At 33.7% G+C, this 133807-nt stretch overlaps 2 protein-coding genes and 2 long non-coding RNA genes across 10 annotated transcripts; 1 reads left to right on the top strand and 3 right to left on the bottom strand.

Moving 5' to 3' along the window:
* Positions 1–29912: 29912 nt before the first annotated feature.
* Positions 29913–41140, bottom strand: cN-IIIB (cytosolic 5'-nucleotidase IIIB). 2 transcript variants are annotated; one of them, XM_085958836.1, is made up of 6 exons: positions 40920–41140; positions 40048–40238; positions 37791–37950; positions 35825–35887; positions 33505–33634; positions 29913–31919 (listed from the first exon to the last, which is right to left on the bottom strand). In XM_085958836.1, the coding sequence occupies exons 2-6, from the start codon at positions 40235–40237 to the stop codon at positions 31575–31577; spliced, it is 888 nt and encodes a 295-aa protein (XP_085814962.1). In that variant the 5' UTR covers position 40238; positions 40920–41140; the 3' UTR covers positions 29913–31574. The 2 variants fall into 2 exon arrangements, with proteins under 2 accessions (XP_085814962.1, XP_085814961.1); XM_085958835.1 differs by lacking the exon at positions 40920–41140 and adding an exon at positions 40354–40547.
* Positions 41141–66091: 24951 nt separating this feature from the next.
* Positions 66092–104159, top strand: LOC147064163 (anoctamin-1-like). Of its 6 annotated transcripts, none has more exons than XM_085958635.1 (16): positions 66092–66137; positions 66526–66695; positions 76251–76487; positions 77387–77544; positions 81036–81204; positions 82098–82330; positions 89393–89553; positions 90371–90603; positions 91178–91546; positions 93209–93337; positions 95336–95456; positions 96799–97004; positions 99509–99679; positions 100146–100268; positions 101242–101377; positions 103501–104159. In XM_085958635.1, the coding sequence occupies exons 2-16, from the start codon at positions 66636–66638 to the stop codon at positions 103593–103595; spliced, it is 2601 nt and encodes an 866-aa protein (XP_085814761.1). In that variant the 5' UTR covers positions 66092–66137; positions 66526–66635; the 3' UTR covers positions 103596–104159. The 6 variants fall into 6 exon arrangements, with proteins under 6 accessions (XP_085814761.1, XP_085814760.1, XP_085814763.1 ...); XM_085958634.1 differs by having other exon boundaries at positions 66526–66755; XM_085958637.1 differs by lacking the exon at positions 66526–66695.
* LOC147064165 (uncharacterized) lies at positions 67352–72426 on the bottom strand. The gene is made up of 3 exons (XR_015071978.1): positions 71323–72426; positions 70007–70831; positions 67352–68876 (listed from the first exon to the last, which is right to left on the bottom strand). It is a non-coding gene; the product is annotated as an uncharacterized LOC147064165 (long non-coding RNA).
* LOC147064164 (uncharacterized) lies at positions 86305–87378 on the bottom strand. The gene is made up of 3 exons (XR_015071977.1): positions 87208–87378; positions 86745–86970; positions 86305–86441 (listed from the first exon to the last, which is right to left on the bottom strand). It is a non-coding gene; the product is annotated as an uncharacterized LOC147064164 (long non-coding RNA).
* Positions 104160–133807: the final 29648 nt, after the last annotated feature.

Genomic DNA, 133807 nt, shown 5'->3' with positions numbered 1-133807 from the left:
ATTTATTAATGTGTATTATTTCAGCATAAGAAACATGATATTAAAATATATTTAGTGGAAACTATACGATCAATCGGAGTATTTTTCTTGATTAATTGTTCTTATGTAAGTATATTATTTTAATGTGTTTTAAAATACGATTTTTAAAAATACTTAATAACATGATACAATAAGATCACAGTGTTTTAAAATTATATAGGGAATCGATATTGCAAAATTATAACTATTATTTTATGTGGTGAACGTGATAACGCAAGTCCACACAGATGTTATCCTACCTAATAACATCCCTCGTTCGCTTCGGATGAATTAGCCACCCCCACTCTCCGTGAAATGGCAGCGTATGTTGGTTGTTCCATTTAAAACAGACCGAGACACGCCGTGGCTTAGATATGACGTACTTTTATCGATGTCCGATATTATACACGATTATAAGATAATTGCATGTAATATACACAGAATAAAATGTTAAACGATGACTAAACAGTATTTAAAAACATACTTTACCTTTTGAAGCAATCAATTAGCTTTTAAAATGCCTTAAAATGCCAAATTTCTATCGGGACACTGAGTGGACGGCATGGGAACGGGCGTAATTTTTTTATCATGGTAAGGGAAAGGTTAAAATCTCGATTTCGCCAAAATGGTTGATTCGCCCTTTTTACAAAACAACGATGATATGTTTGGTACCTACCTACCAGTGACGTGCGGTCCATATATGCTATAGATGTAGTGTAGAGCATCCTCAGCAATTATCGATAATGTACTACATTATAATAGTATGCATTTATTGTGGAATTTTATGGTAAATAATTTATTTATATAATAAATAAATAAATATAATTATTATTTTGCCTCCCTATACCTACCGCTTCTAAAGCTTCTTTCTATATTACTTATTAGTATTATTATCTCCTATGACCTATATATTATTATCCTAAGAGATTTTGGAAAATTCACTAACAGCTCATTTAAGCGACATTTTATTGTTATTTTTACATCTTCACTTCAAAATGTGCGCTACCGATTCATCTACCGTTTGAATTGACCACATTTCACAAATTTTCAATGATTTTACAGGTACTTGACGTTTATATCCGATATTTTCTTACACACCGTATACGATCGCCATATTTACCGTCCACGCCTGTCAGAATGACGTCTTCGTCGCTTAAGACCTTCTAATCCTTTATTTGACAAACGAATTCGATTATTTTTATTCAAATATCGTAATGTAGGCATTGGCGCACTTTTTTCCGGTGAAAAAACCATAATTTTGGTACAATTTACTACGTATAATATCTTTTGACAGCGGGGTACGCCACTGACGGCCATTTCATAGATAACGTGATATTCCAAATTTGATTTTTTTTTAAATACTTTGTGGCTGTTCACCCACTATTTTTGTTATTGAATAATTACCTAGGCTACTAATTTCCATACTAAAAAAGTTGCCATTGCAAACAATGAAAGAAATTAATACGAATTGTTATAGTTATCAAAATGTGTGATATTGTATAATATCTACCTATTTTTTTCGTCCCTATCATCATCAATCTTGACCTATACACTGCTGGATGAAGGCCTCCTCAGCCTTATTCTACTCCTTACTTACACATGAATTGTTATATTTATCAAAATCAGTGATATAATATTATTATCTACCTATCTATATATAATGCCATTATTATCACGAGCCTCAATAAATCCACTGCTGGATGAAGGCCTCTCTACGTTGATTGTATTCTTGACAGTATTGAATTTCTAATGTTATTTATCTACATATTCATATCGTCATCATAATCATCATCATCATCATCAACTAGGATCAATCCACTACTGGATGAAGGGTTCCGCAACCTGATTCTACTACTATCGGTTTAACGAATTTGTGATAGTATACCTATTTCTATCATTCTTATATCATCGACCTGAACCAATCCACTGCTGGATAATGGCCTCCCTAGCCCGGTTCTACTCCTTTCTGTCATATGAATTGCTGTATTTATCAAAATCGGTGATATTATATTTATTTACATATTCATATCGTCATCATCATCATCATCGACCTAAACCAATCCACTACTTAAAGACCTCCTTAGCCTGATTCTACTCCTTTCTGTGATATGAATTTCTGTATTTATCAAAATCGGTGAAATTACATTTATCTACATATTCATATCGTCATCATCATCAACCAGGATCAATTCACTGCTTAATAAAGACCTCCCTAGCTTGATTCTACTCCTTTTGTCATATGAATGTATGTATTTATCAAAATCTGTGATATTATATGTATCTACACATTCATATCGTCATCATCATCATCATCATTATCATATACCTGAACCAATCCACTGCTTAATAAAGACCTCCCTAGCCAGATTCTACTCCTTTCTGTCATATGAATTTCTGTATTTATCAAAATCGGTGATATTATATTTATTTACATATTCATATCGTCATCATCATCATCATCGACCTAAACCAATCCACTACTTAAAGACCTCCTTAGCCTGATTCTACTCCTTTCTGTGATATGAATTTCTGTATTTATCAAAATCGGTGAAATTACATTTATCTACATATTCATATCGTCATCATCATCAACCAGGATCAATTCACTGCTTAATAAAGACCTCCCTAGCTTGATTCTACTCCTTTTGTCATATGAATGTATGTATTTATCAAAATCTGTGATATTATATGTATCTACACATTCATATCGTCATCATCATCATCATCATTATCATATACCTGAACCAATCCACTGCTTAATAAAGACCCCCTTAGCCCAATTCTCCTCCTTTCTGTCATATGAATTTCTGTATTTATCAAAATCGGTGATATTATATTTATCTACATATTCATATCGTCATCATCATCATCATCATCGACCTGAACCAATCCACTGCTTAATAAAGACCTCCCTAGCCAGATTCTACTCCTTTCTGTCATATGAATTTCTGTATTTATCAAAATCGGTGATATTATATTTATTTACATATTCATATCGTCATCATCATCATCATTGACCTGAACCAATCCACTACTTAAAGACCTCCTTAGCCTGATTCTACTCCTTTCTGTCATATGCATTGCTGTATTTATCAAAATCGGTGATATTATATTTATCTACATATTCATATGGTCATTATCATTATCATCATCATTGACCTGAACCAATCCACTGCTTAATAAAGACCTCCCTAGCCAGATTCTACTCCTTTCTGTCATATGAATTGCTGTATTTATCAAAATCGGTGATATTATATTTATCTACATATTCATATCGTCATTATCATCATCATCGACCTAAACCAATCCACTGCTTAATAAAGACCTCCCTAGCTTGATTCTACTCCTTTCCGTCATATGAATTGCTGTATTTATCAAAATCGGTGATATTATATTTATTTACATATTCATATCGTCATTATCATCATTATCATCATCATCATCATCGACCTGAAACAATCCACTGCTTAATAAAGACCTCGCTAGCCTGATTCTACTCTTTTCTGTCATATGAATTTCTGTATTTATCAAAATCGGTGATATTATATTTATTTACATATTCATATCGTCATCATCATCATCATCGACCTAAACCAATCCACTACTTAAAGACCTCCTTAGCCTGATTCTACTCCTTTCTGTGATATGAATTTCTGTATTTATCAAAATCGGTGATATTACATTTATCTACATATTCATATCGTCATCATCATCAACCAGGATCAATTCACTGCTGGATGAAGAGTTCCGCAACCTGATTCTACTACTATATTATACCTATTTCTATCGTCCTTATCATCATTGACCTGAACCCATCTATTGCTGGATAAAGGCCTCCCATGCCTGATTCTACTCCTTTCTGTCATTTGAATTGCTGTATTTATCAAAATCGGTGATAATATATTATATCTATTTATATTTCCATTATCATTATGAGCCTGAATCAATCCACCGGTGGATGAAGGCCTCTCTAAGTTGTTTGAATTTCTGTCGGTCATATGAATTGCTAGTTTTGTGATTTTATTTACCTACCCATTTATATTGTCATTATCGTCATCAACCTGTATCAATCCACTGCTGGATGAAGGCCTCTTTAAGCTGATTCCACATCTTTAGGTCTTATAAATTCCTATTCTTATCAGATATAATATGTATTGCTTCATTATTAATCAACATTTGTCTCGATATGAATATCCCGCACCGGGAAACTATATTGTTAAAGGTTAATTTTTAAATCAAAATATGATTTTTTAAATATTATTCTATGGCTCCAAGCATTTATTTTTTATAGACAATGAAACAAAATAATGTTTAAATTTATTTTTATGCTGCTAACTTTTTTCCATTATGTAAATGGGACCCGAAAGAGATTAATATTCGCGTTATATTGGATCGCTATTAATGATAATCACGATTGAGATGTATAATTATTTATCATATTTAAATGCACATACCTACATATATATTGTAGTAAAATTAAAATGACAGTGGTATCAATCAGCGATTGCCAGCTGTTCTGCTAGGTTTAGCAGTCTGAAATGGTGTCAGATGATATTGAGAAGGCCAGACTCCAGAATAGACTACGCACATGACTCCAAATTTGTATTTTCAGTGACGACATGCAGATCGTAAAACTGACAAATCAGATAAATTTTCAGTTGTCTGACGTGAATGAAAATCTATCCCGAAGGGAAAACTATGGCGCCGTCTATACACACTTTACAATTATTATATCAAAATCCAACACCAAGTCACTATGACGAAAAGCTGTCTGCATATATCACAGCTACTGTTCTGCCATATCACATATCATATTACTTTATCGGCTGACTATTAATATTAAATTAGTCATATAGACATATTTGATAATATGTTGCAAATATTAAGTGTATTTGTTGTTTTCAACAGTTACCGCACGCCACTGCTACCTGCATAATATGATATTGAAACCAGTTAATTCCAGTGCTAAGAAATCTACGCAAAAGAAAAATAAAGATGAGTAAAGATATAAAAATGTGTAAAGAAGAATAAGTACGAGTTGAATCAAAGCTGCTGTATTGGTGAAATCACAGAAACATAGAAATTCACATATAAAGTTGTCCGAAACTTGAAATAATGAAATGATTACATATTATGACGTTTTAGATGCAAGAACCATTCATACACAGGTAGCTATTCGATGATACCAAAATATTCAATGAAAATCTTATTTTTGGAACATACCTATACCCCGTTTACACGTGCATGGATTTACTGTTGACAATAAGTATTATCGCGGCCATAAGAAGAAAATGTATGGGTAAACATATTGTATTATCCTGCAGTTGCAAGCTTGCATGCATGACTCATAAAAGTTTGGAAGCTTCTGAATTTTCATTCGATAGTAAGATTTTTCGATCTGCGCCTGCGCAGTAGAACAATACCTAGTGGCGAACCTGCCGGCTAAAAAACGAACTACGAACGAATTTTCAGGTTAACCAATTTTCACTACCTGTCAAATAGTACCATAAGATGACAACATCGTGTCTCGCTCACTCTTCAAGAATGATATTGGAGAGACAGTCAGCACTTTTATGTGTAAACAGTAAGTTATTGTCACGATAGTTTAAAATACTCACTATTGCTATCAGCAATCCATGCACGTCTACAGGCGCTATTACTGAAATGGGGGACAAGTTTTACCAATACCAATTATTATTAGCAATGGTAGGTAGTGGTTTTACGTAATATATGACAGATTATCATAGAAAAATTATTATCAGTTGTGTATATAGGTACCTACATGGCCAAAAAAACAATAACGGCCTTTATACGCACATTCTTCACCGCATGGTCAGGAGCGTACGCGCCAGAACCCGGTACATAGCAGTGTTGCCATCTTTTTCTATGCTGATTATAGTACAAAAGCATAAAAATTATAGTATTTCTGAAAAATATATAGTACAGGAACATTTTTCGTCTTGAATCCTTTAAAATTATAGTATTTTGGTATATTTGGCGTAAAACTATAGTACCTATTTAAAAAAATTTGCGGCATCACTGGTACATAGCTAATATACTTTTATAGATCAGCCACTCAGCTATACCAAGTGGTTCAAAGTAGTCTATGGTTCAAAGTAATACTTCGTCTCTCTCTAACTTGGTGTAGCTCGCGGGCTTTTTTTAAAATAATCTAGTGTATTTATTATGATAATAAAAATCAAAAAATTAATATAATTATTATTTTTATCGCAAAAATATAAATGTACAACGAAAAATAATATTACATATCATGATAAATGAATAATATTCCAGACATGGTATATATAATTATTTTACAGAATACAGAAAATGAATTATTAAGAATTTATAAACAAAACCATTAAAAATATAAATTTTAACAAATACAGTGAAATTGTAAATTACATTAGGATTTGAAATATTTCAATTAATTCAAAAAACTGATAACTGTTCTCTGATCAAGAGCATTTAAAGATCATAATTCAATTAGGATTTAGCAGTCAGAATCCCAATTTCAACAGTTGAATAATGATTATACAGACAAAATTATACAGCTGGTTGGAAATTATACAATTAATTTGGTATGTACTTAAGTATTATTAATTGCATGTTATCGTCATGAAAAGATTATATTTCAAAGACTAAGAATTAATGATTTTGTAATAGCAAAGGGATAAATTACTATTTTTTGAATTTGACTTTGAAGTCCTTGAGATAGGGTTTGCTCTTCCTTCTTCGCGTGGTGTGTTATTCTACTAATTTAATTTCCTTTTTCTTGTCGTTGGTCATTCCTCCCTTTTTATTTACTGGTCATACCCGTGCGTCCGTTTTTTATGTAGGGAGTTTGGGACTCCTTTGTCTTCATTATGGATTTGACTTTCTTATTGTTTAGATGTAGCGTTTGACATTTCATTTCTAACTATCAAATAAAAATATCTTGGACGAACGTTGTGATAGTCAAGTGATCAGTGATTATGGCGCAACATCTGAATGACCGTGAGGACGATATTCTAAAAGCAATGGACACCAGACGGCGAAGCAGAACTGCTACAGGAGGAAAAGTTCAACGTACGAACGACGATTAAGATGCTGATGTTTGAGGTATCCTCGTTACGTACCTTATTTCAGCAGAGGGACCAGCAAGGAGTGGCACAACGCCCAACAACAATTCTTGGCGCCCCCTACGGTCGTAGAGTTAGGTCTAAATGACGAGTTGCGTTGGTACGACCACTCGTCATCAGCTAACCATCTGACGGAGAGGACCATCGCGGCCCTCCAGAATGCGATGTTTTCCCAACAGGACAGCTTCCGGAAGGGTATGCAACGGTTAGTGGATTGGGCAACCAATCCTCAAAACATCATAACAGCGATGGACCTGTACCTAAAAATCGAAGAGGGTTTTGGGGACAACGCACAATAAAATTTGCAAGGACATGACTCAGATCCTTAGCGGGAAGCGTGCCGAGATTATACAAGCTCGGCGCCAGGTGATTTCGTCTTCAGTGAAGGATACCTTCACTCGGGAGGTAATATCAAGGATTTCTCCGAACTCAGAGTCCCGGAAGGGCCTCGAACTTATATTATGGCTGAGGTACTCCCAAGGGGCGACGTCCTGTGGGAAGGGAGTTCCTCATCGGAGGTACGGGCTCCACCAGGGATCCGTATTCTAAGCGGAGGTGACCGCATCTGGACGACCAACAACATTGGGGGCCGCCTAAGAGACTTTCGGGGAGTCTGGATGGCGTAGTGTACCTCCCCCCCCAACATTGGTAAAAATAATAGCCGTAGCCCGCATACCTTTTGTGCGGACACCACCATTGGTAAGTCTTTCTTTACTTTTACGGAAAGAATTTCAAACTCAACAATCAGCAGAGGTCACTCCCGAGATCGAGGACTTAAAGGACTCAGGGGTTCTAGAAGAAGCGGGCCCAGCCCCCAGTTTTCTCTCAACCCTGTTTCTGATCAAGAAACAAGACGGGACCCTATGCCCTGTTTTCAACCGAAAGCGTTTGAATGCGTTCCTACAGCCAAAGCCATTCAAACTAATTCACCATTACGAGGTTCCAGCCTTCTTACAAAAAGAAGACTGGCTAGTAATAATAGATTTAAGCCAGGCGTACCTCCAGGTACCCATGGCTTCCACAACATCATCGATTCCTTCGACTAGCCTACTGAGGGAGCTCCTACAATTCACGTGTCTACGTTCGTACTGTCAGGCGCTATGATTATGTTTGCATCCCTGACCAATTGGGTCGCCGAACGCCTACGAATGAATGGCTGAGAATATTCACTTACCTAGACGACTTCTTAGTAGCCAACCAATCCGAGAAACAGTCTCGGTTCAGGTAGAATATAGGATAACCTTTCTACAGTTTTTAGGGTGGTTAATAAATATAAAAAGATCCTGTCTGATCCCAAGCCAACAATGAGGGTTCCTGGACATCACGTGGAACACACACAACAAGCGGAGGTTTCTGTCGCCGGAGAAGTGTGTAGCACTCCGTTACCATCTGCTAACGCAGGTACAAAAAGGCAGTTGGTCCCTCAGACAGGCACATATCCAATCCCTTCTGGGGCGACTCAACTTCACATCCTACCTCCACGAGGAAGGTTATATTGCCGATGGCTACAACGCTCCAGTCATCAATATGGCCGAAGTCCCATCCTTGCCAATTGATGACAATCCCACCACAGGTTCAACAGGACATCATGTGGTGGCTCTATGCGATAGGATCCTCAGAGTTGACACAACGCAGGTACAAAAAGGCAGTTGGTCCCTCAGACAGGCACATATCCAATCCCTTCTGGGGCGACTCAACTTCACATCCTACCTCCACGAGGAAGGTTATATTGCCGATGGCTACAACGCTCCAGTCATCAATATGGCCGAAGTCCCATCCTTGCCAATTGATGACAATCCCACCACAGGTTCAACAGGACATCATGTGGTGGCTCTATGCGATAGGATCCTCAGAGTTGACACAACGCAGGTACAAAAAGGCAGTTGGTCCCTCAGACAGGCACATGTTCAATCCCTTCTGGGGCGACTTAACTTCGCATCCTACCTCGACGAGGAAGATTGCATAGCCGACGGCTACAAAGCTCCAGTCATCAATATTGTCGAGGTTTCATTCTCGCCAATAGGCGACAATCCCACCACAGGCCTAACAGGACATCATGTGGTGGCTCCAAGTGGTAGGATCCTCAGAGTTGACACAAAGAACGACATTCAATCACTTCCTGACGACAGACGCAGCCGACACAGGCTGAGGAGCCCAACTGAATGAACACCACCTATCAGGTACGTGGAAACAAGACCGGTTAGCACGGCATGGCATTCCAACAGGAAGGAAATGTTTGCAATTCAATCTCGGGTACAAGCAATCATAGGATCAGATCTGCTTCTGCAGACAGACGGCAGATCAACAACGAGGGCGTCACAAAATCTGTCACCCCCCTAAACCTATGCCGACAGATACTAGTATTTACCAGCCGAGCCAACATCACGTTTACTGCACAATACCTCCGTAGAAATTACAACTGCGTGGCAGATCATCTCTCCCGCAAACAACTCATTCCCGAATGGCACCTCATCAACACCGCAACCATCCCCCTGTTTCAAAGATGGGAAATTCCTGAGGTGGATATTTTATTCGTAAGCAAAACAGCACATGTCGTTGCAATGTACGTCTCACGAGACGTTACAGACAGTGGCGCGCTGTTTCACGACGCCTTCAGCAGAGTACCTACCTCCGTATACAATACCTCTCCTACATACGACACTAGTAGGTACGGAGACCAACCGTCCACCTCCAAAGACCCAGGACCTGTACCTTTAACTACGGATAATTTCTGGTGGGGTGAAATAACATCAAATTGAATGGTGGAAGACAGGGCACTCCTTACTTCCAGATGGCGGCCTTCGACTCTAAAAACTTACAAACCAGCTTGGAACAAATGGAAGACAATCACATGGTGTACCACGAACCTAATGGATCATAATAGCCCTCAACCAATGGAATTGGCTAGATACCTAGGCTTCTTGCACAACATGGAGGGTTTGTCGTACAACACCATCCTGGTGCATAAGTCAGCCATAGCCACATTTTGCAAACCGATGATCATTGGAGATATCACCATCAACGTGGTAGTACAACACAATATGTTAAAGGCAATTTGGGTACATAAAACCAAACACGTCAAACCACAGGTTTAGGATCCAGGACGAGTGGTACCTAGATCATCTTAGAAAAACAACACCGGTGTAGTACAACCTATACGAAACGTCTCGTAGGACAGCTACTCGGCTGCTTCTCGCATCGGGACGAAAGGTTCATGACCTCACACTACTCAGTAATAGTATACAATGGATTAGTGGATAAAGGTGACCACATAATTGTATGTTTGGCGCAAAGACAGATACCGCCAAGCATCGTCAATCGGAATGAAAGCTAAGCGCGTCCACGTGTCAGAACATCGACCCAGTATTCTGGTTACGGAAACGGTCTGTATGTCAAACCCAAGGAGAGAGGAAGATGGGAATATTTCGGAATTATTTATATCTTCAAGAGAACCACCAAAACCAGCCACCAGGACAGTTATAGGGAATTGGATAAGGTCAGTACTGTTGGAAGCAGGAGTACAAGAACCACCAGGCAGTGTCCGCTCAGTGGTGGCTTCCTTAAACTGTAAATATACCCAATAGATGGTATCTTAAAGAGAGGTAACTGGCGTAGTGAGTCGACATTTCGTCGCTGTAGGATTGGTTTCTCGAATAGACCAAATGTTCAGGAGACGAAAAACAAATTTCATAATCCTATATTTAAATACATGGAGATATTTAAATTGTTATTTTTACAGCATATGAATGATGTATGCATTACCATTACAAAGTAATTTAAAGAAAGGGATGGTTCTAGTCCAATTAGATACAAAAAAACGCATCAAGAGGTCGACTTCGACAAAAACGGATATTTGGGAAACCAATCCTATAGCGACGATTTCACGACAACTACCAGAGAACGATGGACACACCACCATCACAAGGGGAAAAGAACCAATTAACTTCTCTATTCAACCCTATACATTGAACGTCACGATGGTCTATACCTCGTCAATGAATCATTGTCACATACAGGAATTTGGCATACCCAACACCAGGTGATAACAAACAGATATCTCAAGGACTTCAAAGTCAAATTCGAATAATGAAAAGAGTTTTACCCACCATTAAAACTCTTATTATTCATGTTGACTTTGAAGTCCAGGTAACTTATACCTGGTTCCTTGAGCCATATCATAATGCAGACAAACTAAAGGAGTCCCAAACTCTCTACATGAAAAAATGGACGGGCGGGTATGACCAGTAAATAAAAAGGGAGGAATGACCAACAACAAGAAAAAGGAAATTAAATTATTAGAATAACACCCCACGCGAAGAAGGAAGAGCAAACCCTATCTCAAGGACTTACAAGTCAACATGAATAATAAGAGTTTTATTGGTAGGTAAAACTCTTTTCATTTTTCATTAGTTTGTTTGCTTAAAACCTCAATAACCAAAAAAACCGATTATTTAAAATGCCAATGTATAATTTATATTGCATTTAATGCCGGCGCTCTATTGGCACGCAAGTCAGACGATTTACAGTCTTCGGACTTTTTTTTTGCGTGGAGCACTCCAGGTCTGCGGATTTTATAATCCGCAGACCAGGCTCGTTGGATTTCAAACATGTTTGATATTTTACTCTCCGAGTTGCCAGACTTCGTCCGTCGATCACTATGGAAATTCGATTTCACATTAATACGCGATCATTCGGCCCGGAAAAAATTATAATTGTTTTAAACATTTTTATTGATTAATTTGTTAATTTACACATTAGAAAATGAGAGTTTTATCAATTATTTTTTGATTTGAATTTACGGAATTCATAAAATAAAACGTAAAACTTGTGTTGTTTTCACTGCTATATTATTTTATACAAGTCCACATATAAATAACACAAAATTATAGGATTATCGGAAGACATTACGATAATCGCAACTTTTGACTTTTGACAGCTCGACTTTTTTATTCGTTCGTTGATCAGTAGCAAAGCATATACAAATCGGAAGAAAGAAAGAAAGAAACTGAAAAAATGGGACTGATACGCGCATGCAAAGCCAATAGGTACGCTTCGATGAACTGTCAAAATGTGGATCTCGTAACGGTTCGGTGTATGCGTGCGCTCCATACGACCGCGTAACTTGTGCATGCTTTTGTGAGTGCACTCTCGGCCGGCTATAACGTGTCATGCGCGGGCTCTCATTTAAAAGCATTGCCAATGGGGCCCCGGCCGCTTCGAATCGGTGTAAAATTTTGTGTCTGAACACAGATTTTCAACTCGGCCGTTCGCTCGATCGTCCATGCGCGGGGTTGCATTGCAATACGATGGTTACAACTCCTCGATTGTTGACCGTACGATAGTAAATCGTTCATGCGCGGTAGGCCTTAGGCACTCGTGACAACGCGTACTTTATTTTTTCCCTAAATACTATAATTTTGGAGGCTCTGTACTATTCCATTTTGAAAAGATGACAGCACTGGGCAACAGTGGCAACCATAGACTAATAGTGACAACCATGTGGCAACAAATCAAAACAAAACGTCAAAGTTTGTTATTAGTCGTTATTTTTTTTACATTTACAATAATATAATATTGCGCACAACAAAAATAAACAGATTTAATAATGAGTGATACCGCTTCGATAATCTGCCTGGATGATACAAGTGAAGACGAATTAAATGACGTGATTTCCAGTGACCAAAATCTTTCATTAGGTTGTCCAATAGACGAAGAACTTTGCGTGGTTGTAAAATATGTACAATTCGACAAAAATAAAAGTAAACGGCAATCTCCACCAAAAAATCCACCAGACGCATTACCAAGAAGCGAACCTGAGTCTTGCAAAGAGTCAGAAATAATTAATATAGAGATATACGATTCAGATAAATCTGACGAGTCGACGGTTGACGATAGTAGTTTAGCTTATAGCCTCTTGGAGCCTTTGTATGAGATTGATCATTCGAACATCCCGTACGAATCTAACACACAGTCGTCACTTAAATACCAATGTCAGATGTGTTTTAAATATTTCTACAGCAAAGCAAGTTTGCTAAAACACTATAAGTTGCACAACGCAGAAAGGCGTGAAGCGCAAAAAAAGAATATGGTGAAGTGTAACCGCTGCCTAAAAATGTTCAAAAGCAAAAAAGATGTTGAGTGGCACGAGCCGGAATGCTTTGGCCGATTCTACGCTCGCGACACTAGAAAATTGAAATGCAGGATGACTAGGTCAAGATCGAAGACTTTCCAGAGCTAACGAGCTATTTTTTACAAAAGTTCAATTGCATTAGTGTTCTCTACTTTTAGCCCTCGGCATGCTCATGCACTATGCACACTCACCAATGGCCTGTATAATTGACGTAGAATATTACTTTGCATGTTATTGATTTATTAATTACTTGATACCGGGCATCAGCTTTCGGATGATATGGGTGTACATAATAATACCATAATATCATTTAATTTGTAAATACATACCTCAAATATACAGGTAGGTATTAGAAAAAATCTTTGAAAAAAAAATATTGCATTGGGCGGGTAACGAATCCAATGGATGTGGGTTCTTAGGTTCATCTCAGTAAATTTTGTATGTTCTTTAAAGAATGTTCGGTACAAGTCGGTTTACAGAAATCCAGGCGAGAACTGCGCTAATTGTCATAGCCGATTTTGACAAAATTCATGAATTTAAGAATGAAAATCTAACCTAACCTATTCTAACAAATAGTCCAGTATATCGGCTATTTTCAAAATTTGTTTGCCGCTGGCTTCCTGTAAACCGACACGAACTGAATGTCCATTCTCAAATCTTATAAATTATTCACTAAATAAATATATCGCATGTCTCATTACCATCGGTGAGTGTGCGCCTTAGGATGCCAAGGGGTGAATATTAAATAACATGCTTGATTATTTCAGATATTTTTATATCAACAAATTTTCTATTCCAAATAACAAAAACGCATCTACTTTGATTATCCTTTTTATTATAATTCATGGGTAGTTAAGGCTATTAGTTTCAAAGTCCGTAACCTCCATTTTTACTTTTTTTGAAATTTTTTTTGATTCTGATTCTGTAAGTATTTTTCCATCATATGTAAATACATAAAATGTCAAATCCAGCTCAGTTTGTTAGTTAAATAGAATTGGAATCAGCTGCAATTTTTTAAATTTTCATTTATAACTTTAGACATGATTTATTTTATGACATTAAGGATATTATATTTCGCTACCTAATCGTATTTTCTAATTGTTGATTTGTTTGCAAATTATAAAGAAAATATTCTATTTGTAAACAGTCAGCCAGTCCTAAATGTGCTTTACGGTTTATTGCGATTATCTCAAAATAGCAGAATATGACGGTTAATGACTCTAAATCTAACAGCCTCAATAATTGTTAATTTAATTATTTCAAGTGTATGATTTTTCCTCATTCTATTAATTTAGTTTTATACCTATAAATATTTGTGTCATCTCAGTAACAATTACTCCATGATTTATTGAATGTACCTATGTTGATGTAAAAATATATACAGCCTGTTCACGCCTTTAATAATTTTTGTTTGTATGTTAGTGACTGGATGTTTTGAAAGAAAAAATGCAGATGTATTTTATTTATTTATTAAACATTCGTCAATTATAAGACATCATAATACATGGTTTTACGGCTTACGCAATAATAATAATACTGGGTAATAAATCAAAATATGCCACTACAATGTATATACAGTCGAACTTGGTTATTACGACCATGGAAATAGTGAGATCTCAGATGTAATGAGGAAACATTCGTTGACATATTAGTTTATGATTTTCTCCATACATTTATTCACTTTTACAACAAGCTACTTCTCGGGTATACCGAGCAAAACTGTTAATATGTCGATTGTTTAAAAACAACATTTTCGACCCTAAGCAATAAAATCCAACCGGGCAGTTAACTAGACTGATTCCGCCGGGATCGGATTACGTTTATGACACTAGTTAAGTGTCTAAGTATGTACCTGATTGGTGTTTTCGCCGACAGCATTGAAAAAGTATCCACGCATATGGTTGAAATTGTATGTAAAAAATCCAAGCTTTGTGAAGTCAGTAGGTACCTACCAGCGCCGGCGACTCAGTACTTCATTACAATAAACAACTTCTTTTGTAGTGTATGAATGCCATGCTTGTTTCGGGGATTTTTACGGTATTTTTCAGATTTTTTATGTTCTATGCTTAAATAAAATGTGGTTCGAAAAATGTTATATAAAGATATAACGAGTAATGCTTATAACAAATTCAGTCAGTCCCATCTTCCTCGTAATAACTAAGTTCGACTGTATATGTAAAAAAGTTTAGCTTTAACAAAAATCAAATTAACATATTTATTATAGTATAAAACAAGTAAAAAGAGTATTTAGTACACAAAAAGAAACTTATTTATGATTAAACATGTTTGTATTAAAAACTCTGCCCAAATTTGGTAAAAATTATTAGAAAATTAAAGTAACGAAAAAGTAATCACTAGTCAAACTCTCTACGCTTGATAATTCAGACTCTTCATTACTTTCGGACCAACCCACTGATGAAGTATGAGTGGAGTGAATGTAATGCCGGGTCCATACTGGCAACATGTCGCGCGACAACCTCGTTAAATTTTACGATAAGTATGATAATTATTGTAAAATTTAACGAGGTTGTTGCGCGACTTGTTGCCAGTGTGAACCCGGCATTATATTAATCCGTATACACAATTGGCCTACCTTCACCACGATATTTAGTAATATTTTGTAAAAATGTAATTCTTTTGAAAACAGTGTCACTCTTTTCAATTAATATTTTTTTATTATCTTGTATTTTTATCCATTTAAAGCCCAATCCCTTGATTAAACGCCACAATGTAGTCCTTCCGCCGTTAAATTTGATATCAGACTAACTTTTGGAGTAATTTTGATAATGTAGGTAATTCTTTATTTAAAATATGAATGAATGCATCATCTTATTACTGTTCTGTCTAGGTCATCAGTAGTTGTTTTTTTAATGCACTTCCATTTCTTTTTCGGAGAAGAAAAGGAAGACCAGCATTCGGGTAGAGATGTTTTTTTCTCCCTAATTACATTTTTAATTGTCTGCACAGGTAATCCAATTGCTTGTGCAGCTTGTTCCATTAGACGTTTTACAGAACTATTTATTACTTTTATACTGTTCCTACAAATAGTTGTACACATTAGCAATAATTTCCTTGAACTGACGATGATGGGGTATTCCACGACGTAGTCTATTTCGTGACATCCTTAACCATAATGCTTTTAGGTAGATTTAATAATTATTATTAATAAAAAGTCAACAAAAGAAAACAGCAAAAAATACACAAAAGTTTCGGAACAACTATACATATAGTGTGCAAACCACATCGACGTGGCGTTTGTTAAGTGTGTGTGTACCATTCAGCCAATCATCGTGCGTAATTCCGTACTAACCAAACAAAGAGTGTATGTATTACTGATTTCACCAACACCCTAAACCTAAGGTTATTAAAGAATAAAACAGGCTGTACTTTCAATTAACACATTATAATTACTTATCTGATAAAGTTATTTTTTGTTTTACTAAAACATGAAATGCCAATTTTAAGGTAACTTTCACAGCAAGCTGACGATCAGCATTGCCATCTTAGGATTATGATACATGGTACTGACATTGTCTATCCGTTAATGATTTATATGTATAGACGTTTATATTAATTTTGATGAAACTTGGCAATTAGCCAAATTACTTGCAATATCTGGCATATTTATGTCAATGACAGTTGGTAACACTACTAACGATGATATGCTCTGCTTAAAGATGTAAATAGTTATTTATTTTTTTCCACTAGACACTGAAGAGTTTTCCTAAACAATAAAATCTTTTTTGCTCTCCTTAAGATTATTTTGAAATACGTCATGGTTTTTATATTGATTCATTGATCTGAGCTTGTATTGCCTGATATACATTACATGACTGAATGGACGGTATTCTTAATAACCCATTACATCAATCCTGGTACTGGTTGCTAAGTCAGTTAAAAATGTTATTCCAGTACTTACTTACTTCAAATATAATATTGGTTATTTTGTGATTAATTACCATCTCCTTTGTATGTAAATGTTAAACTTATAAATTCTAATTACCTTATAAAAGATTTACGACATATTGGATACCTACTCCAATATCAATATTGGTTGATGGTTCTTACGAACATTACAACTAACTCACGATTTTCATATAATTTTAATAGTGAAAAGACTTACATCTAATAGTTATGATTTATAAACATATAGTCAAGAATATCCTTTTAATATAAAAAAACAAAAAATTTTTACATAAGTAACTGATTTTGTAATAACTACAATTGTTATCCATTGTTAAGGTCCCGTAAATAATAACTAAAATTTCTTTAACCTCAAGTATTATTGTGTTACCATGTATGATATTATTATATCGTAGTGAATTACTGAGCTTAAAAAGTGGTGGTGAACCTATGGCACTCGTGTAACGTTTGGTATGTGAAACAATTCTGTTCAAAGAATCATATAAAACGTCAAACACTGGCACACACGTCAGATTTTTTTGGCAAAAATAGTTGAGTTTGATCTAGGATGCTTTTTTCATTTAGTCAAAAATGTGAGCCGGAAGAGCCAAAAAAGTGCCATCGACTCCTTAATGGACTTTATTAATTTCTGGATATAAAGTTTTTGATTGGAAATTTAAATTGTTAAAAATGTTCGGTTGAAAGAGCTAAAAAAAAGCTTTGACTTCAATTCTGAATGGAATTTGTTAAATTTTTGAGGCAAACTTTTTTGGTGTGCCAACCATTATTGTAAATATATTTTTTAGTTTTTTGGTACATTCGCATTAAAAGGTTCGCCACTACTGAGATATACTATAACTGGCAGGAACGGGTTAAACCAGTCAGTGTCCCTACTCCTAGCACCAATTGGGGCCCCTCATAGATTGATATTTATTTATATCTTAATTTCAAATAAGTAGGTAGGTACCTAAAAATTATATGAAGTCTCATTTCATAATTACTATTTTTTTTAAATGTAAATCATCATAGCCTAAATCAACTCACTGCTGAATGAAGGCCTCCTCAAGCTAATCTCACTCCTCTCGGTCCTGTATGTTGCATTACCACGTAATTCCGCATAACTTCCAACGGCGTCTGCCTTGTGGACGGTTTCTATCTTTTGTATCCCTCTGGATGACCAGATTTGTATCTTCTTTGGGCTATGTCCATATAGTATTATAAATGTTTTGTAATATTTAAAAAATGAACAGAATTGATAAATTCTATTCTCTAATTCGACATCTGTATATCAATTAAAATTCTGTGTTATTTAGGAATGTCTGATGACAAGAAAGCTTTACTCATGATACATTGAATCATGAAACCTATGAGGATTATTTAAAAAAAAAAAATTGAGAAGTATTTATGCAACAAATACTTTCCTGCATATTTTTTTAATTTGAATTTTTTGGCCCCTTGTCAGTGTGAGGCCCTACATCATATTTTTTATATTCTCCTGTTGCAACATTTCTCCCATTGTCGGATTATAAAAATGGCACATAGATGACGTGCCAATGAACAGTTTTCGAAAACTTTGGTCAAACAAGAGGTAAAACAAAGGACCTTCATGAACATAATATATACATATATATACAGGGCTTTTTTTTGAAAAATAAAGGTGCCGGAACGCACTTATTGCCAAACTTAACTACTAAAGAAAATTATGTTCAAATATCATTTAAAGTATCTTTTTCTATGCCACGAAGCGCACGAAATATTAAACAAACAAAAAATAATACAAATAAACAACTAAAGTTGTAAAAAATTAAATTGTAAAACATCATATATTTGAATAAAAGTATATTGTTATTTCCATGGCCCCCACATCCTGAAACGGTTCTCCAGTCCAGGATCTTTGGCGGGTCTCCTACCTATCATTAACGTTAAAGGCAGTGTGACGCTATATAGTAGCAAAATTCAAAATTCAAATGATGTTCGAGGTAAAATTAAGGGTATTCAGTGTATTAACAATCACTAACCAAAAAATGCAATTACGCAACCACATATTTTAAAATATTAATACGCCTGAAGGAAATTAGCGCCGCAGGCGATTTTTTTGCTATTAGAGCAAATTTGTGAGGTGCGTTTATCTCACTTATCTAGTCGATCCCCCAGGCTAGAGCCCTGTCAGCCCCTTTGTGGTGGCAATGGTGATTTCCAAAGTTCAGTCCAATTCTCGTCTGGCAAATTATCTCGATTCTTTTTATTAGTGTTAGAGTCTATGGCCGAATGTCTTCCACTGAGTAACCACCGATCAACGTATTTTGATAGGATCAAAAAGTATCAAAGGTGGTCCGACGAGTTTGATGAACAAAAGTACCGAAACTGTTTTGGTCTTCAACGAAGCTCTTAATGGGGTATTAATTAGATTCATTTGTGAAGATTCGTGTTCACATTCACTTGAAGAAATGGTAATAGAATTCAATGCATTTATCAAACGAGATAGTTATTCAGGATATGTTTTTTCATATGAGATGATTCAGCAAAATTAACTTTAATTAAATTAATGTTCTATGTAAGCGCGAACATTGTTTCGTCTAATTACTTTTGAAACATTAAAAATACTGTGAAAAAAGGTGCCGGAACGCCGTTCCACCGCGTTACATTACAAAAAAGCCCTGTATATATATATATACAATTTATGACTGTATAATTCGTCACATATGATTAGGTATGTGTTGTAAAACCCTCAGTGAAAAGTAATCAGTACGTAGTTTTAATCTGGCCCTGATTAAAACATTGACCAGTAATTTCTTATAAATATTATATTGCCATTTGAGATGTATTTTATTAATTTTCATAATCCTATCAAATATTTTATAAATAAAAGTAATTTTCTCATTTCTTTCTTAAAATTTTAAAGCATGAATTATAATATGCGATTCTTAGTTTATAATTGAGTAAGTTAAAATTAAAATGGCTACACCCCATTACCACACATTGAGATATGCGGATAAAAATAATTATAAGATACTTTATTCATTGTTTGAATTAAATATAACGATGTTATTCAACGTAATTTTAACATTACAATGAGTGGCTGCTGTGCATTTAAAAATGGAGAGTGGCCATTTTGCTTTTAACCATTCAATATTTTGGTTTCTGGTTGAGAATCAAAGACTGTTAATTTGATAGATCTGATCTAGATTTAACTAATTGTAAATTTACGTATATTTGACTGTTAATTTAATGGATCTGATCTGATATATGATTTAACCGGATGCAGTCATGAATATGCTCTGTATTGAAGAGAAGATTGTAATAATTTGTTATGTTTATTAATTTTTAAATATTAATGTTTCCATTGATTCTTATATTCTGTATCTTGATATGGTGAAATCTTGGTAATTAAAACAGAAATAAACGATTTTTAATTAGGTACAAGCTTATTTTTATCTTATGAGCATACTTCAGTGAAACGGCAAATAATTTTCAACTATAGGTGTGACGAAATTTCGAACTCGCTCCCAATCGGAGAGCGAAAGTCGAGCTGTGAACACGTCAATTTGTTTTGTGATGGCGTCGGGGTAATTAATTCTTAAGGGGGGACATGCTCGTCGAAGGTCAAAATTGAGTTTTTATTGTATTTTCAAACCATGATCCTGGACACTCCTTAAACGTTGTAGATAATCTATTTATATAATTTTGAAGCCTTATTATCCTTTATAGTTATTTTAAACATTTGATGACTGCATGAAGTATTTTTGTTACATAAAATAGTATTCTTTTAAACCTCTCGCTCTAATGTTTTAGAATATAGTCATATTTCGGTACAAAACTGTGCAGTGGTGTTAAGATTTTTTACATTTATTAATTTTTAAACGCATTTATAAAACCATTAGTATAATTTATTACGAGATAATTTTTGTAAAATATTCACGATAAAAAATTATTTTGATAATCTCTGTGATCCCAAATTTGACAAGAATTAGGCATTTTATTATTCAAAAAATCGGCAAGATTAACACATTTGAAGATGATTCTAAAGATATTTACTATAAGCTATGTCTTTGACCATTCAAGTGTGATAAAAATCTTATGAATAATGATTGCTTTATAAGAATTATTGACCTAAGAATAAGGTAGTGTTTTTTTGAAATACGCCATTTCTTTTGTCATTCCCTAGTGGTTAAGCTACAACATACGGCCGTAGCCATAAAATGACAAACTATAATTAAAGTAAGGAGTAAAATTATGTTAACGCGCGTGTTTGAACATGTACCCAACCGATTTTTTTTTTATTTTTTTTTAAACGGTACATGTTCAAACACGCGCGTCAATATAGTTTTACTCCCTACTTCAATTATAGTTTGTCAATTTATGGCTACGGCCGTATGTTGTAGCTTAACCACTAGGGAATGACAAAAGAAATGGCGTATTTCAAAAAGACACTACCTTATTCTTAGGTCAATAATTATTATAAAGCAATCATTATTCATAAGATGTTTATCACACTTGAATGGTCAAAGACATAGCTTATAATAAATATCTTTAGAATCATCTTGAAATGTGTTAATCTTGCCGATTTTTTGAATAATAAAATGCCTAATTCTTGTCAAATTTGGGATCACAGAGATTATCAATATAATTTTTTATCGTGAATATTTTACAAAAATTATCTCGTAATAAATTATGCTAATGGTTTTATAAATGCGTTTAAAAATTAATAAATGTAAAAAATCTTAACACCACTGCACAGTTATGTACCGAAATATGACTATATTCTAAAACATTAGAGCGAGAGGTTTAAAAGAATACTATTTTATGTAACAAAAATACTTCATGCAGTCATCAAATGTTTAAAATAACTATAAAGGATAATAAGGCTTCAAAATTATATAAATGGATCATCTACAACGTTTAAGGAGTGTCCAGGATCATGGTTTGAATATACAATAAAAACTCAATTTTGACCTTCGACGAGCATGTCCCCCCTTAAATCGTGTAAATATGACTAAAAAACGTTACACATTTACTTGAAAAAGAAAACATGTTATTATTATTACTAACAGAACAATAAACGTAACATTAAATGGACGCATGTTGAATTTTTATGACAAATTATGTTTTATTCTGCACGCATCGTTTGCACAATCTTCGCGTCGCGTGGTCACGATCGTTTTAGACCGTGCTCCAGCTGAAGTATAGCCTTAAGGTAGGTATGCTACTTTTGTCTTTTTTATGTTTAAAATGTTTTTTTTATTTCTATTTTGATTTTTGGCTGAATCTGGCCTAATATTGACTATATTATTGAATTTTTCAATTGTGATTTCAAATGTGACAATTGGAAGGAAATGATCTTATAGATTGTATTTTAGCTCAGCGTTGTGAATACCAGATTTGACTTTACTTGTTTTTTTTGATTAATAACAATATTTAGAGAAGATTTAACTGTTCTTTTATGTAATAATAGTTTTTAAACCACAAATTGAAGCATGTCGAATACTGGTTCTGATATACGTAGTGTGTTAGTAAGTTAGTTTCATAAGTGAAATTATTTTTAAATGGGTCATTGTTAAATAGCTAAAAAAATACGCCAACCACTCAGCAAATTATTTAACTTGTTGACCGCGGAGAATTTAACTACTACTTAATTACCACATTTCAATAACGTGCTAATTATATCGAATGGCCAATTAATGAGGGCACAACAGGTGTGCCGTTCGCGTTGTAAGGATTAAAATACTATTTTGCCCAGTGTTCAACACACTGCCATTACCTGGGATTAAAATGATATATAAATATAAACATTTGAACTGTGATAATACAGCGTGTTTCTTGTCACCTGGAAAAAAATCTTTTTTCATATTCATTTTCTTGTAAAAAATGGCTTAATAGATTTTTTTTGAATTCTTAGTTTTTTCAATGTCAAATTTGTTATATACTCACAAATTCTACCAGTTTTTTTTTAAATTAATATCTATCCCTGTAGATTACTGACCCTCAAGTATGGCGATAAATAGGACATAATTATGATGTCGATCACTGGTACATTGCCACTTTTCTCTCTATATACCTATATATATATAAATAAATAAAATAAAATCGGTGATGTTAAACATCTATATACTATCGGATATAGTCAAATGTATGTGTATGTTTAGTGTAGTAAAATGATGTTGCTTTAAATTTACTATCTTTTAATAAATAAAGCAACACCAAAATATGTCATGCCAAATTTTTAATTGAAAATATTGTTTTTCCTTCTTTTTATTGTTTTTAATAAAATTTATATACTTTTCTTTGTAATATGGTTTTATTATTATTGTGTTTTTTTTATAATATAATTTTTGATCGAAATGATTGGTAAATTTTCAGTGTTTGTTATAAATAAAAATAATACTGTTTCAACTCACAAGATTTCAATGAAATTATAATTTAGTGGAAAACATTTTTAAATGAAACCAAAATACACATTATAATGAAAAATAAAATTTATTTAAGTACTAAAACAAACTTTCACAAAAAAATAGGAACTTCTGTACCTAATAATGGTTACATTAAAATTAAAATAAAACACTGACACTAAAGGTAATAAATATAATATATGATATTATCATAGGTTACTGCTAAAAGCTGATAAGTCTCGAAATCATGTTATGGAGTAATTATTGCAATTTGAAGTTTGACATGTCTTCTAAAATCAGAATTTCTTTGTGCTTTATGTGCATGTTCTATAGTATATCTGATAACATTGATTTTTTTTCTAGCATACAGACACATAGCATAGACACATAATCAGTTAACTCTAAATACCTAAATTATCGACTTACAAATTTTTGGCAGCAACACCACGATATGTTCTTTTGTAAAGAGACACCATTGCCATGTCAATAAAAAAGTGTACATAAATGACACTGGGTATACTTCTCACCATCTGTATACTTACAATTCAAACAATGCTAAAGTAACCATTGGATTATTTAAAGTAACTATCAATTTATATTATGCTGTATACTTTTACAACGTTTACGCATACTTTAAGTGGCGGCTCGTGGATAAGATATTTGGAGGTGTTGCGGTTGATTAAAAATAAAAATAAATGTTTATTCGGATTATATTTTACTATTGACATCAAAATTAAATATAAATAATTAAAATAAAGAACTTTGCATAAATTGCTTGCAAAAATAAATTTTAACAATGTTAATAAATCATTATAGCTATATTTGCGTCGCGCATAAGCACGCGACGCAGAAACAGAGAAATAATACTGAAATCGAACTGTCTGATCCGCAGTACCGATTAGGCTTCCATTTGCGAGCAACGCTGCCCGCGCCTATTGTCTATTGAAATCGGTACTGTGCAAAATCAAGTACCTATGGCGGTGTATGCTAATATTATTGGACATTGGGTGTATCGATGCGCGGGCGAGCTGATTACACGCTTAATAATGTTGATATTTTCATATAATATTACATTTGTCTCAATTTGCTTGGGGGTGCTGCAGTACCGCAGTGCATATGGACGAGCCGCCACTGCATACTTTTACCGTAGTTCAACAATTAAAAAATATTCATAATCAGGAAATTGAAATTAAAAAACGGCGAGAATTCTGACTTCAGATGCGACCATAGCCTCAATATATTGTGACATTAGTAGCAGTCATTATATTTTGATCTATGCATGCTATTTTACTGTTATTTCTATTTAACGTATTTCAACATTCTATGCATCTCAGGCTATGTCAATAAAATCACCTATAATTTGGTGGTTCAAAATTTAATTTAATCATTTATTTAGTAAAGACACATTTACTAAATATACTTTTTTTAATCAGTGGCGAACCTAATGCACATGTGTCATACCCACGGAAATTCTACTGGGACACAAAAGAATTATTGTAGAACTTTAACGTGGACAACGCAATACGTTTAAAGGGCACTAACTATATAAGCAGCATCTGGGAAAAGTACTTAATCAACTCGAATTCTGGATGCAACCTTATTTTCAATGAAGAACCTGAAGAAAAAACTAAACAAGGTTTTCACTTGTAGATAAAAATGTTCTAGGGGGGGGTTAAAAGAATGAAAAGGTACGCCACCCCTGGTCTAGTTGGTAGTGTTGTGCTCTACATATTGTGGATGTTAATAAAATAAGACATACTTGGATTTAAAAAAAATTCAACATGTTGATGGGTTATAACATTAATGACAAAATGTAAATGACTTATGTAGGTAGACTCAGTGCATATTTATAAGAAGGTTTGGAGCAGAACGGCTCAAAAATAATAGTTTATACTAAAAGATTAAATAGGTACAATAAAATTTAATTAAAAAAATATATTTTTTTGGTTCAAATGTAAATCTTAGTGAAATAAAATCATAAAACATAAAGCTTTACCATAAACCTTAGAGCTGAAAGTCTGGAAGTCACAAATTCAATATTTTGCAGGAGCGCTTTAACCAAAACAATCAGTCAAATGTCTCTACAAATGAATCTTTTCAGATATCCTCAATTATTTTGCTAAATTTGTGAATTGTAAAGGCTATTCGAGGTTAGACTTTTTTTAATTAATTCATAATTGGGAAATTATTGGACTTCAGCACTATCTGCTCTAAAGTGTCTATTATATAATGTCTATACTATGGACTTGGGATTTTAAATATGTAATAAAACATATAAGATAATATCATTTAAAATTATATTTTCTTAATAGTAATAATTACAGGTGTATTTTAAGCCATTAAGTACACACGATGCAAACATAAAAATAATGATAAAAAATAACAACAAACTTATAACGTATACGTAATATTGTATAAATTTTATGAATTTTGACTGTATGAGGCTGTTAAAATCCAACATAAATAGTGCACACTAAAATTTGCCAGTCATAAGTATTTGTTTTCATTGAATACAATAGGCAGATAGTGATGTAAGTTTTTAAAAAAAATAGTTAAATCCTGCGTAAACCAAGCCAAATAATGTTTGATTATGGTTTATTTTTTAAACCTTAAACACACTAAAACACTCGATGAAACAAGTGATGGCCAAAAACACAGTACAAGTGTGACTTCAGTGTTGCTGATCTACTTTCGCTTTTGTGTGAAAATTATTTAAAAAATCTATTGCATTATGTAATAATAATTTCCTTACTCAGTTGATTCAAAGAAATACTACGTCCAATTTTTGATAACATCGTAGAAATATACGGATAAAGATATTGCTGGTAATAATAAAAATTAACGTAGGTAGTTGAAAATTAAACAAGAAAATGTCCGAATAAAGTGTCTATTCAAGTGCTTTGTTTTGGACCACGTTGTTATATTAATAACAATTTTGAATTCAGCCAATGAGGGAGCTAGACTGCACATATACATACCAAGCAAATTCTATCGGATAACAAATATTATGTTGGTGTTAGTGACCGTCTTAAGTATTAAATTTACGTCTACCTATGTAAATGATGATAAATATAATTTAGAACCTGTAGACTAGCCTATGTAATATAATACATTGACAATGATAAGTGGCAGTGGCGAAGGGTGACTTTTTGAAAGAGGTGGGCTGTGGGAGTAACCATGCTTGTCAGATATATTTGCGGGAAATAAGAAGATAACTCAATATTACTACTGATGAATAGGTACGCTAAAATGAATAAATTTCAAAAGCTTAATTGGTTTGTTATAATTAGTTTATAAAAATAAGCAATTAGTTTGAATTACTTATGTATTTTCCTAAACATTTATAAACGTAACATACGCTCAAAATATATTACCTATCAAATATGAAAATATCCATTGTTCTATATATATTATGTTCCATAACTATTTATAATTTAACCCGTAAAACTAGACATTTTAAAATACTTGTATATTTAAAACACAGACTTAGGTAGGTTCAATATCAGATATCTAAATTGTCTAATGAGTGAACTAATAAAAAAAATTAAATCACGAGATAAATTATTTTATATTTTTATTTTTAAATTATTATATATTTATATGATTGAATCCCATAGAAATTATTTTTTAAATCATCTTATTAATTATTTTGAATTAATGTGCTCTCGCGACGTAAGCGCTAACGAAACAGCTTGTACATTTGTATGCGGGACGCCAGACATTTTGAAATAATGAGAAAAAAACTTCATATTGAAAAACCCGTCAATTCACGCGAAAATAATCCTATACAATATGTGAAGCGAAACGCGGTGTCTTGTATTTTTTTAAACTTTCGAGAGATGCCATAGATGGTGCTTATTGAAATATGGGAAATGATCGTAAAATTATGACAATTATACGACAGATATCTTTGGGCATATTGAATATATTATTATTTGTGATTATATAAATACGTCAACATGAAAATAAAAATTATTTTTCTTAAGGTAGGCTTTAAATAATCGCCTAGTATGGAGTCTTCGCCACTGATAAGTGGTATCATGTTAAATTTATTTGTGAAACCTTTGCACCTAAAGACCAATATGCTAGAAACACATTACCATCACATCATGGGAGCTCATGTGGTTTTACTGTAGTAAAATATTAAAATTACATAAAAATACGGTGTACTTGTGTGATTTTTTTTAAATAACTCCTTAATTTACCCACTATTATTATTTCCTCTTTTTTTTCTTTAAATATTAAATAACAGAAATTATTTCACAAAACTAAAATAAAATAAATAATGTATTACATAACTATGTAATGAACTTAACAAGGGATTTTTTCATCGTCTTTATTCGATCGAATGATTATATTTACTTCTTTGCTTTACGCTTAGACTTCTTTACCGCAGGTCCTGACCTTGAAGTGTCCAGTCCACTCTTTCCTCCTTTTTTACCTTCTTATTTACACCTCTCTTTGCCTGCATGATATTTTTCACCATCTTTTCCATCACCTGATTTTCCACGGCTTTGGCTTCTGACGGAGCCTCATTCGGCCTATTTTCCTGATTCTTCAGATCGAATATTTCCTTTATATAATATTAATACTCTATAATGTTTTCATTTTACTAAAAAATGAGGTAAGTCAGTACCTACTTATAAATTGATCATCTTTTCACAAATAATTAATTTATATCAGTCCATTTATGATTGTATATTACGCAGGCTAATCTACAGGACGTTACAAATTATATTTACATACCTACATACAGCATTTACATTTTGCTTAGTTTAATAATTGTATACAATCTACTATGTATATCATTGACGTTATTAAATCCTCTCAAAAATCACAAATCCAATGTTAAACATTTTTTTAAATCTGAATCAACTTGTAACCAGCAGTTGTGTGAAATGTTTACAATCAATCCCAGTGAGGTGTTTCCATATAGTCCGAATATGGTACTGTATGTTTGCAGGCTTTATTAAAAATACAAAACTCATTCAGGTATACATAATATTATATTATATTACATTAATAATATAATATGAAAAATAACAACACACATTTGCTAATTATTTATAAAAGCTGGAACTCAAAGACAATTAAATTAAAATAGCAGGTTACATATTTACATAATTTAACATAGGTAACACTGATAGAACGTTATAGCATAATATGAAAAATAACAACTGTACACTTGACATAGGTAACTTTCATTGATTGATAGAAATGATTTTTACAAACAATTTGGATTAAAACTAGAGGCAGTTTTATGAACTTTTTGAATTACAGCATAGCGAATCCTCAATATTTTCAGTTTGGTTGAATTGCATTGAAAATTTATGGCTATACATTTTTGTTTAGAGCCACCGTCTTTTGCCTATTCTGATTTTACTGTACTTAAGACATATGTATACGATTTTTAGGATGGTTCATCTAAATATTTTATTAATTATTCACAAATTCAAACTTCCTTTAATAATTCATTGAATAATAGATTTAAATAATCTAAAATAATTGAAATGATTGCAGGATAACCACGCAAAGTTTGCTACAAATGAATCTACAATGATAAATGGCTCAAATTATTCTTAGTAACCAAAGAATCTTGGCTCTAGATAGAATGTGTCTTATGCACATTCCGTATCAGGAATTTTGGAGGCTGTTCGATTTTAAAATCTAATTATTGTATGTGGGGTTTTATTGGTAACAAGTCCATTATTTTCTTCAATGGCAGACCCCGAAAAACAAAATGGTAACTCGCGTTTACATGGTTAGAAGTCTGTTGCTTTGTTTATATTTTTCGGTGTTTTATGTACATGATTATTCATCATAAATATAATTATTGATGATATTGGTTTTAGCTGCCTAAAATTTAAGAGAAAGTATCTTTTCACAAGGTGTTTTATGCTTGATTTAGGTATTTTTTTACTTGGATTTCATACATTTAGGCTTCATCTCTATAAAGGTTTTTTTTAACATCTTTGTTAGTAACACTTTTTTCAGCTTCACTTTCACATTTTTAAGTTCCATCTATATACACAGTTAAGGTTTTCTTCAATGTCTTTACGTAATTCCAATCAACTTTTGCATAAGAAATTCAAATACTTCATTTTTTTTTACTATAAATGAAAAATAATACACCGTTAACTGAGTAAACCCGTACTATAAATTACATTAAAACTTTTTAAGAGATTCATCGTTTACTTGTTAATAATTGATGATAATTTATAAAATGAGATGAAGATCGTGAATCGTGAGTGAAACAAGTGCTGTAAATGAATTGATAGTATGTACATATTAAATTAGTGTAATATAGTTAAAACAAGCTAAGTCCTTTTTGTAAAATTAATATCCTCATTATTATTAACACATAAAATATAATATGTCCTTTGTTACAATACATACTTGAGATTTTTTCTTTGTTTAATAAAATAGCAAGCAATCAAAAAATACCATGAAAATGTAGAAAAATATTAAATCTGAAATTTATATAAATTGTTTTAACGAATACCTACCGATATTCTATATGAAATACCAGTACAGTAAGCCCTCAACTTACGTGACTAATTCGTTCATGCAATTTAAAAAAAAAATTAGTGTTGGTTTCAAAGGATAGGTGAAAATAAAATGGACCTACATACATACATTTTAAAAACATTATTGATTGATGAAGTGGTTTGATTTTGCAACCCCAGCAGCATTTCCACCAAGTAGCCTATCTTTAGACACCTGGCATAAATTTTTCTAGTTGGGATATATATGACCGACTGGCATTTTTTTCCAATAAGCTCAGTTTCATCCACATTTAAAATTTATTGTGGGAAGTAATACTCATTTTTTTATGATTTCTGCTAGACTATTGATAAAATTCGCAGCCTCACCTGTTACTTTGATGTTGTGTAGTTTAATACGGCCTTTAAATTTTTGAAAGCATCCGTGATTTGGAGTGAATGTATGAGTATCAACACTGTCATCATTTTCAAAACGACTTAAGGCTTTCTTCTGTATGAGTATAAGGCTTATTGATGTTGCTGCATATCTTCCATCCATATAACCAATAATTTTTCCATTTCTTCTATTAATATTCCTCTTTTTCTTGGTAATTATCGTAGATTGCATTACTACTAATTTTTTTACATGAACCATAATATTGTATGTAAACGCAAACGCAGAGAAACAAATTGCAGCAAAAAAAAACATATTTTTAAAAATCGAATAAGTCGAGGACTTTCTGTATTGATCTTTTCATTCGGTATTGTAGTCCCTAGTTGTGAAACCTCGACTCAAGAATGCTCAAGAAATTGTCAGTAGGCTAGTCTGCCTAAAAAAAATTGATTTTTCGGTTTAAAAAAAGCCCGAGTTTTGATTTCGAGTGAAATTGGTTAAATTTCCCAGTAATTTTTTTTAAGAGTTAAAAAAAATTTGGCCGTAAGATCTAATAAATAAAATAATCAGCAAAAGAAGTAATTTCGTAATGATAACAATTTCTCGAGAAATCACAAGCTCTAATAATAATGAATTACAATTCGTCATTAATTTTCTACAAACACGTATCTCAAAAAAACTCAGCTTTTCAGGAGAGGCAAATAACAACTTTATTCTCTCAGTTTTTTATTCAGAAATAAATTTTCTTATATGAAAATATCCATTTAGTATAGTTACACATACTTTCATGAAAAAAATGTTATGTTTCTTCAATCTATCGCAGTACACTTTCGTCATTGCCTAAATCTATTTTGTTATAAAGTATGTTTTGAGATACGTGTTAGTGGTATATATGTGCGTATTCAAATTCTAAATTCATTACATCAAACAACTCAAAACGGTAAAAAATTGAGATACATGTTTGTAGAAAATGAACGACGAATTAATGACATATGTAGAAGTGAGATTCTCAAGGTGGCATACATAATCTTGGCATATTTGGTTGCCTTACTCTAATAATATATATTATATTTCGAGATCTTCTACACAAATCTTTAAGTACCTACCGAATTGAACTATTTCTAATATATGTAATGCTCTTCATACATTTTTTATAATCAAATCGATAATGGCATTAGGTATGGACACCGTTTGGTCATCTATTAGAACTATATCAAAATGCTCCATATATTTCTCCAAGAACTCCTCGGGATGCACGTACAGGAATCCAATTTTGATGACCGATTCAATATTTTCCATCCCGTCGGCCATTCTAGCATCGCCGATTGAATCCCCCAATATAATCACATTTGTCCTATATTTCACCATGTCGTAATAGACTGTGTTTTTTATAGCTGTCTCATTCTTATTGAAGATGTGTATAATTTCGCCTTTCATTCCGTCAATGATTCCGCTATCGTCAATCTTCAAAAAGTTTGAAATAACCTGTAACAAATATCATTGTTTAAACATCAAATCAGTATACATACATACAGTAAATTTTAAAAATCGGTAATTCCCTTGAAAAATATAAAATCAGTGTTTCACGGTAGTCTGTTTATATAACACTGATAACGGTAAACGGGATGAAAAGTACTATAAACTCAATAAGATTGGCAAGGAGCAGTAAATAGCCAGTGAAGTAGGCGAAATCCCACCCTGGCATCTAGCACTGAGAAATAAAGAATAAGAATAGTAAATAAAAGTCTTTCAAGTACAAAACCAAAACAAATAATTCATAATTACATAACATTGATAAGCCAACTGAGATTCTAGTGTAAATATATCCGTGTTTGGCATGAATATGTTGATAAGCCTAAAAACATGAATTCTCAAGGCAGCTATTTGCATCCTTGGCTTTCTGTGGTATATCAGATTGTGTGTATATTTTTGGATATTTTTAAAAACTAGGATTTAAGAACATTCCTGATTTAGACCTACCACAGACAGCCAAACCTACAAATAGCTGCCTTGAAAATTGATGTTTTTAGACTTATCAACATATTCACGCCAAACAAGGATACATTTATATAAAAGAAATCAATTTTATTTGTTTATGTTATGGTAATAAAATATGCTTTATGATATATGGTCAATACGGCATACAATATGGGCATACAGTAGAGCTGTTAATCAATACCAATACTTTTCATCAACCCAGTAAGATACTTCTGTATGTGAGAGATAAACTGCATTACTCCAAATTTTGTAAAAATGAGTTGGTACTATGTTGAAATAAATTTGTTTGTCTGTCATAATAGTAATTAATCTTTAATAACAAAGAAAAACTTTAAAAATACATTTTAGGCATAAAAAAACTAAAGAACACAAAGCAAAGCATACTCAATAGATGAAAACAATGTAGATACCTTAAAACTTATCACTAGAAAATACCAGATGCAACTGAATTGAATTTGTAAAATTTTCAAAAGTTTGTCACTGCCAGCATTCACAAGAGATATCCTTCAGAGCCAGCCAAAAAATGAACAAAAACTCCATAAAATTATATATTATGCCACAAATGTATAACAAATATTTTAGCGTACCTAAGTAGTCAATTTTAGTTTGTGATTTACAATATCATTTACAGTTTTAGTATAAATTTTAACTTAGTGAATAGATATTTTCATTCTAAAAAAATATTTTTTTACTTGTACTTACTTATTGAGGGGACAGTTTCTGTAATTTTACACGCGGGTGACTGAGACTCCTGGGGATTGTTTTTGATATATAATATTATGTATAAATATTTCAAGAAGCAGTACTAAACAGATATAATTAGGTATATCTGTAAATGGTTTGGAATCATTATTTTTCTCAACAGAATGCAGCGCCATTGGGGATTGCTCACACCGCACACTTTGATTACCACTCTTCTGCAGTATCATGTTGGAAACTCCCTTAATGGTCTTCAAAAATCTGTTCCATTGTACAAGATTTCATCAAATGGGTCTCACGAAATGATATCAATAAATTAACATTACATAAGTTAGTAATAGATTAAAATAATGAGATTAAGGATTAATTTTACCACTACATTAGGAGTAAGGACATCTGCAGTCTTCAAAACTGACATCACAGCGTCTCCAAGACCGGCCGAAAAAACTAAGACAGGAACATCCCCTTCTTTTAAATTAGAAAACATATCGTCAACACCATCTCTGAAAAAAAAAAAAAATTATATTCAGTGATTTAAACATATTATCTACTATCGACCAAGAACTTCTTGTCCACGTGTGAAAACTGTGAACTAACAATCCCCTCCAGTGCAGCTAAGCACACTTCCGTTTTCAAATGAGGAACGCCCCTAAATTTATCATTTCAATTTACGTTTCCGTGGTGTACGGATTTGTCAATTTAGGTAATTTGAAGCTTTTTATGATAAAAATATGTCTAAAACGGTCAGGAGTGATATTAGAATTATCGGTACTGTTCGGTTATGAGGAATACAGCGGAAAACACATTTTGAAAATACCCGATATACTGGATTATTTGTTAGGTTAACCTAACCCAACCTAACCTAAACTAACCCAAACTAACAAATAATCCAGTATATCGGGTATTTTCAAAATGTGTTTTCCGCTGTATTCCTCATAACCGAACAGTACTGAATTATCATTAGTAAACTTTTGGCTTATTGCGAAAAAGAAAAGTAGTAGCATCTAAAAGGAGAGCCAATACAACATTATTTAAACACGCCTCTAGCACGCGTTACTGCCATGACAAATACGTCACTAGAAGTCTTCTACATGCGATTACAGCGACTTCCTGTTATCGCCAATTTCTTGTTGTCGGACAATACATATTATTACCTTCACAGTCCAGTGTATAAGGTACTGGCCTTTCATTTGGGGGCTCCGAATTCGATTCCAGTGAGGTCACAATATATTAATGTGATTTTCTCAACGCCTGGGTGTTTGTGAATGTTTCACTTCTATTACTAATTATATACAATACTGTCATTGGGCCTCATGGCATGTTGCAGAGTTAAAAAGAAAATATATATATATTATATTCGATAGGGTTATTTTTCATGATTCGGGTTTGTCGATATATTTATGAACATTATGCTTCTTTTAATATTTCATTCATTCTGTGTAATTTTAAATATTGTTTTTATTAATAAATTGTAAACTGTATTATGTCAAGACTCGCACCGTGAGTGTAAAACCAAGGCATCTGCATATTTTTCAATTTCGAAATTTAATGCAAAACAACTGCAAAAGTCGTGAACTTGATAATGCAAAAGTGAAGTAACTGAAAGAATATGCAATATAATGTAGATATAAACCAAATAATATGGTTTTTTTAGAAACTCTATTTCTCCTAATAAAACGAAAGACTTCAAACCCTAATATATCCAAAATATGTCTTTTGCAGATGCCTTGGTTTTACACTCATGGTGCGAAGTGTCCATTTTCTAACTATTGATAAGTCCACAATTCAACATTTGTGGTAAACAATGCGTTTGTATGTCAATAGATGGTTGCAACGTTAGTCTCTTTTTCTAATTGTATTGTATCAAATTAGAACAATTTACCTATTTTTCTCTTAATTGCAAAATACGCAAAATAAAATTGGACTATATCTGTCATTTTTTTCAGTTTCTGTTACTCATTAAACTTATAAACATTTTTATAATTATACTTTTGAGAAGTTTTTGGAAATCATAGATCATTAGGTACATATTGTGTAAAATTAAGCATAGTACATGTAAATATTTTTGGATAGTTTTTGGTGATATGTGAACTCCAGGAGTTTTGAAAATAGACCTCTCATATGTGTGCTGTGCAATGACATTATTAATGGACAACGCACTCAGTACAGTAGCTAGCAAGTAAATTCGCGCATAGCATAGGTAGACGTCACGCAATTTACATTATGCGATATCACGCATCGGGAATTTATAGCAATATCACCGTTATTGTAATGGCGTTAGAACAGTGTTTCTAGTGTCAATGTTCATTTGGGCGAACCAAGCCATTCGGCAGACCGACAAAAAGCATCGGGAATTTATAGCAATATCACCTTTATTGTAAACGGCGTTAGAACAGGTTATGCCATTCGGCAGACCCGACAAAAAAGTGACTGTCATTTTTTTCCAGATGCTTCATCCATATTAATGTCATTGGTGCTGTGCGTACGGTGAAGCTGGATTATTATCCGGCTTATATTTTCTTTAGATAAATATAAAACTTCTATTAATACAATAGAATACAATATAATACAATAGACAGTTATCCGGACCTTAATTATTCCGATTTCTGTTTGATCATTATTTCATAAGAATAGATAAGATAGGCCTGAGTATTAGAAAATTTCATCATAGCAAATAAAGAAACACGACTAACCGAAGATTATCCGCCACCATCTTAGAAACGATTTTTAATTCTTCCTCTGGAAACGGAAATCCCCTAAAATCAAACAAAAATAAATTTTAAAATACATACTAGGAAATAAGGGAGAACCAAATGGGACTCACATCGATCACTATAAGCTGCCTGTGATTCAAGCAAATTAATTGAACATTTACGCTATCAGAGGTGATTCAAATTTCGCCAAAAAAAAGTAACGAGCTTTGTGATTAAGTTATGACGTATTTTCAAAATCATCGCATCTGATTCAGACTTTCTTGGATAAACACATCACTTCTCTGATTCATCAGGCTCCGTACTCTCCTGATATGGGTTCTTTGTAGTTTTTAGTTGGTGTCCAATCTGGAAATTCCACTGAAAGAAACCTGGTTTCAGTCAAAAGAAGACATTATGCATGGGTTACACGACAATTCGGTTGTACTTTATTCCCAAAGAGGTGTTCTAGAAATGCTTCCAACCAGCGACGGCTGGTCTAACATCATGCAAGTGCACCGCACTGCTTGCATTGCTATGAAACATCGTTCAACATCGTAAATCATATTTTTTCTTCATAGGTTTTTAATATTATCGCTCACTTATTGTAATGCAAACCATAAACCGATGTGCCCACATTCCCAATCGGCAATAATACAGGCACTATGCACCGTGTACGTCATCCTCGCTGAAATCGTTTGCGCCCCGGCAATATATTTTGTTTATTTAAAATGAACCCAAAGCTTAGTATTAACTAAAGCCATTATAAAACAACTTAAACCGTGCTAATCATTTACGCCATGCGTAAGTTCCAGAATATCGTGCGCCGACCGGGTGAAATGACATCATATTGTTCTGAGTAGAGAGCAGTTACAGATTTGAATTATGGTTTGTTATTATAGACGCCGCGACTTCACGCTCAAATTATGTTTAGTATCATATTTAGCAATCTCTTATGTAAAATGCCTGTTAAACTAAATACAATAGAATTCATTATGTTCTAAATTTAAAAAGGGTAAGAAATATAATAGAATGTCGGTAAGATATTTTGATTTATGTGTACTGCAAATTAAATCAATGAAGATAAAAATAATTTTGGTACCTACCGCATTTCTGGAAAATTAATATTTCATTATCCTGTGTGTTGACTAAATGGGAAATGATGTCGGTTATTTATAATAGGTATAGAAAATTATTAATTCATGAATTCTAGTGATAAGCTAATAAATTTTAATACTATTTCACAAAGTGCAGTTTCATAATAATCATTATTCGTACAGTGTACAAATTGCTAAAGATAATGTACTTATATAGGAATAAGATGGCTTACGTCGAAAGTAAGAGGTATTCATCTACTATAAGAGATGCAATCGTTTCTTAAAACAAATCCAATAAAGATTTAAGTAACTCGCAACATGTTTTATTAAAAATATAAAATATACAGGTAATTTCCCAAATGTCAATAACGTTTTGTCAAATCAAAAATAACGCCGAATTGATTTCATTTTTCAATAAGGTAGGTTTCCAGCGCACCCTCAAAAATTACAATCCAAAAAATCACCGGCCGCCACTGCTTCCAACACCGGCAGCACTGCTGGGTGGCAATGAAGTGAATGTAATTCCAAGAAGACCGTTTTGAAGGGGATGCAGACATCCACATGAGTAATTGTATTTTTCCCCACTAAATGTCAGTCAGATACTTGAACAGACATGGTATTTTCAGTATTAAACAGAATCTACCATGAGTAAACTTTAGTTTTAATTTATTTTATATTATGCATGCAATAATAATTACATAAATTTATTCATTTCATTACTTTTCCATTAATGTTTCAAAATACATACAAAGATTAGCACTGTTTGTTTATCTTGTTATAAAAATGATTACTTTACAATCAATTTTGATTTGTTTACAATCAACAAAGATAAACATGTTTTGTATTACAGTACAAATATTTTACAAACAAACCTCATTATCTCATTTCCTTTCGAGTACCATTCTGCCATTTTTTCTGTTTTATACTCTATGGAGAGAACTGGACTATTCTCAATTGGTTTATAAATGTCAGACAATCTCCGATCCTCCGACTTGAATGAAGATGGCACCGACGGGCACTCATTAAACATTCCTTAAATAAATAGCATTTCATATACATCAATAATTGCACACAAATACTTTACAAATTGGGTTTCTCTGATTGCTTGCCTTAATCAAGTGATTTAATTCAGTTCAAATCGATGAGTCAAGTGAGATAAACACATATATTATGGACTTTCTCCGATAGTAAAAAAATCCTTGTATCCCTATTAGTCCTTAATTTTTAGCTGCCTCGTATTTTCAAATGCGACAAAATGAACATAGAAACATATAAGAAAGATTTTACAATATAATAAATGTCTTGTCAGATATAATTTATAGAATTTCCTACACAGAGGCCTAAAATTTCCCGGAATAAAAATTATGGTAAATAGTTCACATTTTCTGTATTTTTTCAACATAAAAGATTAACTAGATAAAAAAATGGTTAACTATTTGACACACAATAATGAAAAATTTTAAAATACATAGTGCCTATCAAATCACCAAATGAAAGGTGACTTTGCTTTGCTTAGCTTTGTAATTAATCAAGGTAATTAAAGATACAGAGGAACCTCGATTATTTGGACTAATTGGGATGAAGGTAAGTAGATTAAATAACGATAAATCAAGATAATCGAAAAAATTATTAAACATCTATTTTACAACCAGAATAAGCCTTTTTTAATAACAAAATTCACTTTTCAGTAATTATATAGGTAAGTACTTTAAATAGTACCATTACTTATCTTTCATACTAAACTGATAATCAGAAATCCAGGTAATCGAGGTCTGGATAGCCAAGGTTCTACTGTACCAACAACAAGTATAAGTGACTTTGGTGTTAACCAAATTTTAATATTGATTTTATTATTCTAGAAAGGCACTAAAATTCTTCTGTATATTTCAAAGACGCTGAAAAAGGGACCTCTAGTCCACTGATTAAGTTAGCTCTACAAATGACTTTGCATTGCAAAGAACTCTACACTACTGCTTTGACATTTATTTGTCAATTTGCAAGGCGTATAAAAAGACAATCCATCACAAAGAGTAGATAAGTAGTCAATTTTTTTTGTTTTTTAAACCATGTCCGATCCTAATAGGATTATATGGGCCTCCACAGAGTAGAGGTTTTGTGTTAATAGGTTTTTTTGTTTTTTTTTTATGAGAAATGGATGTCAGCCACTTGCTCAACCTATTAGGTCCATACCCTGACTCACACACAAATTGAAAAACAATATGTGTACTTGCCAGACCCAGGATTCGAACCTGGGACCCACGGCGTGATAGTCCAATGCTTAAGCCGCATGGCCACCGTGGGTGTCAAGCCGCCAATAATACTACAAATACCTCAGCATTATTATTTAGTTGAAAAATCTTGTGAAAATTTTGTAAAACCATTTATAACTGCACTTAAGTCACGATGAACATAAAAAATGGCAGCCATTTCGCGTGAGTAAGAAAATCGGAATGGCAACTGAGCAATGTTAATATTTGTCGAGTTCAACAAATGAACCATACGTTGGCTAAATAATTTCAAATAATATAACAGAAATAATGTATAAATAGACCAACTTCTTTGCTATATTCAGTATTGACAAAATAATATTTTTTCCGACCATGTCCAATCCTAATAAGATCATATGGGCCTCCACAGTTTATATAAACAGATTTTTCGTTTTTTACGAGAAATGGATGTCAGCCACTTGCTCAACCTATTAGGTCTATACTCTGACCACACACAAATTGAAAAACAATATGTGTATTTGCCAAACAAAATTTGATCCACGATATTATAAGCCGACACTTAGCCGATTGGCCATCGTATATATATATATATGTACATAATATATTAAGTACCAACTTAATTATAGGTGGCATCTGGTGTTGGCCAAATTTTAATATAGACATTCTCGTATTTTGTATACCTGTTCAGTATTGAATAAAAAAATTTATACACAGGTACTTTTCATGATTCTTACTGATGACTAGCACGAATTCAATTTGTACAAAACACTGTTATAATACCGATAATAGTAAATCAATAATTTTATTTTACCAAATAATTTAACACAATAATATGTACCAACTTACTTAATTTATAACCACAAAAATTATACTTAGTTAATAAATTTCAATATGTACTTACCGAAGCTGCTGAGTAGTTTACCACTGGATATCTTTTGCTTCGTGAGGGTGCAGTCAAAATCAGTGACAACCTGTAGCTTACTTCTCCCGTCGTTAATGATTTTATTAATCTTATCTTCGAGTCCTGAAGGATCTTTAATTTTTACGTGCTCTCCTCCTAACTCTTTTATGTCAGTAAGTTTTAAGGCCATTCTGAAAAATATTTTTTTGAAAGACCAAAATACACTTTTCGGTTTCGAAATGATCGTAGTAGAGTAAAACGGCACGAAGGTAAAACAAAAAACAATATTTAAAGCGCCAATCTTACTTTGAGACTCGATAGTAATTTAAAAAAAATAGCGTTACGAAACATGCGGCTTCAGAATATGGTAGTTATTCAAATGAATGTTTTATTAAGAAACAATTCAGATACATTATAGATATTAGGCAGTCTACTAGCAATGATTCATTATTATCTATGAATGATTCCGCCTTGACTCGACAGTTTGAAGTTTCCGAAAATGACAGTTGCCAATATCCATAGACAAGTTTGTTTTCATTTTATTTATTGCCATTTTAAAATAATTATAAAAATTTATTTTTTGTGTTTATGCAAGCGCCAGCCGACTAGCGTTCCATTCCAAAATCCGGGACAATAAATCGTCCGATTTTTCTATACTCTTGACCGACGGATGATCAACGAACGAATAAACAAGTCGAGCTGTCATAAAATGCGAAAGATAAACATATTGTAATGGTAATATCCGTGACACGCAGGAGAAGTGGTATATGCAAAGAGATTGGACTCCTTCCATCTCTTTGTATACAATATTATAAGTATCTGTGTTATAAGAATTATTGAAATTTAAAAGTGCAAAATTATAAAACGTATACCTATTTTACATCATTTCGCACTATCTTTGCTTTGCGACGATAAGTGCTCGGACGTGGTGGTTTGGCGGGCGAGGGGCGGCGGCGGTGCGGGCAACTCAAACGTATGAACACGTCTCGAGATGTCCGTAGACAATGCGCGGGGACGGGTGTTCGCGCGTGTTGTGGTGGCGCGTGTAGCTTGGCGCAGACAAGATCGCACATGCGGCGGGCTCTTCCCATACAGCAGCGGGTGTCTCAAGCCATCATGAGTTTACCGCGCGCGTCAGGTGCATTTGTGGTATTATCTTCCCAAAGCATAGATAGTGCTCAGTGATGTAAAATAGGTATATACGTTTTATAATTTTGCATTTTTTACTACTTATATAAATAATATGTAAAAATAATATGTTTAAATTTCAATCATTCTTAACACACATATAATATTGTATACTTATCTTACTTATACTTATTGTTTTTTATATTTTTTTCTATAATTATTCAATATTCTTTCTCATTTACTTATCTCTTTATCTAATTTCTCTGTATTTTATGTTCTTCTTGCTTTATATATTGTTAGGCTTATATATATATATATATATATATTATATTATAATTATATACCTATATAATATATTATAATTTATATGGAAACTTTGCTGGTTGCAATATCTTTTTTCTAGTCTATTTTATACATATTTGTAATCTATGTAAATGTTTGTTTTCCTTAATAAAAAAAATAAACATAATAAAAATAAAATATATTGAGTAGGTACGTCATTTCCATCCTAGATCCGGGGTGCAAAGTTATGAAGCGTATATTCTACACCTACATTCACACTATATGAACCGAAAAGTCATTTTTAAACCTAGTTTCCTTATATATTATCCAATATATAATCAAATTATATTATCGACCAAGGGTACTTAATGGAATTTAAATTAATAAATATAAATTTACCAAATAAACAGGAATTAACTGTATTATATGACAGTATGTATTCACCATTGGTGGTGTTTGAAGATACCGAAAGGCGATACTCGGATTGCAAAAAATGATTGAAAAAGAATACGTTAAAGTGCCCACCACCACCCGTCATATATGCACAACCGTGGATATGCACGGCCGCTTTCTATGACGCTTTAAACGTGTCTGAAAGAAGTGATTTTAAGTACTCATTCCGTCCCGAGACGGAGCCGCACGGGACTGATGCTGCAACCATGCACCGTAGTGCTTAAAGAAGAAAGTTAAGAAAGAAAATGTTTGTTTTTGGACTGGCTCTGCTGTCCGCTGACGTTAAGCGCTTTGTGTACCCGCATACTGAGTGTCACGAATTGAAATGAATGAGTCTACAGAAGAGTCGGGACTATCCCGCTCCCAATACGACGCTGCAAATTTCTCAAATGCCGCAAAGTTGGTTCTCGGTTGCTACCAGATCTCCATGACCAATTGGGCCCGTGTGAGGACGGACCCTGGCAAACAGCTCCGCTCGTTCGAATTCCATAAGCGGGCAATCCCAGAGGATGTGTTCAACATGTGGTCATGCCCGCAGGTACAACCCGACCCATCTACTATCAAGCCAAACTCGTGGAGTCTGGCGGCGAAGTTGCCATGGCCGGTGAGGAACTGGCTAATCCAGTGCGAAGGTTGGAGTCTTCTAGTTTGATGCCTGCAGAATACGTCTGGAAAAAAACGGTAAGTGTGCCGCCCCTTGGGAGAGGCGGTCCACCTCGCCTGCCATGCCGTCGCTATAGGATTTGTTTCCCGAATATCCATTTTTGTCGAAATCGACATTTTAATGCAGTTCAATTTCTTTTATCGAACTCTACCGAAATCATTTATAAAAACAATATATTTTTATCTAGGAACAGAGATATTTTTTAAAAAAAACCCGAATACGCCATGTTAAGTTACAATTATTCCGTGGTGTCCTCCCGAATGTCCAACTATTCGTACCTGAATATCCAAGTTAATTTCGGTCGAAATATATCTCTGGCTGAGTGTTTATTTCCCGAATATGACTTTAGCCAATCAAACTGCGCTCACGCCGTGCATCTCGCTCCCACATTCACGCTGTCTAGCTCTAAAACAATCACGCCCACTTTCAAATTTTTCGGCCGTCTGGAGACTTCTTTCAAATTTCGTCTTATTGATATTGTTTTTAACGTTACTATTGTTTTAATAGTGAATTCATCAAATTTGAAGAGATCATTCATAGCTGATACATCACCAGTTCGCCCTGAACTTACAGTAGAGTTATGGAAGTGAGTATTTTAACCTAAATAACTGCATTTTGTTTTGATAAATGACACAAAATCCCAACGGTGATATGAATTCTACAGTGTGACCCGGCAACTACTATGACGTAAAAAATAATTATTATTTCAAATTATTATTAATCAAACATTGTTTGTCTTTATTTTACTTTTAATCTAGGTATTTCTATGAAAATAAAGGCGATGCTATTATTTATTTTTGAATGCGCTGATAGTTAATTTAATTTAATATGTATGTTAGTAACTATTTATTTGGTGGATATTATATACTTAGGATATTGGTAACTACCTAATATTAGCAGCCAATGGTAATTAATTTATACATGCTATTATTTTGTGTTGTTATTCCTTACAATAGTAAATATATAATATTTATTTGGTGGTTTGTAATATGTTTAATTGTCAATTATAGAAATATATAGATATAATAATATACATATATAAGTACCATCATAAAATATTGGAGAAATGACCGTGACGTCGGTTAGTAATTGAAGTAGTAGATACCTTATAATATATTTTCTCAGAAGTGATTTTAAAAAATTATGTAAATATGTTCAATTATTAGAATGGTACATTCTTAAATCTTGTGAATTATTCGTTCAATAAAAACATAGTTAATTACTTAAAAACTATTTTATTACTTAATCCGAAAAAAAAATCGAAAAAGCAATTTCCGCATGTTATTATTACATACGAACTTGGGTAATTACGATCATTAAGTATTTAAATAGTAGAGGTAATTATTAACAATTATCGTGTAAATAAATATAACATTTGAGGCGCATACTTTTTGACCACTCAGTAATCTGTGGGCCGTGCAACAATACGCTACGGTCTTAAATCCCGAACGTCCGTGTTTTGTCCCGAATATCCATTATTCTGAGAGAGCGCTAAAAATTTCCCGAATATCCACAGTGAGCACTTGTAAATAAAACGCATTTTCTGTGCATTTAATGATTTATACCAGTATATTATTCTCGGAATCTACTCTTAGATAATGTTGCAATCATGCAGTATAGAAAGAATGATTGATACGTCTACTGATATTAAAATATACGACAATGAAATTTATTTTTCGTCTCCTGTAAAATTGACATTTGGTCTATTCGGGAAACAAATCCTATAGCGACGATGCCGCAAATGCGGTCTTGTACACAATGTCACTTACAGTCTTCCTGTAAGGAACGTCCTCGGATCTCTGCGGTGGTGTCAGATGGACACCGGCGAGTATTGTGCTGATCCCCCTCAAGAGGAGGGTGATCGATCCTCTGACTTGGACGTGCAGATCGAGGGGTAGCACCCCCGCGAGTATGGCAAGCGCGTCAGTAGAAGTTGTGCGGTAGGCTTTGGTAAGCGAGATCAGCGCAAGTCGCTGCCCGCTTAGTAGTGCGCGTCTCACGAGAGTTAAGGAGTTTACTCGGGAATGCCAAATGCTGGAGGTGTAACCGGCAATTCCCATGAAAATTGCGCCGTATGCAACCTTAAGGGCTCTAGGCTTTAGTCCCCAATTGCTGCCCGCCATTCGGGCCATTCTCTGATAGGCCGAATTGGCCTTAGAGACGGCCGTCTTGTCGTGGTGAACGAAAGCTAAAGTCCCTCCACCAAACCCGCCCCGTACCACCCTCGGTCTTAAATTGGTGAACGAAAGACAGCTTGTCATCAAGAATTACTCCCAGATACGTAACCCTTTCGGAGAAACGCACTGAGGTCTGGCCAAAACGAACCGTGGGCGGCCGTCGAGTTATGTTGACCCGAGAACTACCCCTGATCAAATATTTGCTCATGTTACTCTTATTCGAAAAATTTGTCTGGTTGTTCCCGCAGTTTCTTGTATAAGTTATAAAATTCGTATATTAAAGTGCTTTCCATATTGATTTCATTGTCCCCATATTTTGCTGCAAAGTTTTGCCATTTCAAATAGGAGTTTTCCAGCAAAAACTTTTCTGTGTTTATGGTTTCCTATCCCTGATTTGACGCTGAACACGACCGGACGCGCGCGGCCTACTACGAACACTCTACCCGTGCCCGTCCCCGCGCCTATTCCGCGTCGTACACGCCCCACGACTACGGCCAAGCGCTAATACCACAAATGCACCTGACGCGCGCGGTAAGCTCATGATGGTTTGAGACACCCGCTGCTCGCTCGTTTCCCGCATTGGCGCCCATCCATTCAGTGCGGACATCTCTATGCGCGCAGTATGGGAAGAGCCCGCCGCATGTACGATCTTGTCTACGCCAAGCTACACGTGCCAAAATAACACGCGCGAACACCCGTCCCCGCGCAATGGTCTACGGACATGTCGAGACGTGTTCATACGTTTGAGTTGCCCGCACCACCGCCGCCCCGCGCCCGCCAAACCACCACGTCCGAGCACTTTGGGTATATGTCATCAAACATCCGAAAATGAGTTAAGTACCTTGGTATGCAGATGTCTAAAATTTAGATCATTTTATGCAGAACAATGACAAGTCATGAAAAAAAATTGCTACCAGTTTTCGATTTTATTATGGTTAATGTAAAGAAATATACAGAAAGCTATTAAGAGAACAGTGTTGTGTGACTTAAATGTACCTCTATTCCCAATTCGTTGTAGCGTAGATTAATACTGCAGTGCTGTTTGAATCAGCGACATATAGGTACCCAAATAGCTTGGACAGTGCCTATAGTATAGAGAGAGCATCAAAATGTCAGTCTGATGCACTTTTGTCAAAAAAAACTCTATCACAATGAAATTATGTACACTACCTATTTTCTTTCTGAGTGACGTCAATATTTTTTCCGGTAAAATCATAAGTTATGAGTGATATTTCAACACAGAAAACGTATCATATTAAGCGTGAATTCTACTTTACGTTGATATGTTATTGACGTTTGTAATAGTACGTTATTGCAATGGTTAATATTCAAAAAGGTAAAAATAAAGATGATGGGAATTCATGGTGTTACATGTAGCATGAGTCTATAGAAGGTAGAGAGGGTAAATTGCACTTGTTTATTTCATTTTTTAATAGTTTTATACCTCTACATTAAATTTGTATTAAGTGATATTTTTTCTGACACTTACGGGGGACAAAACAGGAATAGCCATGTGACTTCCGTGTTTTTATATTTTATGTCTCAATAACCAACAGTCAAATCAATTGATCACAAATTTTTGATACCTGCAGCCCTATGTTCTAACTAGTGATATTAAGCCACCCGACGACATGAGGTAATTGTGACGTCAGCCAATACACGCTCAAGGCAAGCCGTCCAACGCACACGGCTCACCATAGATATTATTATACTGAAACTCCTATTTGTGTATGGGGACAATGGATAACGTCACTATTTTAAGGTTCAAATAGACTATATGACGAGCGGGCACATATATGCTAAGAGCGTTTTAGTGTCTATATCAAATCTATGTCATTCCGACATATTATACATACATATTGTATGAGAGCTATGACATCGTATTTAGACTCTGTGACACCCTGTGACACAGGACGCCAATATAAGAAACGGGTTTTTCGACATATATATAACCGATCGTCACAGAGTGTATTTGAAGCATTAGTAGCGTTATTTTCTCGAATGCTATTATCACTCCGGTAGTACGTCACAATGATGTCATAAGATGTCATGTCAACCGGGCGACTACAACTCGCAAGTTCTAACATAAGGCCCCTGGGGCACAGTCACATGGAGTGTAACAGTGTCCACTCAATAATTGAGAGAGAAACAAATAAAACAACGAAGAACGAAACAACAAAGAGGGCGTACTGATACAATACCTACGAGAATGGTGTCAATTTCAAGATCAATGTTATGAATAATTTTCTGATTTATTGAGGGTACCTTTCCAAAGCCGCAAAGTTGATACAGAAGGACAGAAATATTCATGGTTTGAAATAAAATCGTCAGCTGAATGCATAACTATTATAACTCACATTTGAAATAATTTAGAAGGGAGTTCTTTGAAACAACTTACTTAACTTACTAATTACTTGTGTAAATAAATGTACCTATACATCATATTTTAGTAGGACTGTTGATGAAAATAATGATGTATAAATGTGTCTATAAAAGAATTTGGAACGATTTATTTCAAAACAATTAAGAATACGGAAACTGTATTATTCGCTATTGACTCTGAAGTCCCTTGAGATGTTGATCGTATTTTTTGCCTTGTGTTCTTCTGTGCTGGCCCCTTTTTACCCATTTTTCTTCTCGATTATTTATCTCTCTGGTTGCTCATCTTGTTTAGTAGGCTGGCAGGACTGACGCTTCTATTGGTGGCGTCCTTTGTCTCTGCTTATTCATAGTTGATTGTTTTTCCTTTGTTCACAAGCGGAAAAATTTGAGTCTAACGAAAGTACGGTAAACATCGACTCTCCGGTAAGTTTTTTACGGCCGCCCGCAAGTCCCGAAACAGCGGAAAAAGCCAACAGGATTCCGTTGCCTGTATTTAGTGTCGTAGTACAGGAGCCTGCTTTTCCGACGCCAGACAAAGCTCGAGTAGCGGAACTTAGCAGACTCTAACTTTTCGACACAGATAATTGGGCGGGGGTTTGCTATGCTGAAACCCAAAAACAATATTTGGCGGCCCCGTCCTTCGTTGAGTTGGGACTCAACGATGAGTTACGCCCCTACGATCGCCGGCCTCCAAAATGCGATGCTCGCTCAAAAGGAGTGCATTCGGGACGCGTTACAGCGAGTGGTTGACTCTGTCAGCGACCATACCATTGGTGCGGCTCTTTTTGAGACGGTCGTAAAGAAGTTCGGGACCTCGTCAGCACTCAACAAAGTGTCTGAGGACGTCACCCGAATCCTTTGTGGAAAACGGGCAGAGTTGGTTCAGACGAGGCGGCAGAAAATCCCCTCGGTAATAAAAGACACCTTTACGCGAGAGGCTATTAACAAAATCCCACCTAGCACCGAACATATATTCAACAAAGATAAACTGGCGGTTTTCCTAGAAAGAGGTGGGGGTCGCGAGAAGGTCTTCGATCAGACCACCACAGTGGTTGACCAGGGCAGGGAGAGTCAACCTAGCACTTCGTCAGGTGGACACAAGGACACCTTTCGGAGGCAGGAATACACGAGGAGGATATCAGACCAGGTTAGGGGTGGCTTGCCGAGAGGCCCACGCCCATCCAACCGAGTTTTTCCCAGAGATAACTGAGGTGGTGCGAGGGGCACTTACCCTAGACGCAGGTGACCGGGTCTCACTCACCACGTTCACAGGGGGACGCCTCCAGCATTTCCAGGAAATCTGGCAGGCCAAGGGTGCACCACCACCATTATTAAAAATAATAACGGGAACCCGTATTCCGTTTATAAAGAAACCCCCTCTAATAATGCCTTCCGTACAATTCCAGAAGGATTTCCAAACGCGACAATCGCCGGAGATCACTTCACAAATCGCGGAACTGAAGAAATCGGGAGTATTGGAATCGGCAGAGCCATCTCCGAGCTTCCTCTCAGCCCTGTTCATAGTAAGGAAGCAAGACGGCAGTCAACGACCCGTCTTCAACCTAAAACCCCTAAAAGGTTTCCTACAACCAAGGCCGTTCAAACTGTTCCACCATTTCAAGGTCACAACATTCCTGCAAAGGGAATACTGGTTAGTCCGATTCCTTCGGCTAGTTTACCAAGGAGAACTCCTTCAATAATTCACATGCCTGCCGTTCGGACTGTCGGCAGCACCAAGACTGTTAGCCTCATTAACAAACTGGGTGGCCGAACACATCCGGGGAAAAGGTATGAGAATCGTCACTTAGACCAGTGCTCCGCAACCGGTGTGCTGTGAGACGATACTAGGTGTGCCGCAGTACATTGCTTCCGAAAAAAATACAAATAATTTTAAGACAAGGATCTCTACAAATGTACCAAAGGACCTACCAGACCACCATTGAAAACAAATAATTAATTTTGGATCCGTTTCAAAAACATTTAACTTTGCTGCAAAAGAAATTTCATCATTACTTTCATACAATCAATACGACTGCATTCGAAACCCTTTTGCAAATAATGCCGAAAAATCTATAGAAGCGCCTTCCTTATAAATTCGAAAGGAATTGGTTTAATTGAGAAACAACGGGACGCTAAAACTGAACTTCGCCAATGTTCCATTGACTATTTTCAGGATTTCGGTTAATAAAGAATATCCTCGGATTTCCGACAAGGCTATCGCAGTTCCGCTCCCATTTTATACGACATAACTAGGTGAGCAAAGTTTTTCAACTCAAGTTATAATTAAAAATAATAAGCAGTCTTTCTTAAAAAGTCTTGAGCGACGGCTTCGGGTTACTCTTTCAAATATCAAGTCAAAATATATAAAACTTTTATGTTCATTGAAAAAAGCTAAGTTATCACATTAATTAGTTATTGATAATACAAATACATGGCAATCTATACATTAAGTCTTTCGTCGTGTGTTATGTTATTTGTATAATTAATTTTTTATCTAATAAAAAAAACATAAACTAATGTAATTATGGTGCATGGCCTCTACAAGGGGGAGCTGACAGGGCTCTCTGGGAGCCTAGGCTAAGGGAGGCGTGCGTGGCAGGTCAACCAGATAAGTGAGATAAACACAAATTACAATTTTGCTCGAAAAGTAAAAAAGTCGCCTGCGGCGCTATTTTACTACACTGGTGTGAACATGCGATTGTAAGATACAATTTACTATTATGTCAATACTCGACAAATAATAAAATTGTTCTCAACCCGACAGCTAACCATAATTCAAGTGGATCTATTAATAAATACAAAAAATCGCTAAACATACAATCAATACCAATATTTTTCCTCGACACCATTTGAAAAACGCTATTTTAGAGTATCACACTGTCTTTAACCTTGGCGATAGGTAGGGGGCCCGCCAAAGATCCTGGCCTGGGGTCCCTCTTCAGGATGTGGGGTCCATGTTTTGGTGTGTAAATTGTGTTACGTGTGGTGTGCCGTGGAATTCTCGGAAGACCTTTGGTGTGCCGTGGCTGAGAAAATTTTGCGGAGCACTGACTTAGACGACTTTCTGATGGCAAATCAGTCCACAGAAATTCTTCTGTCGCAACTGACATATTATTATGATAGGTTTCATGCAGGCACTAGGCTAGATAATCAACAAGAAAAAATCTTGTCTAATTCCAAGCCAACAGCGGGAGTTCTTAGGTATCACGAGGGATACTCACAACAATCGGAAATATCTATCAACAGAAAAGTGCACATCACTTCGTCACCACCTGCAATTGCAGATCCAAAAAGGCAGTTGGTCGCTCAGGCAGGCTCAACGCCTCCTCGGGCGACTCAACTTTGCAACCTTCGTCACTCCACAGGGGAGGTTGCATTGCCGACGTCTACAACTTACGAGCGCTTAATTATCAAGGAGCCACCCTCACCAAACAACATCGATTTCATCACAAGCTCGATAGGACACCATGTGGTGGATTCAAGCGGTGGGCTCCTCAGGAAAGATTCACAAGGCAACCTACAATCACTTCCTCACCACAGACGCAGCTGATTCAGGCTGGGGAGCGCAGTTTGACGAGTACCACCGATCAGGTACATGGACACAAAGCCAATCCACGTGGCACTCCAACCGAAAAGAGCTGTATGCAGTACTCTCAGCCATACAACTGCGGGAGCAAACGCTCAGGGGATCAGAATTACTCCTACAAACCGACAACAAAACAGTGATGGCCTACATCAACAACGAAGGGGGCACAAAGTCCGCAACCCTACTAAGTCTTTGCCGACAGATTCTGGAAATCGCCAACCAGGCCAGTACCTATATCATTGATGGCACAATACCTTCCAGGCAAATACAACTGCGTGGCAGACCATCTCTCACGCAGCAAAATTATCCCAGAATGGCACCTAGTTATGGCGGCTACAACTCTCCTATTTCAAAGATGGTGACTCCCAGACGTAGACCTGTTCGCGTCCAACACAGCCCATGTTGTCGCAACGTATGTCTTGCGAAATCCGAACGATGCCATTGCGCTGTTCCACGATGCCTTCAGTCGACAGTGGGACTTCAAACTAGCCTGGATATTCCCGCCACCGAATCTAATTCCACAAGTATTGGCACACCTGAACACGGCAAGGGGAAAATATATACAAGTGGCCCCATGGTGGAAAAAGTGTTTTTGGAGCGCACACCTACAGCAGAGATCACTGGAATCCCCCTACCCGATCCCGCACTTAGGGTCATTTCTAGTAGACACGGTGACAAACCATCTACTTCCACAAGTCCGGGAACTATCACTCCAGTTGTGGATAATTTCGGGTGGGCAGAGTTAGTTTCTAGCTGGTTGGTAGAGGACAGATCACTCTCACTTCCGGCTTGCGACCATCCACTTTGAAGACCTATAAACCTGCATGGGACAAATGGAAGACATGGTGCATGGCCAACACGACAAGCTATAATACCTCCGAGCCGATTGAAGTGGCTAGATACCTGGGTTACTTATACAATAAGGAAGGTCTTTCATATAACATTATTCTTGTACATAAGTCAGCCATAGCTACCTTTTGCAAACCTATGATCAGTAAAGACATCAGCAGTAACATAGTAGTGCGTCATATGTTAAAAGCCATATCCACCCGCAAGACTAAACCTACAAAACCACCGATTTGGGATCCAAGAATAATCGTAGACTACCTCAAGAAAACAACAGCACTAGTATACAACCTTTATGAAGTTTCATGCAGAACAGCTATATTATTATTACTCGCATCGGGATGACGGGTTCATGACCTTACCCTACTCAGTGTAGCGGATAATGGCCTAGTCGATAATGGGGACCATATTATAATTTTATTATTCTATGGCCAGTATTTGGTTCCAAGACAGACACATCAAGGCACCGCCAATCTGGATGGAAATTAAACGCTTTCAGTTGCCAAAACATCGATCCAGTATTTTGGCTACGAAAACTTATCCGCGTTTCCAATTAGAGAAGAGAAGAAGGTGGTAATATTCCGGCATTATTTATCTCGTCAAGAGGCCCCCCAAAACCTGCGACTCGAGCAGTCATCGGAAATTGGTTGCAGTCAGTACTCGCTGATGAAGGGGTACAGGAATTACCAGGCAGTACTCGATCTGCAGTCGCCTCCCTAAATTAGTTAGATAATTACCCCATAGCTGATGACATCCTGCAGAAAGGTAATTGGCGCCAGGAAGCTACTTTTAAAACATTTTACCAGCGACCGATCGACACACACAAAATATATTGACCTCTCTGTTCAGCCCGGTACAATGAGCCTAAAAGCAAGGAATATATTATACTTACCTAATTCTCATGTTAGGTTTCATCCATCCTATCTTGCAGGATCTATCTTGCTTTAGCAGGTGATAACAAACAGATATCTCTAGGGATATTAAGATATTGCATTGTTACTTCACGAATAAATCAAAACTTTAATGACACGTACCTAATTATCTTTTTCCATCAAATCCAAATTTATTTATTAAGTCAAAATTACAACAAAATTACAACAAAACACTTTCCCAGAAAGCCTTTCATAGTTATGATCAAGTTGTCTATGGTCCACCAAATCTGCAATAGCTTCGTTCTGTTTTTCTATTGAAAATATTACCATATATAAAAATTCTCTTTTTCATAATTTAGGTAAATTATTTTGTAATTGTTAAACGATGACAAAAATATGAAAAATATACAAAATAAATTCAATAACTATAAAAAAACAATTAATATTTAATTAAAATGATTAAATGTCTCCGCAATTAGTGAATAATATAAGTTATTTTTTGACCCATGTTTTTCCCGATACGGTAACACTTGCCGTTGAAATGTCAGATTTTGTCATTTACAATTATTACAAAATATGCCATGATGTGAATAATTATATAGAGTGATTAAAACTAATATTACCATGTTGGTGTGTAGGTAACTAAGTACTTATATATTTCAACTACCTATCTATTGGTTTAATATTATATAAATATCTAAATCTGAATAAGAAAAGTTAATTCATAATTCATTGACACTGACATTTCAATTCGATAATCGGTTTTACTAAATTAAGACATGTACAGAATCAAGAAAGTAAAGGAAAATATGTCGTATTAAATGTCACGGATATTTAATAGTTGTTCAATACCCATACTGAGATCAATTATTAAATGAATTTGAGTGTATCGGCCGTTTTAAAGACACGTAAATTTATTTTGACAGCAGCTGTCAGTGGTAAATGGTAATACAGAAGGGGGGCAAGGGGGCGAGTTCATAACAAAAGTAGTCTATGGTTAAGGATTCCTTATCTCTATAATCTATAGTTAACAGATGGATTTCGGCTATTTACCAATTTTACTGTAAGTTTGTGGTAAGTACGAATTGAGCATTACGCCCCTACATACCAAATTATGAAAACAACTTGAAGTATTATGTCAGCTAAGTACTCGAATTTCATTCAGGAGAATAGGTATAAATGTCAATTTCTAGACAAATTACTAATAAAAATGCAAAAAATATGCAGATTACATAAACATTATTTTTTTTTATAATATGTATAAAACAAAAATTCCATAAAAAATATAAATATCTGATTTGATATTCAACTTTTAAGTTAAAAATAATTCTCCTGCAAAATAACACTTTTGTGACAATATATACCATTTCTCTTTTTGACCACGGATATTGTCTTCAGATTATTCAGTTTTCAGATGGCAAAACCTGATATGTGCACTTTTGTTAATTGTGCAGGAGAATGTTTTAAATTTAGAAATTGTTTGAATCTTTCTGGTGAATATGTCTTTTGAAAATAATATAATATAACGATGTATTCGAAATGAGTTTTAGATATAGAATAAGTATTTCAAAGTTTTGATTCTTCACGTTTGGTAGAAAAAAAGATTTTCCAGATTTTCCAAGTCATCATGTTTTGCCATCTTATGTTCCAATATGTTGTAATTATATGGTAAGATAAACTAACATGATAAGTGAGGTAATTGGATAATAAAACTTCAAAAAATAGCTTAAAAATATATATGTTTAATGCTTGACGGTAATTAAAAATGTTACATAGGTACATATTGATATAGACATTGGCATCAAATATTTACAGAGGGTTGCAAAAATAGTTCCTAATGAGAATTTTATATTCCATGAAATAATATGAATTCAATATTAGGTATGTTCTTACAGGTAGATATACTATAAAGAAACGATTAAATCATTATACTCGTACCTATATATTTTTTTTTAAATTGTAATCCTTAATATCTTCTACGTCTACATTGCCCTCAAGTTCATTGCTATCAAAGCCATCTAATTTTTAACAACTTCAACTTATTAGCTTTTTTATCATATTTTCGATTAATTTGTGAATTTGTAAGTAGTTTGAAAAAGCAAAAAAAGTATTTTTGGACATTTTTATCACTTCAAACGGCTTCCGATCACTGGCCACTCTCACAAATTGGAATCAATCCCGGAGTACCATATTTTTTAAGTTCTTGTCGTCAACCTTTTTTTTGCTATCTCTATTCTTGAATGGTCATTATCACATTCGAGTCTAGTATGATAGGATAGAAAAAAGTTTTGGTCAATCAGCTTCTTCACCGAGGTATTTTTTATAATGCATAAATAAACATACATGCCACATTAATATTTCTGTTCTGTCCATCTGCAGCATCTGAGTATATGACAACGTGTTTGATTTCGGGTGAAAGATTCATGATTTTCTTAAAAAATACACACGATGGGATGTCGAACCTCTCCACCGGTTGACTCGTGCTATATTATAACCTTCGGAGAATTCTTGAGAAGAACAATCTCTAATAGTTAAATTTTATACAAACAATAATCTTATATAGTACACAATATTTGTGGATAATAGCAGACACAGCGCTCGGAATGGAGCAAAACGCCCCGGAGCGCCGTTCCGGTTCGTGAATTCCTTGACAATTCCGTTCCGTCTCGTGGAATCCTCGAATCTACTGTTCCTTCTCGTGGAATCCTGATAGCGAGATGTCTCGTTAAATTCTCGAGCCTCATCAGAATATTTAATATGGCATTCCGGTTCAGATTGTGTTGAAATTAAGGAATATGAATTGGTATATAAATATATTTAAAAAATATATATATTATTTTATTAAACAATGATTTTACTTATTGACTACCCCTGATTTTTAATAATTCGTACATGTCGATACAAATGGGTGCCACAGTAAGCCAAATTTCTTCTTAGAAATGCATCTAGGTATATTTTTTTCCTAACAATGCATTTCTAGACAACCCATGTCTGATAATAAAAAATACAGTTTTTTTGAAGAAAGCACCCTTACATGACTGCATTGCTTGCGTTTTCTTTAAGACAATATGAGATAATAGTATATTATTCTATTCTTTAGTGCTATTCAACAAGCTTTTTTTGCTTGCAGACAAAATCACAAAATACATCATTTATTTAGGGTAAGTAGATACCTACTACTAATATCGATAATAACGTTAAATTATTACGTACCTTTTTTATTTTCAATTAAAACACATGAACTATCTACATTGGTATTGTGAAAAATAATTCATTTGTTAATTAATGTTTTATGAATAAATAAACTACCTCTGTGTAGGTATCTACCAAGGCTTGGATTTTCGACACTTTGTTATGAACCACAGGGCTTAGCTGACTTGGGTAAGAGTGTAAATTGCGGGTTCCCAAACAGTTATGATTTTGAGTATATTAAATTTGTAATCAATATGGGAGTGGAAGTCACAATATTTTATTGAATGAAACGGGAGAGAAATGAATGGGAGAAACAAAACCATAACTGTCCGATTGACGATTGCGTAAAATATAGGATAAAGGATAGCTAACTTTACATAGGTACTAGGTAGGCTGGACGCATTCATAGTTTTGATAATAATTCATCATAAGACAATCGAGGCCGTTCATTAGTCGACCTGTTGATATTAGATTCTATGCAACTAACGAGGTGTCTTCCCATCGGTATGGAGCGATATACATCCGAGGAGGTTTTATATCGCTATTGTGCAAGTAAATTAAAATGTCAGTGGTCTCTGTACAATTTTTGCGTGTATGGGCATCTTCATCAGGGGCAACGAACAAATTTAAACGTTCATAGTATTACCCATATCATGCTGAGCTAGGTACTCTTATTTTTTATTTCGGTTTTAGTTCGGCAGAAATACTTTGCAGTGAAAAAATACTTGTAGGTAGGTACCTACCTAAACTCTTTACATATCCTTCATGTTATACAGAAAATAGAGCTAATGGAAAAAATATGTTAGTGAGGATATTAAAATAACCATATTAATACGGTCCTTAGAAATAAATCAATATAGGTAGGTACCTACTTAGTTCATATTTTTTGTTTGACAAAACTTCTACGTAGCAAAGCTGTTTACTATTCAATAATAATACAATGAATCCTACCTATTGTGCATTGAAAAAACTATTGTTGGTGAAGATTTATTGCTCTCAAATCCACAGAAATGTTATGTAAGGAAGAGATTATTTTGTCTCAAAAAAAGGTTTTATTAACAGTAACTAATAGCACATGTAATTTTTGATTTGAGGGCTTTGAAAGAATAAATTTTCTTACAAAATATTAGTTTAAACAGCAATCCTCGACTATCAAGAGGTCGTGATTGTTTACATCGTCGTAGTATTTATTTATAAAACCATAATAATTATAAAAAGTACATACCCACCTAAATCAAGTAGGTACTATAATAATTATTGTGTCTTGATTGTGAGTTTTTGTTGGTGTTTTGAATTATTGTTTGTCTTGTGATTGGAGAAACTTGTCGCATACTATGCAAACCACAAACATAGTAGTACTATGATAGTACTAAGGATTTTTGTATAGGTACTTACTGTACAATAATAGCAGAGTAAAAATAACAAAACTGTGTAGGTATTGCCAAGTGGTAACGACGAAATCTTAGAACAATGTATTTTGAGCTGTTTCCCTATAGAAGTTGGGTTTCGAATAGGACCTTACACTCCGTGATTTGGGTAAGTGTCTAAACTCTATCTTATACCTATTAACATAAAAAGCGAATAAATATTATGTATTAGTTATTGATTTCAAAAGTATTTTTTGTTATATGTTCATAGAACAGATTCCTTATTACAGAGGTATTTGAGTCATCATAGGGAGATTTAAAATACTGTAGAAAATTGACGCGGTATTTTGTTTAGGAACATCACTGTGTGACGTGTTTCTTCTCACCCTCATATGCACCCATATATTATATAATACATAACATATAGATTGCATTGAGCAAATAATACATTGCGAAAACTCATGCGATAGATGTTGACGAAATAAAAGAGGTAGCATACATTTAAATAAAATCATAGAGGAATCCAATGGGAATTTACTTACATAATAATTAATAGTTTCAACAACATCAGAAACCTATTAGAATACATTATCCGACATGCCCACATGGTGTAAATATTTTATTATTTTTTTTAATATCTACAAGTCTGAGGTTGTTTAAAATTATGCATATTAATAATGAATGCTACATTCGTAAAACTTGTGTATTCACTAAGTACTTAATTTGATTAAATTTATTTATTATGAACCATGCTCCTGCTTTTTCGTACATGATGGATTTTGATGTGATTAATCAAAATATTTCCAATTTAGGTAGGTGTGCTTTAAATAAAGTAGCATGTAATTTGGTGGGAATGGGACGATTTGGCACCGCGAACTGGCCTCTGGCGATTGGCCTCCGGTTATTGGCCGCCGGTACAATCGGACGCCGACCCAATTGGCCTCCGGGACGATCGGACGCCGGTACAATCGGGCGCCGACCCAATTGGACACTGGCCCAACTGGCCGCCGGGAAATTGGACGCCGCACGGCTGAATTAAATGCGCAAAGGAAAAGACCTACGTAACGACTTGGTAGAGAAAGTAGACACGACACTTTAATATGTTTAGTGGTTGTACCTTATAATTTTTTCGCTTATGATTGATAATAATTATTACTTATGCTTTATGCTGTTTATAAAAAGAGAAGAATTCTTTCCTCGTCAGAACTTGAAGATGTGCATAATTAAGTAAGTAATTTATTGTGTATACCTACCTATTCATATTAAAAAAATATATATATATTAATAATAAATTGGTTAGTGAAAATAATATCTTTCGGCGTTTTCTCGATTCATGTTATTATAATTGAATTTATATTTGTACATTATCCGTAAATATGAAGTTTATGAAATTACAAACAATATATAAGTAGGTAAACTACTTGAAAGGTACCTACATATTACATTATATTATATTATATTATATTATATTATATTATATTATATTATATTATATTATATTATATTATATTATATTATATTATATTATATTATATTATATTATATTATATTATATTATATTATATTATATTATATTATATTATATTATATTATATTATATTATATTATATTATATTATATTATATTATATTATATTATATTATATTATATTATATTATATTATATTATATTATATTATATTATATTATATTATATTATATTATATTATATTATATTATATTATATTATATTATATTATATTATATTATATTATATTATATTATATTATATTATATTATATAATATTATTGTTTGAAATGTGTTGGTCAATCGATCTTTGATAATTAGGTACAATTTATATTAATCAAGGCGTTTATGTAATAAATAAAATAAGTCTATATTAATTAACAAACTATACTGTATTCAGTACCTACATGTATTCTGTACCTACATTATTATATATTATGTTGACAAAACGAATTTGTATGTAGGGCATATTATTATCAATAGACTATCGTTTGAAATAGGTGTTAGGTATCTTCGGCTTAAAATTGCTTATTCCATTTTTATTACTAAACGTAGTTAATAAAAAAACGCGCTAACTCACATTAGATAAATTTCAAGAAAAGTTGACTCAAAAAATTCAGCACGGTGCATAGGTAAATGAATATTTTTCCATAGTGTGGTATATATTTTTACATTATTTAAAAAATAACTGGAGTAAAGTGTACTAGATATTAATTTAAATCGAAATGTTCATATGTTAAAAATTTAACCTTTAATTTAAAATGTGTACACATATTTTTGTTGAAAGATAAATAGTATGGCTAACATTAATACATTATTATGGACGCTAAACCAAGAGATGTCACGGAGACTTGAAGCTTTCAAGATGTGGCTGTATAGATGCATCCTCGAAATTTCTTGAACTGACCGGGTTACAAATCTTGAAATTCTCAATCGAATGGGAAAGGAGCAAGAAGTTCTACGTAGTATTAAAACCAGGAAACTACAAAGTACAGTATTCCCCAACTTATCATTCAAGGAAATATCAATGGTAAGCGTAGCAGAAGACGGCGCTGCATTTCGTGGCTTAAAAACCTCCGTGATTAGTACGAGTGCAGCTCCACTGAACTATTCCAGGTAGCAGACGACAAAGCTAATATTGCCTTGATGGTGTCCGACCTCCGCTAGGGGATGGCGCAATAAGAAGAAGAAGGTAAATATTTATTTCTGAAGAAAATGTCACAAATGGAAAATTCACTGTTGGAATATGAATACGTATAATATAACAAAAACAGTAAAACAAAATAGTAATAAGTAGCAGTGTAAACTTAATAATTATATATCCTCTTTGACAACAGAAGTCAATACCACCACCTGTCACCTGACCAAGGCTGTTTTTCAAGCCAACTCGATTCCGGCATCCTGAAAGGCTACTTAAAACCATCCACACATTATATATATGGTGGATACAGAATGGTGACATGACTTGGGAAGATAATAAGAAAATAAATAATCTAGGAAAAAAATTATATTGACTGGTGAAACATTTCACCAAGCATTGATTTATATTTTATGAGTTGTATTTTTTGTGTAACTACGTCGAAATATAATATAATACCTATTATATTAATCACTAGGAAGCCGATGTTTGTAATAGGAAATTATTTTTAATTTATCTGTGGAAATACCTGGGTACGTGGGAAAGCCCCAGATAAATAAATTTTAGAACCAAACCGGCTTTGAGAACACAATTCATTATTCGTAAAAAATGTACAAGACAACTTCCATCATTCACTATGTGCAGGCATATTATATTATCTCAACTTGTATTATGTACCTATTTTTCTATTATTAAAATTATTTTGTGTCATACGCTTTTCCCTATAGTATGGTTCTGTTGTTAGTAATATTACATAGGACAGATAATATTATTTCTTTGATTCTGCAATAAACCTAAGATGATAACTCTGAGATTTGAACTTTAGTTTTGTTTGATTCATTTGTTATTGAAGATTAATCTTTGTGCTTTATCCCTTTATTATATTAATACTATCGATCGAGGGTACGTATCAAGGAAGTCGTTTTTACGAGTTTAGTTACGCCTAGTTTCGCCTTTCGGTATCTTCAAGCACTATGCGCACTCACCAATGGTAAACACACACTGACAACGAATGCAGTCAATTTTAACTTATATAACAAATTCATACAATAAAGTAGGTAAAAACTTTATCACCTACCTATTAAGTCAATGATCACAATAAAAAATATAACAATAAATAATAATAATAAATTAACAAATAAATTATGAATAGTTGAAGTATTTGAAGTGAAGTGGAAAAAAAGTAGCATGTAAGAATAATATCGAATATTTGTTTCACTAGATTGATATCATTGATATAGGTATCTCATTAGTAACCTCCGTTAAATTCCCAATACGTTGCTATGTTCCCAGAATTGACAATTTTACACCTCTTGAGTGTAGTACCTAAGTATTTTTATTGATTATATTTACTAATGATCTATAATTATGTTAAATCTGTAAGTAGCACATTGGCGCACTATTGAGTTTTAACTAGAAATAAATACACCTTTCCTCACTAATTACTACGAAAATATAATCTAAAACCATGTTACTGCTTTTTTATCTGTCAAACTTATAGACTTATGATTGTCGTTTATTTTCTTTCGCAAAACAAGTTCATTTGACGTGTCAGAATTCAAATTTAGAATTTGCAGAATTAATCGAAAAAATGTGACATTTCTATTAGCACCCATAAATATTCAATATCAATCAAGATGAGTTTTCTATTAATTAATAACAAATTTGATTTTTTTTAAATACTTCTTTGTGCCTGCTTACGCACTATTTTTTATTGAAATATTACCTAGGCTACTAAATTCCATAGATATAGTCATATTAAGTTGCCATTGCAAACAATGAAATAAATTAATACGAATTGTTATAGTTGACAAAATTTGTGATATTGTATAATATCTACCTATTTTTACCATCCTTATTATCATCAATCTGGACCTATCCACTGCTGGATGAAAGCCTCCTCAGCCTTATTCTACTCCTTACTTACACATGACAATCAGTGATATTATACTATCTATATTTATGATGCCATTTTTATCACGAGCCTTAATAAATCCACTGTTGGATGATGGCCTCTCTACGTTGATTGTATTCTTGATAGACTTGAATTTCATCATCATCATCAATCCACTGCTGGACGAAGGGTTCCGCAACGTGATTCTACGACTATCGGTTTAACGAATTTGTGATATTATACCTATTTCCATCATCCTTATCATCATCGACCTGAACCAATCCACTGCTTGATAAAGGCCTCCCTAGCCTGATTCTACTCCTTTATGTCATTTGAATTGCTGTATGTATCAAAATTGGTGATATTATATTATATCTATTTATATTGCCATTAGCATCATGAGCCTGAATCAATCCACTGATGGATGAAGGCCTTTCTAATTTGTTTGTATTCCTGTCGATCATATGAATTGCTGTATTTATCAAAATTGCTGATATTATATTTACCCATTCATAATATCGTCATTATCATCATCAACCAAGATCAATCCACTGCTGGATGAAGGTTATCCCAACCTAATTCTACTCTTCTTAGTCACATAAACTGCCATATTTTTTTTAAATTTGTGATTTTATATACCTACCTTTTTATATCGTCATCAACCTATATCAATCCACTGCTGAATGAAGGCCTCTTTAAGCTGATTCCACATTTTTAGGTTTTATAAATTCCTGTTATTATCAGAATTGGTCTATTCTATTCCTCTCAGATATAATATGTATTGTTTTATTATTTATTAACATTTGTCCACATTTGAATGTCCCGCACCGGGAAACTATATTGGCTAAGGTTAATTTTGAATTCAAAATTTGATTTGTAAATATTATTATATTTTTTACATACATTTATTTTTTATAGACAATGAAACAAAACAATGTTTAAATTTGTTTTTTAAGCTGCTAACCTTTTTCTATTATGTAAATAGGACCCGAAAGAGATTAATATTTGGATATAATGGGTCGCTTTTTATGATAATCACATAATATTGCTGTATATTCGAATGAATGAGATGTATAATTATTTATCATATTTAACTGCACATACCTACACTTATATTGTATTAAAATTAAAATGTCAGTGGTAACAAACGGTGATTGCCAGGTGTTCTGCTAGGCATAGCAGCCTAAGGCGGTGTTAGACGATATTCTGAAGGCCAGACTCCTGAATAGACTACGCATATGAATACAAATTTATATTGGCAGCGACGATTTGCAAATCGTAAAAATGACAAATCAGCGAAATGTCAAACTGTTTGACGTGAATAAAAAACACATCCTGAAGGGAAAACTATGGCGCCATCTATGCATACTTCACAATTATATTAAAATCCAACACCGCCAAGCCGTCTGCAAGACCTAGCGAGACAGACTGGCGACCGCCAGCTGGCTCAGCTTATATGTACGTATTATTATAAAAATATGACCTAGCAAATAGTGAATATTATTAATTACTATAAGGTTACTTTACATATTTATCCATCAACCTACTGAAATATTTACAGCAGACTATTTTCTTAAATATTTAAAGATATTTTTATTAACCCTAAAACACACTTTAAAATGTAGGTATTGTTTTAATTTAAGAAAAGTCTGAAAGAATACTATTTTCATTCAAACTGGCTCAATTTAACTAATAAACTAGAAACAGGCAAAAAATAAAAAAAAACACGACGAAATAAATAACAATAGCTTTAGTGTTTTATGGTTGTATTTTAAATCATATACATTTATAAAAAAATACCATATACGAATACATATATTTTGGTTACTTACTGTTTTTATTTGGTGTTTTTCCTCGCTTTCTGTAAAGTTGAGTTTCGCATAACATATACTTAATTATGCCCTTTATAGGGACACCTACAGATTCATAAATATAAATAAAAATACGTAAATTTAATTGTGCACATCTTTAAAAGATGAGGAAAGAGTTCCGTTATTTTTATAAACATCATATATATATACTATACTTAAATAAAATGACTGAAACTTTTATAAAGTTACAAATTCGCTTTGTCAACATAATATATAATGTACTATGTAGATACCTTTCAAGTAGTTTACCTACTTATATTGTTTGTAATTTCATAATCTTCAAAATACTTATTTACGGGTGATATACACAAATAAAGTTCAATTATAATAACATGAAATCGAGAAAACGCAGAAAGATAATATTTTAACTTACCAATTCATTATTAATATTTGTTGTTTTTAATATGAATAGGTAGGTATACACAATAAATTACTTAATTATGCACATCTTCAAGTTCTGGCGAGAAAAGAATTCTTTTCTATTATAAACAGCATAAATATTAATTATTATCAATCATAATAAAAATATATTAAGCGCAAAATGTATTAGGTACAACCACTAAGTAGATAGAAGCATTTATTAAAGTGTCGTGTCTACTTTCTCTACGAAGTCGTTACGTAGGTCTTTTTCTTTGCGCATTTTATTCAGCGGTGCGGCGTCCAATCTCCCGGCGGCCAGTTGGGCCGGTGTCAAATTGGGCCGGCGGCCGATTGTACCGGCGTCCAATCGTCCCGGAGGACAATTGGGTCGGTGTTCGATTGTACCGGCGGCCAATAACCGGAGGCCAATCGCCGGAGGCCAGTTCGCGGTGTCAAATCGTCCTAGACCCAATTTGGTTTAACCAATGTACTTATCTTCTGTTTGAGACTTTCACGGTTGTTTGTCATCGTAATTGATTTTTGGGTTTTCACCATGTGTAATTAATTCTTCATTCTTTGCTCAACGTTTCGGGCTTGTTGCAGAGGCCATTATCAAGAGATATTATATGATATCGAGGAAAAAAGTACACGTGGTGAAAACCCAAAAATCAATAACGATAAGGTACTATCTTCACTCATGTTTCCATTCACACTTGGTTACATGTTTTTATTCAAACTACTGACGAAACAATGGACAATTGTATTTGTTTGTCCATTATTTCATATATTTCTATGTTTCCTACTTCAATTAGATTCATATACTTACATTTAGGTATACATATTTGTATAATTATTATTATTATTATGAATGATGTATTTTTTAGTAAACGATTTCGTAAACTTATATTATGATATATTTTTTATGTTACAAACAACTGATTCGGGCGAAAGTGATGATTAAAATGTTTTATAAAGTACATTATGTAAAACTAAGATATTTTTTTATATTACAGATATTATATCTAATATTGCACCTTTTTGAAAAATTATTGAGCGTTCCTGTTCGTAAAATTTTCCATTTCGAGCATTGATCAGACATGGTAGAACCTGTTGTAAACAACTACCTATAACTAGTTGGTTTGATCTTTCCTTAGCTGTAGTTATATCTCCTGATTTACTGTTATAACCTTTGTGTGCATCAATGACATGTGCATTGTGTTGTTTGGAGATTTCATTCCTTGCCTCTTTGATAGATATATAACGTTTACATGTAATATTTATTCAACGCCTTATTTATTTAAATAAGGTTTATTTAATTTGTGACCCGTTTGTTAAATAGATCATAATATGCATTTTTCAACTTCATTGTTTTATATTCACCATTACATAATTTCAATATTAAAATGACTTGGTAAGCATATTTAAATAGGAACATCTTTACAGGAGTAATGGCTCTCGTGTTTTGGACGCCTTCTTATAAATGCCTTGATCTGGACTCGTTCATCAACCAATTCGTTTTTTTTGTGGATGTCTTCCTCTTAAATCTTGTCCATGAAAGCCAGCTGGCGATGAATTTGTCAGAATGAATTATTGTTGTAGTATCTGTTAATTCAGCACCACTAACTGATGTTTGAGAATCAGATTCGACGGTTTTTTCTTGACAATTAATTCTTACACCGACTTCCGGATCATTATTTGCATTTGATGGTATATAGATAGAGAGAGGTATTTTTAAAACTACCTAAGTTATCTGTGAGAGTATTCTTCTAGTAGGTTTATTAGGGTTTTCTTTATCCTGCTGGTTCTTCGTTAGTTCTAACCATCTTGTCATCTTAGTCATCTTATAATACCTACCATGATGTTAGCAAACAAAATATCGGATGGTAAAATCATAGTATTGGCAGATATTATGTTTTTTTCATATTATACATTTCACTCAAACCTTGGAAACGAAAGATGGCAAAATGAAATATTTTCCTTTATAAGCTTCTATCAACTTTCGAAAATCAACATTTTGGGGATATAACAAAATGCCAACGTTCATAACTCCAATACTAGTGGGTCTACGATATATTGGGTTTTGCCATCTTATAGATCTCAACGAGAGGAGTCTGAATATAGTGATAACTCAATTTCGTCAAAAAGTTGAGTTATCAGGTTTTGTCACACTGAATTATTCTGATAGTTATTCAGATATTGTAGTTTGTGGTCTTGGAATAATATATTTTTTAGATTGGCAAGTAACCACACCGTATTGCTGTCAGGGTCATAGACAATTTCATGTATTTATGACATTTATGTCAATGTTTATGTATTGGTGAGTATCTAGTAAATAGGGCGCTGTCGCAGATGTGTTGGTTACTTATTATCTGGTATTGTAGTTTTCTATGCCGAATTTGTGTACATAAATTTATCGCAACAGCCAGTCATCCATTTATCAATAAATTAAGCTTAGTTTTAATTACAAATCTTCACTGGAAACTGTAAATGTGATAACAAATTTAAAAATAGGATAAATGAAACCATCTTTGACACGCCCGCTTCAGCGTAACTTCAAAATCGTATCCGGTGCGATGTTTCGATTATTCTATTAGAACATGTAACACATTATTAAGTAGTTGGTCTTAATTAGGTTATGACATAATTTCGCTTTTAATGATTAATTTGGCTTTCGCGATTGTAAATAACATTCGTCCAGACAAGTTTAAAAATACAAGTTTAAAATTGAAATGAGTGATGATGACGACGATTATTTCTCAGACGCTAAGTCATTCGGCTCTGCCAGTACACTGACGTCTGTGAGAAACAAGACGAGATTCTTGAGCCTGTCCCACTTTACCATCTACCACTCTGCCGAGGGTCTTCCGGAGATGGAGAACCCCGAGGCGCAAGACTCGGCCCTCATCAGATCCGGAGACAAACCTGACAAGGTCTCCGATCAGCTTATTAAGACAAAGACTGTCACTCTTTATTCCGAGTGGAAGAATCGGGTAACAATGATTTAATCCCGTCTAGTTAAGACATTGGTGGATGTGATACTCCTTCTATTTAAAAGTTCCCTCTGATTCTTTCACCTCTACAGCTTTCGCAATGTATCAGGTCTAATTCTTCCAGTCTGAATAAAATAAAGCTGTGTTCGATGTGAAGCGACGTACCGGAGGAAAACATTTTACGGCCCACTCTTCGAACCTGCAAAAGAAATTGTCACACAGTCAAAAGATGCACGACAACAATGTTACACTGTAACATTTATTTTAGATTTAAGCCGCGTTGACACGGTCCAAGTACGATCCAAGTAGACTTGGATAGGAATAATTAGTATGAAGATGTCTCATCCAAGCGACAGCTTCATACTATTTATTCCTATCCAAGTGACAGCTCCATACCATTTATTCCTATCCAAGTTAACTTGGATGAGTAGGACGCGGTCCAAGTAGCTTGGATAGGAATAAATAGTATGAAGCTGTCACTTGGATGAGACATCTTCATACTAATTATTCCTATCCAAGTAGACTTGGATCGTACTTGGACCGTGTCAACGCGGCTTTAACTACAATTTTTATCATATTTGTTAGACATGATAATCAACAGAAAACAGTTTGAATTTCAATATCTGGGCGGAAGTTGTAACTATAGCAACGAAACAACCATCATTTTCCTTCGTTACTTTGCTTCACTGGAACAACAATCTAAATACCTATGCATATTATTTTTGCAGGTCTGGAATAAATAGTGGTCAAGCTTTTATACATCATTTTTATTCAATCAGTAAACTCTCACGATTAATGCATGTCATTCACAGATATTGAATTAATATAATAAATGGAGTAATTTCAACTTTTCATATTACAACACTTGATAGTAATAAATTCTAAAACATTTAAAAAATTATTGAATTGGTACCTAACTATAGTAAAATTATATTCACTTAAACAACATTGAGTGCATTGTGAATTAAAAAAATACATTACTTTTCATCTAAATAATACTGTATCATTATAAAAAACATTTCGTGCTGCTCAGGCACATAAATCTCAAAGCACACAAGTAAAGCTTGCTACATGTGAATCTGCTATGTGAAGTATCTTGCAGTTAATTTAATCATTAGTTTTATAGTACAAACCTAGGTGTTTTAGCTTCACTTTCATGTACCTGTCAGCAACCATGGCTAATTTTTTCATATCTTCGATGTTGTAATAGGTTCGTTCCTGCAAGTGTTGTGGTTGGTTTGCAAAATGTTTTCCGACGACTGGCACAGGCGCAGTAAGTAAACCGGAAATGGTGTGAGATTTGATGTTTCGGTGTGTGTTCTCGCAAGAATTACTAATATCATATTGGTTTCCAGCGATTAGAAGTCTATTGGAAACGATAACTATTTGTTATTTTTGTATGTGTCATTTTTTTGACATATTTGCTACCTAGGGAAATTAAAAAATTTGTAGGATTAAGGAAAATCGAGATGCTAAACACATTGCTCTTAGGCTTTTCTACATCGTGAGATGTTAATATTAATATTTTAGACTTCTACACAATAGGCTTTCCCGTTATTTTTCATAAGTGATCGTATGCAAAAATGAAACAGCATTTTCTTCTTACTTTTCTGTAGTTCCAGCCTTATTATCTATGCACAAAGTTAGATACAATCTATTCTTTTATTAGGTATTTACTTGATCTTTATCTAGCCTTAATATCTCTATCTGATTCAATTTACTAATATACTCAAGGTACTTGAAGGTCACAAATCTTTATCCTAATATAGTTAAATCGCGAGTGGAGAATTACAAGGTTCTAAGTGTTTGTCCTTGGCGAAACAAAAGTAACAATGAGGCAGCTAAGAATAGTACTCCATTGCTGGGTTTCTTTTCTCAAGGACGAACACTTCGAACCTTGTAGTATTAGGCTCGCGAAATGTGTAAATGGGATAATTCATTTCCCAGTTAAAAACATGAATATTAAAAACTATGCAACTATTATAATAATTCTTACACAATTTCAATATATTGACCAAAATTATACAGATTACAATTGTGACAGAAACAAATGAGTCTTTAAAAAAATATAAGAATAACTGCGGAACACTTCCATTAACTGAAAATTTAAGGGGGGACATGCTCGTCGAATGACAAAATTGAGTTTTTATTGTATTTTCAAACCATGATCCTGGACACTCCTTAAACGTTGTAGATAATCTATTTATATAATTTTGAAGCCTTATTATCCTTTATAGTTATTTTAAACATTTGATGACTACATAAAGTATTTTTGTTACATAAAATAGTATTCTTTTAAACCTCTCGCTCTAATGTTTTAGAATATAGTCATATTTCGGTACATAACTGTGCAGTGGTGTTAAAATTTTTTACGTTTATTAATTTTTAAACTCATTTATGAAACCATTAGTATAATTTCTTACGAGATAATTTTTGTAAAATATTCACGATAAAAAATTATATTGATAATCTCTGTGATCCCAAATTTGACAAGAATTAGGCATTTTATTATTCAAAAAATCGGCAAGATTAACACATTTGAAGATGATTCTAAAGATACTTATAAGCTATGTCTTTGACCATTCAAGTGTAATAAACATCTTATGAATAATGATTGCTTTATAATAATTATTGACCTAAGAATAAGGTAGTGTTTTTTTGAAATACGCCATTTCTTTTGTCATTCCCCAGTGGTTAAGCTACACCATACGGCCGTAGTCATAAATTGACAAACTATAATTGAAGTAGGGAGTTATCACACTTGAATGGTCAAAAACATAGCTTATAATAAGTATCTTTAGAATCATCTTCAAATGTGTTAATCTTGCCGATTTTTTGAATAATAAAATGCCTAATTCTTGTCAAATTTGGGATCACAGAGATTATCAACATAATTTTTTATCGTCAATATTTTACAAAAATTATCTCGTAATAAATTATACTAATGGTTTTATAAATGCGTTTAAAAATTAATAAACTTAAAAAATCTTAACACCACTGCACAGTTATGTACCGAAATATGACTATATTCTAAAACATTAGAGCGAGAGGTTTAAAAGAATACTATTTTATGTAACAAAAATACTTTATGCAGTCATCAAATGCTTAAAATAAATATAAAGGATAATAAGGCTTCAAAATTATATAAATAGATTATCTACAACGTTTAAGGAGTGTCCAGGATCATGGTTTGAAAATACAATAAAAACTCAATTTTGACCTTCGACGAGCATGTCCCCCCTTAATATGACTTGATATTTTTCCTTTCATATATATTGTGAATTCAATCCTTCCAAATGAGGAAATGAAATAAAATGGAAATAAAAAGAATCACAATTTTTATATTTTCTGTACTTAGATATAAAAAAAAAATTAACCTTTTCACTGTCAGCCAATTTTTACTAGGTTGACACTTATTACAGCTATTTTTGGAATAAAATAAATGCCTTAAAAAATATGAAATATTTATGAAAACTTATCAAATCAACATGTTTCTCGAGTTGATCATGACTAAAATGATAAATATTGTTTAAAAAATATACACAAACAGTTTATTCAGAAGTTATGACGTTGAAAAGAACGCACGAGTTAACTCGTCCATGGCTTGATACATGCTTTGACGAGATAACTCGTCTCTGGCAGTGATCAGGTAACTATTTTTATTAGCATGTACATCAAAACGAAAAAAGTTTCACTTCAAAATGGTAACACCATCTGTAAATCGAAACCTTGATTTAAATTACAATGCATGGTAGCCATATTAATGGAGTTTGAAAATATTTTCAGTTACTTACGTACTTAGCTATTAGAAATTATCAGTAGCCTGTTGCCTCGAAATCATACTAGACAAAGCTGCCCTGATTTCTCATTTCTCGATAAGTTTTGAGCGGTATTTGGTTTTCATTAGATCAACCTCCGAAAACATAACTTCATAACTGGAGATTAGAATTCACTAATGAAACCAGGATTCTCTTAGCTTTAATACTCGGCAAAGTATAATCATTTTTTATTAATAATATTCAAAGTCTACCTGTACATAATCGACTATTTTCTTCTTCTAATGTACTCAAATTTCCCTATTATTATTTTTCTGAAATTGTATCGGAGACCAGCTACTTTTGAATGAAAAATAATTTTTATACTGTGAAAGAAAATAACTTCATTGGAAGGCAATTTTTGTAAGCATTCGTTCCTACCGTTTTCAATAATTTTTATCATTTATAATAATATTTTTCTTTAATTACAATTCTATTGTCTCGATTGCTGTATGTGATAGAAATAACCTTATTTTCATTTCCTTGTTAGATTTATTCAGTAGATGGATTACTTATTATAAATTGCCGTTTTCGCTCATATCAGTATTTGCGCGTATAATGGGGTCTCGCAGACTGGAAGTTAATGTTAATATACCTTTTACGAGAAATAGTTATTATTTATTTACTAAATCCATTGGGGTTCTCACTTAATTGAAGAAACAATTTGTATAATTTTTTTTGAAAAATACGTCAGAAAAATAAAACTACTTCACAAAAGTGACAAATTTGCGAAAAAATCACGTCTAACCGACATTTGTGCAAAAGTCTCTCCAAAAGAAAAAACCCAAGGCTCACTATTTATAGTCAAGCCGTGACACAAAAATGTAAACTTCAATGATATTGCTCATACTTGCATGCATTTATGTGCTTTTATTTATTATGCACTTAGATATGGTATGGATATGGTATGCAATGATGATTCTTGCATATTGAAATAAATGGATTTAATTTGCACGAAATATGCAATCAAAAATCTTCATTTATTGCGAACAGGTTACCGCATTGCACTCAAAGATAAATATAAGTACCTAAATATAGTCAGCCTTTGGAAAAAATCCATGTACAGACACCCCATACATATAAAGTAATCAGGGATCTCTTCAGTTTATGCTTGTCATTATTTTTATTCTATTAGATTTATTTCATATTATTAATATCTACCACTAGTGGTTAGGATGCCAAGTTGGTTGCAAGGTTCAGCAGGACAGCTGGCTTTGCTAGTGCTTATAACTTTTCAAATAGATCATCATACTACTATGACTTCACCATGTTCGATCCTAAAAGGAATGGAGGTTGTATTAAAAGATTTTGTTTTTATAAGAAATGGATGTTGGCCACTTGCTCAACCTATTAGGTCCAAATGCACATTAAAAACAAGATGTGAATTTTCTAGACCCGGGGTTCGAACAGGTCCCATGACATTATAAACTGGTACAGTACCAAGGGGCTCTAGGGACTAGGGTCCATCGTAGGCGTTAGATTGTTATACTGAATTTAAATATCGTTTACTGATTAATTTTTCAATTCACCAATTTTATCTATTTCTCATGTCCGCTTTTAGAGGGAACACCACTGCGGTGCTATTTTCTTTTTTGTTACCTATAAGATTTTTTTTTATTTCCCTAAGTTTGGATAAGGAATAGATTTAAAGAACTTTGAACGACCTGTTGGAGTATTATAATTACACCCCTCATCATGGCTGATTAATAAATAAGCACGACATAATAATAACGGAATAGGCTATTTGGAAACAATTTTCAGTATATACACACTGTTGAAATCAATCGTAAAATTTTCGTAGTACATGAAATTTAAAAACAGGTCAGAATTGATTGCACTTTGCATTAGTCAAAATTTACAAAACAAAAAAATATTCAAACATTTGTTAAACAGTTTTCACTTAAATTAAATAATTCTACAACTAAAAGAATGAAATCACTTAAAATGGTTTATAACAAAACAAAAATCATATGTTACTTCTTTTAAAACACTTTTTTTACTATACGCTGACTTATTGTATTGGAAATAAATTATTTTCAAAAAATTAATGACAGTTGTAACATGCAGTCAATTTACACTATGGAAAAAATAATTTTCACATATCGAATCAATTATATTGTAATTAATTATTTTTTTTTTTTCGACCATGTCCGATCCTAATAGGATCATATGGGCCTCCACAGAGTAGAGGTTTGTATTAACAGATTTTCTTTTTACGAGAAATGGATGTCAGCCACTTGCTCAACCTATTAGGTCCATACTCTGACTCACACACAAGTTGAAAAACAATATGTGTACTTGCCAGACCCATGATTCAAACCTGGGACCCACAGAATGATAGTCCAACGCTTAAGCCGCACGGCCACCGTGGGCGTTATTACTACTAGGTACTAATTATGCCCATCCTAAAATTATATGTAGATATCGGATTACAAAATAATAATATTATTAGAAACAAACCATGCTTATAGGTGAAAAATGTCTATTTCATACGTATTTATTTAGTGTTGTGAGTAATGATTTATAATAATCTATTAACAAGTGAAAACTATTTTTTTCTATAGTGCAAATTGATTGACAATCATCCGTTTCCAATGTGATAACGCTTTTTTAATGTTGTCAGTGCTTAGAGAGAGAAAATAGTCTATTGAATTCTGCTAATATAGATTACCTTAAAAAATATTGATACTTACAATAATTGGAATACATACGTGGTCATTCTTATGTTAGGATTAAATTAGTAACCATTCATCCTTGTGCAGCATCAGGCTGTATGAACTATAAGCCACATAATCTATTTCAATCGTGGAATATGTTTATGGAAATTCTTTTATATAAATATAAAACATCCCTCATTTCTGTTGTGAAAATCATTGTGTCATTGAGGCGTTCTGAGATAAGTCTTCAATTAATGATTTTTGTCAGGTATCTGTAAAAATGAAAAATATTAAATGTTGTACTTTACATAATATAAACATTGCTTTTCTTAACACTGTCATTTCATTTCAAAATATCACACTAAATGTATCACTGCTTAACACAATCGCTGCAGACCTTTTAATTACTTTTTAATTACCGTATTTACATAACATGCTAATTGGATCGATCGGCCGCTTAACGGGGACACGGCAGTCGTGTCATCCGCGTCGAATGAGTTAATTACTATGCTTATATAATTTTTTTTTTTACTGAGAAACATCGTTATTTAGTATGAAGTTAAGAAAATAATGAATAAATTTGCACATTACGATTTGTAAGATCACTCTTTCAACAAAGCAAATTTTGTGCATGTTTATTCTTTCAATTGGGAGTCTGTGACCGTACTGTTCAATTATCAACAAATTACTGTCTGCAACATCAACCAATGCAATCGCCGAACTGTAACTAGCCAGTCAGCCGTTTGATATTAATTTATGCATGCATCCTTACAGTTTATTGTTTACACAACAAATAAATACTCAAATAAGTCTTTATCTAAGCATCAGCTTGCTGTTCCTTGTGTGATTATTTTTTATTTGTATAATGATTGAATTTTGATGTCAAGTTATTTTGAGATATATATGTCCAGTCTATTTTAAAACATACTCGTGACACAGATGTTTCACTTTGGTTTGTTTTTGCCCAAGAAAGTTTTGAAATGATAGTAAGTGTTATATTTAATAATTACCATTTTTACAGTTTGCATCTTGAACTATCTGTCTTAACGAAATTATACTGATTGGTATCATTACACACTTAAAAAACATTAATAATCATTGTTGATTTTATCACTTGAAGTCATGTTTTACTAAAGATAACGTTTTTTTATTATCCCTTTTCAATTTTCAAGATAACTGTTGTGTTCACATTACTACAAAATATATTTTTTATTTTTAACAAAATGTTTTAAACAGGATTATGTTTTCCTAGTAAAAAAATTCACGTCATATACTGCCTAGTTTTCAGGTTAAACAAAAACATTAATTTATATAAGAATTCTAGGAGACATGATATACATAATATTATATATCTCTGTGGAGAAGACTCCTTACTAAGCGATTAATTAGTGCTTACTTAAATAAATACCAGTGGCGAAGACTCAATAGCGAATGGTTATTTAACATTTAATGTTAACCTTGGCTTGTAACGAAATGTCCGGTTAAACACAAATACGACATTATTGGCATATTAAAATTACACACAGTGACATCTCGCGAGTGGAGAACTACAAGGTTCTAAGTGTTTGTCCTTGGAGAAACAAAAGTAACAATGAGGCAGCTTCGAATACTACTTCATTGTTGGGTTTGTTTTTTCAAGGACGAACATTTAGAACCATGTAGTATTAGGCTCGCGATCTATCTAGCTCCGCTGAACCGATAAATTATTGCACCCTATTCAAGGAGTTATAAATATATACAAACCGGTGGTGACCTCGCTGTGGTTCAATGTGTAAGATACTGGCTTTTCATCCAAGGGCACAATTTTCGATTCCTGGTGAAGTCGCAATACATTTATGTGAATTTCTCAAAACGTGGGTGTTTCTGTGATTGTTTCACTTATACTACTACAATAATGTATTGTGACTTCAAATCAAAAGTAAATTTGTATATTGATTATAAAAAAATAATTATAAGATAAAAAGAACTTTTTATATAAGTCCTACCACGTTTTTAAATTTTCTGTTGAATCATATAAACTTGACAATTCCATGTATTAATAAAAACTTTTTATTGTACTTGATAGAAATACTGAATAAATATAGAATACTGAAATGTCATTTTGACATTTCATATTGATTTCCATAGTAACGCACGTATATATTAATAATTTAGTTGCTAGGACCCCCTTAGCAACCAACAATAATAACTTTCCATACAAAACAGAATTAACTAAAAATGAATTCAATTCTGCTTAAAAATGGCTAAAAGTATTAAAAGAATGCATTGTCGTCGTGTTCTGATATATTCTAAAAGTTTCAAATGTCTAGTTAGTCGGGAAGTTAGTTAAAAATCTTCAATCGTCCAATACAAATCTTGGACAAAAAAGAAAAAGATTATACTGGACACAAGAAAAAATCTGTACCGGACAAACATGAATACGAGCTAATAAAAACGTGGTAAAATGATCAATTAGGTATATAGAATTATACATAATATAAACAAAAATATAAGCAGATTGTAACCAGCCTATTGTATGACCAAAAACACCAAACTGTACATTTGAAAAGAAAGTTTGGTGGCCGTATTTGAATGTAGTTTGGTTTGAATATGTTGATCTCACACACTTTTTATAGCACTCACGATCGCCGAGTTAGTAATGTGGTCGTCTATGTTGCTGGGGGTCTTAGGATCGATTTCGTGGCTAGGCAAATCAAAGTTGTCTAAGTCCCATAAGTTTGGCCGTAACTTACCCATCGCGAACAGGCACTCTTCGCCACTGGTATACAATCAATCACCTTTGACGGTGGTAAAACACAATGTAATATTATCAACGGTAAATACTATTTAAAAAATCGTGGATTCGTTTGTGGTTTTGTTATCATAATTGTTTGCGGTTCAATCAACTAATTGACCTAAATGGCTTAAGATACGTTGATATGAATTTAGTATGCAGAGGTATTGTCATGATATCAATCCACGAGCAGTACACTTGCGTGTGAAGATTGTGTATTGTCATTTTATCATTCATGTTCGATCCGCAGACTTGGGGCCACTTCCTAGATGGAAAAACGGTGGTGGATTTTGTCCTGGCGTATGTGCCCGATGATAACGCCGTCAAGAACCAGAAGCGGGAAGTTTTTGAAGGTAATCTGGTCAAGCAAGGATTAAAACTGGAGAAAGATACACATCAAAGAATCCATTTTGTGAAGATTCATGTTCCGAGAGAGGTGTTATGTCTATATTGCGAACTGATGAAATTGAAAATGCCAATCAAAAAGGTTAGTTTCCGAATTATTATTTAAAACTCTACATATTACTAAACAGATTAAAAAAATACTACCTACTAAAACACCATATTATACTCATTCTGAATTAGGGTAGCATATAGCTGGAATATATCTATTGTCCCTCTTTAACATTTTTAACTAAAATGTCAATATTTTTCACAACGATGTAACATTTTATAAGCGTCAGTATGATTTTACTTTTAATGGTTTTTATTTATGATTTTAAGTGATCTTAAGGTGTGTTCTAATGACATCAATTAAAAAAAGTATGATTGAAGAACAGTGTCATGAATTCATAATAATTTTGACTGATTTATGGATGCTATATACGTCGTAGATACGTAGATACAATGTTACATATTTACTGCGTAAGACTGGAAATTTTGTTTATTTCAACTATATGCAAATTTGTAATGTTCTCAGTTGTCGACCTTTAAATAAGGGTCAAGTGAAAACTCTGAGATGGAAATGGTTAAAAAACCACACTTATGATTTATTATTCAAATTCATGTATTAGCATGAACGAACATTACAAATTATAAGTTTAAGACATTCACGATATTACATGAAAGAATACAAAGCAAAAGTGGTAGCATTGATAAAAACAGTGCAATTCAAAATGATTTATAAGTACGATGAAGTACACCGAGTGAGCTAAAGTACCCCATCTCAGGGACTACCGAATTTTTTAATTCACGGCGCTCTTTGTGGTTTATGTAGAATGTAGAAAAAACATGTTATATCATGTTGAACATGGTAACTCATTATTGCCTAAATTTTGGAGCGGCTGCTTCTGCATAACTACAGTTAATTGAGAAAAAATAATTGTAAGTATACAAATATTTAATCAGTTTGAAGACATTATTAATTTGATCGATTTTAATGTTTAGATACACGGACAAGAACATCTGCTGGATAGCGATAATTTTGTAGAAGCCGTCAAAACTCGCATCGGGAGAATGCTGCAGTTTGTGAAACTGGATCCCAAGTATTTCCCCGAACGGGACTATGAGCTCACTTGCGAATTCAGTCGAGACAGACACTATTTGTAAGCATTCTTTGTACATTCTCTTATCTTATGTTTATTACACATGGTACATAGAGATAACTTTTAAACTGCTCATACAATAAAATTCTAGGTATATCTTATAATTACATTTTTTATTGTAACATCGATGGCTCAGAATATAAACTAATAATTATGGTCTGCAAATCGTATTAGAAAGAGGGGTATATTCTGTTAATGTATCTGCCTTGCCTCTTGCACACGGCATTCATTTTTTTGTTTTATTATTTATATTTACTTTGAGTATTAAAATAGTTTTAAGAAATGACTATTAAGTCTTCTGCTCACGAGAATACTCAAAAAAGACGAGACTGACACTAAAATTCCAGCCAGTATCTAGCTAATGTATTTCAATGGCGGCTCGCCCACAGCGAGACTGGAATCTCTCAGTTTCAAAATGTTCACTACTAAACTGAAGAGATGTGACATGCTAGTCTCCCAGTCTCTCATAAAACAGTGGTGCCAATCAGCGGCGGCTCCGCTAATACCATCTAAGTGCTACGCACTGCCTGCATTTTTAAAGACATCACTCAACTTTTCATTGTTATTCATATGTGTATCACTCACTTCGCGAAGTAGAACATGTAGCAGTATTATGAACAATACTCAGTTCATGGGCGCAAAGCGATTGCGATCCAAATGGATTTTCATTTTGCACAGGATTAGAATGAGGTCATTGTATACTTCTTAAACGATAGTCCAATGTTCCTGTGGTAGCGTTTTGTGTAGCATTTTTTACACACTTTATGATCGGCGCACGAAATTAGGACTCTAGAAACAAAAACGCCAGTTTTTGTTTTATAACAATGTTGGCGAGTTAATTTTTAACAATTTCACATTTAAGATTTAATGAATCGCCAAACTTTTATGAAAATACAAACTGCCGCATTTATTTCTAAACCACTCAAATACATTCAATATAACAAAAAAACACATCAGCGGTTATTTATTTGGTTGAAGCATTGTTTGCTCAGAACGTAAAGCCATAAACCGTGACATTTATTTTTCTTTATTGATATTAAATCATTCTAACTGTTTAAAAACTCTTTTTAAGAAATATAATAAATAAACAACGACATATTTAATTTACCTACTGAGAAGTTCGACATTTGAGTCATTTTAAAGTAATCATGGAGAGACGCTTTACGAGCTTTACGTGGCTAGGACAAGTGTTCCTGATGCCGCCAAAGCGTGTGACACTGCCTACTCTTATGGTACAGCCTCAAGGGTTCCGTTGCCATGGCCTGCCCTCCCTCACCCTGCAGCGGTGCTACAAAAGTGACCTACGTGCTGCATTTCTGTCATGGCGGGAGGCGCAAGAGTTGGCGTTGAACCGAGGGAAGTGGCGTGAACTTGTGCTTGCCCTATGCTCCAATGCTGGGTATAGAAGGTAAACCATTGCGCACTACCAGAAAATGCCATTCTGAAGACCACCGGCCGCCACTGGTGCCAATATCAGTAGATTCGATGAAAAATCATATTTTCTTACCAAAATTGGTAGCACTTAATTGAACTGAAGGCGAACTAATTTTTAATTTAAAATTTGTGGCAGAAGTTGAGAAATACTCCTGTTTGTATAATTACAGGCTGCCAGAATATTTCCGTAAAGATATTACGGAAAAAACTTAGAATGAAGTAGGAAAGACAATGGGTTTGACAGTTTGAGGTTATGAGATTATTATTGCAAGTGGGTTTCAGTAGCGCCGTGTCCGAAGCATCAGTCATTGGCTAATTTATGAGTTCCATCAGCAACCAGTTCGTCGGATTTTAGTTTCTCCATGAGCAAAAGGCCTTAAACGGGCTAACATCTACATTCATTAAATCATCTGCAGACCACTATTTCAATGTATTGTTCCATCAAGTTGTCACTCTGATGCATAAGTATAGGACCATGAGTTGATTATTGTTTTCAGGTACAGGTTAGAAATAAAAAAAAATCATATCGTACAAGCGCTATATTTTTTAATGTACTTAAGGATGAATTTGTAATGGACATTTTTTCCACAAAAGCCCAAAGACATCTGACAAAAATGTGTAAGAATCGTTTTTGTTGCAATGTACAGTAAAAACAAAACAATGAGTCGGTTGGTCGATGGTGTGCATGCGGATGTTTACCCCTACTAGTGTTACTAATTACCTGGCAGCCGATGTGCTCGTAGCGCTGACAACGGTATATGTATTCGTACGCATAGAATCCATGAACCGAATCATTGTTTTGTTTTTAACTGTACATAGAATTAATTACATCATACTATATTTAATATTACAATAAACATCTGATATAGCTGTACATGTGTTGGGCAGAATAGAACAAGAATGATATATGAAAAGTAATGCGGTTTGCAAATTGACTCTTATTACAATGGAGGGTGGAGTTAATTTTTCCATCACGTTATCTGTTTTAACAAAGAATAATATTTGTATGAGAGAACTCAGGCAGGCTAAATATAATACAGTACTCTCTCAGTAATCTGCCACCCCAAAAACCAGACAAGTGTCCAATTAGTAAAAGCGGGGGATTATAGTGCATACATATTTATAAACCAAGTTTATTAACTAACTATGTATTAAACTGTAAATCACTTGACACAACCAGTGAGGCAGATATTCTTGAATGGCTTAGGATTCCTGGCTTTCCCTATGACCAAAAGCTTAATTTTGTGTGTTCTGGTTGCATTGGAGCACGGCATAATTGTGATGCAGTCCTTGGGCACTTTCCTCCCTGGTACATTACTTTCTTCGCGATGAATGTACGTTTTACGAAGGAGAAGTTTCCAAAATAAACCCGTCTCATCTGCATTGTATACTTATACGTGGCGGACTACTGAATTTGATTATTGAATACCGGCGAATTATAGAGCTTGATTTTGTGCTTTCAACTAGTAAAAATAACGACGGATTATAGTAGTTGTTGGATAATCGAGCGTCGGATTACTGAGAGTGTACTGTACTACATAGTCTGATACATCCATGTTGCGTTCCTTTTATTGCTGGGACGCTTTCGGTTGTAATTGAGGTAGGTTGAGTTTTCAAACAGTGAATAATTTTCATTCACATATTTTTTAAAACCAAAAATTAATATCTAAAATCCTTGTCTTTGTAAAGGTAAAATTTTGAAAAACTCTTTCTTAGAAAAGTATCTTGAAAAGTTAATGGTGGGTACTTTAAAAATGCTTCGTGAGCTCTATACTATGTCACCGGCCTCTGCTCTGCAAGGTGCCTTGTGGAATTGGCGGAATTGTGAATTTGCCCTGAATGTATGTGGCTGATGATAAAGCTTCTGCCTGTTTGACCTAAATAAACTGCTAGACAAGTTCCACACTGTAGAAATAACATCACTTCTCTGAAGTGGGTTTATACTATCTTTATTATTAGTGATTTTAATAAAAATAGTTTAAAAAAAAAGGTAACCTACTTTTTCTAAAATGTCTCTTGGTAATTTTTCTTCTTTATTTATTGTCTTTTTTTAACAGATTCGAAACTGACAGACCTGATTTCTTTTCTCAGACTGTGAGAATTAGTGTAGTATCTTTTATATTGGAACGGCAAAGGTTCAACGAAGATGAATCAGCCGTATTTGACATCGGAATCAATCGTTTGATTGCTGAGGATGCCTACAAAGCAGCGTATCCACTGCATGATGTAAGTATGTAGCTAGACACCTGTCAATTTTCCCCTACAACACGATAGAAGTATGACGAAGATTTGTAGACAATCTGCACCAATATTCAAAACTCTTACATTATATTCTGCACATTCACCCACTCTAATGTTTTATTTTCTCTGTTTAAAACAGTAAAATATTTACGAAATGTTTTACATAAGGGTAGTGTTAAAATACAGTGTTTTTGGTTTTAGTAAAATGAGAACCCACGCTTTAAATTACCTTTTCTCATATGTTATGTAAAATTATTGGATTGTTTTGACATAATCTCTAAATAGAGTGTATATAAGAGAATAAATAGTCTAAAACTTGGGTTCTTATCTAACTAAAACCAAAAAAGCTGTCTTTTTACTTAGCAGGGCAGAATTCTACTTCAGACTGATTACAATTTGTATCTAAACTGATCAGCAAATCTATTCCAAATATGTGTCTAACTCCATGACTCCTATTAACACGCTTTTGTTATATTTCTGAGATAAATAACCCCACAGTATTATGGTTGTATTCTGTGTGTAAAATGGTTGTTAGGAGTTATCTAAAAGGCGATTCTTTGAGTTGGTACTCATGTTTCACCCCTCATTCAAACTCATGTGTGCCTCATGTCTGCTTTGGCGATGTCATGCATGCCCAGTATGCTATCGCTAACATCATAATAAATGACAGCTAGAAGAGTTATCTAATTAACACTGCCAATAAAAGTTTTATTTTTGACATCTCATACTCAACGCATATGATGCTTCATTATATTATTTCACAATTTTGCATGATTTTAGAGCTAAGTGTTATGTCGGAATAGACCTACCGGTCTAACAGCTTGCTGTTATTATTTTACTATTAAAGTTTTATTTTAAATGGTGTTGTTTTCCTTCAGGGCGACATCGCTGAAGAAGGCAAGGAGAGGTATTTACTCTTCACGCAATGGGCGCAAGTTACCAAGTGGATCAACTATCAGCCCATCGACAACATCAAGGATTATTTCGGTGTCAAGTTCGCTCTTTACTTCACATGGCTTGGATTCTACACCCACATGTTAATTGTTGCCTCCGTAATGGGAATTCTATGCTTCTTCTATGGTTTAATTACTTTATCATCAAATACTTTAAGGTTGGTTTACACTATGTACTGTAACTTCCCCTCCTCCAATTACCTTCCAATAGGCAGAGAGCCGCCAAGTGTCATTTCAATTAGAGACTAGATAGGTACATTTAATGACAGCAACAAAAATTTCGCATGATTGGCGATCTGCTAACATATTTATTAGCACAGGGATTTTACCATTAAATGAAAAACACATACGATTTTACACAGTTCATTTATTTAATATATCGAGTATAGCCAGTTCTTTTCACTTACGAAAACAATGATGGAATGAACTTATAATATACTATATAACTATATTTCGAACACAAGTTACATGCTACTGAACGCTTGTTACATATTTATCTGAGAATCCAGTGATAAAGGTTGAGAGGCTTGTATCATTTCTTTTTGAACAGCAATTACGCTTGTGCATACCGACATCTATGGGGGTTTTGGAAACTTTTATCTGATGATAAACCTCATTACAAAGTACACCAATTTAAAAAACAATTAAAGAGTTAACACATTAAAACACATAAGTTCACCTCCTTTAAGCTAGGGTTTACTATGAAAGCGGTGCCATTATGTAGTGGCTTTAATATGATATAATTCGGTGGACGTAAGAAATCGGCCGTAAGAACGGCAACCAGAGATGTAAATTTATAAAAAGACAGACAACGGTCAGTGAGTGTATTGCGGTGGAGAATGGACGATCTAGATTTAGCATTATTACTACATTTGGAAGATGACGAGTCATCGGAAGACGAAAACTGTCGTTTGGAAGAGAGTGAGATATTTAGAAATCGTGCTACAGAAAGTGCATTTCAAATTTTAGTGTGTCGCTGTCTGCACCGCGGCGATGAAAAATCCATACTTTTACTTAACACCAGTATTGTTCGATTATGTACTGAATCACATAAGAAATGGCTTAACTTCTGATATTGTTCCACAGATTTTGTTTAACTGGGCTTTCTATAGTTTTTCCTCTTCACATTATATCGAGGGTATACTGATAGAACGCATTACCTAACTTAGTTTTTGCTGTTTTTCTGTTTTAAATGCCAAAATGTATACAATTTTACACTCTACGTCCTGGTAAAATGCACAAAGGCATAGGATTTAATGGAGAGAATATAGAAACATTATTAAATCATATTGTTATTTTTTTATTCTGATAGAGGATAGACAGGACTTGTAACATGTCGTATATTGTGTTTGCCATAAAGGTTAGTCTTTATAATGTAGAAAAAATCTTTTTAAATCATAAAATCTACGTGGGAGAACGCTTTGAAAAAAAAATTTAAGTTCTTTTTGCGATAATCTCAGAACTTGTTTTAATGACGTAATGCTTTCTGTCAGTATACCCTCGATATAAAGCTTCATTATTTCTTACAAAATCAATCAATATTTTGTCATTTTCGCTTGTCCAAATTACATTTGCAGTGTTTGCACTCATTATTTATTTTAAAATGGTCACCGACCGCTACACGGGAAAAACGTTCCACAACTGATAGTTCCGCTATGACGGCCATCATGCCAATAGTGGCACCGCTATTTGACGTTACGCTCACAACTAACTAAGCAACGAAGAACCCAACGCCATCTGATTTGCTTAGACAATGTTTTAGTGATGACACCCACCGCTACATAACGGCACCGCTGTCTTAGGAAACCCTAGCTTTACTGATGTTGGTCACAATATATATTCAATTTGTCATAAAATGTAATTAAAAAATTTATTGTCATTAAATGCATCATGCATAAAGCACTAACATATAAGACTGGTTGCCACGTATTGCTTGCATAACCGGTGTATGACAGACAACATTGAGTTCATTTGAGCAAAAAGTACTGTGTGGTATTTTCGGCCTGTCAATGACATGAAAACAAAGATACAGCAAACTAACTCTATGAAGATGCACATTGTAAAAACCATAAAATTGAGCCACCTTCGATGGCTTGGTCATGTGCTTAGTTTGAGCAAACGACATTCGGGAAACCAGAAGACAAACGAATAACAGTTAATACATGAATTTGGTGGATTAGGCAATTTTAGGAATTCAAAATATAACCCAAGATGGTGTCTCTAATGGTAAGTCAGTATTACCGAAATCATTGTATAAGCCTTACAAACATTTTACAAGGTCAACATAAGAAAGAAACCTTTGCTTTGTACATTAATTTTTGTCCGATTGTCAAGCTTGTAAGATTTCATTGACAAAAAATATTAAATGCATTTTTATCTTATCAGCAATGCTTATACATAATAGCCTTGTTTTTGCTAATGCTTTATCATTAGGAAGCAGTATATTATTTTTAATACCTAGCTATGTCTATTAGAATTAGGTATCTATATATTATTATGTATTATAATTATTAGGCATGAAAAAGATTTCGATATCTATCTAGATTGATTAACTTAACGGTGATTTCTGTTGATTATTGAAATTTTGAAATTACCATGAGTTTCGAGCGATTTACTCGGTTGGCCGGCCAACTTGAAATCAAAGCAATATACCTTGTCCACCCAATCCACCATGTCAACCGTGGAGAGGAAAAAGGGTGTAATCCACACAAATCAAATTTCACTTCATGGCTCAAAAATGTTTTGTTATGGTTTTCGGTCAAAGTTAAATTACAAAATGGACATAACTTTGAAGTGCATGATAATTAATAATGTGGTGTTTATATCCCTAATCTGATATTAATTATTGAGTTAATTAAAAAAAAAACCAACAAAAATGATAATTAAGTTGTTTTTACCACGTTAATTTTTTTTTTTTTTTTAAATATTGTTAGCTAAACTTCGATAATAAATCAGCATTTCGTCGCTTAAGAAACATTTTTTTAACTAAACACAAAAAAAATAAGTTAAAAGGTATCAATTTTCAATTTTTTGAGACGGTTTTTGTTTGCCTCTGAAAATTTTAATTAATTGACTTCCGCGGTGTTGTTTCTTAAGCGACGATTTGCAGCTTACATCCTTTGGACACGTGTATTGTACAAAATTATTATGATATATAACCTATTTTGATAAAACTGACGGTTACGCCCTTTTACCTTTCTATCCTCTTGAGACCCGAGATAGAACCAGTCATGAGAAAAAATATTTGTGCATTTTTCTGTTCAATAAATATTATTAAGATCACAAAAAAAAATTTAAAATATTTTTTTTACTATATATTAACTAAAATCCACTACGTGCACGTGAGTGCATCTCAGGTCACAATAGAGTACAATATTGGATACAGTACAAACAATGAAATGAAAGAAAAACAATGTGATATCCATATAATGATACAATTTTATTAGAAAAATAATACAATAATCATAATAATATAATGGTGATTGGATAATTATATTTATTTAGATTAAAAATATAGTACAATAACGGTCAAAACCCTAAAATACTACACATTAATTAGCGCGCACTTCAGGGAATAGGTTTAGGGACAACCATTCTTTGCTTTAGAAGTAGATCTGTGTTTACTCGGTGTGTTATGGAAGCTAATGGTGAAGAGTTTCTTGGATGACCTTGTATCGATGATGATAATGATGGCTAAATGACTTTCATACCAAATCGTAGGGCTTGCAAGTCTGATTTTCCATGACTATGAAGTATTCCAATCACAGTGAATATTTTCTTGCCTATAAGTTTGCATGTACAATGAGCAAACTATTTCATGTCCATGTCCAACAAGTCTATGTCCACAGTGGTCAAAGATCCTCACAGTTTACATGCTTGATGTCCTGTGAAAGCAAACACACCACTGTGAAGATTAATGCGGCTCATCGACTTGTAATCAGTATTTTACAACAGCTGACTGAGTGATGCATATCGTTCTTCGTCTTCTTTGAATCATAACACGTATTGGCCTGAAATAACGAATCGGTGAGGTAGAAGCTGGTAAAAAAGTCATATGTGTAGACGTACAAGGGCAGTTGTTGGGAAGCCAAAGTAACATCACAGCGCTAGCATTGAGATTGTATCGTATCTTCATAAGATAGGTAGGATTCACTTCCCCACAAGGAGAATAATTTATAGAGCAATTGGAGTCCAGCACCCAATAAACCATATATGGCCATAAACTGAACTCTTCAGCTCAGCATCATTCGTCTTATTAGGCACAGCGTACTGAAACAATAGAAAATACAATACTATGAATTAATCGATACATTTATTCCTATTTATTAAGTATTCAACACCAGGAATATAAATACTAATGGCCAATAGTATTAATCACTAGGCATATTAAGTATATTAATTATTCTGTCCATGGAATCCTCAATATGGAGATCACAAAGCCCTTTCAAACTGTATCAATTTAATTGGTACCTACTTAATTGATTTTTTGGCAGTGCATGCACTTGCCTAATAAAATGATAAGTTTGATATTTATGACTAAATGATAAATTAATATAATATGTGTATTGATACCTTATGGTTTCATAAGCCAGGATAGGATCCTGGATTGTGATTTTAGAGGATGTATCTCAGCCTCTAGCAGTGGGTAAAGTTCACTGCTTCTCCAGGATAAAGTCATCATCTGGCCCCAGGAGATGAATGTGAACATCATTACTATCGTCAGGGTTACATCCTCCACCAACTTTGACATCATTATCATTCAAAATATCACCAATATGCTGGCTATTCAAGGATTCGTCTAAATGTAAACAAAAAACATAACCTCAATAAATCAGATATACTAATGTCAAAATATATCACTCTAGACCTGGGTTACACATGTGTGTACCGAATTTTGAAACTATGATTATAATATTTTACTAAAGTGTAAAAATAATTTAAAGTATACGGAATATTACTATGATTCATTGTGAAAGTAAATACATCATTGGTTTTTAATAGAAATAAATATTAATATTTAATTAAAAGCACTTACTTGTCAGAGTTGACTTTTTAGCCGCCATTTTTGTCTTGTGCAAATATCCATAACTTCAAAGTCAAAATAACAATTTATTTTAAAACTACATAGGCTAGTGTTTTGCTCTAGTGGTAGAAAAATATACTATCTATACCACTGTAGTCAAATGCGGTTCAAGTATCCATTCAAATCATTGCTAAAAAATATTTAAATAACGTCAACATATCGTCGCTATAGGATTTGTTTCCCGAATAGACCAAATGTCAATTTTACAGGAGACGAAAAACAAATTTCACTGTCGTATATTTTAATATCAGTAGATATATCAATCATTCTTTCTATACTGTATGATTGCAACATTATCTAAGAATAGATTCCAAGAATAATATACTGGTATAAATCATTAAATGCACAGAAAATGCGTTTTATTTACAAGTACTCACTGTGGATATTCGGGAAATTTTTAGCGCTCTCTCAGAATTATGGATATTCGGGACAAAACATGGACGTTCGGGATTTAAGACCGTAGCGTATTGCTGCACGGCCCACAGATTACTGAGTGGTCAAAAAGTACGCGCCTCAAATGTTATATTTATTTACACGATAATTGTTAATAATTACCTCTACTATTTAAATACTTAATGATCGTAATTACCCAAGTTCGTATGTAATAATAACATGCGGCAATCGCTTTTTCGATTTTTTTTCGGATTAAGTAATAAAATAGTTTTTAAGTAATTAACTATTTTTTTATTGGACGAATAATTCACAAGATTTTAGAATGTACCATTCTAATAATTGAACATACTTACATAATTTTTAAAAATCACTTCTGAGAAAATACTACCTATACTAACCGACGTCACGGTCATTTCTCCAATATTTTATGATGGTACTTACTCGTACTTGCTAACAATTTTATATTAATACTTTTTCCAAAAAAAAAAATCTATTTATATATATCTGTATATTATTATATCTATATATTTCTATAATTGACAATTAAACTTATTACAAACCACCAAATAAATATTATATATTTACTATTGTAAGGAATAACAACACAAAATAATAGCATGTATAAATTATATAAGTATATAATATCCACCAAATAAATAGTTATTAACATACATATTAAATTAAATTAAGTCAGCGCATTCAAAAATAAATAATAGCATCGCCTTTATTTTCATAGAAATACCTAGATTAAAAGCAAAATAAAGACAAACAATGTTTGATTAATAATAATTTGAAATAATAATTATTTTTTACGTCATAGTAGTTGCCGGGTCATACTGTAGAATTCATATAACCGTTGGGATTTTGTGTCATTTATCAAAACAAAATGCGGTTATTTAGGTTAAAATACTCACTTCCACAACTCTACTGTAAGTTCAGGGCGAACTGGTGATGTATCAGCTATGAATGATCTCTTCAAATTTGATGAATTCACTATTAAAACAATAGTAACGTTAAAAACAATATCAATAAGACGAAATTTGAAAGAAGTCTCCGGACGGCCGAAAAATATGACAGTGGGCGTGATTATTTTAGAGCTAGACAGCGTGAATGTGGGAGCGAGATGCACGGCGTGAGCGCGGTTTGATTGGCTAAAGTCATATTCGGGAAATAAACACTCAGCCAGAGATATATTTCGACCGAAATTAACTTGGATATTCAGGTACGAATAGTTGGACATTCGGGAGAACAACACGGAGTAATTGTAACTTAACATGGCGTATTCGAGTTTTTTAAAAAAATATCTCTGTTCCTAGATAAAAATATATTGTTTTTATAAATGATTTCGGTAGAGTTCGATAAAAGAAATTGAACTGCATTAAAATGTCGATTTCGACAAAAATGGATATTCGGGAAACAAATCCTATAGCGACGATATGTGTACCTCAGGACGCAAGAGGCTATAGTCAATACAGTTGTGTGTACTTAGTGTTCTCTAAAATTTTAATGTTTACCACGGCCTCAATTGCATTTGATGGTGCGCTCGATTGTCAATTGAAATGTCAGTGGTTCGAGGCTGACCGCGCCACAGGACATATATACAATTTTTGAATCGGCCGTGATGGTTACACATCAGCTAGATTCACTATACCGGCAAAATTACCGGCTGTACTATATGTAAAAAAGTTTGATTGTAATATGAATGTCAATTTGGAAGGTATTTATGTTGTTATTTTCTTTATAGTAATGATATCTGCGATCCGAAAACGAATATAACGATGTGCCCACAATGTGACTCCAACTGTGATTACTGGAAGCTTGAAGAGACTTGTTTAAAAGCGAAAGTCACATATCTTTTTGATAACAATTTTACAGTCGCTTTTGCGGTATTAATGTCTATTTGGGGTAAGCATGACCTTTTATTTATCTCAATCTATCTTAACTGCCTAACTAAAGAGATGCATAAAATTATTTTGAGGTATATTGAATTCGTCTCATGAAGGTACAGCACACTCGGACTGCACTGCAGACTCCTTTCTCGTTTAAATTTTGCTACTGCCTCTTCCTAGAAGAGTGGGGGTGAACCATCGTGAGATAAATATAATATAATATATTAATTAATATGGCTTCTGTATATTTTTTTTTTATCATTTGATAAATTATGTTACACTCTTCTCATGATTTTCATAAGATTTCATTATGACAATTTCTGCCCTGCTAAGAAAAAAGACAGTGCTTAGCAAGGCAGATTTGTTGTCAGCCTTACAGATGGTAAGAAAGAAGATGTGTCCAATGCACTTTCTGTCTTTTTATCTGTCCTGAATTGAAGTCAGAATTGTTGGCATGCCATATTGCTAATTGTAAAAATATAAATTAAATACCAATTTTCCTTCTAAACGGAGCATATGGGCTTTCACAGACTAGAGGTAAATACCTATTTTTTGAGTAATGGTTGTTAGCCATTTGCCCAAGTCGTTGGGTTCATGCTCTGGATCATACAACATTGAAAGAACAAGATACATTTTTTGCCAGTCTCAGAATTTAACCATCACTCACGGTTTTAGAGACAACACACAACCGTGAGGCCGAATTACTTCGAAAGAAGAAGGAAAAATGCATGCCTCTTCAAGTGCCTACTTTCTAATATTGCAGAGGAAAGGTATTGTTACAATATTTAAACAACTGTCATGCTATTCTAATTAAATGATTTGATTGTTTTCAGGAACAATTTATTTGGAACTATGGAAACGATATTCTGCAAACATAACCCACCGATGGGGCTTGACGGGATTCGACCATCAAGCGGAGCATCCACGCCCGGAGTACCTTGCCAAACTGACCAACTGTGAAAAGAAAAAAGTGAATTATGTCACCGCCCTCGAGGAACCTATAGTGCCTTTTTGGAGAGTCCGCTTGCCATTTACTGTACTCAGTTTTTCCATTGTTACATTTTTGGTAAGCTCATGTGATAATTAAATCTTTAGTATACAGTAATTTTCTATTAGAACTTAAAAATAATACAATATGATGTGCAGTGATAATGGATATATCCACGAATTAAAAATATAATAATGCACAGTGTTCCGATTGTTAGAAGGATATTTCTCAACCTATTGTAAAAAAAAGATGTCATTACGATAGCCGTTTTGATATTTTAGTGCTCTGCGATTTGACAGGGCGCCCAATATTTGAATTATAAAAACAACACATGATCATTACTTGATAGAACGATAGTGGTGACGCTTTGAACTACTCGAAAACGACACTCCTACTAAGTTCATTCCAACTTTGTGTTGCAAGTTTTTTTATTAAAAAATATTGCGTCGATTCTTTGTGCTTCAGTACATTAATTTATGTGTGTTTTATGAACATAAACAAAGTTGATGGTTGCAGTTGCGTCCTATTTGTATCTGCTACCCAAATTACTATTGACTTTGTTCTAATCCTTCTTAATCGAATACTGTATTCAATGATCACTGATGTACTCGGTTGTATTCGTATAGTCTCTAATAAGATTTTGCTCTTTCAGATATTCCTAGCAGGCGGTGCCGTATTCGGCGTAGTCCTGTACCGAATGTCGCAGCTCACTTCCAACAGTTTTTTTGGAAGCTCTGATGAGATGGCGTACAAGAGCGTGGCGCTCCCGTGCAGCGCTGCCTTCATGAATCTCTTCTTCATCACCATTCTCAATCTATTCTACGACCGAGTAGCTGTCTACCTCACCGAAATGGAACTCCTGAGAACGCAGACTGAATTCGATGAGAGCTTAACGTTAAAAATTTACTTGTTTCAATTTGTGAATTTTTACTCTTCCATATTTTATATAGCATTCTTGAAAGGAAAATTTGTGGGATATCCGTCAAAGTATAACAGGATATTTGGATACAGACAGGAAGAGGTAAATTAATATTCAATATCTCTATGTACATTTATCGAGAAGCTTACGAAAAGCGTATACATTTACTTAAAAAATTAAAAATACGGGAAAAATATAAATGTTTTTATTCCCTGGGTAACAGTTTGATGCTATCATTGAAGAACACTTTCACTATATAGACAGAGCCCATATAATATTAAAGTGACTCTAATAAAAAAACTAATGATTAAATTCACCATAGGTCATTTCGCATTGTCGATTTATACCCCGTTTACACGTGCATGGATTTACTGGTGACAGTTGGTATTATCGCTGCCATTACGCCAAAATGCACACGTAAACATGTATTATCCTGCAAGTTGCAAGATTGCATGCATGAATCAAAAAAGTTCAGAACCTTCTGAATTTTCACACTGTCAGTTGGGGTTTGTTCTATATCTGTGCTGCGCAGTAGAATGACAGTGGCGCAGACACATTTTGAGGTTAACCGATATGCTCAACTATCAATTACATAGTACCATTAAATGACAACATCGCGTCTCTGCTTTTGAAGAATGAGATTGGCGAGACAGTCAGCACTTTTATGTGTGTTATTGTCTTGATAGTTTAAAATACACGGTATTGCTGCCAGTAAATCCATGCCCATGTATAGGCGCTATAATTCTTAGCATACTTACCCCCACTTCTGTCAAGGTGCATACATTTTTACACAAATTTATGTTCATTCAATCAATCAATTCTATTGATTATTAAATTTACATAATATATAGTCAACATAAGCTCTGAAACTTGGCTTTGTTATGAATGGATGGTATTATTTTGTACATTGACCATTTCAAAGACGAAATATGCATAATTTATACCAAATCACCGTATTTACTTCTTGTTCTTCGACCATGTCCGATCCTAATAAGATCATATTATGGGCCTTCACAGGGTGGAGGTTTTGTATTAACAGATTTTGTTTTTAGGAGAAATGGGTGTCAGCCATTTGATCAACCCATTAGGTCCATACTCCGACTCATACACAAATTGAAAAACAATGTGTGTACTTGTCAGACCCAGGACTCGAACCTGGGACCCACGACACAATAGGCCGACGCTAGTCAATTATCGTACATGGATAGGCAGCCAAATAGAGAAAATCATTATTTTGAATAATTATGTCGATGAACAATCGCAAAAATTCACATATAACGAAATGCCAAAATCAAAAATAAACAAGAGTTTATAGTCATCATCTTTCAATGCGTCAACATATAGAATATTCTCTCATGGCTACTGATTTAGCCCATTGGGATGGGATAATATCATATTTATAAGAGACCCTATTAACTAGTTTTCATAGGTTTTATATATTACATAAATCACATATTATATAAAGGCAATCATGGCCGTTGGTTGGTCGGCCCATTGATATGAGACATTGTATAGCCAATGTGATTTTATTTTGCTATTGTACAGCTAGCTAACTCTATGGAAGTCCATACTGACAGTGGAGATCGTAGGATTATGGAGTGTGGGGACGTCGCTGGTAGCAGCAATGAAATAAAATCGACCATATTACAAATGCTGAGGATGCAATACTAAATAAATACATACTTAGATGCCTATCCAATATTGCCTGAAAGCCTCGTTTTCCAAGTAAATATTTTTATAAAATGTCTTTTTTTTATTTTTCAGTGCAGTCCCGGTGGATGTTTTGTGGAACTATTTATTCAGTTGGCAATTATCATGATCGGAAAGCAAGCACTGGCATCTGTTATGGAAATGGTTATTCCATTCTGTATGAAATGGTACAACACCTTTATGGTAAGGATTACTTGATAATCGTGGATATAATTAAGTATTTTTTTAATTCAAAGAATAATTCATTGAATTAATTCAATTGACTTGATAATGCAAAATTCCTTATTGAACATACATAAATTGAAAACACCTCAGAAATACAGTTACCTACTAGAAAAAATCTTTCAAAAAAAAGATGCTGTGCGGGCTTGAACCCGCATCAGCTATCGGATTCCGGTTAGTTTGATTTACCAATTGCTTTCAATAAAGACTGTTACTTTATCAAATCTTGTGAATCAAAATATAGTTTATTAAGTTATTGGCAAGTGCAAGTACATTAAATACCTGATATTAGTACTTTTCAATCCACAAAACCCGGTTGCCAATATTAACGCAATTTGTGCAATCCTTCAGCTGTATAAATATGAATTAACCCTTAGAATGCTACCCAACGATATATCGTTGTTTTTGATATTGGCCACAACGATCGTCGTTTTGCATTTGATACCTGAAATGTTAAGTTAATTTTGGAACATACTACTGCTTCAGCGGTATGAAACATTTTTGATATATTTAGTTTTATTGTTGTGTAATATAACTTGATTTATATATGTTTTGTGACTGGGTAGAGTAAACCACGGAATGCACCTGGAGTTTGTGGACCAGTATGCTAAAATATTTGGTCGTATTAACAACCCCATCTCCATGATAATAGCCACAAAAGCCTTCATTTCTCCTACTGTTGTCGGACACCATTTTACTCTTGAATGAGTAGATACGGATGTAGAAGTTATATATTGTTGGGCATATCGATTAGTTTCCAAGACAATAAGTTCCCACAACTCTTCCGTAAAAAATAACTCAAAGTATGATATTGGCAACGCATCAGTGGGTGGTAGATGTTTTGGGCCCGGAATTTCTTCAAATGGTGGTATATGAGTATTATAGGCAAAATCTTCATCTAAAAACACTTCAGAAAATGCTTCTTCGATTTCAGGTTCACTATCAGAGTCATATAAAGTGTTGTCACTATCACCCATGAGTTGATTATTATCCATAAATTCACTATCAGAATCGGTAGAGCTGCTAATTCTTCTAGTCCCTCGAAAAGCTGCCATTATTTCGCTATCACTTTCGCTGTCCGTAATCATTTTGCAGGAATTCAAATTATAATCCAAATGAGGAATTATTTTCTCAATAAGATCTTATGCTAACGCAATCGAATGGAATTAAAATAATATTTTAATTCCATTCGATATTAATACTGATTGTTTCCAATAGCTGTTAAAAATAAAAACTCGATAGTTTGTTTCGCTCGCACACGTGGTCGTCAGTATGATAGAGGGAGAAAGAGAATTTCAATTAATTTTAAAGGCAGACGAAGCGGGGGATATCTAATAGCCTCATTATCTATTCAAAACGATAAACTAATTACAAAACGTGTTTTCAAAATATTCCGATTTCGCAAAATTAATTCGAGTGGTAAGGTGTCTAAAAATAATACAATACTTTAATTTATCGACAATTATTGGTAGCAATCTTCGACCGGATTTTGCACAACATCGTAGCAGCCAAAGGGTTAATTTTGTCGTAATTAGATTGTGACGCAGGTGGCTCAATTTATAAAGCACATTGAACCCGGAATCCGATGGATTCGAGTCCCGTCCGGCATTGTATTTTTTTCAACATTTTTTCGAGTACGCACCTATGTTTCCGAGTTGTTTTCAAATTACATAGTGTCCTCACAGGTTCTTACACTCTTCTCAGTCTCTAGTTTTTTACCGCCATATATTTCTGTCAAACTTGATGAATTTGTCAATCCAACGGGTTTTGCGTTTTTTTATTATATTAATGTGGTCCAGGGAAATCCATTTCAGAGCATTTATGTTTGAAGCTTGATACAGCATTCTTATTACAAAAAGCCACACAAGCTACAGTGTGCTAACTCTTCTACTAGTCCAATAAGGTCTGAATAACATTGGCCCAACGTAAGGTATAATAAACAATATCTATTCTTTACAGATAAAAACAGGGCTGTCAAAAGACAACGATGATAACATTAATTGCTGCAATCAATGGACTGAAGATTATAAGCTTCTTGAATGGGGACCTAGAGGACTGTTTGATGAATATCTTGAAATGAGTATGATATTATTATAATTTTAACGAGTTACATGGATAACCCATTACATCAAATAATTTTTCCATCATTATCCAAGAAACATCTCAAAATATCTAGCTTTTGAATTAATGAGACCATTTATTATTCTGTGGCGATGTGGATAATGAACTGTCATTTTGACAAATTAGTTGCAGGCAGTGGCGGCCGGTGATTTTTTGGATTGTAATTTTTGAGGGTGTGCTGGAAACTTACCTTATTGAAAAAATCAATTCGGCGTTGTTTTTGATTTGATAAAACGTTATTGACATTTCGGAAATTACCTGTATGTTTTATATTTTTAATAAATCATGTTGCAAGTTACTTAAATCTTTATTGGATTAGTTTTAAGAAACGATTGTATCTCTTATAGTAGATAAATACCTCTTACTTTTAACCGAAGCCATCTTAATCTATATAAGTACATTATACAAGAAATGAAAATATAATAAATATTAAATTCTACAGGTTTTTACAAAGGTTTGTCGATTCAATTTTTTGAGACGTTTTTTGTTTCCCCTGAAAATTTTAATTAATTGACTTCCGCGGTGTTGTTTCTTAAGCGACGATTTATTTACATTATTAATCAATTAAATTATTATTAGTATAAGTGTGTTATTCATCTGCTTAAATTATATTTAATAGTGGCGACGAATGCATTACCAAATTTTCATTAATTATTTGATTACTTTTGGATAATTCGCGATTAATTTCCAATTGTTCGAGTAAATTTAATTTCAGACCTTTGTTACATATATGCAAACATTCTGGCGTTATGTTATTACTGATGCTATGCGAATTTGATATCAAATGTTTTTCCAGTTTTCGGTGCAGCTCCAAGTGATTAATTTTTAAATATTTTTATTTGTATTAAAAATATATTTTCTACCATAATTTAGAACATTTTATGGTACTTGCCCGTCACCACATTCCGGTACCAATGGTTATGCTGCACCGCACGACCGTAGCCATAAATTTTTTTAAATTATAAATTATGAGAATTGTGAATTTATTTGCGCTTTGAATTTAATACACACATATAACCTACCTACGATAACTGAAGTGGGGAGTAAGATCATGTTAACGTGTGTGTTTGAACATGTACCGAACCGAAAAAACTGATTTTGTTTTCCGGTTCAGTTTCGGTTTGAAGCCCTGTTATGTATATGGTAATTTTTTTTATAGAAGTGTAAGTAGTTTACTCATGTTTTATGAAAAACTATAAAATAAAGAATGCTACTTTCCTAATTTTGTGAATCGTTCATTTAATTTATATATAGTTTAATTTCATACATTGTAATTATTTTGTATGTTTGCCATTTTTCAGTTCTTCAATATGGATTTGTGACAATATTCGTGTCGGCGTTTCCTCTGGCTCCTTTCTTTGCCCTTCTCAACAATATCCTTGAGATGCGACTGGATGCGAAGAAGTTTCTCAAATACTACCGTCGGCCCGTACCGCGCCGCTCGAAGAGTATAGGCGTCTGGTACACCATCATGGACATACTGGGAAGGATATCTGTTGTCACTAATGTGAGTCTCATTCCAATGAATACTATTAAATTTGTAATCAACTATTTCTATTACTGGTAATAATGTCTATCTATATAAAATCTGTATAACACTATGATATTAATGCTCTACCTTTTACTGGATAATATAAAATATATAATGGATATTGGGAGGTGTCTATTTTCAAAAATTAACGATAAATAATATATGTATGCTAAACAAAATTTTTGTGCTTCAAGGGCAATAGCGGCCTTAAGCCTGGCAACGGGGTAGGTCAATTTTGAATATATTATTTTAATTTGCCTTTTCGTTGTATACTTAAAAGACGTATTGCAAATTAGCTTTTTATACATTATAGAAGAAGTACTATAAATTTTTATATGTAGGTTACTTACCCTTAAAAAAATTCCATTTTTCACGTTGTCAACTCATCGTTAACCGAAATTGCACCCAACACGTTATAATTTTTTTGTAAATTAGGTCAAAAAATAAACTTTGTGTGTCTATTTATACACCTAATAACTGTTGTACTTAATACTATTTAAGAACATAAGATTAAAACAATCAAACACATTTAATAAAAACTCCGTTATAATACCTAGTGTTATGGAATGGCGGGATCATTTATATATAAACACTTTTTATATTTCCACTGATCTCATTAGAAGGTAACTTTATGATTAATATAGCAGATTACATTTTAATCGGTAACTTGTACACAATGGTTTAATACAGAAAATGCAGTCGATGGGTTTTACTCAAAGGTTGGATTTAAACTGAACTACAAATTAATAACATAATAATATGAAACTTTCAGAGAACAATGGTCAGTTTGAAATAATAAGCGACAACAAATAAGAATAAAAAGGTTTGCCGCACAAATGAGACCTTGAAACCACAGAACAAAACTCTTGAAACATTTAAGGAAAAATTTATATCATTCTGTTTCATTTTACATATTGAAAATAGTATAGCTGTCTCGTTTTCGGCAATGACCAAAATTTAGTGTATGCAAGCGATAAAATGAAAAAAAGGCGTGTTTTGTGCTTTCTTTCCGTCTCACATATGGGAAATGAGAGAGAAAGAAATATTATTAAGAAATATGAATCTTGGCGTTCATGAAATTGACCGAGAAACGCTTGTGAGAGTTGAGATACGTGTGTGTGTATGGTGGTTAGATACACGTACATACAAATTAGCGTGCGTCACGTTACAATCGCTCGCCAAAACGGAAAAAAGGCGTAGGATAATAATATATAGGAGATAATTGACATTGTATAATGTATATAGATTATAAGATATTTATTTTTGGGAGGTCATTGACTATTTGACCCTAGGAGCCAGCCGCCCATGTTCAAGGGTAAGTGATTGATTTTAAACGTTGATTCCTTTTTCTATTGTATTGAATTTTTAAATTAGGACAATATATGCCCATTTTTATTAGCCAATAAACCATATATTACAATAATTATTATAGGCAAAATACAGACATGTTTGTATAATTGATTTCAATAAGTCATTACATACAGTAATATGTACCGCCAAAATTGGAACAAAAAATACTTTTTCAATTACTTAACTGTTTTTTGTCACACATTTTGTATCTCATAATTCAATTTTCTGTCCTGTCGAATTTGAATTAATTAGTTTCACTGTATTATGTATTGTATAAAATTATACATAGTAATATGAACATATTTTTTGGATTAGATTTTGACGGCACCGTGTTGAATATGTTGAATCATGTGTACACATGGCATGTTCACATAAGATTATTTTAGTACTGATCTATTGCGGCGGATTCACTTAGATTGTTAATTTTTCACATTAACTCCCAAATGATAGATCAGTATTAAAATAATCATAAGTGAACATGCTGCGTTCAACTGGGTACCTACCTACATAATTATAGAATTAATCCTATGTGAGAAAACATGGAAAAATCCACGATTTTTTTTTATTAAATAATAAATATATTATAAAAAAATACTATTATCCAAATTTAATTTATGATTAGGATCTACGAAAAATGTTAAGAAATATATATCATTTACTATTATTTATTTACACTATTTTTTAAAACAGTTTTTTTTAACTATCTCAAAATATGACTCAAATCTATATATTTAATATACAGGGACGATATGTGGATTTATCGGTATAAAGAGTGAAAGTTCCCGTATGTGTAGACGAGCTTAATTTGTATGCTATCGCCAACAATGTTAACATCACTATTGGTTTGTCTAGCTCGGACCCTCTCTTGCCATTTTTTATTATCTGTTCGAACTATCGAACTTTATTTTCGATGTGGTAATGTGACATCTTTGAAATTTCGTCTTTTCTTAAAAAATTATACAATCAGCGCAATAGGGCTTATGTTAAAATTAAATTTGTTGGTTTTACTAGCAGTGTTTGTGGTCATTAGTCATTTCGCTTTGATAATTTGCTGTTCAAATATCCCTGTTATGTAGTTTTAATTGGGGTCGGAACTATTAATTCTTATGGGAAATGTATTTTATTTTCAGGCGTTCATGATAGCATTTTCTTCGAACTTTATCCCACGCATGGTGTACATGATGACTGTGAGTCCAGATAAGACGGACCAAGGATTTCTGGAACACTCTCTTGCCTATTTCGACACTAAAGATTTTCAGTTTGGCATCGAGCCCAAAAATTCCGCTTTTGGAAACATCACGGTAATGAATCTCATTCTATGAAAGAACATCAACACTTATTAATACAGACACTAAAAAGTTGTTGAACTAACACTAGGTATCAATTAACTATCAGGCTTTTAAAACTATTCAGAATAATGCAAATGTTATTTTATTGGTCACACTGAAATTTCTTCTTTTTCTAATATGTATTTTGATCCAAGCAATTATTCTGTAGCAATTCAAAGTTACATATTTAAATTATCATTGTAAAATAGTATTTATTTTTCCCATTGATATTACAGTATAATCGAGTAATGGTAACAAAATTCTGGCATATTTATTGATAACCTAAAGGTCATACGATTTAGGTATGTATGTACAATGTTATTTTTTAAAAGTTTCAACCTAAAATTTAGTTTTTTATACTGTTTCTGGAAAGCTAAACCTTTATTGTGCTGCCTTCAAATTTATAGATTATGCATACTTACGTAATATCAATTTTCAGATATGCCGCTATCCTGAATATAGAAATCCGCCGTGGCAAATGCCTGAAGACAGAAAGTATAAACGTCCTGAAATTTATTGGCACATTATGGCGGCTCGGCTGGCATTTGTTGTGGTTTTCCAGGTAACTATGATATATTATAATCTGATTCATTAATTTCATTAAATCACGATATTTTGATAATCATAATTATAATTTTTTCCTAAGAGCATTCATGGAATGTCACGAATTGTTATTTGCTATTTAGTCGTGTGTCGGCTGTCTTAACAAATGATGAAGAAATGTAAACAAATTGATTGCGCATTAGACTAGTGATGTAAATGTCGCTTGGTAACCTGAAAAATCTGACGTCTCATTTTTTAATCAGAAATTAAAATAAATGATTTTGAATCTCGTTTAATTGTTTCATAATATGTACATATCGTGGGGTTGCTGTCAAAAGTCGGTACCTAAGTCGATAATTTAGGTATTTAGAGTTAACAATAGATTATGTGTATTATATAATAACATAGGTATGCTAGAAAAAAAATTCAAGGTCATCCGATATATAGAACATTCACATAAAGCTCAAAGAAAGTAGCATTATAGCACCTGTATACGTTCATGGATTTACTGCCACTAATAGTGTGTATTTTGAACTATCGCGATAATAACTGTTGACACGTAAAATTGTTGACTGTCTCGCCAATCTCATTCTTTAAGAGTAAGCGAGTCAATGTCAATAACGTTCGTCACTATTGTTCTACTGCGCATGCCCAGATATCTCACATGTTCCCATTGTTATGTGAAAATTCAGCTGAATTTTTTTGATTCGTGCGTGCAATCTTGGAACTTGCACGATATTATGTGTTTACACATGCATTTTCTTGTTATAGTTGTGTTATGTAAATCCGTACACATGTAAACGGGGTATTATACCTGATTTTAGAGGGCATATCAAACTTCAAATTGCAATTACTCCATAACATGATTTTGAGACTTACCAACTTTTGACAGTACGAAATTATACCCTGTTCAGGAACGAAAATGGCAATTTATCCCCCCCTTCCTGTTATAATCATTATGAACTAAAATATAATTACATATTTAATTCCAGAATGTTGTCAGCTTTGTGATGTTGGTGGTCCAATGGGCTATCCCGGACGTTCCACGTAAACTTGGTGATCAAATCAAAAGAGAGGCAGTTATTACAAATGATATCATCATTCAACGCGAGGCCGCTAAAGCTAGAGGTAAAATCATGCTACCATAATCTATTTTCCTTCCACCACCTGCTACATCTTCTTCTTCGACCATGTCCGATCCTAATAGGATCATATGGGCCTCCACAGAGTGGAGGTTTGTATTTTTTTTTTTTTAAATTATTAATAACCATGTTCTTGCTTTTTCGTACAAGGTGGTTGTTAGTAATTTTGAACAATCATAAACACCCGGGCTTTGAGAAAAACACATAAATATTGTGTCCTGACCAGGAATCAAACCCAGAACTCTCGGGTGGAAGGCAATCGCCTTACGCACTCCACCATGAGAGCCGCCTGAAGGTTTGTATTAACAGATTTTGTTTTTACGAGAAATGGATGTCAGCCATTTGCTCAACCAATTAGGTCCATACTCTACACCATGGTTTCCCAAACTATGGGTCGCGACCCACCAGTGGGTCGCGAGCGAATATTGAGTGGGCCCTCGCCACTGTATACATGAATTAAAAAAAATAGGAAGTGATAAATTTGATATTTCATTCAGCTATTTACAATTCCTAAAAATTGAAATAAACTTGATTTCAAGACAGTACTTGATACAGCTGTGAAAATTGTAAATTATATTAAAACAAAACCTTTACAAGCCCGCCTATTTCAAAAACTATGTGAAGAAATGGGTAGCCGCCATACATCTCTTCTTCTGCATACAGAAGTTTGCTGGTTATCCAGGGGAAAAGTACTGACACGATTAGTGGAATTGCGTAATGAAGTTACAATTTACTTGGAAGGAAAAACTGAAAATATTAAACATCTACTGGACGAAGAATTCATTCTCAAGCTCACTTATATATTTATGGCGGATATTTTTTTGAAACCCATTTCAAGACGACTTACCAACTAGTATGTCAACAAAAGCAAATGAAGAACTCATTGATTTATCAGAAGATACGTCACTGAAAAATAGTTTCAATCGTAAACAGTTAACGAAATTCTGTCTCTCAGTTGCTGATAACTATCCTTGCCTGTTCGATGAAGCTATGAAAGTCCTCCTCCCCTTTACTACCTCATATCTATGTGAGGTCGGATTTTCAGCTATGGTTAACATTAAAACTAAATACCGAAATAAATTGGATATATCAAACTCACTGCGATTAAAAGTAACTAAAGTTGAAGTTGATGCTAAAACTGTAATGAAGAAAAATAAGAAACAAATACATCCTTCCCATTGAAATAATGTTGTTTGTAAAAAACCTTGCAGGTGTAGGTATTTAAGTAATATTTTTTTTTATTTAAGTTGTGTTTCTTATTTCAACAGTCTTTCATTCATATTGGTAACACTTATAAAAAATATTTTTCTTATTTCAATTAGAACAAATAAGACAGCATTAAGTAGTTCCACGACTCGCCATTAGGGAATCTGAGCATTACCAATATTTATGCCCTCTTTTCTCTAAGACAGCTAAGAGGTGGGTCCCAAGATTGGAAATTTTTGTTAGATGGGTCGGAGCCCAGTCAACTTTGGGAACCACTGCTCTACACAAATTGAAAAACAACATGTGTACTTGTCAGACCCAGGATTCGAACCTGGGACCCATGACGCTATAGGCCGACGCTTAAGCCGCGTTGCCAACGCCTGCTATATCTACACGCCCGTTACGTGGGGATGTATAATAGCATGTTAGGTGTCTCTCAAAGTATGTTGAAGATGGCCAAGAGGCAACACCCCAAGACCTTGGTCGGCAGGCACTGGAGAATGGGTGATTGCTATTCTTATTTAATTTATTGTGGTTAGGCCTCGATGAGAAGACAGTTTCTTGGTTGCTATAAGATGCAGCTAAGCTTTTGTAAGCTGATAAATTTTCCCTCGTCGAAACCAACCGACCGGTCTAATTGAGAGTGGGACCGACTTGGGAAGGTCGATACTATCAACCAAAACATTACATTTATATAACTCAACTCTCATGTAAGTTGACATCCACAATGTCGGGTTAGTTCCATTACTTTTGGAGACAATTCATCTAACTCTCCTGATTTCAACACATAGACTGAACTCTTATCGAAGTATGGTGACACCTACTAAATTGACCCTCTCCGCTGATTTGGCTGACACCAGCTTCTAATCTCAGATACTAATGTTATAAAATTATTCATTGCAGTTGTCAGATTGGGCGAAGACATTAAAGGCGATATTGGAACATTTATACATCAAGAAAAAAGTTCTCCCGACAAAATTTCTGAAACGGTTCTTTAACAATATTATAATTTAAATATTTTTAACCTCCGCTCTCTTAAATCGAATGTTCCTGTTGAAACTTCTAAACAATATATTGAGGCTAATGAAACTCAATATATGGTTGATTTACTTGTTTGTTACTTAAAGTATTTTTTTTTTAAATGAAATGTTAAACGTGTCTGTGTGGATTTCCTTTACTGTGAACTGCATACTTTGATTATGTGCCAACTGAGAACTGTCTAATATAAGCACATGTCATCCTATTCCAGCAAAAGTTGAATGAAATATATTTGAGATTATTCTTAATCAAATATTTTTACAGTCATGCTGTAAAATTAAAATTTTAAGCCGCTGTAAAATATTTATTTTTATATTTAACTCTCTAATGTTGACCAAACTGTAATTGGTGAGTTTACGGTGGTGGAGTCGGGTGATCACTTACGATTAAAAAAAAAATGTTTGTTTAGATGCAACCAGTTTATTTTATATATTACTATATTGTATAGTAACAAATTATACCAAAGAAATTGATCTATATACGTAATACAGGATTTTTGTATTACAACACTTGATAGTGTTTCCAGAACTTAAAAAAAGTATATTACCATGTTATGAGCATCCACAGAGTAGAGGTGATTTTAACAAACTTCTCTTTGAATCCATTGTAAAATCTTGCATTCGTTTTCAATTTTTATTTTTTATTATTTGTAAATTTACTTGATTGTATATTTAAATTGGCATGGCTCCCATAAGAGGGGGGCTGGCAGGGATCTAGCCTGGGGGCCCAGGCTTAGGGGGGGGGGGCGTTACATGTTCACATGTTAAGTGAGATTAACACACCACAAATTTTCACTATTTGACGAGTATAATTTTATTTTATAATTATTTTTAGTGTGTTTCCTGACTATTAACCTTTCTAACGCGGCAACTGACTTTAGTCAGCCTATACGCGCGAGTCATCCGCGCGTCAGCTGACTAAAGTCATTTCGATTTTCGTTTGCCTAGTACTCCTTTCGGCCAGGCGCGAATAATTCGAACATTGATTTAATTTATTCAGAAATCATCCTTCTCTTGACATCTGTCAATGGATAGCCTAAACTTTTGTTCTATCTAATTTAAATAAATATTTTTCGGGAGCGTGTCTTGAATAAAAAAATATCAGTCATCGGGCCAATTCAAATTTGCCGCGTATATAGTGTCTTATCGCTTCTTAGTGCATGTGCGTCGAAGACATTTGACTGACGTGTTTGTAACGATACGAGTTTGCGATATAATAAGTTATATTGTTTTTTAATGATTGAAAAACTATTTGGTGCGTAAACTGTTAAAAAGAATATTCGAAATTTACATTGATCAAAGTGAATTTACAAAATATTTTTACAAAAGGAATGCTTTTGGAGATTGCATTCATTCGCCTATCTGCTATTATATTATCCGCGAGTGAATAGTTTCGGAAAATAATTTGAACAAGATGTCATTTAAATATACCTAGGAGTCCGCGATTCAATATGTCTCTTTGTTTATCATTGATTAACATTTTTAAATACTATTTTCTGGTTATAGAATTAGGTGAAACAGACAAAAATTATTTATTTACCCTAGTTATCAGCCATTTATAAAGAAAAGACACGAACAATCAGATGCCCGTTCCCGCATAAATGCGGAAATTGTCGTATTACGCTACACCAGGTCCCGCGCTACTGAATTTTTATACACTGCGCGGCAAATCATCGTCTGCTGGTGTGAGACAGACACTTGAGAATTATTTTTTTCGTAACACTATTCAAAAGGGTTTGATTCATGACTACTATTTTTTTTTATGGAGAATTCTTCTTATATTTATAGTCGAAAATAACTCGAGTTACTTACTATCATGTCATTATAATAAAATAAGAGATTACCTATTCTAGTACCAGTGGGTCTATTCTATACTTATCGACCGCTAAAGTGATAAAGTAATAAATATTATCATACTTAGGGTAGGTTTGTATCAAAATGTTAGCACTTATTGTAACAATTACACGAAGTTGGTTTTTATTGTTGCAATAAGTGCTATATTTTAACAGCACCTATCTTGCTGCTGTTGAAATATCGCACTTATTGCAACAATAAAAACCAACTTCGTGTAATTGTTACAATAAGTGCTAATATTTTGATACAAACCTACCCTAAGTTTGATACAATTTATCACTTTAGTGTTCGATAAGTATAGAATAGACCCACAGGTTATTGAAGTAATATAATAAAAAAAAAAACAAATGAACTTGAAAATAAAATTGTGGTGACTATAAAGCATTTAGAAGTGCAAAAAGTGTTTGAAATTTAATATTTTACGAATTGTAATAGCCTAATAGGTATTCGAAAAATAAACCGTTTTGTTATAAACTATGTGTCATTCGATTCCATTCAGTTCGGGGTCAATGGTAGGTACAAACCAGGCACTGGTGGTAAGTACATTACTCTCAAATAGCCAGTAGTTCTCAAGGATGATTTATTTATACTCGACCTGCAGTGCTGCAATGTGTATGGGAGTTCAAATAAAAGTTACACAGTTTGAGATGTCCTGGATGCTATAAAAATGAGCTATTTATGACTGATATTTTTTTAACACACTCAACAAAAATGCTCATAAAAGTCATAAACCATATTATTATTCATTATGTGTATGACATATTTGTCGAAATCGTAGCCGTAGACTATAATACTGAACTGTTCTTACACTTGTTAATCTGTCATCGACGCATTAGTCCAGCACCATTTCGTAAGTGTCATGGCGCCGCTCGAGTAAGCCGGCATTTTTTCAATGAAGAAATCTTGTTCGTGATTTCTTATCAGTTTTAGGCGACGAATGTTTATTTTTAGAGTCACATAAAATATTAGGTTCTGTCATAATCATTTTTGAACTTGACTCCGATTTTTTACTACTCTATTTGTGTATGTTTGACTGACATTTATTACGATTTATTGATGCTTGAAATAACAACGCGCACTGTTGTACTAAGTCGGGATTCGTAACGCTTAGAAAGGGTTAAAATGACTATTTATTCAATATGCAGAAGGATCACGTGTTCCTTGGCTATCACAAAAGCAGGTCGCGATCAGTGCTTCATTATATGATACCGTATGCCGTGGATTGTGTCAAGTGGATTTATTTTAAAATACTAAAAATCGCTAAAAATACACGGAACTCCGGAGTTCTGAAAAATACTATTAGGGCAACACTACTTTAGTAAATTATACTGCCCTTAACCTTAGCGGTAGCTTCAGTGGGGCCATGACAGCCTGAATTAAGAGAAATGTATAGTAATCTATAAAAAAAACAATATAATATTATCCTGACCATATGACACTTGGAGAAAATTATAAGTAGCTCTCGGTGTACCGAAAGTTTCATCAGGCTTGATCTAATTAATGATTCATTGCATGAGAAAATTCTGTCAGGTGTTTGCATTTTTATCTCAGTGCGGATGCTACCAAATAAATCTCAGAGCATTTTTTCTAACAATTAATCTAGTGTGATAAATGGAAGAAAGTTTTTCTTCAACAATCTGATTTATACAATACTACGATACTGTGAATTGTGTACTTTTAACTGTTCTATGAAAGTGTTTAATGAATATAATTGTGAGCAATATTTAAGCATTATTGTTCACGTATTGTGTTTAGTTTTAACATCTGTCCACTCAACTAAAACTAAACGTAATGTTCTATGAAAACTATCGATAAGAATTTGTTAAAAATACTAAATTCTGTTAGACAACAGGTTGCATCTAGACACACATACATGTAATTCAAATATACCTACATATTATGTAATTGAAATTAATTTGTGCAATATTCAAAAAAATATTACAAGATATTATTTATTTCTGTATTAATAAAAACAATATAAACTTAAAACTAAACAATTTAATATGAATACACGAAATAAAATAGGCACTAAGTACCAAAAAGTTGAATTTGAGATATAGGGGTTTTAATGAATAATTTGTTTATTTTTCATAAAAGCACTTTTTTTAACTTCTCAATAGATTTAACATTAGAAGAAAAAAAAATACAATTTATACTTAAGCATTGTAAGAAAAACACGTTTGCACAACGATATTATAGAAAAGCATTACGTCGCAACACTAATTTTTAAAAAAGGGACTAAGTGCCACACTTTATATCGAAAACGAAAAACTCAATCTCATAATACATACTTATTAACCAAACATCACTTAGTGCCTATTTTAAAACTAATCATGCTGCCTTTTACACCCAAAGCCATCTTTGAATATCCATAGAAGCTCTAATACATTTTTTGGCACGTAGACATGTATTTAGGATATTGGAGATGGCACATATAAAATTTCTTCACACTCACTTTTTTTCTCGATTTTTGGGCCTATTTTATTTTGTGTATTCATATGATGTTCTAAAGATATTATCGTTTACACTAAATTTATAATTTAATTTCGGGAAGATGTTGGATATTCTGTACAATTTGTTCTACTTTATCCAATTCCTGAAAACACGGGTTAGTATTTTTTAAATCGGTGCTAGAAATTGTACCTATCTCTAATATGTTAATTCTAAGTTATTGTAATAGATACGTAATTAATATTATTTATTATTAATATTGTATAAATACAATGTATTTATCTCTCCACCTACAAGAGACCCAATCGAGCTTCAATATTGTGATCATACCGAAATTGGATTTCATATAACCAATGACATTAATATGGACGAATCATCTGGAAAAAAAAATGACACTCATTTTATTGTAGGGTCTGCCGAATGGCATAATCTGTTCTAACGCCATTACAGTAAAGGTGATATTGCTATAAATTCCTGATGCTTTTTGTTGGGTCTGCCGAATGGTTCGGTTTGACCGGGTTCGCTCAAATGAACATTGACATTAGAAACACTGCTCTAACGCCATTACAATAAAGGTCATATTGCTATAAATTCCCGATGCGTGATATCGCATAATGGAAATTGCGTGACGTCTACCTATAGATGCGAATTTACTTGCTAGCTGTATTGAGTGCGTCGTCCATTAATAATGTCATTGCATATAACTAATAGAATTTCAAGTTACATATGTTATGTACACATTTTTAAATCTATGTTTTTTAAAATAAATCTAAAAAACCTTAAAACTATGAATTTATCAAAAATATTTTCTGTACGTTACAGAAAACTTAAACTAAATTTTAATAATAAACATCACCACAAAATAACATGTAATATTAAGATGGGATCCTATAACGAATTCACATTTTATAATGTTTTTTTAATTGTTAAGGTAATCTTTGACCTAAAATTAAAAATATTTTTCTTTTTAATGTTTTTAATATCTCAAATTACCAGCTTCCTACTTTTCCACTGTGTGTCCGGTAGGTGGAGTTGTCTTAATACCTACAGTTTCACTTAATTAATATTTCGAATACATATATTTGATTTTAACATTCCTTATATTATGTAATCGAACAAATCGTTTCATTTTAAAATACCTAATACGTTAGACTATTATGTTGACATTTTTCTTCCATTTTCTGACTTACTTAATTATATACAAAACTATTCCACACTTTACAAAAATAGTTCATTACATTCATGTACTTACTAGTTAACCGGATGTTAACCAACTATCATATACATTCTTGTTAATAATGATTCCGTTTAGAAATTATTTTGTTACATTTGAACAATTACCTACAAACAATTCAAATAATTAATGTTACCATTTTTTACATTGTAAGATAAATTATATGCCGTTACTCCACAGCATGCATACTGATTTAATTATTTAATTATAACGAATTAACATATATAATAAGTTGCTTGTTTACACACATAATGTGAAGTTATGTATATTAAATTGTACTAGATTGTTTCTACTTATTTATTTATTTTTATTTTGTAATGATAATAAAAGAATGCACGGAAAGTGTAATATGCATGCAAAATAATAGATGCATAGTATTGATAACTATTTAATATTTTTATACTGTCAAGCGAAGTACATTCAAGTATACATTTTTTTGTATAATTTTACTGTGCTATATATTTACATCTACACAGCGCTCGAAATGGAAAAGATTACGAACCGGAGCGCTCGAAAATTTTCTGAAGTTATTAACATAGTTATCAAATTTTATTTGTATTTTATAAATGTGTTAGATTTTTTGTTATAAGGTATATCTAGCTCAGACGGTCAAATTATTTTTCCCACGAGACGGAGCGATAATTTTACCGATTTTTCGAACCGGAACGGCGCTCCGGTGCGTTCCGGTCCATTTCGAGCCCTGGATCTACATCTACAAAATTTAATATTGAAACCATCTATTAGTAAAACCTCATTCTAAAATTATTACTTGCACAACAAACTGATGTTTGCAAAAATGTTGATCAAAGTTGCTATGATAATGTTAAGTTTATACTCCATTTCCATTACATGAGAAATGAGTCACTTAACTGTGAATAGGAAGAAGACTGCATCAATTATATCTGGCTAGACTTTGGTATAAGTACAAAGGGTAGCAGTGCGACTACAGATGCCGTACTGTTCCTTTAGTCTATGATCTGTTATTTTAATCATGCCATTCTTTAATTTGTTTTTTTATTTGATTTAGGCATTGGCAAATCACTTGTCAAAATATCATAGCTAGTTGATGTCCTAATAAATGTCTTTAAGAATAACAATTGACAATTAACTTCTATTTCGAGGTATCCATTTGCTAATTATTTTATTATTTACAATAGGTACCTACTTTATTTCCATTATGTATCCAAACATGTTTTTTTAGAATAAACTTTGTTTCAATTTTTGAACCATGTTATGGTTGTGTTGAATTCTTTGAAATATAAATAAATATGCCTTAAAAGATAGACTACGATTTACAATAGGTTTTAAATGTTTAGCTTGTCTTTCCATTGTGTCATAGACACTATATTTATATATTCTTCTTGTACCTGAATCTGTGTCCGAATGAGTGTCTTCTTGTCTCTTAAATGTTTTTGAATACATAAACAAAAGCTAGTCAACAGTTTATCTATTATCACTTTGGCTTGGTCATAGCTATCTCGACTTTGGTAGTGTTGGCTGGTTAGAAGAGTAACCGGTCAAATTTCAGCATCCCGGTTAGGTCACTGAATACTATCCACAAATTGGACCAGCGCATTTTTGGGATGCTGGCATGGCGAAAGGAGACTAGCAAGTGATAGAGCTACGTAGAGGCACCACATGGCAGTGGTGAGGACTCCATACTAGGCGATTATTTACAGCTTACATAATATATACGTTTTGTAAAAAAATACACCCATGTTGTCAGAATTAGGATGGATAGATAGGAATCCGGATGCTGTAGGTTATTAAGCCTATCGTTTTTCCGGAAATATTGAACAGTGTGTGTGAAGAGAAATGTATGAAATCATGTCATATAAAAATCTAATGTTTAAGTTTTAATTTGATCATTTTGCAGTGATGTAATGAACTTTATGTATATGGATATATGCGCGATGCGTTTTCTACTTGTGGATAGCGAGCTCAATTAATGAAGCTGTGGAATTTGGCACAAGTTCGATTCGCGGTATGCATAAAGTCCTGTAAATATGGCTGTCTAAGGACTTTTTTTTCAGTTTCCTACTACATCCTACATTCTTTCAACAGCCACTCTTCGCCACTGCCACATGGTGGCCATATCGTCCACATAAGGGGGCGAATATGGCCAAATAAAGATAATTATTACTCTTGTACTGACACTGCCTGCGTTATGTCTATGTTATATAATGTCACGATAAGAATATATGTATCAAGTTATTATAAAGATAATTAATGTATAATATACAATACATATTTTTCTATAAAAAATTTATAATATTACTGTTGGCTATGTTGTGACTGTTGATAAGCTGTTTTCAATCAATTGTTGATGTAATTTGTCTGTAATTACATGTTTAATTATAAATTTATCACTAGATGTCAGGAGCATTTTCACATATTATTTTTTGTCAGTTTAAAATTACAAACGATTGTTCACCTGATTGCATACAATTCTATTTATTTTTGATGTTTTAACCGATGACATAAATCGTGTGTGACATCGTGAAAGCATTACATATTCCTGAATTCATGATTAATATCTACTTCCATTGTGCAAAGCGCCATAGTTAAAGATTGTTCAATCAATTATAATATTTAAACTGACAATTCATCTAGCACAAATGAATGTTAATTGTGTGTTGGTAATGTGGTCTGTACATTTAAGAATTGCCAAGTAATCAATGTATTGTTTACCTTAGTAGGTTTTCACAAAAAATGTGTCTTCGATGTAACATATTGTAAGTTTTCTTTATAATTATGTATTATACAAACGTAAATCACAATATGATTGGAAAGGCAATGTCTAGGTAATATTTTTAATGTGTCTTTTCTGAACATAATTAAGTCAATTCAATTGTTGTATGACATCGCTCAAATTATTCATTGCACAATTTTTCTTTCTATTTTTAATTTACCATGTTTTAATATTTCAAACATAAAGTCATGTTAATTCTAATATCTATACACTCATTGTCTACTCTTCAAATATATCATATACATATTCATTATTATGTATATTATATATGTTTTTTTCTTAGTGCAATAACATAATATAATATCCAGCTTTTAGACGTCTTCGTCAATATGGATTTATTCCCGTGTGCAGGAAGTAGGTGAGGCTAATGTGTTTATTATCTATGGTTGCTATCGCTGACTTTGATTAGATCGCGTCTATTGTATTGCCTTGGCGCCCCACTATCTTGTATCCCACCCAAATTATCGAGCATTACTGGCAATGCAGTATGTCTATAATTATTATTGTCTAAAATATATTACATCACTCCGTATTCATGTGTTAAAAAAATACACACACATATATTTTTTTTATCCATGTGAAAGAAATGTGTAAATAAACATTTATAGTTTTATGGTGAGGTGTTTAATTATTTATTTAATTGGCGTTTTACATGGTAAAATTCCATTATCTTTTGAAACAAAGTTTTTGTTGATTCTAGAATTTTTAATTATTGATAGTTGACTGCTGTTTCGTGCTATAAATCCATCCTCGGAACAATTTAACGATAACTAAAGTGGAATTTTAAACAGTCAACGTTAATTATTGGCTCGAATGTTGTGCCAGACTGGACTTCACCACTTCACTTCTACCTAATACATAATAATATAATTCTTATAACCAATGGAGAATATTGTATTATCACAAAAATCATGTGTACCCAAATCGAATAATTTGATATTGTTTTTATGTTATTAATATTGGTTAAGGCTTCCTTCAACTATTTTTTATAGGTTTGATATTAAAAAAAATATTCAATATTGTTTATTGTATTACTTACATTGCAAAGATAAGATTCCTTTATTTTTTTTCATAAATGTATCTATTGATTTTTTAATCATAGGTTAAAGCAGTGATTCCCAACCATGGTTCAGTGAGCATTTGCTTTTGCAAGCGAAAAAAGTACAACATAAAAAAAGGTTTACTTAACGTGATCTATTTTTAAGCAATGAAACATTTTGAGTCTTAAGTACCTAGCGAAACTTTTACTCGGGAAGGGAAATATTCTAATAAAGGAATACAAATTGAAAAATCTATTTATCAGTGTCACTGGTCATTTTGTTTCTGTTAGAGCTTTTAAAATCTGCACTTGCGCGATAATTAGGACAAGTAGGTATTTTAATACGCTATGATTTAAGACTGAAATCATTATGGATAGTATTTTGTTTACGTCACTGCTTACTGTTTTTCATGTCTATTTTGCAATTTACCTTTCTAGACCTTAATATGTGTCAGCCAAGTAGACTTCGAAGTTGTACAAAATGTTCCAAGGGTTCGGTCAAACAAAAAAGGACGGGAATCACTAGGTATAACTTCCTAGGAATAAAACTGTTATCTTTTTTGAATATTTTTATATAACGGGTTTTTTCCAGATCAATTTATATTATTACCAGTTAAACTGTCATTTTACTCTACCGTAAAATGTTAGTACTTACGTATAATGTGCATTAGTTGCCAAATGTGGAACAAATCCAATCATTAGTGACTGAAGATTGTGTGATCTCCAGGCCAAGAAGAAAATAAACTGAAATTTTCAACATCAGAAAACAATATCATAACATTTACAATGTATTGCTAGGCTTTAAAAATCATTCATAAAAATACTTCATTCAATGTTGTTCATATCAGAAGTTAATAAAGTGTGTAAGTTCGAATTTTATTTTGCGGTGAAGTAAGACTATTTTCAGTTCCGAATTTTAACAGCGGCTGATTTGTTAGTATATCTGAGGCGTGTATTTTCAAAGTGAACTTATTCTACGTCAACAAATTTTTGGCAAAAGCCAAAAAACTGTTTACGGTATTGATGTTACATATGTTTTTTGTATTGAAATAAGTTACTTTTGTAACTAATACCGATTTTTCTACTGGGTTGAATGCTATTAGGTTCTTCTATACAAAAAATACTTGTTCAAAATTTTATCCTTCAAATTCTGGCATTCATAACTCATTTTCAAGTAGTAGAATAAGTTCACTTTGAAAATACACCCCTCATCTATAGTTTCTGTCATTTTTTTTAAGTCTTCCGACACAGTCTACTTTTAAGTTAGGTGTACTCCAATAATTTACTATTGTAATTCGACTTGAATCGATCACAGTTCCTTGTAAGGTGCTTTTTGTTTTATTTACCTATTAATTAAAATATCGACCAGTTATATTACCTTATAATATGAGTAATGTTAATTTTTTATTTTGTTTTGCTCTTTACTAAATTTATTTACAAGCCGTAATTTTTTATTGTAATGATTTATGAATAAAAATGTGTTTCTTGAGATTCAGTATTTTAATTTAATTCATATTAATGTGAAAATACATAATTTTGAACCAAACTTAATCCAGAAAAAAAGATGAATCGAGTCTGATACAACCTCACATTTTTCATTGTCCATATTTTAACTTAAATCATTAGCCGGCTCGCACATCTAAACTCGTCTCGTCTGCAACATGTCGAATATGTCGATGTGACATAATGGTTATTCACAAAACACACATTATCTTATGGACCTTTGCACACTGCTGGAATGAAACGTTTCAGTTTGATAAACGACCTGGTGCCACTTGCAACAAATTTCATGCGACAGCCTGCAGATTGCTCGCTGTATATGTTGCGGTTACGCATGCACACACACTACGAGTCGGCCATTTCTATTCAGTCGCCGTATCTCATACATATCCACATCCAAAATGGCAGATCAGCGCAACAACATTTACTTCAGTTAAGAAATTGAGAAATATCCGTATGACTATACTAGCAGATGTGCCTAATTGACGGATGAACCCAATATTTCTGCCTACTACTTCAATTTCTGCCATACCAACACGTCATAATAATCGGTGTTCCGGCGTCTGATGGCATTTGACGACTGACGTTTCGAGAGGTTACGAGCGTCGCTGTGACCAGGCCCATATGTGCGCGGTCGAATATGCAACATGCATGCGATATTCTTACAAGGTTTGATTTTGTGGCACTTTGTTTACTGGTGGATTTGGTTTATGATTAATTTATGGCTGTGCCGCAGACGAGACAAGTTTAGATGTGCGAGCCAGCTTATGCGGCCTGATTATTGACACTAAACGAGTACAATGTGGCTTATGAGTCTGAAAACATTGTTTATTAATTCGTATGTGGTTCATGCAAAATAATTCAAATACAATGATATCCAAGGTGTTTCGAATTCCGCCAATGAAACTAACTACCTGAACGGCTGGACTGCGCCACAGGAGATTTTAGGATGCCCAGCCAAAGCAAATGGAGAGTGTGACACTGGATCGTCCAGGATGAAGGAAGTTTTTGAAAAACGCCAACGGTTGTAGTGCCATAGATGTTTGCAAGACTACAAAATGTGGATTTTTGGAATTTTTTAACTCATTCACTGCTGACTATATAATGAGATTTTAATTAGCACCTTTAAAATGCACGTTAATTACATCGATCGGCCGCCTGGTCATTACGCACATGTGCGTCTTCAGCTTCCAAAGTATTAATCCGATATTAAATTTTGCGAATTCAATAGACAAAAGTTACCCAAGTTGTCCCAAATATGTCAAATAAACTTTATGAATGAAATCACAATATTTCAATTTTGGTATAGTTGCATCTTAGAGTATCCTCCAGATAACCTTGCCATTGTACACAGTGACTAGGATTTGTGTATAACAAGCAACCGTATAATTGTATTAGTAAAAGCCAGGCACTTGATTGGTTTACTCACGTATGCTGTATAATTGTATTAGTAAATTCTAAGCACTAGATCGGTTTACTCACGTTTTAGTTCAAAAAAATCTATTCCAAATGGCAAGGTCAGGTGACAGCCACTCTACTGTCCAATTTTATTCTACTTTACCAATTATGTTTACATTAATAGAGTTATAAGGATAGTTAGTACTTGCCAAAGTAAGTCAAAATGAAGCTTTTATGGTATTTTCAGAGCATAATCCTGGACATTCGTTAAACGTTGTAGATAATCTATTTATATAATTTTGAAGTCTTATTATCCTTTATATTTATTTTAAACATTTGATGACTGCATAAAGTATTTTTATTACATAAAATAGTTTTCTTTTAAACCTCTCGGTCTAATGTTTTAGAATATAGTCATATTTCGGTACATCCATGTGCAGTGGTGTTAAGATTTTTTGGGTTTATTAATTTTTAAACCCATTTATTTATAAAACCATTAGTAAATAATTCTGTACCCGAGAAGCATACGGATGCAAGTCCAAAATTTGAAGAAATGAGTTAATGATGACAACTTATAGGTAATGATCATGTTCATCAGTGGCAGAGAGATGCAAATCCTAACTTAAAGAATAAAGGAATTTCAATGATGTATACGGATGCAACAACCATAACTCATTAGAAGCAGAAGGGTGTACATGGACTTGCATCCATATGAATCAGTAAAATCAGTTGCATTCTGACTCATGTCAATGTACATCCGTCTGCTTCTATGGTAACTGTCTATGCTTTTGACTTACGCATTATTATTGATCATTATATTCTTGTTTCTTCTCAAAGAGGAAACGCAATAGGTACAAAGCATGTCCTAGGTGAGTACATTTTTCATTTATAAATTTTGAAAAAAACGATGTTGCCATATGTACTTAGATCTTTATACTGTTTTATCCGTATGATGATGATGGCGCCCCAACGTGGGGCGCCATTGAGATGTCCGGGATTCCAGCGGCTAGCTCAGGTGTCCATCGAACCCCGGATTCACAAAAAAAAATATTTTTAAATTGAGGAGAAATTAAATGAAACCACGTCTGTCTCGTGCGTAACTTGGTATTATCTTATATTTAAAATTTTCTTTACAGGTTTATATATTTTGTTTTTACAATAAGTTTCACAGGTCCGTACATGTTGGAAAAGGGACGCTTACTTACTAACTTTCTTTTTTTTTCTTTTTAAATTTCCCGTACCCACGCCGACTAGTAAAAAGGACTCGTGATTGGCCAAATCTGATCGCATGATCTTTGATTCGGCGAATCACGAGCCTGACTCTGGCGCCGGCGCTCGAGGATTTCACCGTTGCGCAATACGCGGCAAAATTTATTATATTTGAATGCTTATATTTAGTCTTAAAATTATCTCTTTCATCCATCATCATTTACACTTTTTAAATTAAATTAAATTTATCTTGATTACACCTCCGCCCAATATTTGATTTTCACACACCGGACGAAGGCCTTTACTTATGAATAAAAAATACTTACGTGGTTGAGCAAGGAATCAGATTAGATGTTTTATGAAGCCGTTTCTAGAGGTCAGGGTTACGTTTCGACTTATAGCTACTAAATGATTATTTTACACCGGGAGAAGCCCGCCTGTAACAGGGGTGTATCACGTACCATGTACAATTTTCAATCCATACAATACTAAAAGTATTGTTATTTATGTAGGTACAGAATATTCTGACTGAAATTGAATTGCCTTCAACGTCGAACAAATCCCCGGATCAAAATTCAGCAAGGCTTACATTAGTTGATCCAATATACGACTGTGACTCTGACAAAGATCCTGAATAGACCATCAATAGCTCTACCGAGTCGGACAATCAACATTTTATTATTCCCCCGGTTCATTTAGAAGAAATCCCTATCCCCATTCGTTTAGAAGAGACTGATAATATTATTTTGGAAGAATCGTCAGCTCAAAAGAAATCAGTTGGGAGAAAACGTGTGATTAATCAGGCTGAATAGAAAAGACAGCAGGCAAAAACCAAACGCCTTACAGGAGTTCAAGACAAGTCTGCTGTTAGCAGTAGGTAAGTGGTTACCGGCCAAAGTATTGAAAAGTAGATGCAATCAGCGTTGTCAGAGAGACTGACATTTGGTAACAAACCAACAAAGAAGTTGAAGTACACGAGAAGTTTTGGAAAACGAAAAGTTGGGATTTACGTCGTCAACGTATTGTGTCATTAATAGATATTGAAGTCATTCAACGATTGCGGCCAAGGAATAATTCAAAGCCGTTTATTAGAAAACAAACATGGTATTATTATTTTGCTGTAGGGATAAATCAAAATAAAATAAGAGTATGCAAGACAATGTTTCTCAACACTTGTAATGTCAGTGACAAATTAGTCACCCTCGCAATAAATAAAAAGCTTCAGTGCGCGGGGTCGGTTCTGCCTCCAGATGGTAGGGGTCGGCACCCCCCAGCAAATAAGCTGGATGATAATATCATCAAATCTATAGTCAGTTATATCATATCATTTCCCAATTATGAGTGTCATTATTCTCGTGAGGCAGCAGAAAATATCTGGGCACTCATTTGAATGTAAGCGTGGTGCTCCAACTGTACACAGAAATGCATCCTGAAAATCATGCAAAAGAATGGCTCTACTGCAAAACTTTTAATGAAAAATTCAACTTGAGTTTTCATCCACCAACGATACCTGTGGTGTCTGTGACCAGTTTATCGTATAATTAAAAAATGCTAATGAGACGGACAAACAAAAGGTCGAAGAAGAAAAAAAAATAACATCAACGAAGCAAAATTTCGATACGATTTGAAAAAATTCAACAAGTTTCGAGCAAAGACATCATCTTCTGAAGTCATATTAATGGTTGATATGCAGAATTGTCTTCCCTGTCCGTTTTTGACAAATGCCCAATCATTTTATTTAAAAAAAATGTGGGTTTTGAACGAAACCATTCTTGACAGCAAAAATGAAAAGGCATTTTGCTGTATGTGGAATGAGTCAGTTGGTGCCAGGGGGGGAAATGAAGTGGCGTCTTGTATCCTTAAATGGATATAATGATGACATGGGAGATGATGCGGAAGAAATAACTATCTGTTCTGATAACTGAATATGGCATCACTTTATACCCAATCACCTTTTGTGGTAGGTACGATAAAAGAATGTTGATGGTGAGGATTTCCTATTATCCACGGTGGTCTAGCTGCGAGCTGACGCTAATATACCGGGGGATACAAAAACACTTTTCAGCAAAATTGTTTCAAACAACTTGCCGTAAGAAGAAAAAAGAGAGGTGTTTTGACTACTCCAAGTGTACCTAATACCCCGAGTGAATAACAATTCATTACCTTTAAGTACCGCTTAGTTTGCAGATCTGCAAAAAATGTTGCAGTGGATCCCAGAACCACTGCACCTTTTTTTTTACAAAAATAATATGCCGGAGATCGTCAATCGGATGATAAAGACATTGAGAGTTAAATTATTTATGTTTTGATTTTTTAATGGTAATTTAAAAAAAGCTATAATTGTATCGGACTTCTTAATAACTTATAATGATTGCTTTCTAACTTTATTATACCTACACACATTGATCCTGTAGATCAGTGCTCCGCAACCGGTGTGCCGCGAGACGTTGCTGGCTGTGCCGCGAAATGTCTCCGGTAGAAAAAAAAATCAAATATTGTCTATACTGTAAAATACTTCGTGAAAACACAGACGCAGAGAAGCAGAAATATTTTTTTTTGTTGGTAGCATATTATTATGTAATCGAAAAATTGTTTATTTCTAAGCACGTTTATTTTCTACCACTAAATGTACCTATTCATCTTTTTGGTAGGTATCTGGAGCGGCACCCAAGAATTCTTCGCACCAAATCGTAAAATGGTTCAACAACTACTAGGTACTTACAGTCCTGGACTGCCAGTCAATTCAGTCAAAATTTCATTTTCAAGCATAAGGACTCAAGTCCACTCAAGTCCATATCTATCTTTTTAAATATTTTCTTAAAAAGTCTTCTACATATACAAAAACAAAAAAAAAAACACAATTCTTATCAAAATTAATTGATTTTCATAACTAATTTTTTTATCAATCTGTATAAATATTTCTAAAAGTTATAAGTGCTTCAACCAATGTGTGCTACCCGTTCTCACGTATGCAGGGCTCGAAATGGAACGGAGCGCACCGGAGCGCCATTCCGGTTCATAAAATCCTCAAGATTATCGCTTTGTCTAGTGGACATATTAATTGACCGTCTGAGCTATATATGCCATATAATAAAAATCGAACGCATTTATTTTTATAAAATACACTTACAATTAGATAACTATGTTAATATTTTTGTAAAATTATCGAGCGCTCCGGTTCGTGAAATTTTCCAATTCGAGCGCTGCACGTATGGCTGCGAGACGTGGACCTTCAACACTAGAGATGTCCAAAGGCTAAGAGTCGCACAGCGAGGCATGGAGAGGTGTATGTTGGGCATCACGCGAAAGGACCGTAAGAGAAACGAATGGGTTAGGAAGCAGACAGGAGTACGCGATGTAATAGACGTTGCCAAACAGCTGAAATGCAGATGGGCGGGGCACATTGCTCGCCGAAAGGACGGCTGCTGGACAAATGCCGTCATCCAGTGGTACCTAAGGGGCATAAAACAGCCACAGGGTCGCCCTAAAAGCCGCTGGATTGACGAACTGGTGAAGTTCGGCGGAAAAACGTGACAGCGAATGACACAGGACAGAGAGAGTTGGAAGAAGCTTGGGGAGGCCTTCATCCAGCAGTGGATTGACCCCGGCTGAAGATGATAAGAGCTTAACATAAAATAAAATAGTTTTTTGGCTCTCCTGAACATTTCATGTTTTGGACTTGATATTGTGTACTATTTAAATAATATAAATATTTACGATAAAACATTATATTTATAATCTCTGTGATCCCAAATTTGACAAAAATTAGGCATTTTATTACCCAAAAAATGGGCTAAGCATAACCTATGTCTTTGACCATTAAAATGTGATAAAACATCCAACGATTGTTTTATAATAATTATTGACTTAAGAATAAGGTAGTATTTTTTTGAAATACGCCATTTCTATTGGCATTTCCCAGTGGTAAAGCTACAACATACGGCCGTAGCCATAAATTGACAAACGATAACTGAAGTAGGGAGTAAGATCATATTGTTAACGCTTGTATTTGAAGAATTGTTCTTAGAATTGGGCTCTTATCTTCTAAATTTTAGAAGCTCATACATTTGTGTATTCCTTCGCTGCAAGGCTATTTTGTGATTTCAAATTATTTTTCAGGTTCCGGAGATCTACTAATTTGGAGTCCTAGACCTGTAGCTCCTTTAACCCTTTGGTAAATTCACCCCTGCTTGTAAGGGTAAACAGTTACAAATTTGGGGCACATCTGAAGTCTAAACAGCCTATACCAGTGATGGCGAACCTATGACACGCGTGCCACTAGTGGCACGCGAGATGATTCTGCATGGAACGCGAATGTTTTATTTTGAAGAAAAAAAATACCTATAATGACAATAAATGACAGATTGCATTGTAGATAAAAGGTAAATACTCTTGATGAATAAGCATTAAGTTTAATGTAAATTGATAATTGGATAGGTCGGTTCTTAGGCTTTATGCGTCACATATAATATTATCGCACTAACCTCATCAGGTGGCGAGAGAAGCCGTGTCACGAACCTCTGATATCGATCGATTTACAATGCTTGAGAACACTGTAGCGAAAGAATGCCTGATATGATCGGAGCAATTTTGGTATCAATTTATGCGTAAAGAATCAAACTAAGTAATACAATAACAAAAAATCATTTCAACCCACAAAAATGACTACGAAATAAGAAACAAAAATTTGGTTGAGCTTGTAGTAATTCTGGCAGAAAATTGGTGTACCGAAATGTATGGAGTAATTAAAAAAAGTGATAAAGCTTTATGTGTGCTATGTTCTATTAGTACTACCATATAGATTCTAGAATATCATATATTTTTAATAGAATTCTTAAAAATCATTTTTTCTCCATCGGCACGTCAGACAGTCGAAAAATAATATTTGAGAAAATTTGGCACGCGTACGTAAAAAGGTTCGCAAAAACGCTGGCCTATACTCTATTATAGACTTTGTAGGACTAATGAAACAATAAAATCTTTAAACATCTGACGCATAGATCTCTAATAAGGTTTGGGTATAAATATCTTGTCAGCGAAGCAGGCGGATTTTTTTCCTACGAAACCGTTCTTCGAAAAATTGTATCCTCTTTTCATTCATTGCCTCTTTGCCGTTCCTTAAAGTATGGAACCCCTAAGCAGTGCATTACCTACCTACCCTACGAGACGTCACTGCTCCATGGTAGCTCTAGAGAAAATATCACTCCTAGCCAGAGATAATGGCCATCCCAATTTTTTCGATAATATTTTAGGACCGTCAATCATATTATTAATATCGTGATTTAATTATCTACTGAATTTATTGGAAGTTTATTAACAAAATACAAGCCCATAGAAAATACTTACACATAATATCATATGATGTAAAATGTCTCTAAATTTTACATACTTACTTTAATGAAATTAGCAATTATAAATATAATAAGGCGGCCCTCGTGGTGCAGTGCGTATGGCGCTGGCCTTCCACCCAAGAGTTCTGGATTCGATCCCGGTGAGGACACAATATTTATGTGTTTTTCTCAACGCCCGGGTGTTTGTGATTGTTCAAAATTACTAACAACCACCTTGTACGAAAAAGCTAGGACATGGTTATTAATAATTCTAAAAATAGGTACCTATATATATAGATAAATGTTTAATCGACATGGCATGCACAGTAGCCTCTTTTTGTTAATAGTGTCAATCGTTATTGTACTTACCTAATAACCTAATTATTTCAAATGAAATTGGACAGTTGGAAGTCCAAGGTATGCTAAATGTGAATGCATGAGGACAGTGGCGCACCCAGGATTTAATATTGGGGGGGGGGGGGGGGGGCAAGGAGGATAATGTAAATTAGTCCCATAGGATCTTTTTCTTCTTCACAGCCTAATTTTTCGTTTATCGGCCTTTTGTCTATATTGAAGTTAATCCCTCCAAACCAAAACCCGCCACGCACCACACCCGGTATTAATCGGGCGTATCACGTGGCCCTACATTGGTTAAGTTATAGTTATAGTTAAGTTTTAGGCCGGGAATGCCCTAGGAGGAGATACCCAGGACTAAGGTTGCTACGCTCAGAGTGAGCCCTGACTGAGTTTAAAGTTACTTTCTAATGCTAAGTGCCGGGGAGAGAAGAGCCTTTTGTCTATTGCACTCGGTGTACCTACACCATGGTCCCCACATCTATATATCTAGATATTTGGCGGGCCCCCTACCTACCGCCAAGATTAAAGGCAGTGTGAAACACTACATTAACGTTTTTCAAATTGTGTTTTAGTTCAAATTAAGGGTACTCATACAGTGAATTATTGGCGATTTTTAAAACATCTACTTTAATAATGGAACCGCAGGCGACTTTTTTTGCTATTAAAGCTAATTTATGATGTGTGTTTATCCCACTTATATGATCAACCCGACACGCCGGGCTCCCCACAGCCCGGACCCCCAGGCTAGAGCCCTGTCAGCCCACCCCAGCCATGACCTACACCAGTCCGGAATTCGGGTGGACACCGAGAATTTTTTGACAGTTCCATTAGGGATTGGGTTTCTAAAAAAACCTGACATTAGTGTTTCGAAATTTTTGTGTTAGAAATTAAAATCTAAGATTTTTTTCTAAAAAGGGTGCTGGAGAACTACAAATCATTTTTTTGCCGTATTTTATTTGCTTAAGCCCAAAGGTATAGTTTATCGGCTTTTAATTTCAATGTTTAAAATCATTCTGATAATTTTGGGGGGTGCCAGGGCCCCTTGCCCCCCCCTGGGTGCGCCACTGCATGAGGACATCATTCCATCCCTACAAGTTTTTTTGTCTTTTATTAATATTGCTTGAACAACTTATGCATTTTAATAATGCATTATTTTACACTCGTTTTGCAGTAAAAAAAATAACAAATTATTATTGATGATTGAATACTTTGAAAACCGGGTTTTATTGTATTTTATTATAAAGATGTCGCACTTCTACTATTTTGTTTTAATATGCTAATAATATGAGGTAATTTTATCGTCTTCATTATGACATATACTTATTATGTATGTTCACCAATTGATTGGTTTGTGTTAATTTTTACTGTCCATTACTTCTATCCTCTATAATTACTGTTACTTATAAAAATGAATTGTCTTCGGTGTATATTTTCATTTTGACTGACATGAACAGATCTGGTAATCTCAATTCGATTCGATTTTTGGCATTGGCTTTCCTTGGGTCATTGTGATTCCTAAATAAGCACAAATATTTTCATATATGGCTATAACGACACTTAATAATTGGATCAGGATCAATTAATATGGAATCCAGAATACAGAATACGAAGTGTGGTTTCAATAGCATTATCGACACAAACTACCTAGTGTAATAATAATATTAAGAATCTGAAGATAATTCGATAAGTCACTTTCATTTAAATAGGTGTGTAAATAGGTCTACTTTTTATTTGGAGCGATAAAGAGAACCATTTGTATGAACTATTTACAAAAGAAAATACGAAACTCACCTCACAGTACACCAAATTTCAAGATTTTTACTGGGTAACACCAAACTAAACCACTATGAAATAAAAATATTATAAATAAATTAATTTTAGTTCCACTATTGAAGCACTTAATGTCTCTTGTGGTCGGTACCTATATTATAGATTAATATACTTAGTAATAATACGACACGACACAGATATTTCACTGCATTAAGTATCGTACAATCAATAATGATTTACAATAAGATAACAGATAATATTTCTTAACAAACGTATTTGTAGGTAGGGTTGGGTTTCGGGAATTTACCGACGGGAATTCTCGAGAAATTTTGAGATTTTCCATCCCGAATCTCGAGAATTAAAATTTTTAACATTTCGGGAAATCCCGGATCTCGAGAATCTTTTCTCGTGATTCGGGATTTTTTTTTATCAAATATTAAAAAAGTGGACAGGAAACACAAAACGTTCAAAGACTGATCGGGGCATTTAAGACAATTAAGCCAACATCGACTCAAAATGAGCGCAATTTTTGCAACATCAGGGAATTTTGTGTCTCAAAGGTGTACGCGATTGTCAGACGCAGCGATTGGCTGTCTGTGTTTTTTGATATCCTATTTTAATTATTAATGTTTTGAATTGTTTTTGTTTTCCTACTTCTATTTTGTTTGCCTTCTTACATGAATAAAAAAAAATCATATTTTTTCGGAATTTGTCTGTTTTTACACTGATTTTAGGATTTTTACAGGTTTTTTTAAATTTCCCGATATCTCGAGAATTCTTTTCTGGAAATCTCGAACCTCGAGAATTCAAAATTTCATCATTTGGGAAATCCAGAATCTCGAGATTGAGATTTTTTCGGGAAATACCCAACTCTATTTGTAGGTAAGTATCTAAAATAATAATAAAAGGGCAAGCAAAAAACACGAATATATCAACGAGGAATCTTAATTTTCAAACGTATCAACATTAATATTAATTGTACCATCAAAATTAAAACCATAAAAATAAATATTTGAATGATATTTTATTGTCAATTATATAAGTTATAAATATTTTGTATTGAGATTTATTATAGGAAATATTAAATTACAAGGAAATAATGCGAGCAGTTCAAAAAGGAAGATGATACTAACTTCGGGACAGTATGTTATCCTTTAAAAATGACCAAATAAGGGCTTTATTTTTTCAAAATTTCGTTTAAGTTAAGTACTTACAAAAACTTTATAAAGAATGCAAGTAAAGTAAATAAATGCAAGCTATCTGCAACTGTAACTACGTTAATATTAAATTTTAAAAACAACTTTAAAAACTACATACATACATGCAAATTATCTCAATAACACTAAACGGAACGCAATTTTTAATGAATCCACGAGCCGGAACGGTATTTTTTAGAATTTTACAAACCGGAACGGGGCTCGGGTGCGCTCCGGTCTATTTCGAGCCCTTGCTCGGTATATTATCTCGTCTATCTAATATTATGTTACAACGGAATAATGAGTTTAATAATGATTCTCTGAAGATTGCAATGCAGGTAGAAAACGGAAAGTGAGCTATGTGAACACCTATTTATTGTGATCTATCCAGTAATATCATAATAGTATTTTTTTATTTGGACAACCGTGGAAAGGTTAATCTATTCCTTATCAGATTGATAAAGATTGTACGCCTATATTAAAGATTGTGGTTTACACCGAATAGCGAACATGCATTGATTATGATATTCATTATATAAGGTATATATATTTATTTTATAAATTTAAGTAGGTATTTAAGTAATATAGATATGACAAAAATAAATGTTTTATTTCTATTCTGAATTTTCAGTTATATTTATCGCTGTTCTTTTTAATTCATCGTTTTAATATTTTTTATATTTATTTTAAAAAACATCGTTTTTCATAAAAATATAAATGTGTATAACTTGAAATCCTTTTTATTTATATAAAATTTTATTTTAGGTATGGTCCCAATATTGAAGCTTGATTTGATATAAATAAAAAGGATTTCAAGTTATACGCATTTATATTTTTATAAAAATCGATGTTTTTTAAAATAAATATAAAAAATATTAAAACGAAGAATTGGTCAAAAATCAAAACGTTAAAAAATTGAAAACTGAAACTAAATTTTAATAATAAATATGACCATAAAATATAATGTAATAATAAGATGTGACCCTCCAACAAATTCACATTTTATTACATTTTTTTCAACTGTAAGTTTATCTTTGACTTAAAAAAAATCTTTTTAATGTTTTCAGATACATATTAATTAATTAATACAGTTGAAATTGTAAATTATCAAAAAAAAATCTCAAATTGCAAGCTTCGTATTTTTCCGCTAGGTTCTCTGTTGGCATAAGGATCCCCCTTAAAAACAACTTGTATTTTGATCCAATTAAGAGCGTACTTCAGTGAAACGGCAAATAATTTTCAACAATAGGTGCGACGAAATTTCTCACTAGTCGCCAATCGGAGACCGACAGTCGAGGTGTCTTCACGTTGATTTGTTTTGTCATGGCGTCGGATGAAAATATTCTCAAATCGTGTAAAGATGACTAAAAAACTTTACGTATGTACTTAAAAAAGAAAACATGTGAATGAATATACTATTATTATTAGTAATATAACAATAATCATAACATTAAATGGACGTATGATGGATTTTTATGACAAATTGTATTTCGTTAGGCACGCGTCATTTGCACAATCCGCGCATCGCCTAGCCACGATCTTTTTAGACCACGCCTCCACTGAAATATAGCCTTAATGAAATTCATCTCCAAATCCGTGTACCTCTAAGGTTTCTGCTTTTCGTACAAGGTTTAGTTGAACCGTTATATTCATGCGTGGTGGTTAACGGCTGGTCGGCCCCAAGTGGGAAAATTGACACTTGGTAGATATGTCCATAGAAAAAATTGGGAACTGCCAGCAAGTCTCAGCGAGTGCTGACCTCCCCGTGGTGACCTCCGGCATCATAAAACTGGCCACCTGACTAAGGGAAGGAAATCACTGACAGAAAAACCCGGCCAAGCCGACCTTCAGAGCCCTAGTGGCGCAGGTCTCGGGAGCACTCGGCTATTCACCTTGCCTCCTTAAAAACAACCGATTAACTCAAAACCATCACAGCATCCAAGGTCGGCAATCGGCTCTGTAAACCGACGACCCAGCATGGATGCGGACAATGAACCCGGTAGAGTAATCCCTTCTAACAACTCGAGCATGAGCATTGGTACATACAATGTTCTCACCATACGTACTCAGTGACGTCCCTAGATAAAATGCCGCCCCTATCCAGCGCCAAAATGCCGCCTCATTTTTAATACAGTACTTGTAACATCCTGTCATGAGTCCAATATCTAATAAATGTGTTGTATGGATACATTATTAACAAAATATCAGACCAATTATTCGCAAATCTGCACGTGTCGTTTCTGGTTACCAAGGACGTCGAAGGGCAATGGAAAAAACTAGATATCGCAAACCCGGTAAAACCAGTGAGTTGATTTTTTTGATGGAAAGATATTTTCGTTATTACTAAGTTTATGTAGCTATTTCTATATATTCCAAAAAGTTCTCCTCGATTTGCTGCCCTTCGAGTAACTGCCGCCCCCAAGCGACGCTCAGTCTGCCTACCACCACGGGACGTCACTGTACGTACTCAAGGACCTGCACGCAACACGCACAATGCACACCTACGGTATGGATATCTTAGGGCTGAGCGAAGTGCGCTGGAAAGGCGCCGGGAGAAAAGTTGATTGAGGATTTATCTATTGTTTACTCAGGCCAGGAGCAACACCATCGCCAGGGAGTGGCAGTATTGATGTTAAAAAAGCGTCCCGTTGTCTCGTGAAATGGGAACCGATCTCGGAGAGACTGATACGTGCCTCTTTCAAGACGCCCAGTAGGTCATTGACCGTCTTTCAGTACTACGCCCTCACTGAGGATTCCGACTCGCAGGCCATGGACGCCTTCTACATAGCAGATGTTTGCGACGGATACTGGATGTGCGGTGGTAAAACATTATGAGTAACGAAGAAATAAGAGAACCCACCAAGCAGCCTCTCATCACGCTGAGAGTGAAGAGGCGACGTTGATGTTGGCTCGGCCACGTGCTGTGGATGCCAGAAGAGAACCTCAACCTGGCTTGCCTGTTCTTCAAGTCAACCGGATTCTGGCGTCCTGGAAGGCCGCTAAATACTATATATAGAGTGTATACGGCGGAGCTACGGGATGCTGGTTTGATCTATAACGATTCAAGAAGACTGGTGAGCGACCAGCGCTCGAAATGGAAAATGTTACGAACCGGAGCGCTCCATATTTTTTTCCGAAAATATTAACATAGTTATTTATCAATTTTATGTACCTTTATTTTATAAAAATAAACCTTAGATTCTTTTGATATATGGCCTATCTTGCTCAGATGATCAAGTTATTTTTTACACGAGACGGAGCTATAATCTTCGGAATTTATATAAACCGGACCGGCGCGTGACAGAAATTTTTGGAGGCGCCTCGTATGCCATATGCTCCAACTAAGGGGCGGATATAGCCGAAGAAGATATTTGATTGTTTTGTTCATAAAATCACTCTGGATAGTTGCGAACAAGTTTCCAGGTAGGGTCAATAGCCGTATCTTCCTTATCTATAATGCTAGGTATTCGAATTGAAAAAAATAACGTCTACCGATTATTACACTACCTAGTGTCAATGTATGGTGTTTAATCGTATTTTTTTTTATTACAAACTGTAGTTAACAAGAGCTTTTCCCGCTTTACCTCCAGAAAATTAAGTTTATATACCTACTTATAATAATATCGCAAATAGATAATAATATCAGAATATAGCTATCCAATATGCATGCCTTTATCAGTTGGGGATATTAATAGTTATATTTTTTTCACTTATCGACATGTTTGAAGAAAATAGATAAATACTTTATCAGCTTTATGTGCTCCCCAAACTTTTTCACACAACGGCCCCCAAAATCTGAAAAAAGTAATACGCGGCCTCCCTCTGCTGAAAATTTTCTCGTCAGAAAAGCATAAACTAAGTCATAAACATGTGAGCCATACTGATACCTAACAAAACATATTAACTGCGAAATTTGTAAAATCAGTAGATTCATTACGCCGAATTGCAAAGAAGTTGCTATGTTTTTTTTTCGACCATGTCCGATCCTAATAGGATCATATGGGCCTCCACAGAGTAGAGGTTTGTATTAACAGATTTTGTTTTTTACGAGAAATGGATGTCAACCTATTAGGTCCATACCCTGACTCACACACAAATTGAAAAACAATATGTGTACTTGCCAGACCCAGGATTCGAACCTGAGACCCACGGCGTGATAGTTCAACGCTTAAGCCGCGCGGCCACCGTGGACGTTTATGTGACGTGGCTATGTTTAGTCGGTATATTATTTTGGCTCCCATTCAATCAATAATTATTCTTCTTTTGATAGTATTATTTTCATCATTGATAAATTTAATAAAACACAAAATTTTTTAGTACTTATTCCACTTTTATTATTTAATAAATTTGGACCGGTTTCGTCCGCCTCAAAGAGACATTTCAACTGAATAATATTCATAAAACAGGTATTATTTACCAAAACAAAATCATTAAGGCGACACAAATAATCTACCAATACATAGAATTATCCGTCCAATAGTACTTTGTCACTAACAATTGAATTAGATTGAGATTGGATATTAATATTTCTTACTAGGTACATCATTAAGGGACACTACACAAAATATTCTAAAATTATTAACATAACACAAAACAAAAAATGAAACAAAAGGCATTTACAATAGCATTTCAATATATCATAACACAAATATATAACATAAATATTTGTGTTGTAATCAATGACATTAATATATCCAAACCCAACGGTCCAATCCGCGCGGAGTCAATTTGTACAAGTTTTCAGATTCCGCGCGGGATCCATTTTTTTTGCTGTTGACTCGCGGATTTAGAAACTAGTACAAATTGACTGCACGTGGGTTAACCGCGCGGATTGCATCCGCGTGAACCGAGCCAATATTTATTTTTATTCTTATCTGACAAATTTAAATACATACAATATTTATAATTTTACTGAAACATTTTGCGTTCCCCTGTAGACGCCTGACCCATGAGTTTGGGAAACACTGCATGGGTTTATTTTTATCTATTTAATGGTTGAATTTTGATGGTAGATACTTATTAAAAAAAAAATCATTCTCTTGCATTTTAAAACGATATAACTACCTAGTGATACAGATGTTTTACATTGTTTATGTCGAAAAATGTGGGATGGAAAAACAGTAAGTGTTTTATTTAATATTTCCATTTTACCGGTTGTCTTTTGGCCTATATGACTATAAACGTACCACATTGGCGTGAGGTTCGATAGTTTTTACAGAAAACTAAACAATAGTCAGAGGTGCGCCGAGCGGGAGAAAGCGCTGCGATATTATTTAATATGTAAATACAGCTAGCTAACGATACCAACAGTAGTAATAATCCATTATCTCATAAAACATAATGGTACTGTTCCACGTTTTTTTCTCTATTTTAAACTTATCAGCTATAGGTATTTTTTCTTTTTCAATTGACAGCTTTTTTCGAATTCGGTAAAAAAGTTCTTATGCCAAAGATACTTAAAACTTTAGTTTTATTAAGGATATGGATGTTATGAATGAATATGATATTTTTTTAATTTTAGCTGATCGAATATTAGCGTAAATAAATTGATGAAGTATGAACGTATGAATGAATATCCAATGAACAGTACAGTAGATGCATAGGTTATGTACTAGGTACCTACTTAAATAAATCACAAATTGATAATATTTCAGATATAGATACTAATGATTAGTGATAACACTGATAACTAAGTGATAAGTATTTTGACAATTTACATCGTTTCAGCGCTCGAAATGGAAAATTTACGAACCGGAGCGTTCGACAATTTTCTGAAGATAATTATATGTGTATTTTATAAAAATAAGTTTGTTAAGGTTCAAATAGACTATATGACGATCGGGCACATATATGCTAAGAGCGTTTTAGTGTCTATGATCAAATCTATGCCATTCCGACATTTATACATACATATTGTATGACAGCTATGACATCGTATTTTCACTCTGTGACACCCTGTGACACAGGACGCCAACATAAGAAACGGGTTTTTCGACATATATGTGACCGATCGTCATATAGTGTATTTGAAGCATTAGATTTTTTGTTATATGGCCTATCTGCTCAGATGGTTAAATTATTTTTTCAAGGACACAGAGCGATAATTTTACCGATTTCAGGAACCGAAACGGCGCTCCGGTGGACTCCGGTCCATTTCGAGCCCTGCATTGCTGACAATTTTATTTTGTCCATGTCTTTTTTTCTAAATTACCTATTGTTATTATTTAAGTTGAAAGTCAAAGATGATTGTCTTCTACGACCCTGTCAATAAAATAAGCCTAGCAGCACTGAACAAATTAATAAATTTATATGTAAATGCCATCACTGTGGACCAATATTTTGAAACAAGGTAATGGCGGTCAAACCGTAAAACCCAAATATTACAAAGCATGCCGACGGCATTCAATATTAGATGCACGTTACATTTACGTAGCAAACTTTAATGCATAATATTATTATCATACCAACATAACGATTGAAAATAACATAATATTCTAACACTACTAATTAATTACCACATTTAAATATCATGTTAATTATATCTAATGGCCAACTAATGCAAACGCGCCAGTAGCATTGTTAGCACTAAATGGGTTAAGATTATCCCATATTTTTCTACACTTGAGATCCGTTGCGTGTTATACCACACCCAGTAGGGTAAGCCAGTTTCCATTAATTTTGTGTTCCCTGTCTAGCACTATTCAGCCTTCCTCTGTACCAATAATAACATTTCTGCAGAAATGTTTTATGACTCTATGGTAGTGCACACTATTAAAATATCCTGTTTTATTGCCATATATGTATGGGTTTTAAAAATCTACGAACAGGTCAGGTCAGCGATAATGGCGTTTATTCTTATGAAGTTCTGCCCTTTAATATTGGTAAACGCGGTTCTTTGGCAGTTCGCTACCTAGAGTTGCCACTTCATAACTTCACAGGATGAAAATGATGTACTTAATATTTTTTACATATATTATCTTTTTTTTTTTTGTGATTTTACCGACGCTTTGACTGCGACTCATATCGTCTGTCATATCGCCTCTTGTCTTCTAGAAGGGGATCCGTCGATCAGGTCCTCACTCCTATTCTGTTAAATAACTTCACAATTTTGCCTAGCTCTTCCGTCTTACCCTTCAATTCGTCGACATTCTCATAGATATCCGCAATTCGCAGCTGTACTCTGTGAAGTTCATATTTAGGGCATTGCAGTGCTATATGTACAATGTCCTCTAAAACATGACATTCATCGCAGAGTTGCGATTCGCTTCTTCCCATGAGGACATCACATCTTTTGCCCATTGTGTGCCTTGTTTTTAGCCTCAGTATTAACTTGAGCTTATTCCTCGTCAAAGGAGACTCTACAAACCAGGGCACCTCCCGTGGTGATGGTAGAATAGACTTACTCCATTTCCCCTGTCCTAATGATGCCATATGGTGGAAATCTATCCACATACTTTGGCCCGTTTTATTTATAGCCTCATTCCAGTCCAGGTTTTCTGGTACCCCTGAATGGCCAGCTTCCTTTGCCAGATCAGCCGCCCTTTCATTGCCCTCAATACCCATGTGCAATGGGATCCATTGACGGCATATCTCTCCTCCTCCATTTTCTTGGCGTCGATCTGGTCAAGAATGTTTATTTTCTTATTACTACATTTTATATTAATACAAGTGAATAACATTAATTGATCTAGTTTTTATCTGAGTTAGTCAGACAATGAGGCGTATCAGTGTAGTAAAAAGTGAAAAATAATTGATGTTATAAATAAAGCATAATACTCTGTTATGTGGATTTGAAGTAGGTATGGATAGGATGGGGATGTATGTAGGCAGGTGCGCCTGGGTATGGAGCGTGGAGATGGGATAGGATAGGAGCGCGGAGAGCATGAGACTTGGGGAAGAGCAGGGTCGTGGTTGGTTTGACAATACCTCTAAGACCTCAGTTACCTGTCCGGCTACTTCACTAATTTGTGGATGTTCCTATATCAATAAAAGACATAAAAATGGAATTAATAGATATCTCGGATTTGAGCGCCACTCTATGAAATGCATAGAGACAATATTGATGAAAGGTAAATTAAATAAA

The sequence above is a fragment of the Rhyacophila brunnea genome, unplaced genomic scaffold (assembly GCF_057557595.1).
Source record: "Rhyacophila brunnea isolate RB1 unplaced genomic scaffold, BYU_Rbru_1.0 scaffold_8, whole genome shotgun sequence".
Classification (NCBI taxonomy): domain Eukaryota; kingdom Metazoa; phylum Arthropoda; class Insecta; order Trichoptera; family Rhyacophilidae; genus Rhyacophila; species Rhyacophila brunnea.
Note: the sequence above shows the minus strand (reverse complement) of the source record. Positions and strands in the feature narration are given on the sequence as shown.

What these genes read in the sequence shown, in the direction of transcription:
- cN-IIIB (XM_085958836.1), bottom strand. Translation starts at nt 40,237, where the DNA reads ATGGCCTTAAAACTTACTGACATAAAAGAGTTAGGAGGAGAGCACGTA. An exon ending in TAAACTACTCAGCAGCTTCG is followed by an intron (nt 37,951 to 40,047) that starts GTAAGTACATAT and finishes TATTTATTTAAG; the next exon opens with GAATGTTTAATGAGTGCCCG. An exon ending in TCCTTACTCCTAATGTAGTG is followed by an intron (nt 31,920 to 33,504) that starts GTAAAATTAATC and finishes TATTTGTTACAG; the next exon opens with GTTATTTCAAACTTTTTGAA.
- LOC147064163 (XM_085958632.1), top strand. Translation starts at nt 66,495, where the DNA reads ATGAGTGATGATGACGACGATTATTTCTCAGACGCTAAGTCATTCGGC. An exon ending in GGATATCTGTTGTCACTAAT is followed by an intron (nt 97,005 to 99,508) that starts GTGAGTCTCATT and finishes TTTTATTTTCAG; the next exon opens with GCGTTCATGATAGCATTTTC. An exon ending in CCGCTTTTGGAAACATCACG is followed by an intron (nt 99,680 to 100,145) that starts GTAATGAATCTC and finishes ATCAATTTTCAG; the next exon opens with ATATGCCGCTATCCTGAATA.